This window comes from Abrus precatorius, unplaced genomic scaffold, assembly GCF_003935025.1.
Source record: "Abrus precatorius isolate BTA unplaced genomic scaffold, Abrus_2018 Scaffold7, whole genome shotgun sequence".
NCBI classification, from domain to species: domain Eukaryota; kingdom Viridiplantae; phylum Streptophyta; class Magnoliopsida; order Fabales; family Fabaceae; genus Abrus; species Abrus precatorius.
Window position 1 is genome coordinate 26,543,600 of NW_020874417.1, and position 133,808 is coordinate 26,677,407.

Genomic DNA, 133,808 nt, shown 5'->3' on the forward strand with positions numbered 1-133,808 from the left:
TAATTTCTATTAAGGACTCGAAGACGCTCCACAACTATGATGATTCTTTAATCTTTGGTTATTATTTTTTAAATGCATTTTTTCTATTTGATTAATTCTTTTTTAATACAAACTCTTTCATAAAAATTAAACAATTATAACAGGAAAATATTTTCTAAAGCATCCTTATATAACTCGAGCTCAAGCAAAGATCATGGATGAGTTAGAGGTGCACAATGAAGAACTAAGGAACAATGTTAACCAGTTGAAAGAAAAAATGTGACAAATTGTAGAGGCACTGAAGTCTTAACAGAGAAGAGTCACAGAGGGGACCCCTACTTAAGCACCTCCAACATAACCCACTACTACCTATCCACCAGGTTTCACCCCTACACAAGGACCGTCTCAAAGTTTTCCTCCTTATGAAACAATGGTGTCTTTGGCCCTATATGTAGAAAAGCCTCCACAACAAGCTTTTAATCAACAAGATGTCCAATTTTTCCCATATGACTTTCCCCCTGGTTATACCCCACCGATAACTAAGAACCCACCAAACACTAGCCAACCATCAAATCAACCTAATCCTACACAAGAAGCTCATATACCCCACACTATACCTGTCCCAAACCAATCAATCCACCACCAACCACAAATCACTAATCCTATCCTTGATTGAAACTAAGCCATATCACCATTCCATTCCTTTAAGACTTTGGGAGAACGTTCGCCAAATTATTCAGATGAGCACTTCTAATACAGAGAAAATTTTCAAATATTAGAAGAAATATTGAAAGCTATTGAGGGGAGTAGTTATGACATTGGAGAAGCTGCAGACCTTTGTTTGATTCCATGTGTGATAATTCCTCTGAAATTTAAGGTAACGAAATTCGACAAGTATAAAGGAACAACTTGTCTAAAGAGTCATTTGATCATGTACTGTAGGAAGATGGCATCACATGCCCATAATGACAAGTTGTTGATCCACTTTTTCCAAGACAATTTGATTGGAGGAGGCCTGAGTTGGTATCTGCATCTCGAATGCACTCATATTCGCAGTTTGAAAGACTTGGCTGATGCTTTCCTAAAGCAATACAAATACAACATTAATATGACTCCTGATAGGTTACAACTGCAGAACATGTTAAAGAAGGAATATGAGACTTTTAAATACGCTTAGAGATGAAGGGAAGTTGCAACTCAAGTGGAGCCCCTTTTATCTAAAAAGGAAATAGTAGCGATGTTTATTAATACTCTCTATTCACCTTTCTATGATAGGATGATTAGAAGTATTTTATCAAACTTCTTTGATATTGTGATTATCGAATAAAGAGTAGAATGAGGAATGAGGAGCGATAAGATATTTCACAAATCTGACGGACCCTTTAATTTGAAGAATTCACAAATGGTCCAAGAAGAAGGAAAGTGGGAGAGACTAAAGCTATAACTTTCCATCCAAGAGAAGTCCCTTTCATCAAACCTAACCATGCACCTCTCAATTCCAACCTACATTCCCTGCCCTTCAAATATCTTACCTATATGTCAATGCTGTTTCACAGAACCTAAGTCCTCAATCTCATCAGCCACGACTCTACCAACCTACTTTGCCTATTTTTCCTGTAGGACGACCCATGAGAGCACCCCAATATTGGAACAAAAACCTGAATTTCAACCAAATAAGACCCCAAAACAATCAAGAGAGGAAACAAGTTCAATTTGACCTAATCCTAATGTCTTACACAAAGTTGCTACCTCACCTTTTTTAAATTTCATTAGTTGTGCCATGTCCAATGAAACCTGTAGAACGGCCTTATCCAAGAGGGTATGATTCAAATGCTAAGCGCGAGTATCATGTTGGTGGTATTGGTAATTCGATAGAGAATTATAGGACAGTAAAGTTCAAAGTTAAAGACTTAATCAATGCAAATGGCTGAATTTCAAGGAGGATAATCCTAATATTAGGAGTAATCCTATACCCAGGCATGGAGGGCCATCGGTAAATGCCATCAAGGAAGAGTTTTCCAATGTTTTGAAGAGGAAAGTTGAAGAGGTTACGACTCCTCTCAAGGTTATTTTTTTTGGATTAAGTAAGGCTAACTTGATCAAGGGTTATATTCATGAAGAAAATACGTGTGATTTACACCTTGAGGCAAATCATTCTATTGAAGATTGTTAAGAATTTAAACATGTTTTGCAAAGCCTAATGGACTAACATTTGGTCCAAATCGGACATTCTGAAGAGAAAAATGAAGTTTTGACTGTTGATGGGCAATCTTTAACTTTCCCTAAACCTTAGGTCATCCATTACATCAAATGTGTGAATACCCCAACTACCAATGGACCCAGACCTATCACTATACAAATACAGGCTCTATTTCTTTACAAGAACAACAAAGTAGTACCCTAAAAGTATGATGCAGGAGTCTATGTTGGCAAACTGAAGGAGAGCCAAACACAAGGTGTTAGTTGTGATACTCTTGTTGTCTCAAACATTGCTGGTGTTGGTGGGATGACCTACAGTGGTCTTATTTATACACCTGAGGAGATAAGAAAAGAGCGAACAAAAGAGATAGAGAGATCCTTAAAGGGAAAAGCTAAATTGGGTGAGTTTGAAGATGTTGATGAAGGGAAAATGCTTGAAATAAAGAAGAAAGTGTTTGATGAAGAAACTTGTGAGTTTTTAAAATTCATTCGGCATAGTGAATATATAGTTGTGGAATAGTTAAATAGAACTGCAGCTAGGATATCTCGTTTATCCATGTTACTAAACTCTGAGCCACATAGAAGGACTCTTTTAAAGATGTTAAATGAGGCTCATGTTAGCCATGACATCACTGCCGATAAGTTTGGAGGCATTATTGGTAATATTGTTTCAAACAATTATCTCCCCTTGACTAATGATGAGGTCCTGCCGAAGGAATGGGGCACAATAAAAGACTGCATATTTCTATGAAATGTCGAGGTCACATTATTGTAAGAGTGCTTATTAATAATGAGTCTTCTCTGAATGTGATGCCAAAATCAACATTGTCAAAATTACCTTTTGATAGATCACATATGAAACCCAGTGCCATGAGAGTAAGAGCCTTTGATGGAACAAAGAGAGAGGTCATTGGAGAAATTGAAATCTCAATCCAAATTGGTCCTTGCACTTTTTAAATTTGGTTTCAAGTAATGGATATTGCACCAGCTTACAACTTCCATTTAGGGAGGCCTTGGATTCATTCGGCTGGAGTTATACCATCAACATTGCATTAGAAACTGAAGTTTATCATTGATAATAAGTTAGTGATTGTCTCTGGTGAAGAAGATGTGTTAGTGAGTAAGCCTTCACTTCTTATATTGAAGCTGTTGAAGAAGCTCTAAAGATTTCTTTTTAGGCTTTAGAGATTGCGAATGCTACTTATGTTGAAGAGGGAGATCCAATCATAAAGTCTCAATTGTCTACTACATCCATAATGACAGCTAAAGTCATGCTCGAGGGAGATTGTCAATATGGATTTTAGGTAAAGATAAATCACCACGAAAGCAGCAAAATTGTTATAACTCCATGAGAATAAGGATAGGTTCAGGTTGGGGTACATACCCACTAAGGTTGATAAGAAAAGAGTCATAGAGGAGAAGAAAGAAAGAAAGAAGATTAGTCAGGTTGGAGGGTAGAGAGCCTGAAAGTGAAAGAGTCCCAGTTAGTGATCTTCTAAAGAGCTTTTACAGTGCTGGATTTGAGTTTCAAGACTCAGTGGCTGTTGCTGATAAAGATGTACCGGAAGAAGAGGTTGTGAACTTAGTCCACACTTGTCTGTTGAACACAGAAGTTGGCAATTGAGAGATCATTGAGCTACTTGTGATTTTTAATGGGTATTCAAATTAATAATTGAAGTTAGTTTTATAGTTTTGTCCCAAAGTTTTAGGATATCACTACTTTTTGAAAAGACTGATATATGGTTTCTTTTTGTAATTTGAAATATCAGTTTGTTTTGTAAATTGGGACACATGTTTCTGTTTAGTTATATTTTTAAATAAAATGTAATTTGAATTCTTAGTAACCTTTCGTGTCTTCTTTTTTTATTATTTGAATCTTGTCGTTTATTTTCTTTTGGTGTTAATTCTTGCACAATGCAGATCCGAAAGTGACATGTCTGAAAGTAACAATGCTAATATCTCATCCATTAATTTTGATTGTCCTATTAATCAAGCTGTTGAAGATGATAATGATTGTGATTTATCCTTATAATTCCTAAGAATAGTTGATCAAGAAAAGAAAGAAATCCAACCAAATGAAGAACCCACGGAAATAATTAATTTGGGGGACTGAAGATAATAAGAGAGAAATCAAAATACGCACCCTTATGATGAAACAAGAGTGTGACAAGTTAATTAAACTCTTGTATGATTATAGTGATGTCTTTGCATGGTCATATCAAGATATGTCAGGACTAGACGTTGACATAGTCAAGCATAGATTGCCATTGAAGGCAGAGTGTTTCCCGATTAAGCAAAAATTAAGGAGAATGAAACCTGAGAAGTTGTTGAAGATTAGGGAGAAGGTTAAAAAGCAATTTGATGCATGTTTCCTTGTCATGGTAAAATACCTCCAATAGGTTGCCAACATTGTGCCTATTCCTAAGACAGATGGAAAGGTTTGAATGTGTGTTACTATCAAAATCTAAATAAAGCCAGCCCTAAGGATGATTTTTCATTGCCTCACATTGATGTGCTAGTAGATAATACAACTCAACATTCATTCTTCTCTTTGATAAATGGTTACTCAGGTTACAATCATATCAAAATGCTTGGAGAGGATATGGAGAAGACCACATTGAGTACACTTTGGGGTACCTTTTGTTACAAGGTCATGCCCTTTGGTTTGAAAAATGCTGGGGCAACATATCAAAGGGCGATGGTGACATTATTTCATGATATGATTGATGAATCCACATTTTATTAGATTTTTACTTGTCATTTTGATGGTTCTTAATAGAAAAAGTAAACTTAGGAATTGTAAATAGCATAAAAACATCATTTTGGTCAATTTATCATAGGTTTCTTAATTTTTGGTTAAATTAGATTGATTTGCATAGATATAGTTTGCAATTTTGATCATTTGAATAATTGTGCAGGAGTTTCTAGACTTATTCCATGAATTTTTAGCATTTGAGAAAATTTGAGGTGAAAGTGATCACTTTGGAGTCCATAGTGAACACTACAGCAAGCTAGCTCCAGAAAGGTAGACCAGAGTGATCACTATGAACCTATAGTAACAACTCCAGAAAGGCCAAAAAGTACAAGGCTTGCGCGTAGCTACTATGGAACCATAGTAGACACTCTGGAGCAGCCAAAGTTATCACTCTGATGCCAAAGTGACAACTCTAGAGAGGCCAAAAACACAGGACCTGCGCATAAACACTATGAAGCAAGAGTAACCACTTTGGGGCGTTGCGCGTTATCACTATGAAGCCAAAGTGACAACTCCAGAGAGACCCAAATCAATGATCTTGCGCGTAACCACTATGGAGTGCGCGAAAACACTATGGAACATTGTGCGTTATCACTATGAAACCATAGTAGTCACTTTGGGCGAAAATTTCTGCACTATAAATAGGAATTGAGAAATTAGGGTACGGAGCTTTTGACATTTCTTTAGATTCTTTTGCCACTTTTGGAGCATTTTGCAAAGTTTAGGATCCTTGGGTGACAGCCAAGGCTAATATGAGGGTTTGATTTACAATTTCCTTTCATTGTCCTTTAATTCTTGCATTATGATGTTGATTTCCCTTTGTTTCCATCTTGAATTTGTAAGACCCATCCCTATGGAGGGCTAAACTTTCTTGTAATCTTTAGTGAGTTCATGGGTTCTTGAATCCCTGGGTGTGAATGTCAATATAATTCCCTTTCTCTCATGAATTTACATTTCCCAACTCTTTGAATTTAATTAATGGTTGAATGAGGGGGACATTGCTTAATTAACCCTAATTCATTTTAATGAAATTCTTAACTTAGTTTGCTTAATCCTAAGTTAATTTCTAAGGTAGCGTTCTCTTGGGGATGAGAGATTGGAGCCCATGTAAATTGCTTAATTTGTATGGGATGTTAAGGTTAATTCTTGCTTTTTGAGTTACCCTAATTCAGAGGAAGAGGAAAAGTATTGAATCTTCAGAGGGATAAGGATAGAATTGCATGAACAAACTAAGGATTGCATATTTCAGTGATTGGATTCATTAATTTCATCACTTGCCTTTACATTAAAATTGGAATTACACAAAACCCTTTTGTTTTAATTGCTTTTATAGTAAATGTTCACAACATGTTCAATGTATGTTACAAACCAAAGTCGTTTGAGACAACCTAGGCTTGCACCCTAGATACAACAAACTTTTTCTGCATATTTTGATGAAGGTTGACAAAAAATCTTTTTGCAAAACAAAATGAAAACTTATCGTTCATCAATGATGCATAAGGAGGTTGAAGTCTATGTGGATGATATGATTGCCAAATCGAGGACCGAAGAAGGCTATGTTGTAAATTTACACAAGTTGTTTGAATGGTTGAGAAAATTCAAATTGTGGTTGAACCTTGCCAAATGTACCTTTGGGGTGAAATCAGGCAAGTTATTGGGATTCATAGTTAGTTAAAAGGGAATAGAGGTTGATCCTGACAAGGCAAAAGCAATCATTGAAATTCCATCGCCTCGCATAGAAAAAAAGGTTCATAGATTTTTGGAGAGATTGAATTATATTGCTCGATTCATATGCTAATTAACTGCCACTTGTGAACCAATTTTTAGGTTGTTACAGAAAAATCAGCCAACATAATAGAATAAGGATTGTCAAGAAGCTTTGAAAAGATAAAGTAGTATTTACAAAATCCTGCAATACTAGTGTTGCCAGTGCCAAGGAGGCTGCTTATTATGTATTTGACAGTATTAAAAGGATCCATGAGATGTGTTTTAGGTCAGCATGATGAATCGAGTCAGAAAGAGCATGTCATTTATTACTTGAGCAAGAAATTCATTGATTATGAAGCTAGATACTCTTTTTTGGAGCGAACATGTTGTGCTTTGGCTTGGGCAACTCGCAGGTTAAGGGAATACCTGTTAAGTCACACGACTTGGTTAGTGTCAAAAATGGACCCAATCAAATACATTTTTGAGAAACTAGCCCTTATTGGAAGGATTGCTTATTGGCAGGTCCTTTTATCAGAATACGATATTGTGTATGTTAGCCAGAAAGCAATCAAGGGCAGCACTCTTGTAGACTTCTTAACTCATCAACAGGTGAATGATTATCAGTCAATATAGTATGATTTTGCTGATGAAAATATAATGGCGTTGTTTAATGAGAAAAAATCTTCAACAAAGGACAAATGGGTCATGATGTTTGATGGTGCTTCTAATGCACTCGGACACAGGATTGGTGCTATATTGATTTTCCAAGAGAAGCAATATATCCCGATTACAACTAGATTATCATTTGATTATACGAATAATGTAGCTGAATATGAAGCATGTGCTATGAGAGTTCAAGCAACTGTAGAGTTAAGGATCAAAATTCTTGAGGTGTATGGTGATTCAGCTTTGGTGATCCACCAACTGAAAGGGGAATGGGAGACTGGAGATGCAAAATTGATCCCTTATCAAGGCTATATCAGAGAATTGGTGGAGTATTTTGATGAAATTACTTTCCAGCACATTCTTCGTGAGGAGAATCGATTGACTGATACTTTATCCACTTTGTCATCAATGTTTGTAGTGAGTCAAAAGGAAGACATGCCGTTCATGTAGATGCAATAGTTTGATCATCCTTCCCAATGTCAACTGATTGAAGAAGAATCTGATGGTAAACCTTGATATCATGACATTAAAAATTACCTAAAACACTAAGAATACCCATTAAATGGTGCTAAAAATGACAAAAGGACATTGAGGAGATTAGCAATGAGTTTCTTTTTGAATAGAGATGTGCTTTACAAAAGGAATCAGGATATGGTTTTGCTCAAATGTGTGAATGCTTTAGAAGCACGAAAGATCATGGAAGATATTTATGAAGGTTCATTTGGGACTCATGCCAATGGACATGCCATGGCAAAGAAAATTTTACGGGCTGGATGTTATTGGTTGACAATGCAGGCCAATTGTTTTTGTTAGCGAAGACATGTCATAAATGCCAGACATATGCTAACAATATTAATATTCCCCTAACAACTCTAAATGTTTTTATCATCGCCCTGACCTTTCTCAATGTGGGGAATTGATGTTATTGGACCCATTAAACGTAAAGCTTCTAATGGTTATTGCTTCATTTTGGTTGCTATTGACTATTTCACAAAATGGGTCAAGGCTGCCTCATATGTGTGACTCGAAATGTGGTGATGAAATTCATCAAAAAGATTTGATCTGTCGATATGCCCTCCCAAGCAAGTTAATAACAAATAATGACACTAATCTGAATAATAAAATGATGAAAGAATTCTGTCAAAAGTTTAAAATTTGACTAACACCTTTTACCTTTTAGTCAAAGCCCATAACATGACTGGCACATTTTTCTGTCAAAACCTAAAACCTAATTGATACATTTTATTTCTCTTCTAGAGCCTAGAACTTGACTCACACCTTTTATCTTTTTGTCAAAATTCAGAACTTGACTCACATCCTTCATCTTTTATCCTTCTGTTTAAGTCCAAATTTGCGTGACACATTTTTGTTTTATTGTCAAAACCTAAGCCCAGTATCTGCCTGACAACCATTGATTTTAGTCAAAGTCCAATGTCAATTCAAAATTTTGTTTAATGCAAATCGCCATAAATTACAGCTTCCTATGACAGTAAGTATTCACTATATCTGTCTTTGCATGTCTTGTGCACCTTGCTCCTTTCAAACAAAAATTGATTCATTTCTTTATTCAATTCTCATCAACTCTAACTTCAACATGTCTCTAATTCAGTGAATACCAATTTTTGCTTTTATATATTTTTAAAAATAATATTAATAATAAGGTTATTTTAATAGAAAATAGAAAAATCTTGGAAAATTAATTTGGCTCTGGAAAAGGAAATACTACATTATACACACTTACACCTAGTTCCAGAGTAAACTCCATACATGAGAAAGGAAAACTCAGAACTTTTGGCATTTTGTAGAAATCCTAAAAATGACCAGTAGAAAAACACAAGTATCAACATTCTATTGTTGCTCAAATTTGAACATTCTTCAACTTGTGTACTGCTAAGGTATTATGTTTGCTGATAAACTCACGTTTATAGAACCATGTCTTAAGACTTTGTAAAACGAAAGATGCAAAATAAAGCTTAAATAGTAAAGAATGAGAGATACGGACCATTTGATTAGGTTTGTTTGCTTTTTAACATATTTTTATTATTTTATTATAAAATGAAAAAGAGAACATAATGGAAACAGTTCTTACTCGTGCCGAAGCAGAGATGTAATCAATCCCATTTGAAAAGCTTCATTTCATTATGTGTTTTCAATGCATTGTAGATAGATATAAGAATGGGAGACCAAGAAGTGCATGATTCTAAGCTTTTCATTTTTTCTATTATTATTATATTTTTGAGAATATTTTGTTCAGCTAACTAAATCTAAAAATAAATAAATAATTTATGTAAAAAATATAAAGTAATAAAAATAAATAATTATGTTATCTTAAATTCTCCTTCAATATCAATCATAATTTAAATATAAATTCAAATACCTTATTTACAAATAAAAATATCTTTTAATAATTTGCAATATAGTTGTGTGATCTTCTTCATCTTACATATTGTTTTTCCTAGGATATGTGTATAATCGCGTTGTCTTATATCCTAAATATTATTTTATAAACTAATTTTAATCTCAAAATAATTTTTCTTTTACTAAACTTAATTTTAATAAACCAACTTCAATATTTAAGATAGAACTACACGACTTTGAATTCCCTATTGCACCTCGGATACGTAAAAACGGGAACCGTATCCGTCAAGTCAAAAAAAATTTCAAAAATAATCTTTTTCTTCTTTTATGATATCGAGTTAATATTTCAATAAATAATATTTTTCCTTCTTCTAAAATGTAAATAATTAATGTTTAGGGGTTAAATAAATATTTTTCAAAATTTAAATGAATTTGCATAATTAATTTAAGGTAACTATTTTTAAACGAACATTGTATGATACTAATACCTTCCTTATATGTAAATGACTCCCGAACTCATTTTTGTTTTTGAAGATCATATTATTTTAAAAGTTTTTTCAGGGTTTTCTTAAAATAAACTTTGGTGGTGACTGCTCTGATTTTTTTCTTAAACACGTTTTCAGAGTACCGTTGCAACTGCCTGATTGCGAGGTGGCATGCCTATCAATTTTTTTCTACCACTGCCATTATCCCCTCCTAAAGATGAATGGTGAGAAGATAATTTAAGCTTCCTTTGTTCAAATGCTCCTACATCAAGTTGGAATAAAAATGAATGTTTAAGGTAACAACTAACTTTAATGGTCAGTAAACACATAATCAATAAGTGCAAACATCAAAGAAAGAATATTCTTAAATAAGTTATAGTTACATTAGACTTACATTAGTAGATTTCGCATAAGGACTCATCCATCGACGAACCTTTCTTCTATGAGTGTGAAAATAAAAATCAATAAGTGATGAATTTGTCCTTTTTTCTTTGTTCTATAATTGATAAAAGAAAAAAGTTTAGTAACAACTAATTTTATAAATAAAATAAATATAATAGTACAATAACTATACCATTCTCTTCCAATGGACACAGTGAGGGATTAATCCACCAGTGTGAAGAGAAGCATCGACCATGAACTCACGATTTCTTTTATTTATCTCAGATCTTTTTTTAAAACTTGAGGACTCTCAATGTACCTTTAGTTGTGTCTATACAGGTTTCACAATCAAACTTAGTTTATTACTTAAATCTTTTTCAATTTCTTGCATTATTTGATTAAATTTTTATGAGCCTTTTTTTTTTAATTTTGTCTTTCCATATCTTCATATTGAGGTGGCCATGTAAACTTTGACTACAATAATTTTTAAAAATTTATATTGTAACAATAACAATTAATCAATGTTGTGAAAATAAGTGAAATTTAATTAAAAATCATATTATAACAATAACAATAACTTATTTCTAAATCAATGACCAACCAAAATGTAAAGTTTTCTAATTCATGAAACAAATACTTTGAAATCAGAGTTATGTATTGCAGAAATTATATTCATATTTCATTCATTGTAGAAATTAAACAAAAGTAATTGAATTATTTTGTTTACCTTAAATATATCAAACCACATATCTAGTTGATTTTTAGAAAACTTCTTCCATGATGGTTGAGCTTCCTCAAACTTACTCTGTATGATTGAAGCAATAACCCCAGTAATCATCCCATAGTTGAGACAATCAAACCTATGTACAACAATTAAAGAAACAATGAACATTTAAAATTTAAATTCAAAAGTTAAAAACAGTTTAAACTCACCCATCACCATCTGGAAGTATCATAATCTTTCCATTATTGCCTTCACTAACATGACTAGATGAAGAAGATAGAGTTTCATTGACTATTGAATATTCTTGCATATGAGTGATTTGTGTAGGGATAGATTGAGGTTCATTAGTTTGAGGTAAAGTTGATTGTGGTTGAGTTTGAGTACAAAGTGAGGGAGGTGGAGGTGGAGGTAGAGGTGAAAGTGGAGGTGGTTCAAAATGTGTAGTTTATGATTGGCTAGTATGAGCTTGGAGCGTCTGATGGAATTATAGATGAAATATGAATTTTATGATGAATAGGAAATGTGAAATAAAGATTGTGCAAATTTTTTTCGTTGGCTACATAGGTCTCTTAGAAGGCCTGAAATCTTACATCTATATATCAAGTATTATTGTAAATAAATAAGAAAATTGACAATATATTGCTTACATAAATGAAGTGTAAAAGTAATATAAACGGAATAACAAAATTAATAGAATTCATCAATACATAGAATGTAATTATAGTAATACCATCCAATTCAAATCAATTATTACAATCAAATACTACTCATCTCATTTTTGTTCCTTATCTTGACCTTCATATTCAAAGTCCTCATCTTCATTGTTTCTTTCACCACTTGCTAAATCATCAAAATTAGTAGTGTCATCTTTATCTACATTTTCATCTTCATCTCTATCATTAATGAAATCTTTTTCGTGCATGTTTATTAAACCAACCTCTTTACATTCCACTCCATTATCTTGTACATAATCAACTGGGTCATCCTCAATTGTTACATTAGCATGTGACTCTTGAGCTTGATAAGCAACTTCTAAACTTTTTTTTATCATTGACAACTCCCGTTGTCTTTATCTTTATCACTACTAACCAATCAAACTTATTTTTTTTGTCCAGAATAAGGTGAATAGTAAACTTGAGTTGTAACTTTTGAAAAAATAGAAGGATCAAATTTTTCCTACTTTCTCTCATTTGTTACTTCTATAATCTCATATTATTTTTGCATTCTTGTCCCACAGATTGAAGGGTCAAACCAATCACAATAAAATAAAACTAACTTTTCTTTTACTTGACTTGACCATTCTAATTCTCAAAAAAATATGCAATACTTTTTGGAACAAAATCCTGAAATTGTCAAGAAAATCCTAAGAACACCCAAATTAAACAGATGGATGATATATATAGGAAGCTAACATGGCCTCCACGAAATTGACAATATCACTAAAGAGAACATATCTTCTGGTTATTCTCAAATAAAGCAAAATAAAATGTGCTGGTACATGAAATGACACAAATGCAGAACAACGAAAAGTAAAAAAAAAAAAAAAAAGAGAAGAAATCACTAATACACTCAATCGAGGGGACTATGTTCGTGGTATGCCATGTTAAGGGATATTTGGATAAGCAATTTAGCATCAAGGACGTAGGCCCTTTGAGATATTTTCTAGGTCTTAAGATCAGTCGCTCCAAGTCGGGAATACTAGTTAATTAAAAGAAATACTCACTGGAATTACTAGAAGAAAGTGGTATGCTTGTTGCCAAACCTGTTAGTACCCCAATGGATCCTTCTACAAGGTTAACTGCATATCACACTCAACCTTATTCAAGGCCTCAAGCTTATAGGCGAATGGTTAGGAATTTGCTCTATTTAACCACCACCAGGTCAAATATATGTTATGCCACACAACAGCTCAATCAATTTGTCTCAAGGCCTTTACAGTCTCATCATCAAGCTGCCATGCGAGTTTTGAGATATCTCAAAGGATCACCAACTAAAGGCATTTTTGTTGTTGCCAATTTCACTCCTACACCCGCTGGCTTTGTTGACTCAGATTGGGAGACTTGTATTGGCTCTAGAAAATTCATCACCAGATATTGTGTAATGCTTGGTTACTCCCTAGTTTCTTGGAAAAATAAGAATAAACCATTGTGTCCAGATCATCTTCAAAAACTAAATATTACGCACTTACAACCTTGTCTCGTGAAATACAGTGGTTGCAGTGCTTGCTGACCAATCTTATGTTGTCCTTCTCAACACCAGTTTCAGTCTATTGTGACAATCAATCTGCTATCATGAAAGTACTAAGTATATAAAAATTGACTATCATGTGATCAGGACTCATCCACCTTCTCATATTCCATCCAAAGCTCTTCACCCAAAGGCATTCTCCATTTGTCTCAGCAAGTTGGGCCTCTGGGATAGCCACAGTCCCATCTGGAGATATTACTACTAAATTCCCATTTTAATTTAATAAATAGTCTTTATTAAAAAAATATTAATTATCAGAGTTTGTTATTCTTGTTATATCATTCATGTGTAGGAGTTGTTACACGGTTACACAATAGATGGGTCAGCAACATCCTCATCTTTTTTCCTTTTTATTGAATATATATATATATATATATATATATATATATATATATATATATATATGGATGTACTTTACTCTTGATGAATATATGAAAAAGCGTTGCAAGAAAAAAGAAAGTGACGAGAGAGAAAAACCTGATATAGAGCTGGAAGATTTTAAAATTTGAGAAATTGAGAATTTGTGTGAACAAATGATATGTGAGCAGGAAGGAAGGTGAGCAGATCTTTTTATTTTTCCAAGAATGAAAAGAGTGAAAAGTGTGAATCAACTTTTAGTTAAAAATTAACTTTTAATCTTTTATAATTTTTTTTATAATTTACTATTACATACAATATATTATTTTTTATTTTAATATCTAATAAAAATATATTAATACTTTTGTATAATTTTAATAATAATAAAAATTAATTTTAACAAAATTATATGAAAGTCAAAATATACAATTTTTTTCACATAAATACTAAAATAATAAGTAAATTATGTAAAAAATTAAAATTATTATTTAACTTAAAATCAATTAATGCCTTTTGTCAATAAAAAATATTTTTTTATTTAAATTAATATAAAATTTTCTTAAATTATTTATAAGTTTCTTTTAATTATTTTCTATGTAAAAAAATAATTTCATTTTCTTGTAATGAGAAAATTAGTTAATTAATTTTTTGAATAAATGGTAATTTTTATTTTAAGTTTAAAAAAATATTTTTTTACAGATTTTTCTGCAAATATTTTCCTCATTAATTTTGGTAATGCAATTTATAAGATCGTTAAGATTTCATATAAATTTACATACAATTTTTTACTATAAAAATTTTTGCACAAAAATTTGCAAAAAATATTAAATTTTTTCTACAATTTTCATTTCTAAGAAATAACGTGCGAAGTTTTATGGATTGGTGCAAATTTGTTTTCAATTTTTTCTTGTGAAAATATTGATAAAAATTTGTAGGAAAATATGAGCTTTTCTTACCTTCTTAATTCCTAAAAAATTTTGTAAGAAACTTAATAAATTACTAATTTTTTCATAGAAAATAAACAAAATTTCTCTAAATTTGCATGAAATTTTATAAGAATTTTCTGAAAAAAATTCATAGAAAAATTCACATCTAATAACCACAATTCTAACAGTGTCATGTATTTTTAGTTTTAAATATTTTTCAAATTTCCTATGAATTTTGTTGGAGATTATTGATTTTGAAATTTCCTTGATTTACTATTTATTTCAGAATTTTTATGCAAATAGGCTATTAATGGATTTTCTTGTGAACTCATTACTCTTGGATTTCTTGCAAATTATTTACTTACAAATATTACTTGCAGATTTTCCTGTAAATTTTTACCTGTAGATTTTCGTGCAGATTTTTCGTATGAATTTTCGTGTAAAATTATTACCTACAAATTTTCTTTCATATTTTTTAACTAGGGATTTTCATGCAGTTTTTTCTAGGACTTTTCTTGTGGAATATACTTTCCTACAAAATTATGTACAAATTTACTTGTGAATTTTGCTGCAAATATTTGTCACATGTATGTTTGCAAGAAAATTTCCTCCTTCAAGTTTCCTTTTCAACAAAAAATACATGTGAAATTATTTTATTTCATGTGAATTTTTTTTTGCAAGTGCTGCCTTCGGATTTTTAAATACACAAGAAAGTATTTGTTTTCACGAACCTTATACTTGACCATATTAAAATCTGCAAGAAAATCTGCATAATTTTTAAAAAAAAATTTTTTAGCCGAAATCCACAAATGAACCTTATACTTGACCATATTAAAATCTGCACAAAAATTCGCATAAATTTTTTTTTTTATATATTTTTAGCCAAAATCCACAAGAATATGACTTTTCTCTCTTTATTAGTAGTGAAATCTCCTATTACTTTGATCTTTCTTTTTTGGTTTATCACTATTTTGTTTAGGGTTTAGGGTTTAGATGTGAATTATCTACTTAACATATCATAATACTTGAGTTTCACCGAGACAAAACATCAGTTTTTGTTTATGATAAAAGAACTTACAAGAAATTTTAAAATTTAAACATACAAACTTGGGTTTAAACGTAATAATAAAGTAATTTTGGTTTATTATAGAAAACTCATTAGAAAAAAAATTTTAAATTTCAAATTTGAGTCATACTTTGGAATAATCATTCTTTAAGTACATCCACTTTGAATAACAATGCTAGTTAGAGTAATTTGAATTGTTGTCTAAAATGATACGGAAATATTCTCTAATGTCTTTTTTTATTGTAATGATGCTTTCACAACAAACAATAGTCAATGGTATAATAACATATGCATGGTTACATAAACTTGAATGGAGACATGGATTGGAGGATCCTTTGTACTCCTTTAATACAAATTAATTTATTTTGTGATAAAAAATCAAGGGAGAATGTCAGGCCTGTGATTTATTATTGAGTAATTTATAATATTTTATACTTGTTAAATGTTAATTGAATGATTAATTGGTATTGGAATAGATTTAGATGGAGTTTAAAAAAAAAAAAAAGTGAACAGTACCGTATGAACAGTGTCAGATGAACAATAAAACCGCCTATGAACAGTGCAAACCGTGTATGAATAGTGCAAACCGCGTATGTACAGTGAGTGTTGACGTCATGGCTGACGTCACATACGTGTACAGTGCGCGTGCACAGTATTTTCCCGTGTGAATAGTGCCTTGAACAGTTTTCCGGCGATGAACAATAAATTATGGCGGTGAACAGTAAATTTTAAAAAATTTCTATAAAAAGGGAGCTTCACACGAAATTTTTATTTCTTCACCCATATCCAAGGTTTTAAGGCCAAATACCACCATTTCTCTCATACTAAACCTTCCTAAACTTAGATTTCTTGTCAGATCTGAGATTCTACGTCTATTCTGAAGGATTTGAAGTAAGTTTCTTTAAGTTTGAAGCTAGATTTACCGTTCGTTTCTCTTCTCCTCCTCTTTCTCATAGAAGTTCATGGTGTTCTTAGGAGAAACTCCGTTCTAAAGCCGAATCTTCGGTGAATCTTGCATTAAAACAAATAATATTCGGTAGATCTAGTGTGAATCATCTTTCTGAGGTAAGGGGAGTTTACTTTAACCTATGAACTACGTTTTGAATGACTTAATATGTTATTTCAAGATGTTTTGATATGATTTTGTTAGATCTTTTGAATAAAAGCTATTTTCTAAGCTGTAACTGCTGTTAATTGATTTAAAATGCTGAGATTTTGGCTGATCTATTATAAACTTGCCTTAGCTGAACTATTAAAATAATCTTGGCGGTGTGCATCATGCTGAGATATATGTTTTGTATCATTATAGAGCCGAGTTACATGTTTAGGTGGGTAGACGTTTAACGGTAAGTTCATGCTGAGCTGCTGTGTTGTGCTGCCTGGATCCAGATACCAGAATGGGTCACTCCCGGACCGGCTCGGTTCCTTCTGGATTACTTAGGCTGTGAAACCAGTTGGAAACCGTTTTCATGTTGTGCATTAAATGGGCTGGAAATGCATGGGGCTATTGCTGTGAGAAATATTTTGCTCTATATATATGATTTTATTTTATTTTTGTAAGCTCACAATTGCATTTCTTTCTATGTCGTTGTGTGCGTGTGTACTGCGATGATCGTACGGTGGTACGTGAGCAGATGTAGCAGGTGTTACATCTACTTCATAGGCTGAGGGGCCAGTGAAGAAATGTTAGAAACTGGGGTCGAGTAATAATGCATCAAAGTTATTTTTTCCTTATATTTTGAGACCTCATGTAGAGGGAACTATATAGTATAATTTTGGGTATTTTGAATATTATAAACTAAATGTAATATTATATTATTCTGTTGGATATTTGTTGTAAGAAACTTTGTTTTATTTTAATTGAGAAGAGAATTTCATACTTATATTCTCTATTATTTATTTATCTTAAATAAGTATGTGATGTACAAACAATGTTCTCAGTTCCTTACAAAAAAGGGTCGTGATAGAGAAGATTTGATATTTTTTTCTTCCACAAAATTAAGTTATTGCCTTCAAAGTTAATAACACTTATGAGATCATGTCTCTCTATTGTTATCAGTACTTCATATTTAAATTTATTTAGGCTAAATTAGTAGATTAGTCTATTAATTCTTAATTTAATTTTAGTTTATTTTTAAAATTTTTTTCTAATTTCAATATCTTACAAAAATGTTTCAAATAAAGTATTTTTCATCAAATTATTAATTTTGTTAAAAAAATTACTATTCATTTTCTTATTTCTTATGAACTCCAGGAAAATAAATATAATGTATTCTAGTAAATATTGTAGTTTTCCTTTTCTTTTTTCATATTTTACCTTTCATCCACTCCTTATGACCTGTTTTCTCTTCTACTTCTTTTTCAAACTCTAACAAAACATTTTCTCTTGCTATTTTTTCTCATTTTACTCCTCAATTATGCTCCCTTCCCCTTTTAAACTTCAAAAATATTTTCTTCTGGTGAATTTTTCCTAGAGTGAGCTAGGTAACCATAGTAGCATCGTATCAACCTCGATGTCATCGTCATTGTTGTCTCATTCCCTTTCTTCTCTTAAAATCTCAAGATCTAACTTAAAAAATCATCAAAAAAGAAAAAATAAATAAATTTAAAGAAGGTGAAAAATGATTTATACATGCATGAATGAGAAGGGTAGGAATAAAAAAAGAAAGAAAAAGATAATATTTTTATTGGAGTTCAAAGAAAAAAAAGAAATAGTTTGTGGAAACATAAATGAAAAGAAAAAAGAAAACTACAAAATTTGTTAGAATATAGTATGTTGTGTTAACGTTCAATAAAAAAAGAGAAACAAATTTTTTTAAGAAGTTGGCATTGTTTATCAATAAAAAAGAATGACTTATTTAAAACATTTTTGTTAGTATAATTATTTTATTTAAAATTTAATTGATTGATAATATATATATATATATATATATATATATTAGATCAATATAGTGAGTTTAATTTAATTTAAAATCTTAAATTCGAGTCACTAGAAATGCATTTATTCTAAAAAATAATTAGAAGGAAGGTTCATGTAGAAGAAAATGATTTTTATAAAAATAAGAGATCAAGCTACAAATAATCTCAACAAAATGACAGTTTTTGTTTCCTTGATATAATTAAAAAAATTTCAAATGGATTACGAGTATTTAAAATGTCATTCTACTTATCATATCATTTAAAATATTACAAGAATCATAACAAATTAAATGGTTATTAATAGGTGCTAGAAATCGTTTTGAATTGATTTAATTAACGTATTAACTTTAGAAATATTGATAAATTAATTTGAAATCTTTGCTCTCTATCCTCTATCATCTAATGTTGCAATTCGTAATCAGTTAATTTCTTTACAGACTATTTTAAGAATAAAAATAATTAATTATTTATAAATATAATTGATTAAATTGATGAAAATAAATCTCTGATTAAATATCACTTATCTTAATGGATAAAAGGTTTTAAGCCCAATTAGTTATGTTACAGTTGATTAATTATGTTTTAAATTATCATATCCTTGCACACACATGTAAGTATATTTGAGTTCTGAAAAAAAATAGAAACATAAATTTTTGATGATCAAGATTGTAACACCCAGCATTTTTAAGCATTAATTGAAGAATTATTTAATATTAAGTGTGATTAGAATGGGTTTGGATTGAATTTCTAAGTGTTTGATGGAGGTGACGTACATGAATTCTTGCTCAAGCTAGAAGGATGAATCTCAAACCTTCACTTTTATAGGCCCCTCACTTAAGCGAGGGCAATGTCGGCAAATTTCGCTCAAGCGAGATATTTTCAATCAAGTGAGATCTATGGTGGTTTGTGAAGTGAGCTCTATATAAAAGGATTCCCATGTACAAAATTTTTCATTTCCTAACTTCCCTTAAGCTCTCAAGAGACTCAAACCCTTAGATTTTCATTCTCTCATATTAAACCTCTCTAAACTTAAATTTTTCTCCAGATCTGGGATCGTACGTTTATTCTAAGTGATTCGAAGTAAGTTTCTCTAATTTTGAATATAGATTTACCTTTTATTTCTCTTCATCTCAAATTTCTTATAGATATCTTATGATTTTTAGGATAAACTTTGATTTTGGAGCAAAATCTTCGGTTAAATCTTTGATAAATCCTTATCTTAAGGTAAGGGGCTTTACTTTATCATTTTGTTATGGATATTATTGTGTTCTTATGGATCTTGTTATATATATGATTATATGTGGAATAATCCTTATTTTATGAAAAATAATCGGTGAAAAGTGAGAATAATTGGTTGTTTATGTGATTTTATGATGAATATATGAAAATATATGGTGAAAATATGTTATTATGTCTAAATAGTGCATAATAAGGTATATTGAGGATGGTGGATATGATGTTATGATTTTGTAATATGAATTGTTCATAGAAAAGGATGCGTCATATTTGAATATATTATGGTTGATGTAAAAATGATGTATGTTGTGAATATGCCATGGTTTGATGTATATGATGAAAAGTATGTGGAAGCATAATAAAAAGTATGTGTGAACATGACAAATGACATATGTGAACGTGTGAATATACTCGAAAGAGTATGAGATGCAAATGGATATGATGTAAATAGTTACAGAGATACATTTAGAGTGTGAAAGATGGAGACGATATAGATATCTTGGAGAAATGCAGGGTGATGAGTGACATTCGGGGTTGTGCACAGAATATTGTGGACGAATGCACCACATGACTACACACTCGTTTCTCTACTTGACTCCTGACCATTACCTTTGTTAAGGGTCTGTCTATTGCATGCGTTGTATCCATATTGCATTGAGCCATCTAGCGATTATTTACATAGATATTTAAGATCTCAAGATAGAGACATCAGATAACTGCCATAGGGTGAGGTGAGTGCGGATAAGAAAAAAGAAATTGTGAATCTAGGTAATATAATATATGTACATGTTTTCTAAAATATTTATGAATCAATGAAATTTTACTTTATAAATCATAAATCATTTCATTACTTCTTTCTCGTTAGAGAGTTTACGAAAGAAATTTATTTTAACATTTAAATTTTCATAAAAATTATTATATATTGACGAAAGAAATATAAGGCGTTACAAAGGTCATATTTAAGAAAACTATTTCTTGAGTTTTCTACTTAATTGATCTTCAAATAGGTTATGTATACTTTATAAAAAACGTAATTTTCTAAAATATTATACCATTATAAAAGAATAGACATCTATTTATGTCTAGAGAAGGTAAGACATTCTTTTTAATTTTAAAGATGAGAGTGAAAAATTTTAACTTAGTGATCAAGAATGTTAATCTTCAAAAAATTAGTATAATCAAGGCCTTATAATGTACAAGATACATTAGCTAAATCTTATATTGTAATTAGTGACTTGATGTAAGTCACAGTAACAATGGCTAAACCATAATAAATCAATTTTTTTATTCTTTATTAATATTATTATGATTGATTAAAACAATATCAATGAAGTATATAAAAAATGCTGCATCAATCCTTACACATTCAGGATGAAAACATCTTACTTATTCACTTTGTAACAAATTTATTCCACAAGAGTTTTATCTATTTTACTTCTATTTTTCAAAAAAAAATTTGGTATAAGCGAAAATGCTAATTTGCAAATGTGAAGTCATTGTTTTACTGATTTAAAAATAATAGCTCAAATAATAAGTATAACAATAATAACACTAATAATAAAGAAAAAATAGTATTTTGATTCTCTAATATTATTTTTTATTTCAATTTTTTTATTAAATTTTTTAATTTTTTTTAATTTTTTTAATTTTTAATTTTGTCTCAAGTTAATCTTTTCATTATAACATTGTTAATTTTAAAAAATTTCACCAAAATTTGAATTTTTTTTAATAATTGTTAAATTTGATCGAAGAAATCTTCTATGACCAACATATAAACAATTTGAATCATTTTGTCAATTAAAATAAGATATTAAAATGTGGATTACCGTGTGATTAGTCTTTATTTTCATCAAAATTTGATTTTAAACACTCATTTTTTTGTTATTTTTTTAAATGAGTATTGAAAATGATTGAGAGATTTTTAAATTTTGAGTTGCAACCATCATATTAAAATTTTATGTGATTTTGTTAATTAAAATGAGAGATCAAGTTAAGCTATTCTTTAAGTTTCATTTTGCTTCAATTATAATTTTTGTATATTTTAACAACAATTATTCAAATTTCTTTAAGACTTTTACTCATTATTAAATTTCAGAACAATTATACACAATAGTCTTTCACATGAGAAACAAAGTAAAGCTGTAAAGCGACACCCAAACATTGTAATACTCATTCACTTTATTCGCATCTAAAACTATTAAATCTATTACAACTTTATTCAATTTAATTATTTCAAATAGGAAGGAGAAATTCAAACAAAATACATTTAATTAATCCATTTAATCACGTAGTAGTGAGGAGCACCAGAGGTCCACCGGTTGACAGTGCTACCGCAACTTTATTCTACATACAACAAGAGAGAATTGTTAAATGCATCATAACAATACCTTAGGATGTTAATAACACGTTATGTGTCATATACCCCGTAACACAATGCCTAAGGATAGACCTCAATAAGAGATCTAAAACCAAAGATGGGAAATATTTTGTAGTGATTGAATCCTGATTCGATGAAGAGTTGTTTCCATTCTTTTTCAGTTCTCTCTCTTCCATTAATAGTCAACATAATTATATCCATGCTGAGCTTTGTTTGAGTCATGTCTTGCTCATCTGACTTTTCATTTATTATTGTATCTATGATAATTACTTTTCCTCCTTTGCCTTTGCTTGAAATACAATCTTTACATTTTTTCAAGATCTTTATGCAATTTTCATCGGTCCAATCATGTAAAATCCACTGCAACAGAGAAGAAAATAATACAAAACCAATTAAGGATTTTTAATTCTCTTCTGGTTGTGTTTAAATGAGATAATTAAAAACTTTAGATGTGTACAGATGTGTGTACCTTGAGTAGAATTGCATCCGCTTGAGGGATAGATTGGAACATGTCACCGCCAACAAAACTCAAATTATTGGTTCCAGACAAGTTCACCACAACCTGAGGAAGGTCAAACACAACACACTTCAACTTAGGAAATGCCTCAGAAATAATTCTGGCTGTGGTTCCAGTTCCACCGCCTACATCCACGATGGAATCTAGCCCTTCAAACACTGAACTACAATTTTTCAATGCCAAGTCAACCATTTGGGAATCACTTGCCATTGCACTATTAAAAAGACCCATATATGCAGGCTTTTTCTCAAGAAGTTCCCAAAAGCTTGTTCCAAAGGCTGTCTCAAATATTGTGGGGTCATCCCCACGTATCCATTCCCCTAACTGATGGTATTTATTCAGCAGAAGGGGATCAGTGAATGCTAAAACCATTGGAGATAAACAATGGTCACTGCTTTTCACAAGTAGCTTTGATGCAATGGTTAGACCATATGCTAATTCATGATTTTCTTGGCTTTCATGGATAGCAAAGATTCCATTGTGTGCCAAAAACCGCATGAACCGATGCACATAACTAGCTTTAGCCGGTGGAATTTCCAGAATTGACACCAATTCGGGAAGAGTAATGGGTTTCCCATGATTGTTTATTACGTCGGGTATACCTAGTTGGATAACCCACTCAAGACACATAGTTCTTAAGTAGCCAAATGTCTGCATGTATAGAAGAGCTTGGCCTTCAAACAGCTCCATCTCTTTTTGGCTATTCGTTGAATCCATAACTACTGTAATCAATATTTGTTTAAACTCTTTTGCTTTGTTTCCATAAGCAGCATTGGTTTGCCTTATATAGTGTTTTAGAGCCCTCTAATTGACAAAGAGCTCACTGACTAAACCCTTTTCTTTTTTATTAATTTTGAACCAGGCTGCATGATATTTTAGACCAAAGATATTCTGAACTACTCAAAATGCCTTATCACTAACAGCTAACCTATTGATTTGATCCCTTGCAAAAGAATATTTCTGTATCCACTTTTTCTCTTTCTTATGTAAATGAGGCTGCGTTGGATATATCATATATAAATGGGGCTGCTCTTAGATTTATTTTATATATATGTACGTACTTGTATCATACCAATTAATCAAAGTTCTTATATTTGAATTGACTTCGTAATGAACGTATAATTTTTTTTCTTCTTATTATTTACTATTAAGTATGGTTGAATGAATAGTTGATTCATTATAATTATATATATTGATAAAAGTAACTCGTGGACCAACTCATCAATTCGCGAATCTAACTTATTTAATCCGTAATTTAAATAAATTCAGCTAAAAAGTTCATATCTGAATGAACCTTGTATTATTATATAGTCTTAATCCCCTTAAGATATGGACTAAACAATCTGGCGTGCAAACTTAGACCTAAATACCTTAGCCTAGTTGAGAGACTAGCAAGACATAATTCTGTGACCCGAAAAAGAACCACATAACCCATTCTTGATGGTATTTCGTAAAATAGTTATGTTAAAAGGACTTTCTATATAAAATATTCATAAAAAAGAAAAAGGATTTTTAAAATAACAAAATTTTAATTTAGATATAATATTAGTGTAATATTTTTTATATTATTAAGTAATTAAAACTTATCTTAAATATAACTTTTGAAATTATTATAACAAAAGTCAATGCTTGTATTTATATGTCAATTTTGAAAATGATCATACAGTTTATTTTTATATTTCCAACACATTACAATGAAAATCAAATAGTAATTATAACTAAAAAGGGTTAATAAAATGTGAAAAAAAAAAAAAACACATCCAAGCACCACTAAACACAGATCAACAAATACAGAGTTGTTTTAATTTAATATATAATTTTAATTTCAAGATACTGTAGGAAAAAAAAAATACACACACAGGCACGCTCAGTCAGAATATCTTTTACAAACTAGAGGAAATGTTTAAGAGAAAATATTTATACACTTATTTAATCTATTTATTGTCAAGTCTTACACATACATAAAAATAAAAGGAAAATTTTTTTTTTTGACAGTACTATTCTTAATCATCAACAGATGACAACAGAAAGGTAAGACAAAAGTAATACAGTATCACAAACTGTTCCATATATTTAAATTTAAAATTTAAAATCAACACATCGTGTAATATTGTATTTTTAAGGGCTCTTTATTTTATGATTTTCTTAAATTATAAAATATGATTTTTTTTATAAAATTATAGAAATATAGTTTTTTTATAAAAATTATCATAGACTTTCGAGTGTTTTTTTTATACTTTTTTTAATATTTAATTATTATTTTAAAAATTATTATATGCGACTTTTGATTTTTTTTAATTTCTAAATATATTTTAAAAAAATTGTCATTAACAATTTTTAATACTTTATCATTTTTTTAATTTTTTATTTCTAAATTTGTATATTTACACTAAAAAATTGTATTGTTTATTTTTACACCTCATATTTCTGTAATTTTCTAAAAACATCATATTTTATTATATATATATATATCCCAAAAATATATCTAAAAAGTAAAGGAGATTAGCTATCCTTAGGTTGCTCAAAAATAATTTTTCTCTTACAAATTCAGTCATTCATTTTCGTCAATGTGCACGAATATTTGGTTCATTCAGTTTAAGAACAACAAAAAATCAATATAAAACAATTAAGATTTTAGTGTTTTACTACTTTCCTATCAGCTCATAAAACATCAAAATTCTTCATTCATTTGGCGATAGTCAATTTAGTTGACCAATCATGGTTTAATCTAACATAAAATTCACTTTATTTCATTTTTGGTTGAAATTAGCATAATTGGAGCTCAAAGTAATGTTACAAAACAACTCTATTACAAATTTCCAAACATGTGTGTTTAGCTCAACGGAGGGTTATTGATCTTAACGAATTAACTATTCAATCTTTTGTTGTACAGAAAATGCTTATGTATTGGTTTGGTCTACGTTACTCCATCATCTGCCTAAGATGGTTGACGATTCTCAACAAATATAGAAAAATAATAACATCGGATGAAGACTTAAAATATAGATTATAACATTCAACGGTCCACGATATTTATTAATTGGTAGGATAAATTTAACGGAAGATGATATTTTAATTCATAGTAAAAGAAATTGCAATCTTTCATATCTATAATTGAAATAAATAAATAAATAAATAAAACGGTCTTGAATGGCAACTTTAATATAATTAAAAAACGGCGCTTATTTCTATATACATTGTGTGTATCATCGAGACTAATATTTTATTATTATTAAAAAATTATCTCTTTTAATAATTTTTTATATATATAATTAGTAATCAAACTTTGGCCAACATAATTATCTGTATCAAAATTGTTTTGTTATTTCTTAACTGGTGTGATCCCTATTTATCTGCTCTATTTGTTCTTCTGCATGTATTTTATGCTTCGCTAGTGAGACGCTATAAAACGCTTAATTTCTTATGCATCTTTGGGTCCTGAATTATAGTTTTTTTTTTCTTAAAAGACAAGCAAGTTCAAATAGAAAATATTAACAACTCAGTTAATTAAGTTATCTAATTTTTCATAGAGTTTTTTTTTTATTTCTTTAGAATTCTTCTTCCTAAAAAAATGGATTTTTAATACCGAAGAAATTAATGATGGATTTTAAAAAAAATAATGATTTTGGTTTTTGTCTCTAATCAAATATGATTCCCCCTTTTCTGAAAATTTTAAATTTATGTGTGTTATGCTGATTGAAAAAAATATTATGCCATGTGAAAAAACTAAAATCTTAAAAATGAGATATTAAGAGCATGTTTGTTTGCAATTTTTAAAAAAAGTTTGCTAATTTTAATTTTTGAAAAAAGTAAACTCTTTTTTAAAAAATGCAAAATTTCAAAGAAACATACCCTAAAATATTTTTAATGTTAACAAAGGGCATATAACAACCTGTGAACTCAGATCTAAATATTCAGAATTAGAAAAAGAGAAGAGGCAAGACAAAATTGAAAAAAGGGAGGATGACAATGATACTACCTAGCTATGTCATACCCTATCTAAAGATATACACACTTAAAAACATATTCAAAATCATATTCACACATATAGTAATTTAGACTCGTATCCACAACAAAATGTATTCTCCTTATTTTAGCTAAACAAAATTTGACTTAAATGCACTTCTTATATCCACACATCTATATGCGATTTTCATCTTTTAATTTTAGTTGCTTTTATTTAATTCTCTTATTTTTTTAATTGTTTAATTACTTTTTTATTTTAAAAATTTATTTAATAATTAATAAAATGTAATTTCGACACACAGGGAGATACCAATACCCCCTTTATAAGAATTAATAAATAATAAATAAATGCATCTATAAAATATACATCATGAATTACATAAAATTAATAATATAATTTATTATTTAAGATTTTTGTAAGTTTTAATTAACTATATAGTTAAAAAAAGTTATTTTTTTTATAAATATTTAAGATTCTATTTTATTTTTATTATATTTATTTCTATGATAACAGGTGAGTTTATATCTAAATACGTAAAAATAATTTAAGATTTTAATAAAATATTTAACTTACATTAACATAATTATTAATCACTACACTAGAACAGAAATCTGAGAGCGGTTCTATTTTGAATTAGAGAGCATTTAAAACTGTTCTAAAATTTTGCGCTATTTAATGTGTTATATTTAAAAAAACGGTTAAACAACTGGTCTCAAATGTTAAGATTTAAGAGCAGTTCCATGTGGAACCACTCTCCAAAGTATAGATGTAAGATTAGAGAGCGGTGTGAAACCGCTCTCTAAAGTATAGATGTAGATCGCGAATTTAAAATTTGAAATTGATTTCTTTTTTATTTTTTGTTGCAAAATAAAATTATTTTATTATTACATTTAAATCAAAATTTAGAATTGATTTTTTTGTAAGTTTTCTTCATTTTTATCACAAATCAAAATTGAATCTTGAGTTTATACATTTGGTGTTAACCAAGTAGTCCATATCTACATGAACCAAACACAAGTAAGCAGAGAAAAAAGAGAACAAATTAATAGAATAATTTTTAACATTAATAAAGAGAAAAAAAAAAGAGAAAATGAAGAAGTACCAACAAATGTGAAAAAAATCAATTTGTTAGTGTAGAGAAGATGAAGAGAGAAGACTAGCAGAGAATGAAGAGGTACTTATAGATATGAAAAAAAACCAATTTGTTAGCGAGAGAAGATGAAGATAGCAGACTAACAAAGAAGATGAAGAGAACATAAAAGAGTAGAGAAGAAACTTATAGTAAAAGAGACCAGCTTCATTAGTTAAGAAGAAAAAATGCGTCTGAGCGTGTTTCATTTATAAATGATTTTAATAACATTAGAGAGTAATTCTTTATTAACCTCTCTCCAAGAATGAGATTAGAGAGCGGTTCTTTATTAACCGCGTGTGATTTTAGAGAGCGATTAATAGAGAATCGCTCTCAGAAGTATAGTTCTGAGAGCGGTGATAAATCCACATTTTACTACATTTTTATACATCATTTATTACTTTTTATAGAAAAGAATAGACTTAGATAGTGTAAATAAGATGAATATTCCAATTAGGCTAAACAATATAGATTCCTTAGTTTTTGGTTAATTTACATTGATTTAGATAGTTTATTTTACATGTTTTGATCATTTAAATAATGTGGCAGGAATCTCCAAGCTTATTTTGAAGAACTATTGGATTTTGATGAATTTAAAGTGAAAGTAACTACTTTCAAGATTGATAGTAACCACTACAGCAAGCTACTTTCAGCAAAGGGACCAAAGTGATCACTTTCAAAGCTAAAAGTGACGACTATAGCAGCCCAAAATTCACTAAACCTGCGCGTGGCTACTTGAAAGTTCATAATAGTCACTCCAGAGTGTGCAGAATTGAAGGTGTTACGCGTAGCTACTATCAAAATTCATAGTAGTCACTCCAAAGAGCCCAAATTGTACCAGTGTTGCGCGTGTTTACTATCAAAGTTGATAGTGGACACTACAGAAAGGTAAAACCAACTGATGTTGTACGTGCTTACTATGAAAGAATGAAAGTAATCACTTTGGAGGGCGCCAACCTTAGTATAAATAGATTTTTGCCAAATTAAGGTAGAGAGCTCTTACATTTTTCGTACATTTTCTCTTCTTTACTAAATTAGGACATTTTCCAGAGCTTAGGGTAACCTTGGGTGATAGCCAAGGGTCCAACCTAGGGTTTGGTTTCTCATTTCTCTTGCTTTTACATTAATGCCAATGAGTTTTCTGCATTTCTAAACTGTGTTTTTGACCCCCATTTCCATGGAGGGCTAAATTTTGTGTAATCTTTAGTGAGTTCACATGGATTCTTGAGTTCCTTGATTTTAATGATAATATAACTCATTTCTTTTCATAAATTACTTCTTCCTTGCCTCTTGAATTGAATTAATGGTGAACAAGGGGGACGTTGCTTAATTAACCCTAATTCATTTTAAGGAGATTCTAAACTAGGGATTGCTTAATCCTAGGTTTAATTCTAAGGTTGCGTAATCTTGGGATGAGGGATTAGAGCCTAACAAATTAAGTAATTTCGTTGGGACCATAAGGTTGATTTTCGCTTATTAAATTAACATAATTCATGGAAGAGAGGATGAATGTTAAATCTTGAGTGGAATGAGGATAGAATCTATGTGGATGAACTAAGGATTGTTGTTTTCTATTGTTTGAATTAATTAAACTTGTTTGCTTGCTGCTCCTTATATTGATTTGAAACCACAAAACCCCCCATTTTAATTGCTTGTTCAATTAATGCCTTCAACATGTTTAATGAAGATTAATAGCTAATGTTCATAGGAGACAATCAGGGTAACCCTAGTACTACATTAATTTGTTTAAATTTTGATAAGGATTTGCGACAAATCTTTTAAACAAAACATGAAAACGCATCATCAAGCGATTAACAAAGAACCCCTCTTAAAAGTATAGATCTAAAAGCGGTTCTCTATTAACCGCTCTCAAAAGTATAGATATGAGAGTAATTAATAGAGAACCGCTCTCTAAATATATAGTTACAAAATGATTTTTGATGAATCCACAATTTATAAATATTTTGTTTGGCTTTTTATAGATTTTTAATAGAAAAATAGACTTAGAAATTATAAATAATATAAAAATCTCATTTAAGTCAAATATTATAGCTTTCTTAATTTTTATCTTATTTACACTAATTTTTATGAATATATTTTGCAATTTTGATTATTTGAATAATTGTGCAGGAAATTCCAGACAAATTTCATGAATTTTTGGCTCTTGAAAAAAATATGAAGTGAGAGTGAACACTCTCAAGTACCATAGTGATCACTCCAGAGAGCTAATTCCAAAGGTTAGGCCAGGGTAATCACTTTTAGAAGTAGCAATGATCACTCCAAAGCTAAAGAGAACATCATGCCTGTGCGTAATCACTTTCGTGAGTGATAGTAATAACTCCAGAAAGCCCCAAGTTGAAGGACCTTGCGTGTAACCACTTTCAAAAGTGAAAGTAATCACTCCAGTGAAGCCTAAACTAGAGCACTCTGCGCGTGTTCACTCTCATAAGTAAGAGTAACTACGCGCACCCAAAGTGACTACTATTATACACAAGAGTGATCACTACAGAAAGGGGGAAGCTTGAGGAATGTTGTGCGTGTTCACTCTTGTTTCTTGTAAACAAGAGTGATCACTATGAAGTGGCGTCAGACTTAGTATATATAGATTTTTGGGAATTAGATTAGTAAGCTTTTTACACTTTTAGATTTTTTCCATTTTGGGAACACTTGCAAAGCTTAGATCAGCCTTAGGTGACAGCCAAGGATCTAGGGTTTAATTCACATTTTCTCCTTACTTTCTTTTAATTTTTGCATTCATGTCATTGCATTCTCTCTCTTTTCATCTTGTATTTGTGAGACCCATCCTTATGGAGGGCTAAATCTTTTATAATCCTTAGTGAGTTCACTTGTATTCTTAAATTCTTAGGTTATTAATGTTAATATAAATCATTTTCCTTCATGAATTTCTATTTCCCAATCCTTTGAATTGAATTAATGGTTGAATAAAGGAGACATTGCTTAATTAACCCTAATTTGTTTTAATGAGATTCTTAACTTGATTTGCTTAATTCTAAGTTAATTTCTAAGGTTGCATAATCTTGGAAAAATGAGTTGGAGTCCATTGAATTTGCTTAAATTCATATGGGGTTTTAAGGTTGATTCTAGCTTGTTAAATTAATCTAATTCAGAGGAAGAGAAAGAATGTTAAATGTTGAGAGGAATAAGGATAGAATCACGTGAATGAACTAAAGATTGCTACACTTTATTGATTGAATTTTACCATTTTGTTTCTTGCTTCCTTAATTGAATCTGGAAACCAAACAAACCCCTTCTTTTACTTGCTTTCATAGTGAATGTTTGAAACATGTTTAATGCACATTTTCAACCAAAGTCATCAGAGACAACCTAGGCTTGCATCCTAGACTACACAAAAATTCTGCATACTTTGATAAGGATTAACGACAAATCTTTATGCAAATGTTTCGTTCATCATTTTTTACTAACCGTTGTCTAAGTTAGCGCTTTAAAAGCTTATTTTTAGTGTAGTGAATACAGTAAAAAAAAATAAAAAATACTATTTTAAAGGTTTATGGGGGACATTTGAATTTTAATGTAGATTCGTCCGTAATAACGATGCACACTACATAAAGGATAACAGGAGAAACAAAAGCCACACCAAAACATTGTAAACTTACTCTCTTCACATCTAAAATTATTAACTCCATTACAACCATGTTCATACGTAACACGTTTAATCAGATAGCAGTGAGAAACAGAACATAAGATAACACCACCAGAATTGACACATTTCTTCCGTTCACAACATGTAAACTATTACAACAACGTCTAAGGATGTTCATATATAACACATCAAATGTCATAAAGATATAATAATGATGTCTAAGGATAAACCTCAATAAGAGATCTAAAACCAAAAATGGGATGTATTTTGTAGTGTTGGAATCCTGCTTCAATGAAAGTTGTTTCCATTCTTCTTCTATTCATTCTTTTCCATTGACACAACATAATTATATCCATACTGAGCTTTGTCTGAGTCATATCATGGTCATCTAGGTTTTCATTAATTATTGTATCTATGATAATAACTTTTCCTTCTTTGCCTTTGCTTAAAATAGAATTTTTACACTTTTCCAAAATTTTTATGTAATTCTCATCATTCCAAATCAAATCATTAAATGAACAAGATTAAGGATTTTAAATATCTTTGTCTCTATGTGATAGTACTTTCTCAAATCAAATCATCAAATGAACACACATATTTGTACCTTCAGCATAACAACATTAGCTTCAACGATAAATTTGAACATGTCACCGCCAACAAAACTTAAATTATTACTTCCTGTCAAGTTTGCTACAACACGGGGAGGTCAATCACAACACATTTCAACTGAGGACATGTTTCACCGATAATTCTGGCTATGGTTCCAGTTCCTCCACCAACATCCACGATGGAATCTAACCCTTCAAAAACTGAACTGCAATTTTTCAATTCAAGTCTATCATTTGAGAATCACTTGCCATTGCCTTATTGTAAAGACTTATATATGCAAGATGTTTCTCAAGAAGATCCCAAAAGCTTGTTCCGAAGGCTGTCTGATCCTTCCCATGAATCCATTCCCTAAACCGATGCTTTTCATTCATTATAAATGGCTCAATGGACGCTAGAACAAATGAAGATAGACAATGGTCACTAGTATTGACAAGAAGCTTTGATGAAGGGGTTAGAGCATATCTTAATTCATGGTCTTCTAGGCTTTCATAGATATCAAAGATTCCATTGTGTGCCAAAAAGCGCATGAAGTGGTGTACAAAACTTGCTTTAGCTAGTGGAAGTTGTAAAGTTGACACCAATTCAGTAAGTGTAATAAGTTTTCCATGATTATATATTATATTAGAAATACATATTAGGACTAACACTTTGTTAATCTATTCTGTTAGTCTATTCTGTTAATATTTCATCTAGTTACTTTAGTAAACATTAACGGTTATCTTTTTAACCATTTTTTTGTTATTTTTTTCAACTTTTGTATTTAGTCACAACTATTGTTCATTCTGATGTGAGTTGATCAAATAATAGATGAAATTTTCCTCTTTATGATTTTTATGAATTCAAATGTTGATATGGTATCATCATCCTCAAGATCCATAGCTTCTATGTTCCTTCAATTTCACTGAAATCCCCTTCTTTATCTATTTATTTTCTTTTGATCGACTATGTTAGAATTTGATGAAACTTCAGACCAAAACCATGACAATTCAGACCGAAACCAAAACCACAACCAACTTTTTGACCACCTTGTTAACCCAAGCAATTCGTACTTTTCTTCATCCTAGAGAAAATCCAGCTCTTGTTCTCGTCAAACCATTACTTTCTGATAATAACTTTCAACAATGGAAACACAATATGCTCATGGCCTTCGAGACAAAGAATAAGGAGCACTTTGTTTTTGGCATGATTCCATGTCCAGATTCATCAAATCCTTTGCGTAAGGCATGGCGTCACTACAACAAGATGGTAGTGTCATGGTTAACACGCTTTATGACCTCCAATATCAAGCAATCTGTCATGCGGATTGATACTACTGCTGAAATCTACAACAATCTTTGTGATCGTTTCACTCATCACGACAAATTCAAAATTGCTGATCTTCAGGAGGAGGTATAACAACTTAAACAAGGCGATCTCACTATGTCTTAATATTATACTTGTTTACGCATTGTTTGGAAGGAATTATCCATGCATTGTGCGATTTTGGTGTGTAATTGTTTTGTTACACGCTCTTGTGGTCTTATTCCCAAGATTCAAAAAGAACGTGATAATGATTGTGTTATCAAATTTCTACGAGGTCTTAATGATGAATTTGTGCAAGTTAGATCTCAAGTAATGTTAATGGAACCCATGCCTGATTTGGTTCACACTTTTTCCTTGGTACTTCAATATGAATGTGAGTTTGGAGGGTCAAATTCGTAGGAGTCTGTAGCTTTAGCAATAATTAATACTGATTCAATCAAGAACACCTTCCCTGATAAAGGTGGTTCTACTAATATTCATGGTGGTGGTAGATTTGGCAGATGTCATGGTAGAGGAAATGGTAAAACCACAAAATTCTTTACCAACTGAAGAAAAGCCAATCACATTATAGATACAAAAACAACAACAAGTCGCCTTCTAATTCCACAAAATCTTTCGCTAATAATGCTGAACATGGGTCCACAAGTGTTCAAGATGCTTCTGTACTGGAAGAGACTAAACCTCAAAATAAATTCTATTTCTCTAAGGATCAATATCAGGATTTTTTTAGCTCTTCTTCAACAACTCCCAACCAATAATTCATCTATGAACAGTGCTTATCAAAGTATTGATAATCCTCTAGGTATTGCCTTTTTTCAACCTAGATGGATATTGGATAGTGGTGCCACAGACCATATTTGTCCTTCTAAAGCTTATTTTAATACTCTTACACCTATTAAACCTATATCCATTAGACTACCTAATAATCAACTGGTTGTTGCTAACTTTACAGGTACTATTCATGTTAATAACTTAATTCTTCACAATGTTTTATATGTACCTGATTTCATCGTGCATTTGATTTCAATTCCAAAACTTGTGCCAATAATGACTGCATTGTGGTATTTTGTCAAAATAATTGTGTTATTGTGTAGATACCTACCTTTAAGAGGATTGGAGTAGCGAAGAAGAATCACGGATTATTTCAACTCTTGGAACTTAATAAATTGTCCACTTCTTCTGTTGAAATAATATATTGTAATTCTACTTCGAACAATTCTGATAATAAACACATTACTAATAGTGACTCTATATGGCACACAAAATTGGGTCATCCTTCTAATAAAATTCTTTAACTCATCTCTTCTCATTATACTGATATTCCTTTTCACAAAGTTGCTGCCTGTGACACTTGTTCTTTTGCTATGCAAAAGAAATTATCTTTTAGATGTAAATAATACATTTCTACATGAGGACTTAGACAAAGAAGTGTACATAAGACCTCCTCAATGTTTAAGCCTACCTTCATCCAAACTAGTTTGTAAACTAGAAAAATCCTTTTATGGCCTTAAACAGGGTAGTCAAAATTGGAATAACAAACTAACCTAAGAACTTACCTTAATGGGCTACAAACAGAGTTTTACAAATTATTCATTATTTATAAAGTTTAGAGGGTCTTCTATTACTATACTTTTGGTTTATGTTGATGACATAGCCCTCAGTGGTAATGATATGACAAAAATTTAGAAAGTCAAGGCTCATCTCCATAGCAGATTTTGTATCAAAGATCTTGTTCCCTTAAAGTTCTTTCTCAGTCTTAAAGTTGCTAGATCTAAGAAAGGGATTGATAGTCATATTTTAGTATATCTTTCTCTCCATGTTTTTGGTTTAATTGAGCTTCATTAGTGCATTATTTTGATGTGTTAGTTTAGATTTGTGTTAGTAAGTAATTTAGGATTTAAATATAAATCTTTCTTAATTCCCGCCATAATTTCTTATTTTGACACAGTTTCTTGCAAAGACCATATCTGGAGCTACACTACTTGGAATTGGACAAAATTGGTGTCCTTGGAAAGATAAGACAGAGATCTACAACTTCTCTGTTGGGAGGAAAGCCCAACTCGAGCATCTTCAAGTCCAAAATTGCGTCACAATGTTGCGGCCCTACACTGAAATTTTCAGAATTTGATTATATTGTTGATTTTACTTAGTTGGGGAGTTGGGTCTTAAGTAAGCCCAATTATTATGTCTTTTACTTAGTTAGGTGTTTAGGAAACTCATTAGGGAGTTGGGCCTTAATTAAGCCCAATTATTTTATATTTAAATTGAGGTTATGACTTTATGTACGAATCCTTATTTTTCTTTTTCCGCAATTTTTCAGAATTACAAAAGTCTTTATTTTAAATTCTTTCCTTTATTTTCGTCTCTCTACCTTCCATCTTTTCATATTTTCTGGTTTTAGCCAAAGCAAACATGATCATGAAGCAAGGATAATCCATCAATCGGTTCAAGGTTTCAAGAACAACATTGCGTTTGAGTTTCGGGTTAGGTTCTATCGAATTCGCGCTTTTCCTCTTCTTTTCTGATTAGGATAATTACGTTTTTCATGATATTATTTTTTTGTTTGCATTCTAAATAGAGAATGAGAATTTCAGATTTGAAATAAATGAATTCACCTAATTCAATAAATCAATTTTTCTGAATTTTGTTAGAGCATTGGATTTGCAATTGCAGTTCTTGTTTTGATGGAATTCATAATCTAGATTTAGATTTTGAGTTACTAATGTCGTATTGAATTAGTGTTGATTGGAAATTCGTTGGAATTATATTCGTGTAACAATGAGAATTGCGTTGTAGTAATTGAGATCTTGATTTGGTTGAATTTCATATTTCGTTTCGTTATAATTATTCTTTGTTCTGTTCTTTTCTGCTGTTTACAATTTAATTCAAAACAATCCTTCCCTAAGCTAATCTGAAATTACATGATGAAACCAGAAACAGAATGTATTTTATGTCCTTGTGAGATGACCTAGGTTTACTCCTTGTATTGCAAAATTTTTAAGAAAATCTAGTTTGTTTGATACCATTGCGATGTGATTATCAGGGATTGTTTTAACTTAAAGTATTGTTTAGAATTAATTGATGAAACAGGTCTCCTTAGATGTAAACATACTCCATCTCCTGCAGACTTAGCCATGAAGTTACATGTTGATCATGGTCATTTGTTACATGATCCTACTATTTTTAGAAGATTAATTGGTAGGCTTTTATATTTGACAAATAATTAGCTAGATATAAGTTTTTTGTCCAATAGTTGAGCCAATTTGTTTCTAAGCCAAAAGAACCTTATATACAGGCTGCTCTAAGAATTGTTAGGTATCTTAAAGGTGCTCCTGGTCTTGGTATGTTATATCCCTCTTCTAATCCATTGAAAAGTCAAGCTTTTTTCGTCTCCGATTGGGCCACATGTGCTACTACCCGAAGATCTTTTACTGGTTATTGTGTCTTTTTAGGCAATTCTTTAATTTCATGAAAGTCCAAGAAATAATCTACTGTTTGCTGATCATCCTTCGAAGCTGAATATAAAGCACTGGCTTCTCTTACATGTGAGCTACAATGGCTTAAATACTTATGTGATAGTATGCATATCACAGTTCCAACTCCATTTGCAACCTTTTTTGATAGTCAGTCAGCTATACAAATTGCCAAAAATCCAACATTTCATGAAAGGACAAAACACATTGAAGTGTTTTGTCACCTAATTCACATAAAAATTCAAGAGAATCTTCTGCATGTGATACATGTTCTCTCTACAAATCAATTGGCTGATGTTTTAACAAAAGCTTTGTCTCTTATACCATTTCATATTGCTATCTCCAAGTTGGATTTGTTAAACATTCATCAAATATTGATAATATCTAGTTGGACAACCCACTTAAGACATATAGTTCTTAAGTAGCTAAATATCTACATATACAAAAGAGTTTGACCTTCAAAGAGTTCAATTTTTTTTTGGCTATTCATTGAAGTCATAATTGCACTCAATATTAATTTATTTAAAGTTATTTGTTGTGTTTGCACCAACAAGCCTTGACTTATATAATGTTTCAGTTATATTGTCTTCAACTACAGGTTCGATTTAAACAATTATAATAAAATTTTATTAAAAATATTTATTACAGTTTTTATTTTAATTTAATTTAATAAAATTTTAATAAAATTTACTACTTAATCTCAATTTTAAGAGTTAAAATTAATAAAATTGATAATATTTTATACCTTCTAATAATTAAAATATTTGATTTTTTTGTAATTTTTAAATATATGACTAAGAACATTTATTGAGGATTTAAAAAGGATTAATAAAAATAAAAATATTTATTATCTTAAAATTATATAAATATTTAATAAATATTTTTATGATAATTTGAAACACCCAATAAGGTATATTTATTATTTTTTAATGTATCTAACAAATTGAGCTAATTTTGTTAAGATTGCACGGAATTCTAGACCACCAATGATAATGTAAACTGCTCGAATTTTCTCACCACTAATGCCATCCAATTTTTTTTTAACACTTGCATCATCTATTTTTTCTCTTTTTTATATTACATAAAAAATTTAAAAATATAAACATTATATGTTGTCTTTAAAGTTTCTGTCCAATGAATGGTTCATACAACAGTTTTGCAAAAGTAAATCGCTTCTATTTAAGGAAATTTATAATACTATTGAGATTCGAAAAAGAATAGACTTTATATCTTAAAACCTTAATTAATATATTAAGGCTCGTTTATTTTAAATTGAATAAAATCAATTTTAAACGAATGACCGTAATTAAAATATATACAAAAGTTAATATTTACTATAATTTTTATTATACTATGTAGTTTTTGTTAAAAAAAAGAGAGTTAAATTTACAATCATAAACCAAACAAGCATCGAGTTCATTGATTTTTAACTTATATGATTATCATTCAATTTTGTCCTTTCATTGTGGGCCTTTTTTTCTTTTTTATCACAAATTCCACCCACGTGATGATTCCCAAGGCATGGAACATCAGTAATAAATTGAAATATATTCGACTTCTGAATCTGAATTTTTTTCCCTTTTCCAAAATAGGTGTACTATTATTTTTTATCGGATGTTAATGTCCTTTACGATGAAATAAAAAACAAACTAATTATAAAATAATTAAATTTGTAAAATAAGGGTATGTTTATTTTAAAATTGTAAAATTAATTCTCATTCTTTTTAATAAAAATATAATTACAATAAAAATGTGTATTTATATTTATTTATTTACACTTTTTTTTTTTTGCTATTAGAAAGAGCTTAAAAGCTTAAAAGTAAACAAACGAACTAGCCCATAGGTATAGGCAGTCACAGATGGCTGGAATTCAAGCTTAGAAAAGGTAAAAGAGAGGAAAGGGAGATTCTCAAACTAAGAGAGAGGAGAAAAGAGCTAAAGGCCTTATTTAACTAAGGAATCAGCACATTAGTTAGCTTGTCTACATATATGAGTAAATCTAACAAAACCAATAGCTTTAAGAGTCTATCTAATAGTACAAAGAAGAGGAAACCAAGGATGAAAAGGGAGTTGGAGTTTTAGGACTAAAGCAATTGCGTCTTTAGAGTCACTCTCAATCCAGATGGTAGAGATCTTTTTTTTTTGCACCACCAACTGAATGCCTAAGTATATACCCCAAAGTTCAACTAAAAGGGGAGTGCAAGGATTAAGGTTGCTACAGAATCCTATAATAAACTTGCCATGACTATCATGGATCAAACCTCTACAAGCAGCAGCTCTCGTGGTCTTTGAAATAGCTCCATCCATATTTAATTTGAACTAGTCATCAGGAAGGGGAGACCATACCTTGACAAATGCCCTTAGAAGGAGTAAAAGAATCATATTAAGTGTTGTTCCAATTAATATACATAGTAGAGGTAGAAACACGGTATTAGATCAGGCTAACCAAACTAGCTTTAAGGCCTATTTTATGGAGAGTGTCAAAAACAAAATTCCACCTAAGCTTATTATAGGCTTTTTCCAAATTAAGCTTAATAATCATATAATTAGTCCTCTTCCTAAGATTTTGGAAAGAATGGAGTAGTTCTTGTAAAATTATGACATTATCTATAACATATCTCTTAGGATAAAGTTGAACTGATTAGCAGAAATAAAGTGAGGCAGAGAATCCCTAATCCTATTAATAAGAAGTTTAGTAACAATTTTATAACTAACATCACATAGAGAGATGGGCCTAAAATTTTTTATTCCTTCTCGATTTTCAACTTTGGAAATAAGAGTAATTGTAGTGTCATTAACAATAGAGATTTTCCTAGGATCTTGGAAAACTTCTAAAACAAAATGGGTGCAAGAAATTGCCATTGATTTTTAAAGAATAGTGCATGGAAACCGTAAGGACCAGGAGATTTAAATTTCTCAATACTAAATAGAGGCTTTGACCTCTTCAATTGAGGAAGTGGTTGAGAACCTCTGAATATTAAAGTCTCTAAGGGAAGGGAAAGAGGTTTGGGTCAGTAACTCAGAGTCATTAGAGGAAGAATCATGATATATATTCTTAAAATAGCGTAAAGCCATAAGTTTTAACTTTGAGGGATTGAATTCCCAATTTCCAGCCTCATCCTTAATGGCATTAATGGTATTTCTATGCCTACGAAAGATAACAACTCTATAGAAGAAACTAGTGTTTCTATCTCCCAGCCTAATCCACCTAGATCTGTAATGATAGTACCAATAGGATTCTTTATAGTTCAAAATTTGATTATACTCTTGTTGGAATTTTTACGCACGACAATGAAATATATCATTTGCAAGTAACAACTGGTGAACACTGGAGTATCTTCTCAGAGAACAAGCTAAAGTGTGTTAATTCTTAAGGCATAAAGTAATTGAACATATGTATAAAGAAATTGGTTGCTGAATTTCATAGAAAATATATGAAAACTATAATTTAAGAAAGTGATTCAAAGTGTGAGTAAAATCAAATTAAGGAAACTAGAATTGAAATTCATCTATCATCCTTTTTGTATTCTTATGATTCAGTGACATATATAGTGATCGATTCTATTGATGTTGATGCAACCTGCTAAAATCATATATTTCAATTCCTTGAAAACATACTTCTAAAATAATTTCTTAAAGATTGAATCTTCAAATGATTAGCAAATTATCCAGTATTAAGATTTAGGTTAAAAAGCAATTGGTAATTTGAAATATATTCTTAGAAGAACAAGTTACTAAGTAATTTCAATCAAATCCAAATTTAAGACATACTTTTCAGATATAATTTAGATTCTAAGATCAATAAGCAATTAGCCAAACAGTTTCAAGTAATGACCATAGATTGAAATCACCAAAAAATATATATAAATCACAGGAAATATATCAAGCTTGAAGATTTACATTCAATCCCACAGAAGTTTTTAGCCACTCATTGCAGTCATGACATCAATAAAAGAGAAAAAAACAATAATCCAAATTTGAATTTGAGTGTTCCCACTCTTTTCCTTCATTTCTCAACATCTCTCTCTCTAAGTTCCCTTCCAAGTCTGTTCTTTGTTCTTGAAGTTCGGGAAATGCCTTAAATATGAATATGCAAAAAGTTATTCTCACTACAGCGCTACTTTTGCCACAGCGAAAGAGGTTTTTTCACTAAGAGGAAATATACTCTTGCTACAGCGCCATCACACTTACTACAGTGAGAGTTGAATGTCAAAAACAAGTCATTCTGTTTGCTTCTCATTACAGCGAGAGTTTCCTCACTATAAATCTCTATTATACATCAAAAATTAAAAAATTAAATCGACCAAAAGTTAGAGTAGCGTACTAGAAACACAATTATGCAAATTGTTTTCCAAATGGATGCTTCAACCATTGCAAAGGCCAAAAAACTAAAGATGCTAGAGAGAGACAGAGAGGGAGATGAGATAGAAGAAATAATAGAAAGTGAGGAAAAAGAAGGAGACATAGTTTTGATTTGTTTCACATATTACAGATAGATTTTTCTGCTTGTAAATGGTTTAATGAAATAGAGTGTTTTGCATGTTCACTTACAAACATATTTATGAGTCTATAAATCCACCAAAGGCCATTAGAGACGAATTTTTTTGTCTGTAACGAGCTATATAAAAACTCAGTAAAATTTTTTTAATTTAGAGACGGATTTTTTCATTTGTAATTCCTATTCAAAAATTCTTGCTTCATTTTCAAATTACAGAAAGAAATTTCTATTTATAATGTTTCGTGCCAAATGACGAGCTAATTATAGATGGATTTTTTTTGTTTATATTACAAATGGATTTCTACAAAAGAAATAAAAAAAAAAGATTTATCATCTGTATTTCAGACAAAAAAAAAATCAGTTTATAATTTTTATTTGTATTAAGTGTATTTCTAGTAGTGATTGATCGGTTTGATGATTTCCTTATCACTAAGACTAGATTTATATCATTAGCTACAAGAACCTTGTCTTTATATGATAGGCAATGAGAGGACTAGGGTTCGAAAGTACTTGGTTTGATTCACAATCATTAGGGCTGCCTTTTTGCATACAAGAGTCCAGGTCTTCCAAAGGCGACGTCACATACTTGTTTGACCTTTGTCTTACTTCTAAACATCATATCTGCTTTCCCCTTAGTTTGTTTCTCTATTTCTGTGTGATCCATTTTATTCGTGTCCTTGAGATAGCAAGGGTTCTTGGGAAGAAGCCCTTATGATGACCACCGAGAAGCCACCAGAGTCACAATGGCTTAAGGTGTGTCTGGCCCAAAGGGTTAAGGAAACCTTAGCAGAGGACTTAAGACTATCTCTCTCATTTATGATGAAAATGAATCTTGGAGCAATTTACTCTTTTCTTTCTTATTTATTTACACATTTTAGTTACATTCAACAATTTAAAATTAATTTTATTTAACTTTAAATGGACACTAACACAAAAAATAAATAAAAGCCGTGTATCAATAAATAAATAAATCAAAGCCATGTAAAGATGTAAAGGCATGTATACCAAAACATTGTAAACTTATTCAGTTGACATCTAAAACTGTTAAATCCATTACAAGCTTATTCATACACGATACATTTAACCATATAGTGGTGAGAAACATAAGTTAACTCCACCAGAAGTTGACAATGCCATCACACCTTTCTTTAGTTCACAACATGTAAAGAACATAAATACATCACAATGTTTAAGGAAATTCATATGTAACACATGAAAAATACAAACAACACACCTTTTTTAACATACTATTCAACATCTCTTATGTTATTTTATTTTAAAATTAACCGATTATAAAAAGTATACTTAACACATCATAACAATCTCTACGGAGAGACCTCAATAAGAGATTTATAACCAAAGATGGGAAATACTCTGTATTGCGTGAATCCTGCTTGGATGAAGAGTTGTTTCCATTCTTTTTCAGTTCGCTCTTTTCCATTAATAGTCAACATCATTATATCCATACTGAGCTTTGTTTGACTCAGATTCTGCTCATCTAGCTTTTCGTTTATTATTGTATCGATGATAATCACTTTTCCTCTTTTGCCTTTGCTTGAAATAGAATCTTTACACTTTTCCAAGAGCTTAATGCATTTCTCATCATCCCAGTCATGTAAAATCAACTGTAAAATAAAAAGAAAGCGAGATAAAAACAATTGAGGATTAAATTATCATTAATGCTTTTATGTGATATAGTATAATAGTATTTTCTCAAATCAAATTATCAAATGAACAAATATTTGTATACCTTCATTAGAATTGCATCAGCTTCAGGGATGGATTCGAACATGTCACCACCAACAAAACTCAAATTCTTACTTCCAGTCAAGTTTGCTACAACATGAGGAAGATCAATCACAACACATTTCAACTTAGGAAATGCCTCACAGATAATTCTGGCTGTGGTTCCAGTTCCACCAGCAACATCCACAATGGAATCTAGCCCTTCAAAAACTGAACTACAATTTTTCAATGCCAAGCTTACCATCTGGGAATCACTTGCCATTGCATCATTATAAAGACTTATATATGCAGGATTTTTCTCAAGAAGTTTCCAAAAGCTTGTTCCAAAGGCTGTCTCAAATATTGTGGGGTCCTCCCCACGAGTCCATTCCCCTAACAGATGTAAGTTATCCATCATAAATTGCTCAGTAAACGCTAAAACTACAGGAGTTAAACAATGGCCACTGTTTTTGACAAGAAGCTTTGATGCAGCGGTTAGAGAATATGTTATTTCATGTTCTTCTAGGCTTTCGTGGATATCAAAGATTCCATTGTGTGCCAAAAAGCGCATGAACCGGTGCACAAAACTAGCTTTAGTTGGTGAAATTTGCAAAGTTGACACTAACTGAGGAAGAGTAATAGGCTTTCCATGGTTGTGTATGATGTCTGGAATACCTAGTTGGACAGCCCATTTAAGACACATAGTTCTTAGGTAGCCAAATATCTGCACGTACAGAAGAGTTTGGCCTTCAAAGAGCTCTATTGCTTTTTGGCTATCCATTGAAGCCATAACTGCAATCAATGGTTTGTTTAAACTCGTTTGCTTTATTTTCTTGAGCAACATTTGTTTGCCTTATATAATGTTTTAGTATCCTCTGATCATTAATTAATTAAGTGCTCACTCGGGGTACCGTTTTTTTTCACTCATTTTTTCATTTTCATTTTTTATATTTTGTTTCTATTATATCTTTTACTTTCTTTCTCTTTTATTTGTTTTTTATCTTTTTCTTCCTTCACAAATTTTATATCCCACTTTAAGGATGTTAGCATTAGCATATATATATATATATATATATATATATATATATATATATATATATATATATATATATATATTAATTTGGTAGGAATTTGCACGAAATCGCATAAGAGAGATGATCATTTTACATATACCTGTGAAATAGGCAGCGACAGGAGAGAAATACAAAGAGTGATATAATAAAAAATATATATAAATTAAAAATTAAATATAAAAATATAATAATTTTATTGTAAACTACCCAACATGCCTCATCGCTAACGGCTATCCATTTTTCCTCTCTCATGTAAACGCTTGGATTTATTTCATATACAATACGTTAAATTAATTAATCAAAGTTATAATATTTGAATTGACTTTGTAGTGAACCTATCATCTTTATTTATTATTACGTACGTGGAATGAGTTAGATTCAAATAAATATAATTATGACTTTAACCGGTACAACAATTTATAATAGAATTTTAGATAGATAATGAAAGGATCGATATAAAATAAATATATGGTGGCATTTTAAAAGTGTACGAGAATTTCAGTTATCCCTAAACTGATATAAAAATAATTATTATATCAAATGTTTTTAGAATTGATGTAATAAATATTTTTTATATCAATTATAAAAAAATTGATGTAAAAAATAGGTAGAGAAAATTTTAATTTTTTATCAAAAAATTTTTACATTAGTTGTACTGTACAATTAATTTTTAGAATTGATGTAATAAATATTTTTTATATCAATTATAAAAACATTGATGTAAAAAATAGGTAAAGAAAGTTTTAAATTTTTTATCAAAATTTTTTTACATTAATTGTACTATACAATTAATGTACAAAGTTTTTTTACATTAATTTTAAAAGTAACTGATGTAAAAAATGTTTGTAAGAGATTCTCTGTATATACAACTGATATATAAAGTACATTTTACATTGATTTTAAGAGGTAATTGACATAGAAAATTATTTATTAGTGTCAATTTACCACTTTCTTTTATCGCTTTTCTCGCATACAAGTACATAGAACACTTTAGAGTTTCCATTTCATTCTCGTCTAAGTCATAAAAATTTTCTGTCTTCTTTGCAGTAACTTTGCGTTTGTTCTTATTTGTTTAAATCTTGCCATTAGTACATAGAACACTTTGCGTTTGTTTAAATCTTGTCAATTTACCACTTTCTTTCATCACTTTTCTCGCATATAAGTACATAAAACACTTTAAAGTTTCCATTTTATTCTCGTCCAAGTCATAAAATTTTTCTGTCTTCTTTGCAATAACTTTGCGTTTGTTCTTATTTGTTTAAATCTTGCCATGAGTATATAGAACACTTTGCATTTGTTTAAATCTTGTCAATTTACCACTTTCTTTCATCACTTTTCTCGCATATAAGTACATAAAACACTTTAGAGTTTCCATTTCATTCTCGTCCAAGTCATAAAATTATTATGTCTTCTTTGCAATAACTTTGTGTTTGTTCTTATTTATTTAAATCTTATCATTACTACGTAAATGATTTTGTGTTCATTATATTTTTACTACATTCCCTTCACCACTCCATTATTGAAAATATTAAATCTTGTAATTGATAAATCATTTGTTTTTTGATATCTTGACATTGTTTTTACTTTCGAAACAAAGATTTAGTTGTTAGTTTAAAGGAAACTTAATCAACATTTTAAGTTAGTATACCATTTTTCGTACTTCAAATGTGTGGACATTGTGTTATGTATAGTATCTTGCTAAATGCAGTGTGAATATTTTGCTTTTCCTTTTATCTTGCAATTTCATTGTTTTCTAAACTGTGTATATTGGATATCTCATGTTGTTTAAGCATCTACGCAAGTATTCCATTTCAAAGGGTATCGCTCATTTATATGGATTATTTGACCTTTTTTAGTTTCAGAGCTTAGGAAACAAGCCTGAAATTATTCATGCATATATTCAAATAAAGTTGTGTGAAGAAACAAATGATTGCTATCTTGCATCATATCATTATAAGTAATTTTTTTTCTAATTAAATTTTCATATAACTAGTTTCACCTTCTTCAATGGTTATCTTCATTTTTAAGAGTCATTGACAATTGTTAATACTTTATTCTAAATATAACAAAGGAGTCATTAACAATTGTTAATACTTTATTCCAAACTAATGAAGTCATCTTCATCTACTTGTTATGGAATAAATAAAAAAATAAAATAAAAAACATTAATGATATGTAAGTATATTAATACTTGTTACAAATTAATTTACATATCATATATATCAATTATTCATTTAACTTGAATATTTATATTCATTATGCATAGGTGTAAGGAAACATGCAATGTTTTGGAGGTGTAAGCATGTCACGAGGGAAAAAAACCTACATAAATCTACTCACATATACATTTTTTTTAAATTTTTTATTCAATATTTAATGATTTCTTTTTAAGTTACTTATTAAAATTTAATATTTAAGTATTATTATTTTTCTTTTAAGGGGAGTTGGGAGTATAAATATAATGTAATAAGATATATGTTGACTATCATCACAATAACTATTATTAATTTGTGAACTTTGGTCTTATATTTATTATTTTAAATATATATTACTTATATTATTATAGTATTTAAAGTTAATATTATTTTTGTAATTTAAGCTTATAAATATTCAAAGATATTAATTCATTACTTAAAAAGAAAATTAATGATATTTGAAGACGTTAAACAAGATTTATTTTAAATATTAAGAATTTTTGAAATATTTTTAGATAATATATAATTTTTTTAAAATTATATCTTATTTTATATTAAATCAAAATATTTGTAAATCATATATTTAGTTATAAATAAATTTTGTATGTTCTGATCTGTGTGTCTAGAAAATATATATGTTATTTATCAAAGTTGATTATAATATAAAAACAAACACATTTGGAAAAAATTCTCGTCGTCGTCACATCTAACGGAAAATTTTGCTACAAGCAAGATACGCAAGGAAAGAACCGTGTTAATGAGTCAAATGTTTTTTCAGAAAAAAAAATTCAGTTAATAAACTTATTTTTAAATTAACTAAAATATCTTACCAAATACATTCTATATGTTAATTTAAAATCTTATTAATATATTAGGGGATTGTAAATAACAGTGTTTCACATATAAAACGTAGATCTAAAATTTTAATTAGCCACATGCTACCTTTTTTGCTTAGTTAGCTTCAATTTTTCCTAAACTTTCTTTCTCCTCTTCTTTCGATAACGTTACACTATCTGTCACCACTTGTATGCAAAAGGAGTAGTACATTTCAAATATGAGTGATTTTGAATGATCGTCACGTGTGAGACATATTGAACTAGCTTTACTCTTTAGGGCATACATCTCATTTCCTAAGTGAGTGATGCATTTTTTTGAATTTACGTTTTATATGAGAAACATTGTTCGTTTCATCCAATTATTTCAAAATTATATTATTTCAGTAAATTATTTTTAATTTTTATCCGTTAGAATCATAAAGCCAAGGAGCATCCACGAGATGCAAACCGGTGCAAGCAAGGGCAACGGCATGGAGTGGACTTCGTGGCTGTTACATTTCTAAATTGTATAATAAGTTGAAAAACTATTTAATGTTTTAAATTTGGACTTTTCTTTAGTCAAAATTGGAAGTTTACTATTTTTTATGGAATTTGAATGTCCTCCTTCATGTATAAAGAAACAACTATTAGAAAGAATAATAAATATAATTACTATTTTTTATTTTATACAAATACTTTTTGATATAAATATAAGTTATACGATAATTTCATAAAATATAATTTAAATTTTGTTTACATAAATAACTATTTGTGAAATTGTTTATTAATTTATTTTTATGTATAGATTATATTTTTTATTATATTATTTTTTACTATATATTTAAATTTTTATTAATTAAATATTATTAAAATTAATGTATTTATTATTTAATCTTGATTTTGATGCTTTTTTATTATTATTATTATTATTTTTATATATAGTTGTGTGTGCACCAATGCTTTTCTTCAGCCGACAATAAAGAGTATTCACTTTCAAGGAAGAGATATCATTGAAGTACAATTTCTTTTAACACTATATATATATATATATATATATATATATATATATATAAAACCAAGAATATAATTTTTATTATCATATTTAAAAGACTCAACTATCTATCGATCAATTAAGTCAAACTTTGCAAGTATTTAAACTCATTTTTAATATATTCTTACCCACTCTTTGACCCAATGGATAAAGTACTTTATAAATAGTGAATTCAAGATTTGAATCTTTGATGTTAAGACTTTTACTGAATCACCCTTTACTTCCCTTACCATTATTGGGATAAGAAAGACGAGTCCTTACTCTTTTTATAAATTTTCATTGCAAAATAATAACTTATTGTAATGATAAGCTAATGAATAATAATGAATAAGCAAAAACAAATTATATTTTTCTAAAAAAAAATTAAATAGGCTTTGCAGAATTTTTTTGGCTGCAAACAATAATATTATTTAAATAATTAAGCACATAGGATGGAAAGATAAAATTAAAAGCACTAAAAATAGGAATGTGAAAAACTCCCATATGAAGAACAAAGTTGTAAGATCTAGTCCGATAAATGTTTTCTACTAACGGAAATTAATAAATATACGGCAAAGTTAAATATGGGTTTTATTTGGTAGCTAAATTTATTATAATATGACATTTTATGAAAAAATATACCAAAATATTGATTAAAATTTGCTATTGGCCAGATTTAAGTTGCAAAAAGCGACGGAGATTGTTTAAAATTTAGCAAAATTTAAGTGTTTTTTCAAAAAAAATTATAAAAATTATCATAGACGAGATTTAGATGGTAAAAATTGTTTTGGTGATCTGTTATTTAATTTATTTATCATAATGTTAGAGTTTATTGTTGTCATTTAATTTAATTTTTCATTTATTTAAGTTATTAATAATATAATCACAAATATAATAAGTAGATAAATTAAAATATAATCAAATAAATTGAAATATATATATATATAATAAGTACAACAAATACTTTAACATCTGGTCTTTATTTTTTCTTTTTTTTTATTAGTGAGGAAATATATTTACAAAGGACATGAACAAACATAATATGTATGAAAAAAAATTATATATATATATTTGTCCTTTGTCATCATCTTTCTTCTCTTTTTGTTTTATAATTTCATTTTTTGTATCAGTAGGATTAGATTCGACCACATGGAGAGAGGTATCAAATGTGCTAACTTATTAGGTCATATCACAACACATGATTGATATGGACTATTAATTATTTGATGTATCAAATTATGATCAGTATATATCATCTTATATTAGTACTTGATGCACAACTATTTTTTCATTAGATACTTCCTTTCAAGTCAAAGTGACAATGACAATTTTGTGACAATTTTGTGTTCTGATTGAAGATATACCAAAGTCATGTGCACAATAATTTACCAAAAATGTCACTGCTCCCTTTACATAGATCAATATAACTTCTCATTTCGTTGTGGTGAATGTGGTGGGATCCTTAGTTAATGGATAGGTGGTGATTGTTCCATCGAAAATTATTGTTGCTTAGTTGTTAACTGTTCCATTCGCAGGGATAACTATAGCCAATTTATTGCATATATTGTATACCAAGTCTAATACTTAACTAAAGGATAATAATTATCAGTTGACATTCCTCGTAATATATGTTGATATCATTGATCCTACATTATCACCTAGTTATCATGTATTAGTCTCTAGTTTTTTGTTTGCCTCTCATGTCATCTAAAATATGGGTATCAATAGCATCATCCTCATATGATTTCCAAACAAACTGGATTATAAAAAATACATTAGATATATAAACAATATCAAATGTGTAATTACAACATATTTAATGACATATTAAATGCTTACCTCATGAACTTCTATCTCATCTATTGTCAATTCAATTTTTCAAGATCCCTATATCTGTGTTTTGTGAATATCAATGGTGTCTCCACATAAAAGCAAGTGAAAATATTATTGGTTCACCTAGAATTGAAGCCAACCATGATAGTTGATGTCACATTCATACTTACAGCAGTATCATGCAACCGCAAGTTTCTTTACCTTCATATTATTTGGCACGATCTAGCCCCCTATAAAGACTTGCAATGCATCTTGAACCCTAACTATAAACTCTAATTTCATTACATTCCAACAATTCTAAGAATTTCGGATGTGCATAGGCATTGCTCTTACTGATGTTGGAAACCAATCAAGATGTTGTATCAACTATTTTAAGCTTATTTATGAACCTTCCATATCATTTGATTTAGGTTGAGTGCATAATAACTCTTTACACATGTCCTCCATTGCTACAACATTTGGATTAATAGAACTAGTTACTATTAGACCATTAATATAAAGTCTAAGCAAAATAGCAACATATGTCTTTTAATATAATTGTGCATTCTTTAGAAAAAAAAATGAAATATATGTGTCGTTAGTTCCTACCATTCAACAAGTATATTAATAATGAGACTATTTATTTGTATTTGCAGGCTAAATGACTAAGGCCAATATTCTTTAAAATGTCATGTATTTTTAACTTTAAGTAGTGTTATTGATAAGTGGCGAAGTCATAACATTATCTGTTACAAAAAATAAAGAAAAAAATTAATTAACAACTAAAATATTAAATAATTTACACTAATTATAATATATATTAACAAATTATCTATAAATACATAATTTATAGATAATTTATATTAAAATTAATTATATCAAAACTTTAAATGATAAAGTTACTTACATTGTAGTTACAATGATTTGACAAATATGTTTTTTGAAATCTACGATAGAGTTATAAACTTTTTTTTCCTTTCTTTTTTTAATTAAAATATACACTCAAAACACTCTTATTTTAAGTCTACTAATTTTTTTTCTAACTATTAAAAAAAAAAAACAATTTATTCTCCTTCGCTACCCTTGTTCTCTTTCAATATCGTTCTTCACCTTCAACCCTCAAAATTTTCATCATCACAATGCTTTCATGGATTTCTTCTTTGACTACCCGTAAATCTTGTTATTCATGAGTTTTTGGACTTGAAAAATACAAAAATTGTGAACATTGATAATGATGTGATTGATTTTTAGAGATTCATGAAATATTGCCATTAGCAAGATTTGCAACAGTCAGAGCACTGTTGCACATGCTGAGGTGAAGCGATCTCTGCTTGAACAATGTTCACGATGAGATCACACTTTCTACAAACTTTCTAACATTTCATTATCATAAAATCTTGTCAATTCTTTACGTAAAATCCCATATTAAAATTAATTAGCCACGAGTCCACCTTAAAAACCTTAATTCTTTAATTTTATATAATTTGAATAATTATGGTTATATTATTTAAATTTTAATATTTATTTATATACTTTAAAAAATTATATATTAAAATAAAATAATTTTTTTATTTTTGTATTTAATAAAATTAATTTAGTTAATGAAAACTTTTAAATTAATGCAGAGATCATCTTTCTATATCGCTTACATAGCACATAAATGAAGAATAGAGAGATCATGAAAACAGAGAGACTAGGGCGAGTGAGGGGCTCTATTGAGGCCCCAGTGGCATTTGCAACACAATCTGGCAAGCTCAACTGAGACAGGCTGAGAGGAATCGACAGAATTTGCATGTCATAAGCCCCAAAGGACAAAATAATAATATGCTTTACTGGTCATCCCCATAAGCAATATAGAGGGGGGAAATGGTACTTTCAACAACAAAATCAAAGACTCAATAAGGCAACTAATAGAGAATTTTTTCCATTGGTGAGTAGTATTTTGGAAGGTGTAGAATGAGTTTTAATTTAGAGTATTTTACTATTTTCAGCACATAACACATTGAACCTCTCCTTTCATTTGGCAACATTCAACCCAGTTCACTAATCATTGTTTAATCTAACAGAAATTTACTTTATTTCTTTTCTGTTCAAATTAACCTTAGAATTCAAAGTCACGTTATATAAAAATTCAATCATAAATTTATCAAACATATTATTTATCACTCTTAATTTATACTTTTCAAACTAAAATTCAGAATGCTCGAATTATAATTATTAAAGATATAAAGTGTCATATCGGTAGATTGATAATAAATAAAAAATTATATAAACAAATAGATTATAAGATTAAAATTGTCTAAGATATTTTAAATAAATAAAATATTTAAGTATATAACTTTCTCTTTTATTCTTGAATCATATCTATGTTCAAAATCTTAATATGGTACAAAAGCTAATTCTAATAATTAGTAAAATTAAGATAGAAATTTCAAATCTTAAAGATTAATTTTAATAAAATCTTAATTTATATCATAAATTTAATGTTAAATTTATTGAGATAAGCTGAAAATAACTTACAAAAATTATATTATTTTTTTACAAATTATAGTTTTTTCAGTTCTTTTTATAAGAAAGAAATTAAATTACTAAAAAATAATTAAATCAGTTATATTTTTTATAAATATAAATTTTATTCTAAATATATATATATAATATTAAATAATATATTTAATGACTTATATATTTAACGATACTAATAAATAAAAAATATAAAAAAATTAACAATTAATATATCTCAAATTTATTTTATATTTTTTATAATCATAATAAAAAATATTTCATTTTATTCTTATAAAAAGGATTGGATGGAATATTAAATTGCATTTGAAAATTACGTTGAGAGTTGTATTATTATTTTAAAAAAATTACTTTTAATTTTTAAGCAGCATCCTTATATGTAATGTATTAAAAATACAGGAAATGTTTATTAGTGTATCCAACCAACCTAGAAGTTGATTGCTTGCACGAAAGAATAGCTAGAATTTCATTTGCTGTAACTTATTGCTCTACGTTACTCTGTCATCTTCCTAGATAAACAATGCTAGTTCTCGAAGGTTAAAAAGTTCTCTCTTGCACGAAACAAAAATTATAACAGGTAATTTTATATTAACAGATAATAGAATTAATAATTTATTTTTAAAAATATAGATATTTTTTTATTTTAAAATATTAAAAGAATTATAGTTCTTATTCTAAAGAGTATATAATGGCTTTCAAATTGAAGATTACAGAACACCAAAAATAAATTTGAGATATTATATTTTCTTAATATATTTTATATTCAATATCTCAAAAATATTTTTTTATTCATAGAAGAAATCCAAGATCTTGAATGCGACCTTAATGATTCAAAAACGGCACTTATTTCTTAATATTTTTCGAGTCGTACAGATTATTGACGAACGAACGTTGATGAAGACTAAAAAATATTTTAAAAAAAAAAAAATACAATGATAGACTTCTTCTATTATCCAATTTTAGAAAAAACTACCGCGGTCTTGCAGCACCCAATAAAGAAAAAAACATTAACAACGGCGGTCTTGAATGCCAACTTTGATATAACTCAAAAGCGGCACTTCTTTCCTCTTTTCTTTCTAATCTTTTTCACTTGGGAGTATCATGTGTATCTTCAACTTATAATTATGTCACACGTTTTATTTTATTTTATTTTACATTTTTATAGATATTTAATGATCAAATTTTGATAAATATACTTAAAAAAATTAATTATTAATTACTTACATTGATTTTTATTTATTATTTCTTAACATGTGTTTGAGTCCTAATTCTAAAAATGATAAAAATAGACTATTAGGTCTATTTAGGCTAATCCATGTGAGTAGCACTTTAATGAGTTTAAGTTAAAATAGTTCATATTTAATTTAGACTCATCAAAATATTGTCTAAAATAGGTAAAAAAAAAATTATGAATTTTTGCAATTTAAGTCTCATTGAACGTGATTAGATGAAGATAAAAAAATTTAAATCTAATTTATGCTTGTGAAAATATTATTCAAAACGGATAAAACTCGTTCTTTTATAGGTTTTGATGGGCTTAAGCCACACCAAATTTATTAGGTTGTACTAAAAATATTTGAATTTAATTTAAATTAAAAATTCAAAATCGAAAACCTATATTTTATTGAGCGGGTTCTAGTCATTCGGATGAAAGTCCATTTTATTAGCTCTATCTAATTCTTTACATATATTTTTTTTACATAGTACACGGACATTATTTTTTGTCTGGAATTATAAGTATTTTTTTATATGAAAATTTTTCATTAACAAAAAATATTGTTATCCATGTCAAGGGAAGTTGTCTTATGTACACAATATTAAAAGAATTAAATGAAAAATAAAAAAAAAGGAAATAAAGGATTATTTTGTTGTCTTAAATAAGTTAAAAAATTATAATAAAAAAACATTAACTCAAATATAAAGTCAACTCAATATTATTAATGACAGACTTAAATAAAACTTATAGAAGTGACTATTATATTAGATATATAAAAGTTAGAAGTGTAAAATAAAAAAAAATAAAGGAAAAAAGAAAAGATCAGATGTCTTATTTTCCTTATTTAAACTTGTGAAACTAGTTTCCTATTTTTATGAAAGCGATTTTTCTTTTTGTTGTGAGTCATGCAGACCTGATCCATTTGTTGCAATGTCACTGTTGGGCCTGTGTACTTAACGCACTATATTTGGGCCCGACCCGATCCAATTTCCCATTAACCAAAATACAATCAAACAGGAGAGTTAAGGGTGAAGAGTGAACACAGAACCGCATAGGCGCATAGTGATGGAAATGGTAAGTGTTCACTCAGTAGTTGCGTTTCTGCATTCACAAACACACGTTGAAAGGCTCAACAGTAGAGTTTTCTTCCCCTCCACAAGAGTCACAACTCCAAGGAAGGTGAAGGTGAAGGTCCCACTTCCTCGTTATCATCATCCAAATCGCATAAGCAACGGTGGTTGGAGTAATAGAACACGTGTCATCATAAACTCCACTTCTGCTACTACCGCTACTTCCACAGTAATTTATGATGCTGAGGTGGAAAAGATAAAGCAGAAGTGCCTTACATGGCTATGGAAGGGACAGTATTCCATCAACTACTTTGTTTCTTCTGATGCAGATGATTCTCCTCAGCAGTTACACGCCAACCACCCTCCTTTGTTACTTGTTCATGGCTTCGGTGCTTCCATTCTTCACTGGCGCAGGTAATTCCCACTATAGCTATTCATATGTTTTAGTGTTATCGCTTCTGCTTTTGCTCTTTTCTCATCCACCCATTTTTGTTTTGTTAGATATTATTATCCTTGCTATCACTTTCATATCGTATGTTGCTAGCCATATAAAATGGTATGGTAAAAATTAATATTTGCATGTATGTAAGTACCCACCGGGTTCAATTTCTTACCCAATTAAGAGGTTAAATATATTAGGAGATGCATCAATACCCAAATTAAAAGTTTTTTATTGGAATTGTCGATCACCCTTTTTCCAGCAACTGTGCAGAATCCTCTCCATGTGTTCAGGTTTCTCAGATCACCAACTCCGGGTATCTGCAAGCTTGAAAGGGTTGACAAAGAAAAGAAGAAACATTAGTGTGATCATGTCAATTATAAGTTCTTGATTGAGCTTGCATGTAAATTGCTATTGGAAAATTTTGGCTGGATCTAACTCATTATATTATGATTCCAAAACTTAAATCCTAACAAGGTTCATTAGAATCCAGATAGAATTATCTCAGTTAAACTAGCATTGATGGAAAAATGCTGAATGCTTGTACTTGGTAATGATCTGACCATGTCTTGAACTTCGGTGCCCTCTAGCAAATTCAATTCCAACTAAATGAGTTTTCTTACTCGATTAGCGTGTGTTAAATATTTTAACAATATAGTCATTAAATTGAACTATTAGAATTTTTTTTTCTTCAGGAATGTCAGGACACTGGCCCAGAATTATACTGTTTATGCTATTGATCTTCTTGGTTTTGGGGCTTCCGATAAGCCTCCAGGATTTCAATATAACATGGAAACATGGGCTCAGGTAATTATTTGCTGAGGTTTTACTTGGAGATCAACTCTCCAGCATTACAACTAACCTTTGTACCCGGAATTCACTGTAAACAGTTGATTTTGGACTTCTTGAATGAAGTTATTCAGAAGCCAACTGTGCTAATAGGAAACTCTGTTGGAAGTCTTGCTTGTCTCATTGCTGCCTCAGGTATGTTCGATTCGTCCCTTCAACATATAGAGTTTGCATCAGAAACTTCTCTTTTGCCTTATCTGTGAATTATAGCCTCCCACCAGATTCAAGTCAAACACTTGTCAAAGGAATTGTGCTGTTAAATTGTGCTGGTGGCATGAACAACAAAGCAATTGTTGATGACTGGAGGATCAAGTTACTATTACCCTTGCTTTGGCTGTTTGATTTTTTATTGAAGCAAAAGAGAATTGCCTCAGCAATTTTCGAGCGTGTTAAACAGAGGTATTCTCTCTGGGTTGGGCCATAATCTCCTCAAATTTTTAAAGAGGCAACTTAAAATTGTATTGCTTATATGCAGAGAGAACTTAAGAAACGTTTTGAATTCAGTGTACGGAAATAAGGAGTCTGTGGATGAAGAATTGGTGGAGGTAATGCTATGTTGTTTACTTGTTTCGTTCTTAATCTCCTCACTTATACAACATTTACTTAGAATTTGCATTTTGATTCTGCAAATGTAGATCATTAGGGAACCAGCAGATGATCCAGGAGCCTTAGATGCATTTGTATCCATTGTAACGGGGCCACCAGGGCCTAATCCGGTGCAGTTGATGCCAAAAATTTCCTTGCCTGTTTTACTTTTATGGGGGGATCAAGATCCTTTTACTCCAATTGATGGACCTGTTGGCAAGTACTTTTCTTCATTGCCTTCTCATCAAGAAAATGTTAAACTCTTCTTACTTGAAGGGGTTGGACATTGTCCCCATGATGACAGGCCTGACTTAGTACATGAAAAATTGCTTCCCTGGCTGGCAAGTCTTTCAAATTCATAACACACTGTGAATTACTCACAAGCTGCAACGGTTGTTGGAACCTTTCATTGTTTAATCAGTGACTCCCTCATCTATAATTTCCACATACATTCCTTTTGTATAGATTATGATCATATTTTTACTTGTATTCATATATGCACCACCAATGTCCAATTGTCTTAGAATATAGATTATGTTCAAAATGCATTGAATCAAGGTTATAATGTGGTCTGTAAAAGTTGAGATGCCGTATCAAACTGGATAGAAAATATGATTGAAAGAAAAAACATTATATTATTTCACTATGTTTGAGATAGCACAAATGGGCTGTTCATGTACAGAATCGATCATCTTCAAAGTACGGATATCCTGGATCTGACACAATTTGGGATAGAAAATAGGCTTACATTGCAGCTGATTAGTGAGCTTGGAAATAAAAATAAGATTGAAACTGAATTCTGGCTGATATAAAAGATCAGTTAAATAAAAAGAATCAGTTAAGTACGTTGTACATATAAATGCTCTATTTTTTTTTTTTCCAGAAATCGTCCATGAAATATTTTAAAGAGAAAAGGAAAATACTAATTAATGTTCTAAGGACATTGATTAAAAAATTGAAAGTGAAATTTCTTTATTGAAAAGTAAAATGAAAATATTGGAAATCAAGTCCCAGTCAGGATTGCACTTTTAACACCACTCTGGAACGAGAATTGAATTATCAGAACTGACCAATACGTTTTAAATTTTTGTTTTCAGAAAAAAAAAGAAAAAGATTTGTATGGTTAAATAAAAGGGTTTTTTTTGGGTAAAAAAAGTGGTATTGATTTTGGACTTAGGCCCTACATGTTGTGCAAAGTGCCTAATATTTTTAGAAAAAGACAAAAACTAGCCCGATGACAATATTGCTTATGGCACCACGTTAACAAAATAACAGTTGAAGCCTCTGGAACATGTTGGAAAACTCCTGTACGCTCTTTTACCGCGGAATTATAATTCCAAATGAAGCTAGAACATTCTTCACCTCTCTACTCAAAGCACTTTTCATTTCACTCTGTAGCATTCATTTGGCGTAGAAACTTCAAGAACCAAGCTACCACTTGGCCACGTTGCTGTCTTTACATGCTATATATACACCACACTCGTACTTATGTCTTCACAAGACACAAGCCAAACTACACTGCCATAGTCTAGCCGAGTCATCACCATTATCTGTCATTCTCCTCTACCTTTTCCCCAAATACCAAAGCAACATACATTCACTTCCCAGTATACAAATGAAGCTGCAAATACAACAGCAAAACCTGTTCTTGGTGCCATTTTTCTTGCTCTTTATTGCTGCTTTTCCTTCAAAAGCAAATGGGTCTCTGCTACCATTTATAGATCCTCCCAGCAGTCTATTGGCTGATCTATGGTCTGATCGCTTGCCAGACCCATTTCGTGTGCTAGAACAGATTCCAATTGGGGTTGGCAAAGATGAACCATCCATGGCTCTATCACCCACAAGAGTGGACTGGAAGGAGACACCAGAGGGGCATGTGATAATGCTGGACGTGCCAGGGTTGAAGAGAGATGAGATAAAGATAGAGGTGGAAGAGAATAGGGTGTTGAGAGTAAGTGGTGAGAGAAAGAAGGAGGAAGAGAAGAAAGGTGATCACTGGCACAGGGTGGAGAGGTCCTATGGCAAGTTTTGGAGACAATTTAGGTTGCCGGAAAATGTTGACTTGGATTCTGTGAAGGCTAAGTTGGAAAATGGGGTGCTTACTTTGACACTTGAAAAGCTGTCACCTGATAAGATCAAAGGTCCCAGGGTGGTGAGCATTGCTGGGGAGAATGAGGAACCAGCCAAGCTAACCAATGATGGGGCCAAGCAAGAGCTTTGAATGAGTTGGTGGATCATGGAGACCAAGTTAATCTTTCTTGAGTGTCAGTGAATGATCAGTTATTAAAATGGAAAATGCTTTTTAATTCTGCGTTTAATTTGTGAATAAAAAGGTTCCACCAAGACCTTTGGTGGTTTTGGTGGAAGGAATGGGTTGTTAGTTAATCTTTGATGAGAAGATGAGTGAGTCAACTGTCAAGTTGTAATGTACAGGCTTTACTACTCTCGTAATAAATTGACACATTTGAAAAAATAAAATATATCATTAAATTATCATAAACATTTTAATTTTAATAATTATTTCTCAATTTTTTTATATTTATATTGTAATATTTTAATTATTATAAATATTTATTTTTATAACAAAACTAGAAGTCGGTGAATATAATTATAACCGACAAGCACCCCTTAGGCAGTGTCATTGTCTTTATGTAGTGACCATTCGCCTCGGAAGTCCCTCACATTCTCTTGATCTCTTGCCCTTACAATGAGAGACCAACACTTTTAGGGTTTCCTTCCGACCTTCAAAACACTTGCATAAATGGATCAATATTTTTGTCCTTTCACACATTCATCGAAATTTGATTTCTTTTGCTTCGTTCATTTTATTTTCTTTATTTCTCTGTGTTTCAAATTTGTTCTTCTTGATTAGGGTGTTTAACTGACATTCCACGTTCACAATTCAATTGACTAGATATATCCACGTTTGGTTTGAATACGCATAAAGAGCTCAAGAAGAATAATGTAACAAACGATTACTAGTGAGAGAAGAGGGCGAAAGAAAATTCAATTATTTGTGCTTTTAGCCTTCAATTGAGTGAGCAGAGCAGCATCTAATCAACGTGGTGTTGTCTTTATGTCCTTCCATTTATTTAATTCAATTTATGTTTTCACCTATGTTTGTTTTATGATTTTGTTCTTTAATTTCTTGACATATCATATTCTTGTTGTTTTAGGTCCCACGCATTTAATCTTCTTGAGATATAACACATCTAATTTTAATTTATTATATTAAAAGAAAATCTAAATTTATATTATTATTGTAAAAATATTTTTATATAATTTATTAATGTTTTTTTATTTCTTCAAATATTTGTTCTATTTCATTGTCTAAACAAAACTATGAGATAAATAAAGTATGAAAATAAATCAGTTAAAAATTTAAATAATGAAATATAAAAAAGTAAATCGATATAATGAAATGTGAAATTTTATTTCCTTGGATTATGCTGATAAATATAATTTATAATTTATTTAGGATCTTGTAGTTTATTAATTTAATTAATAAGTGTGTATAAATTTATTTGATAAATATAAAATTAAAGAAACTTATCTTTTAAAATTTTAACTTTTAAATATTTATTTAATAAGTCGGTTAATTTTTAAAAATTAGCTACTAATATTTATATTTTTAATTTTTGTTAAATAAAATAACTTATACATCACACAATTAACTTAGAGTTATTAACATTTTATTATATTTTAATTTTTTTTTAAAAATCATTGTTATCACTTAATTAAAATTTTACTTACATATGTTAATTTATTATCTTTTTATTCTCTTCATTTTCGTGGTGTGTCATTTTTTCTTCTATTTTTTTCATATATTCTTGTGACTTCTATTTAAATGTATTTTATGTCAAAAAAATATATTCAGAATATTTTATGTTCAAACATATATGAAATTTTTTTATTTTTTAATATAATTATTTAATTAATAATAAATAAAATAAATAAATAATATCTAATTGTAATATTGTATGTCTTTTTAAGTCATTTGGTACATTAGTTAGTCAAATAATTTTAATTTTATAAATTATTTATACAATTATAAGTTTTTAGCAACAAGTCCATTTTCAGTTATCTACATAGTTAGAAGTTATAAACTTGTTTTACTAAACACAGTTTTAATTTTTGTCTTTCAATATTTTTTTCTATATACATACAATAGAGACTTATTCTTCTTAGTTATTAAAAAGGCCTAATTATATTTTATAAGGTATAAAAGTATTACTCTTTAAAATTAGTCTTTAAAAAAAATAGTAAAATTTAGTCATCATATTATTAAAATATTTAAAATTAGTTTCTTCCATCAAAAATTCTGTTTTCTATGTCAAAAATTTCTTTAATCTTGTCTATTAAATGTTTAATGTGTTTTGTTTTATTTAAGATATGATTCAAAATTAACTTCTTAAATTTTTCCGTTAAAGCCACCATCGAACAATTCCTTAATTATGTTCCTTCTGTTGTTAATTTCAATCCTCCCATTGAACTTATAACTTTTTAATCATCAATTTATTACAAAAATAATAATTAGATGGAAAAAATAGGATGACACCTTCTTAAAGTGATCTATGCAATAAGATGAAAATTGAAACACAACAATGAGAGAAATATAAGAGGAGCTATTAATGACCTTAGATATAGTTGTTAGAAAAATGTTTTAGAATTTCACAAACAATTTTTTATTTCAATTGTGTTTAGTTGTCCCAATCTTTAAGAAAGTAGTTAAGTTTTTTAAGTGTTACCAATTGTGGCTTAATTATAGAAGTGGATAGTTATACTTAAAAAAAAAAAAATTATAATGTTTCTAGAGTGAATTATGCTCTATTTCTCTTTTTAAAAATACGTTAGTTTCATTTTTTTCTATTTCAATACCTTTAAATTTTACAAAAAAATTACTTATAATTGGTAACAAAGTGCCTTAATCTTGAAGGACTTGTGAGAGAAAATTTTGAAAGGATATTCAAGTTTTTCAGCAATAATACTACCAATCTTTAATGAAAAAAATTTATCAAATTTAGGCAATATGAATGGAAGTCTACCTAGAGGCTTTAAATTTATGTGAGGTCCTGGAAGAGGATTATGAAATACCTGTACTACTTGACAATGGGTTAAATCAAGAATCACAACAATAGAAAAACTAGAAAAGCTAAGGCAAAGGTGTGCCTCTTTGTTGTAGCCTTACCAACAAATTTCACTCAAATCATGTCTCTAAAGCTAACCAAAGCCATATGGAATTATCTCAAAAAAGAATACGATAGAGATGATCAAATCATAAGCATGCAAGTGCTAAATCTCATCAAAGACTTTAAATTGCAAAAGATAAGGGAATCAAGAATTATCAAGGAGTACTCTTAGAGGCTTTTAAGCATAGCAAATAGAGTAAGATTACTTGGTTCTGAATTTAATTACTCTTGTATTCTAGAAAAAATAGAGTAAGATTTGAGGCAACCATAACCATGCTAGAAAATGCTAAGGATTTATCCAAGATTACCTTAGTAAAGTTGTTGAATTCCTTGTAGGCACATGAACAATGGAAGTCTATGAGAGAAGAAGGCTTTCTTGAGGAAGGATTTCTTGCTAAACATGAAGATGTTGGGATGAAAAATAAAAAAGAACTAGCAACCAAATAGAGAAGGTGCTATAAAAAATGAAAGCAAAGCAGGAAGTTCAAAGGAAAAGTATCTTTCTTGCAAGCATTGCAACAAAATGGGTCATCCTCCTTTCAAGTGTTGAAGAAGACCTGATGCTATCAAGAAGAAGATGCTTAAATTGCTAATGAAGAGGAGGAAGATCAACTTTTATTGCAACCTGTTTTTCAAGCAATGTTTAAATTGCTAATGAAGTGGATGCACCAATCATATGACACGACAAGGAACTCTTCAATGAATTGAAGCCTTCTAAAATTTTAAAGGTCAAGATAGGTCACGACGATTACATTCTAGTAAAAGGAATAAAAACCATTGTCATTGCAACATATTCAAGAGTTAAAACGGTTTCTAATGTGCTATATGTACCTAACTTAGACCAAAACTTGTCGACTGTTGGTCAACTATTAGAAAAAGGTTTTAAAATATTTTTTGAAGATAATTATTGCTCAATCAAGGATACTAGATGTCAAGATTTTTTTAAGATGAAAATGAGAGGCAAAAGCTTCTCACTAGATCCAACTTAGAGGAGGTAACTTTTTCAGCCAAAGAAAATGTTGTTGATTTATGGCATAAGAGGCTTGGGCATTATCACTATCAAAGGCTTCTCAAAATGAAAAAAAAAATATGAAATGGTAAAAGACTTGCCTCATTTTGAAGTTGTTTCGACATATTGTCATGCTTGTCAATATGGGAAATAAAACAGGCTTTTGTTCCTAACAATCATTTAGAGAGCCACAGAGAAGTTGTAGTTAGTTCATACTGATGTCAGAGGGCTTCAAAGGACTATTTCTCTTAAAGGCGGTTGTTATTACATTATTTTTGTAGACGACCTAACCTGAGTGTGCTGGGTCTATTTTCTAAAATTCAAATAAGAGGTTGGGAACATTTTCTAGAAGTTCAAAGAAAGGGTGAAAAATGAAAGTGGCTGTAAACTTTAAGATAAATGGAAAGGAGTATACCTCATATTAGAATAATTCATTTTTTGAGGAAGCAAAAATTAAACATCAACTTATAGCTCTTTATACTCTAGAACAAAATGTAGTCAATGAGAGAAGAAATAGATTTATTATGGAGATGGCCATATGCATGTTGCATGAAAAGAATTTGCCAAAGAAATTTTTGGCAAAGATAGTAAACACAGTCGTGTTCTTACAAAATAGACTTCTTACCAAATAAACTTTCCACTAGCGCGGTGAACAATAAAACTCCTTTTGAAGTATGACATAGATACAAACTCCAAATACATTTTCTTAAAATGTTTGGTTGTCTTTGTTTTACCTATGTTTCATAAGTCAAATGAGATAAACTAAACAAAAAGGTTGTTGCATGAATTTTCATTGATTATAGTACAATTTTAAAGGCTTATAAAGTTTTTCAAACAGAAACAGAAACTATTACTATTAGTAGAGATATGCACTTCATGGAAAATGAAGAATGGAATTAGAAAACTCAAAAACCTCTATGCTAAAGACAAGCTCGTGGCTAGATGAAAAAAAAGGATGATCCACTAGTTAGAGGCACACAATTATTGTCTCAAATATATCAGAAATGCAATGTTGCAGTATGTGAACATGCTCATCATGAAAAAGCTTTTAAAGACTCCAAATGGAATACTGTAATGAAGGGTTGAGGAGTTGTTTATGATTGAGTAAAACAAAAAACCTAAGAGCTTATTGATAAACCCCTGGGAAGAAAGGTCATTGGAGTGAAATAGGTATTTAGAACCAAATTAAATGTTAATAGTTCAATTAATAAGCATAAAGAAAGGTTTGTAGTTAAGGAGTATGCACATATTTTTTATTTTGATTACTTTGACAAATTTGCACCTGATAAATCTATATTTTGACATGCTTTTATAGCCTAATTATTTATGTGGGCTATTATTTTAATTGAGTTTTACACTTATTTATATATTAATTGTGCAGTTTAGTATAAGAAGGTCACAATTGGATTTTTGGTGCATTTTTTGCCCAAATTAGTTAAAAAGTGGGGTTTCACAATAGTTAGCAGGCCCATGACCTAGCAACCAGCACGACTATGCTTCAACCATATGCATGGCCATGCATATTGCCCAGCACGGCCATGCTTGCCTTCGAGAATAGGATTTTCAAACTTCATGAAAGAAACCTCATGGGCAACAACTTAGGATCTTATTTTTTTTTATCTCATTCTACGCCTTTTACACATCTCTTTTACATTTTCAATCTTGGTGTTAACTAATCGCTGATAACTACATAAATTGTATTTTTTATTACTATAAATTGGTTTATTGTTATTTCAGTTGTCTTTTATATTATGTCTAGTTAAATCCATAACTAAGGCTATGGTGGATTCTTACAATTGCAATGTCTCACAATCTTGTGTTTTCTGGGAAAACTAAGGATTTCAAGCTTTTCTTCTTGAGATAGGTGCAAAAGGATGAAGATATAACTCTTGCCTACTATAAGATAGAAGAACAGTCGAGTGATATGTTTACAAAGCCCTTGTCAGTCAACAAATTTGAGCTTATCATAAAATAAATTAGTGTTTGTACCTCCTAAATCATGGAGGAGTGTTAGAAAAGTGCTTTAGGATTCCACGAGTAGTTTTATATTTTGATATGTGTTTCAATTGTTGTTTTGTTGTCCCAATCTTTAAGAAGTAGTTAAGTTTTTTAAGTGTTGATGATCATGGCTTAATTATAAGAGTAGGAAATTATGATTTTTTTTTTAAATTATGTTTATGAAATGAAGTAATTTATAATGATCTGTTTCTCTTTTTCAAAATATGTTGGTTCCATTTTCTTCTATTGCAATACCTTTGAATTGTACAGAAAAATTATTTACAATGGTGACCCAAAGTTCAAATGCCTAGAAGAGATCCAACAACTTAGTATTGATAAAAATAAAGACAACTCCTAAAAATAAAAAACTAAAATCCAAATAAGAAATATTTGAACTCTGTGAAGGTACAACCACTGTAGTGTAATGCAACCCTAGGTTATACAATGTAATATCAAGGTCAATGAGACTGTATATCAGGCTCAAATTGAGGGCTATCTCTCTTTTATAGACCAATACAACCCTTGCGACTTCGTCTTCTCCCTCCAATACCCTAGATCAATCATTAACCTCATCATAGTCGACGCCCTCATCAACCAAATCATCACTGTCCTCTCTGACCAATACATCTTTGAAAATGGTCTCGTTTACCTCAACATGGGTGTCTCCAGCATCAATACGGTCAAGACCAACCCTACTAAGTTCAAGCTTTTTGATCTAAAGTTTCGTTCATAAAATTTTAGGAAGAGGAATTTTAGGTTGGCTATAAATTACTATGGAATCAACAATGTTAGCTTAATGGCCCAACACTTCATTAAAGCCTCTTGCTTTGACTTAATAATTCTAAAACTAAGGAGCAATGAGTGAAACTAAAGTTAGCTTTTAGAGAAAGCTTGTGATAGTAGAGTGAGAGAAGTGAAAAAATATAATTTGAAATAATTATTAGAATTTTAAAATAATATAAATTTTTTTAAATATTAATATTTAAATAATAAAATATTAAAAATAACTATAACATAACAATATAAATCCTTACATTTTAAAATTTTCAAGGACTAAATCTTAATTTTTTTTTATACTAAAATGTGTTATTTTTATAGGAAGTAAAAACAAAATTAAACCTATAAAAAAAAGTTGTTTGCTATAGTACCATAACATTTAATAGGACTCTTCCTACATGGACTAATAACATAGAGTTATGTTTGTTCTCAATAAATACATTATTTATGATTTTAAATATTATAAAGAGGTCATTTGTTATCATATATTTTAGAAAGTTGTATCTTTTAATATTGAAAATTTTGTCTAGCTTCTTACATGAAAAACCCAAATGAAAGGAGTATGCATTTTCATCCTCTATAACTAGCAACCTATATGTCTATATCTCATTTAGGGCTACATAGGATTTAACTATATGACAAAATTGATAAAACCAAAGATCCGAAGTTAGGTGTTAGGTGAGTCATTGCGAATATGAGTTAATTTGATTTTAGCTTTCAATTATATATGGGTTGGGTCAGGTGATTATGATTGATATTTTTCTTAATTAAGCTTATTTAATCCAACTGAATAACAACATTATATCTTTTTATTTCTACTAGAACTGGCTACCCTCTAACAAAATTTGTTTGTGACCTAACCTAAATACCGTCAACCTGACTTAGGTTCCTATAGTAGAAAAGGAAAGAAACCCTAATCATTTTTCCTTTTGCGCCGCTTCAAGCTTAAACATCTTATCCTATGCTAGTCATTATCTCTTCTATTGGACTTATGTAACTAAAGTTAGTGTCTATGTATTCTTTCTACGTTTGTGATTGACTTTGTAACTGTGTTTTTATTTCCTTTCCTCTAAAATACTCTATCCTTATCTTATGAGTGTGAGATATGTTTATATATGTGAATCTAATCCTCTAATATGTGCTTACATTTTTTTACCAATTCTAATACATAGAGAAAATAAAACTTTCTTTATATACATTACATAATCATTCATTACATACTTTTTTTAATGTCACCGGATCAATCTTTGCACTTCAAAAAGTCAAGTACCAAAATATACTTCCATCTTCCATCTATACAAATAAAATGAAATATATTAACATGATAGAAAAAGAATAGATATTGTGTATATAATATTGTTATATACTTAATTTTATAAATATCAATTATTAATTTATACAAAAAAATTGTATAATAACCAATGGACATCATTTTTTATCAAGTTATCTTAGGAAGAATTGATTACTCTGCACAAAGATTTAATTTCTTCAAAAAGAATTTGATCATAGTAGATATCTCACCATGAAAATTTATGTCATGCAAAGAAATAATAAATTGAAAAGTATGAATAGCTTAACAATTTATTAATTTTTATTTATTCATAACTTAGTAAAATATTTTGTCTCAAAGTTTCCATTCATTAGATAATCCACATAAGGACCATCTAAGAAGCTGTTAGGCTAGTAGTTAACAGTGGCATATGGTATAGCATTCTAAGTTCATTTGAAATGCTTAATTTTCTACATGCATATTAATATATGACAATTATAAGATTTAAAGTGATAATACCAACTTATGTATGTTTTGAAATGAGAAGAAACTTACTTTGACGTTATCATTTTTCTAGAATATGGTCTAAATCTAAATATGGTGATAAAGTTACTTAAAAGAGAAGAAACTTACTTTATATACATTATATTATATAATGACTCATGACATACATTTTTAATGTTACCAAACTTGACATTAATTATCTTTTTCTAATTTTTAAGTTTCTTTCATTTTTGTATTATAACGTAGATTATAGGGTTTGAAATTATACTATTTTGTTCACAACTTTCTGCATTGGATGATATATGCTTTCATAGTTTATCTATAACTATTCTTTAAGAGGCTTATTAATTGACTTTTTTTTTTTTCGCATTGCATAGCTTGTATTTTGACATAACAGTTCATCTATATATTCCTATCTAAAAGGAAGATAGTATAGTTTTTAAAATAAGAAAGGTGATCAATATAATTCAAACATTATTAATGGAATAGTGAAAATTACACTTGTGTTTTTTTTGGTGTGTTGCCAATATCACCTGGTGGTTGTACATCATCTAGCTTACTAAATAAATAGTAACTCAAGCACTTTGCTTATTAAAACTTCTATCATTTAAAAGTTCATATGTTGTACTGTTATCTCTGAACGCCTTATGATCTATTATACATGATGTGTGCAATGAAACATGATTTTTGCTTGCATTAATTTATTTAATTATTTTAATAACTTGAGTTTGTTGATTTATTACTTCTTTTTTCCTCTTTTATCTTCTCTTCATTTTTTAATTGATGATTTATCCTTTATTTCTCACATAATGTTTGGTGCATTTTAGTGATAAATCCTTGATGATCCAATCTCCAGAAACTCAAACTTGTAGTTTCTACTATGTCTCTAATCTGGTATATATTTCATTTGCATCTTTTGTTTGAATAAGTTACTATTGTTATTTGGTAAGTTGATTATGTTCTATTGTGATATGGCCTTACCTGTCTCTTGGAAGTGGCTAATATTTTTCAATAATCTTCAGATATAGGACTAGGAAGAATATGATTGCAAAGGATTTGGTATTTGTTTAGGTTAGAATATTGCATTTAATTTAAAATCTTTATATGCTCTTTGTTTTTTTTGTTTTTTTTGTCTTTTTATGCTTTTGGGGTATGATCTTGCGTATAAATATTGCATCAATGCTATTTTTTATGGTTAATGATTTTGTATTTTGAATCTTATTAGTTGATTAATAGTTGATGTTATATTAATTTTGTGACTAGCAAAAGAAGAAACAATTAAGAAAGGGACAAAGAGAGTTAAATATCAATTGACATATGAATCATTGTAGACAAAGACTAAAGTTCTATTTTATTAAATTTTTTATATTGTAATTAAGAATATGATTTCTATATATCAAATTTTTCATAATATTTATTATGAACAGTAAGTATTAGCATTGATCATTTCTTTTGTATCTTATTAATTAGGTTATAATAATACACAAATAAGTTAGCTTTAAATTATCTCATAATTTTAAAAAAATTTATGTAGGATTGCATGTGTTTATGGTTTTCTTACAAATATATTAAATTTCATTTTGGTCTTTATGATGATAATCTTATTTAAATTGAATCCACACTAGAATTGAACAATAAGACTAGTTATTCTAGCTCAAATTTCCTCTTCAAAATGAAACAATCATGAATATTCTTGGTTTTCTCTTTGTAAAGCTTTGCATTTTTGTAAGCAGATTACCTAAACTCCTCCAATTCATGAAGTTGTAGTACTCTTTTTTATCCCGTGACAAATCAAAATCTAGTCACCTTGTACCCCAATATGCTTTATGTAATATCCTCTTTTCATTTTTCAGTAAATTATATTTTGTTCAATATTAAGTAGTATTAGAGTGCACTTAAAAGAGAGTATAAAAGATTTTTGGAAGAATTTCGGTGCAAAACTTCTCGCTCAAGCGAGACAAATATTTTAAGATGGGGCTTTCTAGAGTAATCTCGCTCAAGCGAGGTAGGCCTCGCTCAAGCGAGAAGGGATAAAGTTGCCTTAACTGTCCTATTGCTCAGGCGAGAAGGGAGCTCACCTAAGCGAGATGGAGCTCGCTCAGACGAGGTGTCGCAGAGAAATTTAGAACTCTCTGGACCCGTCCTCCCTCAGGCAAAAATACCTCTCGCTCAAGCGAGGATATTAGAAAAACTATTGTTTATTTAGCTCACTTAAGCGAGAAAGAGCTCGCTTAAGTGAGGTGTGCTCGCTCAAGTAAGAGCCCACTCGTTCAAGCGAGATCGCGTGGGTTTAAAGGGTATTTAAGGACTTCTACATTGAAAAATTTCACTTCTCACCAAAATCACTTCTCTTCCTCTGATATCTCTTTGATCTTTCCCTTTCCCATCCTAGAGAAAACCCTCAATACTTCTGGATCTCTGCTATTGGTGCTCTAACGTCCATTCTTCTCGAATCTAAGTAAGTTTTCGAAGCCAAACCTTCGAATCTAATTTCTATTTCTGAGTTTTTCTCCTTTTGATAATCTATTTTGTGACGTTAGAAAGAACGCTAGTTTTTGGAGAGATTTACCGATTAAAGCGAGAAGTTTCTCTTAGAGTTCACAAAGAACTTAGTGTTCAGACTCATTTCAAGGTAAGGGGAGTATTCTCAAGCTTTAGTCGTATTTCTATATGTAACAACCCGATAAGAATCTGAGTAACCTATTTCGGTAATAATCTCTGAGATTTTTATGAAAACATATAGTAAAAGTATGTTTTTGATATGAAGAAAAGTATTGGGTTTGTTTGGAAATGAGTTAAGTGATGAAAGATGGAGAATATTGAACTCTAGGTTAGAAGACCTTATTGAAACTGAGAACATATGACAAGTAATTAAGTATTATGAGACTGAATGATTTGGGTTGAGTCTGATGGTGTTCGAACCCCGGCGTATTTTGTGATAAGGTGTTACTGTATTATCAATGTTTTACTAAAATATTATGAATATGTTGATTGTGTGAAATTGGTGCTAATGTGTTTTTGTATGATAAATGTGTAATGAAGTAATATAACATAGTAAATGTATTGAATTGCATGATGATGTGGTATGATTTAAGTTGATGTACTGAAATAAAGGAATTTGAGGATTATTTGAATGTAATAAAGTTAGGGAATACTGGGAAGAAGAAGAGACGTATTAATATAAGAATCAGAATTTGGATAGTATATATATGAATTACTGAATATGTTTTTATAGATATTCTAATGAAAAAAAAAGACGAAAATGGAATACTAGTACATGTGTTACAAATACACTAATTGATGCGATTATGATATTTGAGTTGTAGTACATCGACGAGTGAGATTATAACTCATATGTTGTAATACATCGATTAGTATAGTTGTTACATATGTATTAGAATAATATAATGTGATGTGCCAAGTTTGAGATATGGTATAGATAGTTCAGGAATACACTGGGGTATGGGGTCTAGAGTTGATTGTGAAAATCTGGAAAAAATGAAAGTAGTAAATGCAGTTCACTAATGTGTACACAATGTAAAAGTGAGAAGCATTTATAGGCTTCACGCTCATTTCTTGACCGACTCCTAACTATACCTTTGTTTAGAAGGCCGTGAACACACACGTTGTATCCGTGTGTAGTTTGGCTCACCAACGACTATCTATGCTGTGTAAGTCCTTTGTAACTAGAGAGAGTACGTTGACAGCGATTTAGGAGCCCGAGAGTACCTAAAGTACCGTTGAATTGATGAAATATTCAAATGAGAAATAGATAAAGTGACACAAAGTTATGGATTGAATGATGATATCTGATTAAGTGCAAAGTAATGTGGCATGAAATTATGGATTGAATGATATTTGGCTAAATATAAAGTGATATGTCTTCATGTCTTGTGATTGTGTGTTTATGTAAGAAGTTAAGCTTGGAGGAAATTGATGTAAATGGATTAATTATTTCTTAAGAATAATAGAAGTTATACTGCATATGTATGCTAGAAGAAGTAGAGAATGTATAAACCTTGAATAGAAATTTAGAAATATATTGAAATCAATATGAAAAGAGGAATGAATTGAATTATAGTATTATACAATGAGAAATGGATGTTAATTAGTCAAATGATGATTAAATTTGTTAGAAATGGAATGTATTTGATTTATTGTATGCATTGTTTCCTTTATGTTATAATTTAAGATTTAGTGGGCAAGAGATGCTCACCCTTACAACTATTTTTCAGGTAAAGAATGTTTGTTCGTTCTAGGGTCATACTCGCAAGGAGTGATAGGAAGAGAATTGCTTTGAAGAGTTTAATTTATTTAATGGAAATTTGTAAAGATATTAGTGAATATTTTCTATTCAAAGTCATTTACCTTATATAATTATATTAATGAAAGTTTTAATTTGGAGTTAAAGCATATTGATAAATTTGCTGAGAAGAATTATTAATATGATAGTTTAGATTGTTTTAAAATTAGATTTAAGAATCTTGAAATGTATATATGAGGTTTAAATTTTTCACCTTTTCTTCAAATTAGAATCTAAGTATTTAGAAACATTTTTTTTACATTTATCTATCTTTTAACTGTTTATATAAAATAATTTATGACATTTTGATAAGTCTGTAATTAGGCCATATTTTACAGCCCATATATTCATATTTGACCTTTATTTTATTTGGTGCTCACACTAATTTATATATTAATTATGCAGTTTGGTATAAAGATGCCGCAAGTATACTTTGGGTGTTTTTAGGGCCCAAATTGATAGAAGATTAAAGCTTCGCAGCGGTCAGCACGCCTAGACCTTTTCATCAAGCATGAGGTGCTTTGAGCCCATGCACGGTCGTGCTTAAGGCCTTACACGACCGTGCTTATCTGCAAGAAGCCTAATTATCTAGAGTCTTTAGGGTTTTCAAACTCTATTAAAAGGAGACCTCAGGCATCGTAAAGGACACCGTTTTTTACATCTAGTCTTTGGCTTTCAGATACACTTCTCGTCTCTTTTCTCTTGCACGGGATCCTTGGCACATGCTTGTCGAGACTTGGAGCTTCGAACAATTGTACTTGAAGACCGGGAACTCATTTCATTCTAGTTTGCTTTTCTTTATGGCTTTGTTTATGATTGTTTTAGTTTTTTCTTTAGTATGAGTAACTAAGCCCATAGTTAGGGCTATGAGAACTATTGTTTATGAATTTATGAGATTTTAACGTTTGAATCTAAATTTGATTTCCGTTTCGTGATTATATTTTATCCTGTTGTGCTTCTCTCTTAATCCTAATTAATTATATCGTCAAGCGACCGTACCTCGGTTAATTAATAGATCTATAGGGTAAAACGAGACAAAGGATTAGGTGTACCAAACTAATCTTTCTTTTCTAATTGTTATTAAATTAACAAGTTCATAGGTTCCTTAAGCTTTCTCAAATTGATGTCTTGCATGAGCATTGAGGATGTTAATTTAGAGAAAAAAAAATTAATATTACATGACCATTGGGTATTAATAGTATTCATATGAATGATTGGTAATCACAAGGAAATCAGATTTAGAGTTAAGCAGAAAAATAACATAAAGAATTAAATGAGAAAACTCATATGCCCTAAGTCCACATGTAAGTTCGGGTCTCAGAATTGCTAAAGAGGTTCACTAACTCTTAAAGAGAATGCCTGAACCACATTCCTACTTAATGCATCAGCCAGCGCATTAGCTTTTCCTGGATGGTATTGGAGCTGAAAATAATAATAATAGAAGTTAGTGTAAAAATAACCACTCATAAATATATAGGCTATAAAATCATGTTAAAATACAGACTTATCACTGAACCTAAATTTAACTTCTTAGTTACTTCCAATTGAGCTTATTTTGGCCCAAACCCATATAAATTTGACCATTGATTGGCCTTAATCCCATTATTGGTGCTAATTGGTTTCAAGGACGAAGTTTTAGTGTTGAATGATTGGACTATACAAGGCATTTGTGGAAGTTATGTGGCAGCTAGCTGTTTGTAGCATTGCTTGAATGTTTACTTTGTAGAGGAGGATGACTTTGTAAGGAGGTTCATAATGGCAAAGATGACATTAATAGCACTGTCGCTTTCGCAATGGAGTTCTATATTAAATTTTGTCATATTAACTACTAAACCACACTACAAGACACCTCTCATCAAACGTGCAAAACTATTACCTTCTCACTAACACATTATTGCTACTATTCTAGCTACTTTATACACAAATTTAAGTCACAACCACATCTAATCACATATCCATAAAATAGAAGCTCCAAGTCCTTTGCCAATCCCAAAACAACCACACTTGATCATCCTCACCAAAAGGCTACTACTAACAATTGCCATATCTAAACCTGCAAGCTAACACCCAAAACAAAATTAACTCATTATAATCATTGTTGCTGAACTCAATGACTAGCATGACATTATGATAATATTATCTTTTGTCATCACTGTCACCTTTTACTATCATGTAAGGCGTCATTTTCACCTCCATTAATGGCTCATCCTCTCACTCTATTTCCAGTGAACACTAGTTGCAATACATTTCTTTTTAAATGTGTTTGAATGATTTATAATTATAAAAAATAAAAAAATTATCAATATTTTTGTTAAGGCTATAATATTTTACAAATGTTATATATATATTAGACCACGTAAAAAGGAATGGTACATATAAATTACTTTGAAAAAATATATAATTTTTAAAGATTTTAATTAAAATATTATCATTTAATTATAAATTATTATCTTATTTAAAATTATTTTTTATTATATTTTTTAAAATGTATATTAAGATAATTAATAATATAAAAATTTATATTAGTAGTATGAAAAATTAACTTTATCTTTAAAACTATTTTATTAAATTTTCAATTATAACAGTGCAGCCCATATCGTTGACGTGTACGTCTCACTCTGTTTGTTGAGTATCTTTATCTGTATATTGCTTTGTTCTCTTTCTTTCTTGTCTCTTCCCTTAACTTATCCTCATTCTCTTTTATTTTTCCCCCTTTCATTCACCATACGTACAAAATACAATAATACATACATACGTACACAGAAAGAGTATAAATAAATACTAATAAATAAATGGAATTAACAGAAACAGATGCCAAAGCTCTTTCCTAACCCAACAATATCACAACCCAATCTCTGTTTATCTTAAATCCAAAAGCAAGTTCGTTCTCTTTCTCTATGTCTCGGTTCTTTTCCGCATGGAACAAGAAGAAATTTCACCTCAACTTGATACCCACACTTATTTCTTCTTCTTCTTCTTCTTCTTCTTCTTCTTCTTCATCACACACCCACTTGAAGAACCACTTCCACCACAACATCAATGGCCATGGTCAATGGAGACTACGTCTATATAGTAGTGGTAGCAATGGGGAACCACCAGAGGATTGGGCTCATACTGTACCTCCTAATGCTATGCATACTGTTAATGTTATTCGGGCTTCTGGGCCCCCAGATGCGAACACTGCCTGGGTAGGGGGTTCCCATTTGGGTAGGGATTTGCCAACTCCAAAGCAAATTTGCAAGGGTCTTGACAAGTTTGTTATTGGCCAACACAGGGCCAAAAAGGTAAATGACACCACTTTTTCTATTCAGTGAAAGCTAAAGAATTGAAGACAGATGACGAGTGTTAGATAGATGATGTTGTTTGAATATTTATGAATTAAAGTTGTTATATTCGGTGCTTTGTCTAGTGAGCTAATGGTAATGATGTTTGTTGATACTTATCATTGCTCCTCGTGATTCCTGAAGAAAAGGGGCTCTGAGTTTGTTATCTTGTTAGCCAGGGTGAATGCAATGCTCTAACTTATGGCCTTTGATTGTAATTCCGTTTATGATTTGTGTTTGTGTTGAAGGTGCTATCTGTGGCTGTTTATAATCACTATAAAAGAATATACCACGCCTCTTTACTGAAAGGGTTAGTTCTTTCACTTTCCCTGTCATTTTTCTTAATTCCTCTTTCTTAGTCCTCCAGCTGCTATTCCGGTATACTTCCCATATGCACCTGTCCACCCGTCTTCATATGTTACAGTATCATAGTTTATTCTTTTGTAGTAATTGTTTTCTATGACTGAATTGGTGATGTTAATACTAGGTCAGGGGAAGAAGATACAGGAATTTCTGAAGGATTTGATGATGATGATCATGTGGAGCTAGAAAAGAGTAATGTTCTCTTGATGGGTCCAACGGGCTCAGGTATGGCATTCAGTACTGCTACTTTCTTTTCCCTCTTAGACATTAAGTGAGAATTATTGAATTCACTTTGTTTGCTCTTATCGGTATCTTAAATTTATGCATGACCACTATGCTAGTCTAATTTCCATCAAACAGGGAAGACATTACTTGCAAAAACACTAGCACGTTTTGTGAATGTCCCGTTTGTCATTGCTGATGCTACTACCTTAACACAGGCAAGTATGTGTTCATTGATGAAGTAATGTTAAGATTTGGCAGAGTAAGAATTTGGCAGGATCAAGTTAAATGATAATAATCTATCCAAATTTTTGTGCCTAATATGTGAATTTCAAGTTGTTGAGTGATATGATATTATGTTAATTGGAATTCAAATTTTTATTCCAGAATGCGGACAGTCAGATAGTATTAACTATTTCTGATTTGGTTCCATGGCTGAGTTGAGGTTTTATTGCCCTTTGACAAAAGTTGTGAGGTTAATGATCTAAAAGAGGAAATGTTCTAATTTGCAGGCTGGTTATGTTGGAGAAGATGTCGAATCAATATTGTATAAACTACTTGCGGTATGTAAATTATTCTTTATAAGTATGATGTTGCTTGAACAAATTAATAATTCTTTGTTTTCTAGGAATGAAGCTGTCTATGATTTCCCAATATACTGGCAACTTTTAGCTATATTTGTTGTTTTGTTTGTTATACTCACTCATGCAGTTAGTGATGAATGGCTGCTCTTTGAATCGAGCTTTTTACCTTCACTACTTTGGAAACTTGGATGAAATTTGTACAAGTCAACCTAAATACCCTTACCACTTTATATTAGCTGGATAGAGGAAATGTTTAGCTTGTGCCTTAATTAATTTTGTTAAGAAACTTGAGTCTAACTCCCAAAATCCCAAAAACTAGCTCGTAAGAGGACGACCCCCTCACATCTAAGATTCAAATCAGATAGGCTTTGATACCATGTTAAGAAACTTAAGTTTAACTCACTCCCAAAAGCTAATTTGTAAGAGGAGGAGGACCCTAGCCTTTATAAATAGTATTCTGGCTCTATTTCTAACCAATGTGAGACATCTTAACAAATCTCACAGTGCTTCATATCAACTTACTTGTGTTGTACTTAGAACAATGCTTACTTGTTGTAGTGACATGTTATCCTTAGTGAATGCTTTTGTTTACTTTAGGTTTTATGTTTTCATACATCATCTAGGTTGCTCATTTCTTTAGATGTTTATTTTCATAAGTTTCTTGCTTTGTATTTTATACAAGCAGTTTGTTCTGCAATTTAAGTCACAATAAGAGACTTTTCTTTAAAATATCCACTCACCACCCTCCTTAATTTGCATAGCAGTTGCATGTATATATTGTGCTTTCTCCACAATTTTTTTTTATGAAATTTACAATGCTTCCCATATTTGTTTCTGAACTGATTTATGTAGTGATATTCCTGATATTAGTTGCTTTTCCTTGTTTCTATCTGTTGTGCTCCTTACATCATGCTTCTGTTTCCAGTATTGGTCATGGATTTTACTGAAATTTTCATGGGTTTTTTTCACTTTTCCTTTGTTTTTCTCTCCTCGATAAGTTAAATGATAAAGAAGCTTATGATCTTATATCCAAAGTCATGGTACTTTTCATCAGTCTAACTTCCCATATTGGAGAATCTGGACTGGTTTTCTCTTGCTCAACTATTTTGTTAGGAAACTATTGATAGTTTAACTTAAGCTGCTTGTCACCTGTGACAAAGGATTGTCCATGGTCTTTTTCAAGATGTGTTTCAATATAAATGTTTTCAGTAAAACGTTTTTGGTCATGTAATACTGCTATGTTCATACTACATTTGTGTTCTTTGCAATCTCTATGATGGCTGGAATACTTTTCTTATTAAACTCAAATTAAACATAATTTTAGATTTTTCTTTGTCAAATTTGTTTTTATACTTCTCAGAAGATATCTTATGCTGTTTCTAGTTCTACTTGCCATCTCTTTGTAATGATTTTTATTTTTCCCATATAGGCAGCAGAGTTCAATGTTCAAGCAGCTCAACAAGGGATTGTTTACATTGATGAAGTGGACAAGATAACTAAGAAGGTTTTTTGCTAACTTCATTGGCTGAGTTCATTTATGTGCATCCACCACAGCTTTTATTTTTTTAACTATTATATATTACAGGCTGAGAGCTTGAATATTAGCCGGGATGTTTCTGGTGAGGGTGTTCAGCAGGCATTGTTAAAAATGCTTGAAGGAACTGTAAGTGAAATGATTCCAAAATGCAGTTGTTGATAATTTGTTTACATGCTTTGTAAATGAAGTGCTAAGTGAATTTATTGAGTACTCTCTACTTTTATCTTGTTTAAAAGCCCTTAAATCTTAAGCAGAAGGTAATATCTTGTATATTCTATGTCCAAATTCTTCAATAGGATAAGTAATTTATTTGCATAGGTTCTCTCAGTGATTCCATTTTGATCTTCTGTTCCATTCCATTATACAGACAAGTTTATTTAACATATCGTTGGTGCATTAGTGGTCTTGTCAATTATGTTAAACAAAAAACAGTATATTCCTATGCTTTGTGTGATCTGAGTTCTGAGATTCAAAGGTGGTCAAACTGTCTATGGAGACTGTTCATTGAGAGGGAAAGTTTGGCTGCAAAGCTGTAAGATCTGCACTGTTGTATAGAATTGATTGTTGGGCATTAAAAGTCAACGAGAGAATAAATGCAATGTAGTAGATATGAGAATGTTGCATTGAATTAGTGGACAAAATAGGCAAGATAGGATTAGGAATCAAAGCATTATAGAGGAAGTAAGGGTGGCAACTATTGTAGAAAAAATGTTGGAATCTCTCCTTAGATGGTTTGCAGCTTTGCACATGTGTGAAGAAAACCTATAGAAGCCTTAGTAATGGTAGTAGATCAAATGGAGGGTTGCCAAATCGTTAGAGGCAGAGGGAGATTGAGAAAAACAATAGGTGAAACAATTAAGGATTTAAAGGTTAGTGGTTTATGTCATGAATCAATTCCCAAAAGCTTAAGCAATTGGGTGAAGACACATGAATGATTGTATATTATATCTCTGACTTGCCCCTCATGCAAGAGCCTTGTGGCTTGGAGTGTGGACAATGAAAACATATCAGCTGAAAATGAAAATAGAAAATGAGCCAAACATCCCCTATCCTTGAACTCCAAGTGAATGTGAGTGTATTTCGCCACTTAGTCCTTATAAGAGCTCTTAACTGGAACATGCAAATACTTTTTTTCAAATCACAGCAGCATTTTCTTCTGCATCAAGCAAACCTTGAAATCTTCTTTGCATAAAAAGAACATGGGATTAAAATTGAATTGTTTAAGTCTAGAAAAGCACCCCATTCAGTTGTAAATGTTTTTGAAAAAAAATAATTTGTTGTAGCATGGTTAGTGCCATTCTGACAGTATCCTGAAATTGGAATTATTTTTTATTGTGTAGATAGTAAATGTTCCTGAGAAAGGAGCAAGGAAGCATCCACGGGGTGATAACATACAGGTATGTTGTTTTGGAAAGCGTAACATCTGTCATTTCTTTTTCATGTTTGTATTTGGATATATGTTTAATTATTTTCTTGGCTAGGGTGTTTGTCGGTGCTGTCTTTAAATGCACACTTTATGCACTTAATATTTTGATTTATCTATCTTTTTGAAAGAGCTTACAATCACCTAGTTAGCGGATGAACTCCAATGAATAGAATTATTAGAGGCTATAGGTGGTTGGAAGGATATTTAGAAGGATGAGAATGCTAGATGGATTATTTCTTTAGAAACTCTTTCACCCCCTTAGCAAGATTTTGTCAATCTCAGTCAGCTTCAATGATCACCTATTTACCCAGTGCAGATGCATATGATTCTAGAACTAATTAGTCATTTGCTTTTTTTTTAAACACCTACTCATTTTTTACTATATGCAGATTGACACAAAGAACATTCTTTTTATATGTGGTGGAGCATTTGTTGATCTTGAAAATACCATTTCAGAGAGGTAATATTTATAATGTCTAGCAAGAATATCTGTTCGCAGATGTTCTGCATTTGGTTTTTGCTGGAGTTCTCATCAAATTTTAATTATTTATGAAATATACCAGACGGCAAGATTCTTCAATTGGTTTTGGAGCACCAGTTCGTGCCAATATGAGAACTGGTGGAGTAACAAATGCTGCAGTCACATCATCTTTACTTGAGTCGGTGAGAATTGACTCTAAATTTGACTGGATGTTTTTTTATTCCACTTCCTGTAAAACTAGATAGATCCTGTGAGCAATTAAAGCTAGCAAATTATGTGCTTAAGCTAATGTAATAAGATGCCTGTACTCTCCAAATGCATCTAAAAGTAGCATTAGTAATTTTCAGGTGGAAAGTGCTGATCTTATTGCATATGGTCTCATACCAGAGTTTATAGGACGATTTCCAATCTTAATTAGCTTGTCAGCTCTTACTGAGGATCAACTTATGCAGGTATTCTTTCATTGTTCATATCTTTGATTTTACTGTAGCTTTTTCTGCTTTCTCTAGCAGTATAGTGTGCCGACTGCCAAGGTCTAATTCTGCTTGTCTTGTTATGATGATCATGCTGTATTTTTCAATCATTGTTGACACACATGTATATGCAAAGCCAAGACACCATATGGTCTTTTAGCCCTATAATGGCATTAAATTTCTATGAATATCTCCTATTGTGTCAGGAGTTTTTTAATATATATATATATAAGCTAGATGTTAATATGATCATTGCCTTTTGAATTTAATAAATAATATAGTGATAGGGCCATCTGACATGTGCAAGCACTTGGTTCATATTTAGTTTGTGGGTTGCAAGAGGAACAAGAAATTTAGATAAGGATCCATCAGTCCCAGAATGCATTTGTAACTTGTTTCTGTTACGGATACACTGATCTTCTCGATACTCCTCTGTTATGGGATAAGATGACGTCCTTGCTAGTACTACTGGTTTTTCTCTGTTTGACGTAGGGAGAGTTTATACCTGCAAAAGGTACTCCAATGATAAAGTCAGGTGTCGGTTTAAGTAATAAATGTTATTAAATATTCGAAAGTCAACTCTTTACCTGTACCTTTTACCTTCTTTTTATAGGCAGTATTATGGATTAATGGGCTTTTTGTGGGTCAGTCTTGACTTTGACCCTCTAATTAGGTAAATAATGATCTGATTATTTACCTTAATTGGTTTAATTATTTTTTTAATTTATTCTTAATCTGACCGAGAGGATACTCGTCCTATTGATGTCGAAGGGGTATTCAGATTCCTTCTTTTATTATTGAGACTAAATGGTGTCCTATCCAATACATAATTTATGGATATTGATTTTGGTTAAGATTTCTTTATATGTACAAATAAAGCACGTGAGATTCTTTCTGGTGGACCTATAATTGTCATCCATATATTCTTTTTAATTGAATAAAAAAGAAATGTGACTGGCGTTGAGATAGCTAATGGTTTTATGGATATGCTGTTGCATTAGTGTATTTTAGTTGAAATTTTAACTTTTTGTCATGTGAAGTAATACTTTTAAATTAGGAGTCAGCTCTTAATTTTGTGATTCTTAATAAAATTCAGTCAATAACAGAGTGTATTAAGAAAATTGTGTTACTAACATTTCTCAATTTAGAATGGAGTTACGTTTCTAGATTTTGCACAGATATTCGATTGTATGACTACAGGAATGTTGGTTTTACAGGTCCTCACAGAACCAAAAAATGCTCTTGCCAAGCAGTACAAGAAATTATTTACTATGAATAATGTAAGCAGTTCTTCCTTCTTTTTTCTCAGAACACTTTTATTTGTGAGTTGCTTTGTTTGAGTGTATGGGGTATGAAAACTCGAACACTAATACTGTATCTTGATCATCCCAACCAACTAAATATGGATATTTGTGGAAGCAAATATCTGAACTTTAACTACGTTGAATTGAAGGGATTGATTGCTTGGTTGTTTGTGGTAGACTTAATTACTCAAGGTATTTCTCCCTAGTTTCCCATGACATTCATCTAATTTTTTCTTCTTCTTGTTGGCTGATGTTGACTTTGGCTTTCTTAAGTCATGTCCGAGTTATACTATTTACCATTCTGCACTGGAATGTGATTTAGAAGTCTTCTCAAAACTAACCTTGGTTGATTTAGTTTTTTATTATCTTTGGCACCATTTGGTGCTAGTCTAAGTTACGTCAACTGTTGTGAGTTTAACTTCAAACAAGTATATCCGTTGAAGATAGTAATAATGAATATTTGAGACTTTAGTAGTGTCCGACAATTCTAACCATCTCTAGATCCGTTAAACTTATGATTATTGAGATCAATCAAAGAGGAAAACGAAATGCAGTTTGAAATAAATAGTCTTAATGAAAAGCAAGAGATGAGACAAATTTAGGGAGCACTCAAAAAAATTAATCAATTATGATTGGGTCTAGAACTTTTGTTTTACCTATGGGTTTTTTTATCTTTTTTCCTTTTCATATTTTCATAAATTAATCTCTTATCATATGATTAATTGATCATTCTAATTCTATTTCTACTTAATGATCATGCAATAATAGCATTAATTTTTTTATCCAATAATTATGCAAAACAATTAATAATGAGAAAAACACACAGAATCAATGAATTTGATATCTACTTAATGATCATGCAATAATGATATTTTTTTCATCCAATAATTATGCAAAACAATTAAAATGAGAAAAACACAGAATCATTGAATTTGATAATTTATAAACTAATTAGAAAATTAGAATTCAGGTTGATCTTCAAAATTCTACTTTTAGTTTATCTCATGAATCTTCTAACGAGATAATGATACAGCTGTCTTCTATCTAATTAGTTAAGGATTATTAAGGGTGATCAACTTTTAATGAAGAAATAAAAACGATAAGACAAACATCATAACTATAGAAATATTTACATTCTAAAATAGTTGGTTTGCATCATATGATCAACCATAGTCCTATGGATTTAACTACTCATAATGATAAACAAGTAAAATGTAATAAGTTTGAAGAATGTCATCATACAAATTAAAAATGAACTAGAAAGTAAAACTTCTAGATCCAACGCTCTAACCTGATGGGGAAGTGATCGATCTTGTGAGTGCTTATTGGTTCAGCAACTTCAATCCTTCCACAGGAAGTTTGAGAGTGAGAGATCCTGGAAGAGAGGAGGTCTTCTGGTAATTTATTGATTTTATTCATTTTTTATATTTATTTATTTTTATTTTATACAAACTTTTATAGAAGTTTACTCAAACTGGGTGATGAAAGGTAAAAAATGGAAAAATAAGAGGAAAAAAAAAAGTTATTGCAAAAAGGGTCCTCTCCTCTTTAAATAATTTTCTTTGTGGGCTGGGCCAGATTTCTGATATGAGGCTTGTGTTTTAGATCCAATATCAGTGAAAGCATCCTTTTTGCTTATTTTTCTGTTACTACAATAAAATGGGAAGAATATGTAATAACGAGTCAATTACATAATCAAATCACATATAAATTCTTTGTATTACTGCTAATTAAACTGTCACAATGACGGTTTATCATCAACTGATCAGCTTGTTTCAGCTTCTTGTTTGTGAAAATCATTCAAGCTACTCCTTTCTACCCTTCCACCAATTTCAGTTGTATTGACTATTGAGTGTGTGTAATATGTTTATTACGTACGGATGCACGTGAGTGATGAGGAGTGTGGACAGTAAGAGCCTATTTGTCTGAAACTTTTCTCCTAAATTTCAGGTAAAGCTACACTTCACAGAGAAAGCTGTAAGATTAATCGCAAAGAAAGCAATGGCCAAAAATACTGGTGCCAGGGGTCTAAGAGCCCTACTGGAAGGCATTTTAACTGAAGCCATGTTTGAGGTATGAGTAGATTTTTTTATAAAAATATTTTGCTGTGGCATCTAAGACTGCCACTCTGATTTTCTACTACTAATACACCAAATGCTTGTATGCACCAGATTCCAGATGTTAAAGCAGGAAATGAACTGATTGATGCAGTTGTTGTTGACGAAGAGTCAGTAGGATCAGTAAATGCCCCTGGGTGTGGAGGAAAAATTCTTTGTGGAGATGGTGCTTTAGAGCTGTACCTAGCTAAGACGGAGAGTTCAGTGGTATGATATTGCATCTGAATGCATGCTTGTTGATGCTTTTTGGATTTATTTTTTTGTGCTGGCTGTTTGTCCAAGCTATCTTGTGACGTCCCTGCTGATAAAGTATTTCATACTGATGTTTTCATTCATTTGATGCAGTGATGAGCTATGTGAATGTGGTAGGTGATTTTGACCCTTTTGTTTCATATATTGCAGGTAAATGGTCACATACCTGAACCGGACTTGCAAGAGGGGGAACCAGAGATTTCATCAAGAGTCGTGAGCATGTAATATTATATTTACCATGATCAAGGTGTATAATTCGTCATTGTCATTGTTATCTGTAAAAATCACATTCATAATTTGCTGTAGTTATCCCTTGTATAATGCATATAGCTTCTGTTTAGTTCATTGAATAGGAAGGATATAGAAGAATGAAAGAGATAGCATTTTAATTTGGCAGCACATAATGCAAAGTTTCAATTGATATTAATGAAGGTCTATTTTACACAATTTGCTCTTCTGCTGTCCCACTAACATGCTCTCATTGCCGCCACCCCCTCTCCCATCATTTTGAAAAAAGTTGTAGTTAAATTGATGTTTCACATGAAAAGTTGACGTCTTAGTACAAATGGAACAAAATCTATCCAAAAGAACAATGACTCATCTAAATGGGTTCTGAAAAGTTCAGCCGTTTGTATAGGGGAAGATTTGGTAAGCGTAGGATTGAAGTTTTTCATATCAAGTATGTTGCATTAGGAGCTTAGCAACGTTGTTCGACACACTCACATACCGTTTTCTTGAGAAATTGGTATGGCACTCTCAAAGCATTACACTTCCTAAATTAATTTGAGTATATGTATATCCTGGAATTTTTATTTTATTTTTTCATTTACTTCTTATAAAAAGTTAGTTCATTTCCAATTTCTATATTAACAAAAATTATGTGAGTTTAATCTTGGTAAGAGATAAAAGCATATAATTTTTGCAATTTCTAGAAACTGAAAATTTATTTAATCCTGTGTTATATCTGTATGTTATACTTTGATTGGATAATTTTCTGAATTTCTAGGGATTACATTTGCTCAATATGCGAAGAAGCAAAAAAAAAAGTTGGTTATTATTCATAAACAGACACAGCACTTTTTCATGTCATTGTGTCAAATGCAAATAAAATTAAACTCTCAAATGAAAATGAATGCCCGTCCTTTGAACCATCAAATTTCAAAGCTAAGTCTACTTGGCTTTAGAGCTGGAAATAAATTTCTCAGCTTCTGTGGCGGTTGGAAGTGCAGGAATTGCTCCCTTCTGTGTTGTACAGATTGCTCCACAAGCATTTGCAAATGCCAAAGCCTCTCTCAATTTTGGTTCGTTCTTCATATTGTATCCAATAAAAACAAAGATGTCAACCATTGAGAAGTTAATATAGCTTAGTCTTGAAAAATAATTTGAGTTAAAGTGAAAGAGAATTACATCAAATATGGAAGTGTCCTTGGCCATAGCTGTGAGAAGTGCACCAACAAAAGAATCACCGGCACCAGTTGTGTCAACTGACTTCACTGAGAATCCTGTTACCCTGCCTTTGAATTTCTGCAGTTAAAAATATATCCAGAGATGTTAAGTTTAGATCACAGTACCACACCATAAAAGGACATGCAGCTATAGATGAAACCATCTTGAATGGGATGACAAATGTCAAGTCAAAATCATAAACTACATATATGAAACCATCCAGTAATGATCAAAAGTATTGTCTCTGTTTCTTTCAGAAGATGCTTTATTGAATTGATTTAGCCAAACAAGCACTATTTTCAATACACGGTTGGATAGTACCTTGGTGAAATATCTGCAACCTTTCTCCCCATCAGTGACAAGAAGCAACTTCAATTTGTCATGCCACAGGGACATAACAACATCTTCCTTTTCAGGATCTCCTTGTGTTAGAAATTGAACTTCATCATCACTCACCTATATAGACAAAGATGAATTATTTTACACAATCACTTGGACATATTGTAACAAAAACTGCATGCTTTAAGAAGAAAGTATAAGTAATTTTGTTTGAGTTGGGACCAACCACCTGCTGGTTTTCTACAGTTTTGCTAACAAAACTAAATGCCCCCATCATAGAATTAAGGAATAATAGAACAAGTTCAAGATCTAAATTTCTCTATGCTGCCATATCATCCATCATATTCCAAGGCTTCCAGAAACAAACTTGAAGATACTGTACCTTGATGAAGTCAGCATCAAACCAAATACTCTTGATCCCAGACCTAGCAGCCTCATGAGAAGGCCACAAAGGAAGCCTCACATTTGGATCATAGGACAGCAATGCACCACCTTCTCTAGCTGCTTTCATGGCTGCCAAGTGAGCTGATCTGCATGGCTCAGATATAAGGCTAATAGATCCATAATGGAATATCTTGGCCTGCTTAATCAAATCCATGTTCAATTCAGATTCCTTCAATAGCATATCTGCACTTGGGTTTCTATAAAACATGAACTCCCTCTCTCCATCCTTCCTTAATGTCACAAAAGCCAATGCAGTTCTTGCTTCCATATCAAAGCAAACACCACCTGTATTCACCCCATTTTTCTTCAAGATGTCAACTAGCATCCTTCCAAACTCATCATCTCCCACCTGTCACATCATAATCATCACTTTTTTATATAAGTATAAATGATAAAAGAACATAATCAATAATCTTAATGCATGATGGGGAATGCTTCTTTGTAGAAATTTAGAACCTTGCCAATGAAGGCAGCGTTGCCACCAAGTTTGGATATGGCACATGCAACATTGGCAGGGGCACCTCCAGGGGCTTTGATAAAAGCATAAGACTCAGCCAAGGAGACACCAGATGTGTCAGGAACAAAGTCGATCAGCATTTCACCGAATGATATCACCAATGGATCTCTTGAGCTTGCCATCTTCTTCCTCTTCTTTCTCTTACTGCTTTTCTTGTTGATGTCTTGTGTCTTACAGAATAATTTGAGGGTGAAACCTCCACGATGCGATAGGTAGCATATGTATGATTCAACGTAGGATTAGGAGTGTTATTAGTGTTTTTGTTGTTAGTGTCTTTGTCTAAATTTATCCTAGTATGGATTATTATTTTGGACAATATCTAATAACTTTAATAGTCATATGTCAATGGTTTAACCTATCAAAATATAGCCTTTTTTTTTATAAGGTCGTCTTAACCAAATACCATTAAGACATTAATTAAAATTTTTTTAAAATTATATTAAAATGGATTCAAAATTACATGAGATGCATTAATAATATTTTTTAACAACATCGTTTTACCTTCCATTTCTTTAATTAATGTTTTAAAGGTACTGATTAACGTTTGTCTTGTTTTTTTAGGTTTATATGAATTTAAGGGTACTTATAGTGTTCCATGTGGATTGCTGACTAATTAATTAAACCTTAAACTTTTGAAGTTCATATAAAAATTTAAATCCTATAAATGTTACTGTTTTTAAATTGGTCCTTATAAAAATTTAATCAAGCATTTTAAGAGGATGAATAATTAGTTCATGTCGTTTAAGAAATTTGTTTGTATTTAATCTTTCACCGAAGTGTTGGGATTAAATACTAACAACTTTTTACAAAGACTAAATCCAAAAATAACATTTATAGAAACTAAAAAGTTATTTATATCTTTCTTTAATTACCTTTAAGTTATTTTGTTGTAAGGACTTGAATTCAGGGAATTTACCGGTACAAATGTAGGTGCACTCGAAGAACAGATTCGGGTTTAATTTTAAATAAAAAAGAAAGAAAACAAAAGTTTGAAAGAGTCGATTGTAAATTTTGCCATTGTTTCAGGTGCTACCAGAAAACAAGTAAACAAACCAAAGAAAACACTTGGTGTTTAACCCAAACTCACCGCTCGCTTTTGTCAACAAGAACAGCAAAAACGTAATATCGAACACAGGTTTGATCCGAGAATGACTGCTTTTGAAAAGGAACAACAAAAAACACCACACATACATACCAAGTAGCATTAGTCCCTTAAATTTGGGTTCATACTCACCCTTTTAGGTAGGATATGCTATTTTTTATCATACCCTCCTTTAAATATTTATGAAATGTAAAATATGTAGGGTTCTTTGGATATTTTTAAATTTTTAGGTTTAAATAAGTTACTAAAATATCATGTCTTTTGATTTTAATTCTTATAAAAATTTTATTCGGTTTTTGTTACTCAGGGATTAAATATAAATAGAAACTGAAACTGAATAAAATTTTTATAGGCACTAAAATCAAAAGGTATGCTATTTTTAACGACTACTAGCTCATTTAAGCTTAATTTTTTATCATTCCCTCCTTAAATGTGTAGGATATTGCTTCCATGGAGGAAGCTATTTGAGCTACTAAGAACTTTAATCCAACGAGGCTCTTATCTAACTGAACTTGCATAATCAATATTAATAAGTTGAATGGGGTTAGACCCTAGGTGAAATGCAGCAAGAAGCAAGAGAGAGAAATAGGAAATAAAAACTACTTTAGCCACAATAGCTAAATACCACTCCAACAGTGCTTACTATATCCAATTTTAGAGAATATTGTGCTAAATCATCAATTCATGAATGTCCTTTATCTTTATTCAATAGGCATCCCCTCACAGGATTTATTCAAACTTATAGTGCTTGTCCACACCAACAGACACATCCCAAGTGCAACTCATTCCTTTTGGAAACACAACCAAGTCACCAGCAGCAATTTCAACTGACTCATTTTCCCCACTAGGAGTGACCTTCACTTTTCCTTCCAGAAGGTAGCAAGTCTCTTTGGCTTCATATGTCCATGGAAATTTGCTTGGAGGACAACCCCATCTGTTAAACATCAGATGTCAGAGAGAGATCAGATGCTTTTGAAAGAAGGGGAAAAAACATATGTGATTGAAAACATTTACAGTTAAGAATGAAAACTTGTATATTGCAACTTTTATTTCCAATTAAAAGGATAGCAACTTTTTAGTTACATTTGGATGCAACCAGTTGGAACTGGAAGAGCAACCAGCAAAGAAAGAGTTTCAGTTGGTACTGAGTCTAGAATTCATGCATTTGAGCTATCCATTTAGCCATAATTGGTACTGAGTCTATATCTTTAACCAAGGAGATTTTGAAAAAATAAATTACAAATGGTAACAGGAACTTGACATCACTTAGTTTAGTTATAGGATCTCTGATTCAGTTAACTAGCCCAGCAAAACATTTTGTGCAAGAACTATTCAAAACACCATGTTTGATATTAATTGTAAATTACCGCTTGCTAACAAAGCATCATTGTTAACAATGGCCCCAAAAGACCCAGTTAATTATGCACATAGAAAGTTGCTAGCAAATAGCAAAACTTATCTTTTTTCCGCTCATAGAAGTTTTATGGGAAAATTTGTTGTATAAGAAATTGGGTATAGAGTGTTATACTGAATTAAACCTACCTCTATCAATTCCATCACTGCATCAGACTTAACCATCACAAATCCAATGATTCTAGTGAGGCTTTGTCAAATTGCTGAGAAATAAACTGTTGATTTTTTTTCAGACAAATACCTATCACCAATGCACACACGGTACCTAGAACCTAAACTCCAGTCTGGTTCCTTAAATACAGATTTTTTTCCCTGATTTCTCCATTGTCATAGTACCAAAAAAATTAACAAAACACAACCTCAATCCTATGGTAGAGCTCAAAGCAAAAAGGGCAAGAAACATAGGCACACAGCATTATTCATTCATCAAAAAATGAGAAAAAAATTAATCCATACCCCATAAGCAAAAATGTAGGGGAAACAAAGTACCCATTAGAATAATAGAAATCATAAGGAAAAGGTGAAAAAGAAAAGGAAACAGAAAGAGGAAAATAATAAAGAAATGAAATTTTACTTTGGCCATTGCTTAACACCAAGTTGGGTGAGCTTGGACTCGGGAGGGTTCCTCTCAATCTTGATGCCCAGTTTCTCTATGACAGTAGTCATACTCTCTGCTCTTATTGTTGAAGGAAAATGTAGCCTTCTACTTACACCAATTGATGAGTGTTTGGATTGTGAGAAAAGTTGAGTGTGGTTCGGTAATAATAAAGTGCCCACACTTGATGATGCCATGGCAACAAAGGGAACACTATTTTGAGCCACCTTCGTTTAGACGACATTTATTATAAATTATCTTTTGTTTCGTTCACTCATTTTTCATCTTCTGCACTTTCTACGGATACCATTTTCTTCATGTAAAATTTTTATTCCTATGGTTCTCACGTTCTTTTGTCATACTTCCTATATTTTCATAAAACATTTATTATAGTGTTAAATTAATTCCTATCATGTTTTTTTTTTAAAATTAAATTAATGATATTTTTTCTATTATAAAGACTTAAAAGAAAAAAAAAGTGTCAAAGCATATAAATTAAAACGTAAAACTTTTTCATGTAATACTAAAACAAAATATTAACTCTTTTTATATAATGACTAAAATAACAAGTATTGTCTAATATAGAAAACAAAATTAGTATTATAAAATCGACAATCACAAAATCAGTTTATCATAAATTAATAAGAAATAATTACTTTACATAAAGGTTAAAATGAAAATAATATTTATATATGAAGAAAATTTTAATTAAATGTTAATTTTATACCGAAAAAAATCATTTTCTCTGTCGAAATAACTTTTTAATCTTTTTTTTTCATTCATTTTAGAATAATTTATAAAATAATATGAATGGCGACGAGGTCTGCTGTTTAGATTTGAGAATAATGCTAATATATTAGTCAGTTGAAAATGCTTAAGGAGTGTTTATATAATTTACACGGTAATCAATTTTCAGTCTTACGTTTATATGAAGTTTTGTCGTATAGACGATATTTACTGTATGTGAGAATATTTTAAGAATTTATAAAGAATTATATTCCATTTTAAATGAAAAGTTGCATTGATTGATTGATTGATTATTTGATTATAAAATTCAATTTCAAACATATAAACCAAAGTCTTTATAAATTAATGCTGATTTGCATCCTTATCATATTCGAGTGATGCTTGATTTCCTTCCTAATTATTTACTTAGAAGCCAGTAATAGTGCTTGGCGTTTACTATCTGAAATTTTGATTTTCATATATTTTACTTTAGTTTTTAGAATTGTATTAGTAGACAATGGATTGAATAATATGGTCATATTCTCAATGACTGACCCAGCAAATGCAATGCAAGAGTTTATATCTAGTTACTCAAATGAAAAAAGTTGCGAACTATTTCATTTCATGTTTCAACCACCCCACATATGTGCCATAATCTGAATCCGTAGTAGTTAGCACAATCACATGGTCCATATCCAATCTTTCTGGCTAGTGCTAGACTGATGTAGTTACTACCTGCGATTGAAGCACAATCTAAAATGAAATGCGTTTTCCTTACTGATAGACGGAATCACAATGATATCACATAATCCAAATGAGTTTGGCAATCCCTTTTACAAATGTGGCATTATTTCATATGCTGAGTGATTTGACATTAGGACTAGCCAAAGATATGGGTGGAATGCCTTGTTCATTAGTGAAAACATTGTTAGGATCAATCAGAGTCTTGGCTCTCACCAGTCTGTCATAGTTACTCAAGAAGTACTTTTCACCCCAAACTCTTGCATTTTCCACATCATCTTTCATAATTGCACCATTCCTAATCCGCTTCATTACTCCAAGGTCAAAGTCCATGTAATTAATATATGCAGCCCTTGGACCCCATGAAACAAAGGGAGTCATGGCAGCATAGAACCCTCTTATCCAATCAATATAATCACTGCTTTTGTCATTGTCAGCTTCCTTCCAATAGATCAGGTACTGAATTGTGAACAGGTTTCCTCTTCTGTGGGGAAAAGCAATAGATTCACTGCTTATATGATGCATCATTCCACCATAAGGGTCCAGAATAACATATCCTTTAGGCTCCTTTTCGAGGATGTCCAGTGCAGTCTCTATGCCCATAAGAGGAACATGCTTGTTTACAAAATCTGATTTGGCCTTGAAATATTCTTTTTTTTGAAGATACCTATTCTTCAAGTCAGAGACCGAAGTTCCATCACCTAGGCCAGAGAAGAAAACAATTGACTGAATCCAACTCATTTCTATACATTCTTCCTCTACAATATCCAATTCAGGAAAATCCTTGTTTAGGATGGATATGGCACTGGCCCTTGGACCAAGATAAAAGCCATTAAATGTTGCTGATAACCCTCTAGTTTTAGCTTGGGGCAAGCCAGCACCAACAAAGCATGACAAGTAGAAGTCATCTTCCAAGTTGGGTGCCACATATTCCCATTTGTGCACTAGCTTGGCAACATGACTTTTTGTGCCTGTTCTAGATACAACAAAACTAGTTACAATTTGTGGCACTTTCAACACCTTGATTTTCCAGGCATAAATGATCCCCCAAAGACCACCACCACCACCTCTAATAGCCCAAAACACATCTTCTCCCATGGATTCACGGTCAAACAATTGTCCACCAGCATCAACAAGAAGGGCATCCACCACGTTATCTGCTGCAAGTCCATATTTTCTAGACAACAACCCAAATCCCCCACCACCAATATGTCCTCCAACTCCAACAGTTGGACATGACCCAGCTGAGAATCCATGTATATTGCTTGCCTGAGAGATTGCATAGTAAGTCTCTCCCAATGTTGCACCACCTTCAACCCATGCTGTTTCTGTCTCCGTATCCACCCGAACATGGTTCAAATTCATCATGTCAATAATGACAAAAGGAGTACCATCATCAGCAACAGAGGAAGTCCCTTCATAGCTATGTCCACCACATCTTACTCTGATTTCCAGGGACCCTTCTCTACAGCATGCTACACTTTTCTGTAGCTGCTCCAAACTCTCTGGCAGTACAATAGCTATTGGCTTAGGAATCACAGGTTCTGCAAACCGAAGGTTTTGAATGGAAAAATTGAGAATTTTGAAGTAATTAGTGGCAGAGGATTGGTCATGTTCTTTGTAAGGGAAGGTGGTAAAGTTTTTTATTTTGTGATTATCCAAGCAATAAGTGAAGTCTCTGAGTGAAGCAGATAAAGACAGTGAAACATCAGAGGATAGCAAGAGGAAACATAGAAGGCATAGACTTTTGTGGAAATTGAACATGGCTTCAGCTTGTGAATGCTAGAAGCAAGCTGGTCTGTAATTGGTGCAGAACATATTTAAGTTTATGGCCATTGGAGAATGACTTCAACAGCTTAAGACAAAAGGATGGAGACACGTAGCAAGCATGCATAGGTTGCGGCCGGCTATTGTTTAATATTCGAATTTGGAAGGTTGGTAGAGTGAACTTGAACAGTGCCATAGAATCAATCTTCCATTAAAGCAGACAAAAACTAAAAACACAATTTGTCTTTACTTCTTTCATCTAGGCAGAAGGCATTTAAAGTAATGTACAATGGGAATCATGATATGTGCGTAAGTTTAAACATTCATTGAATTTTTAAATTATGTCCGAGTTTCATCAATAATGTCAAGAATACTTGGAAAACTTGCCAAATAAAATTGAAGTGTAGATGGCTTGAGTTAGAGAGTGGCTACATATGAGAATGAATAACTAGCAGACATAAAAGGTTTGCCGGCTGACCTAAGAGGATAAATTGCCATGGCCTGCTATGTTTGCTTTTATCCAATTGATTTTTAATAATGTTAGTGTCAACTCAAATCGTGTTATTTTAAGCTCTTGTTAACCAATGCCTGCATAATCCGCGTATTGAGTTTATAATTTACGTCTGAGTTTTATCCTTAAATTCATGCTATTCGTGGAAACCCCATGCAAACAAATCAGACATTTGTCTTTACTTCTTTCATCTATGCAGAAGGCATTTAAAGTAATGTACAACGGGAATCATGATATGTGCGTAAGTTTACACATCCATTGAATTTTTAAATTATGTCCGAGTTTCATTATTAAATTCAAGCTATTTGATATCCTACACAAATTAATTATATATTTGTTTTTACTTAATTCTTCCATGTTGGAGGATTTTAAAGTAATGTTCAAAATGAAATACCGTATGTGTGTCTAAGAGTGTAAACGTTCATTAAAGAAGTTACAAGTTATTGTATAAAATAAAAAGTATTTTGGCTGTTACTTATAAATGCAAAAAAAAAAAGAAAAGTAAAACTTATCTATTCAAACAACAAAAAGTTTTCATAAAAAAAAAAGTAACAAAAAGATTAGCTAGCTAAAAACTTGCACTTAATTCACTTTCAAAAACTAACTCACAAAAGGAAGATTACCCTAATCTTTATAAGGAATATCTGACTCTATTTCTACTAAAATGAAACATTTTAACAGGCTATTAAAAAGATTGTAATAAATTTAACAAGCATTACAATTATGAAAAGGGAGTAAAAACGGAGAGATTTTCACATTCAGACCTTTACAATTGATTGGGCAATAGAAATCAGAATAGATAAACTTTATTTTTATTTTTTATTTTTTTTAGCGCACGAATAACATCTCCCAACCAACAGCAAAAATTGATTTTTTTTCTAGACATAAAGATCAAAGAAGTAGGCTTTATTTCTCTCAATAATGTTTTTTTCATAGGTATGATTAAGAATTGTCTTTTGCAAAAATAGAATAATGTTAATAATGTACCAAAAACCAATAGATAGTGCAAATATCATTATTTTCATGCCAAGCAAAAGCTAATCCCAATCCAAAAAGATCTAACTGACATGTACACAGTACGATGATTTTGACACAATAAAAATCTAGTTGTCAATATTCATGTGGCACTAGAATATTCATGTGGCACTAGAAGCTACACAAAATTGCGTAGTTTGGATGTTACCCACACGCTAATGCTATTGGGATATGCTATTTCCCTGGCATCTTTCTAGAAACACCCTCCCGATACATGTATCGATTAGGCCTTGTAATTACCCAAACGATAGCATTAGAACGGGGTTATATCTTTTTCAAATTGATTGAGAGAATAGAGATCAATTTGAATTCATAAAGTAGAGATAAAGATAGAAAAAAAATAAGAGAGAAAACTTGAGTCCATAACATCCATAACAAAGGCATCTGATGGCACATTAATGCAAATAACTAAGGTCAGAACATCAGTCCAGCCACTACGAACTAGACAAAGCCATAATATGCCTCAGCGGAAAAGGAAGATAGTAACTGTAGGGAATAATCAACCGAGATATATTATTTCATTATCATCCTTCAATCTAGAAAAGTTCGTGGCCTTATGATCAGAATGAAAAGATAATGCACTCACGAGGCTTGAAATCGACATTCCTTAAAATTCCTCATTAATACATTTTCTCCCGACGGGGACAAATATCATGAGATGCCTTTCGGCAACAATAACACTAAGAGGAGAAAAGATTTAGTCCCAACAAAATTGGGTGTTCTCATGGTACACTCTAATCAGATGCCATGATGTAAATTGGTTGGTATCAGGAACATAAAGTGCTAAAACAGAAGGGCGCATGGATGTAACTTCAAAGTGAAGATATATACATAGTAACATTAGCGGAACTAATCATTTACATAATGCTGAGCAGGTTTAATAGCTTTAAAATTATTTTTTTTTCCTGTAAACAAATTAACAATCTTAAATTGCTTCAAAATGAATTATTATATCATGGTTGAGGGGAAAATCAAATTTGGCATTTATCATATGCTTTAGACTTTTCTATCACAACCTTGCACTTATCTCTTTTTCTTACCTGCAAAATAATTAGAGACACCATCAGTCATAATATGAAACATCCTAGAAAGATGATATAATGATCCTGAATTTAAGGTCCATAAGAAGCTCATATATATATATATATATTGGCCAGACATGACATCTTATTAAGGTAGCGTTTGATCCATGTCTCTAGAGCTGGAACACTGATGTCCCTTCTTCCAAGAGGTACATTAGTGTCCTTCGAATTTGTGTTCCGCATGTCTTTCCGTGTAGTTAAACATGATTCGCATGCCTTCGTATTTCTATCCTAGTATCTCCGTCTCTGAACCAAATGCTACCTAAGGTTTTATTTTCTATATAATAAGAGGACATGCATAACGTACACCAGAGTATATGAACCAAATCTAGAATAGAAACAAGATCCTGAACAGAGTATATTTTCTGAGTATATTTATGAGGACATGCATAGTGAAGTTAAAGAAGACACTAACAATATCTGCATTATTTTGGACTTTAGGTCTCGAAAAGTGTGATGTATCCATAACTTCAATTAAGTTGGTAAGATAAGTTTTAAGATTAAATTCATATCTAAAGAAAAATTATATATAATTATTGAAAATTTGTGCTTCTGGAAGATATGGATGGACAGACATATCTAGTTCTTGGTAACCTTGATCACGGGCATTTTTGTGAATAATACAATCAGCTTGTTTTGTTTTCCATCTATATCAATCCAGTTCTATCATAGTACTAACTACTAATCCAGTCAGGAAGGAGGAGGAGGGAGAGAAACCAACAAGGAAAAGAACAATCAAGCCAGGTGCAAACCTATATCTCTATGACAATTGTTAAGTTTATCCAGTCTCAAAAGGTAATAATGTCTTTTGCCCTTTAGTAAAACTAAATATTAAAATTTAATGTTTTTTCATCTGGCCTTAACCAAAAAGCTAATAGTCATTTATCTGGAAAATTTGATAGTAATAGATCATGCATAATGTCAGACAGCAACCAATGAAAAATATAATAGAGTATAGACAGAAGCAAATATTAATAAAAGAAAAGCCAATCTTGTATGTGCAAAATGAGGACTTCCAACTAAATAAACTGAACAAGTATAATGCTAAAGAATTACCTCAACCTGAGGACTTTTACCTCGAAGCAACATATCTACACTTTTGTCAGTCTGCAAAATGAAAACACAATATAAACAAGTTAAATTTAAAACTAATTCACATATTAGCTTAGGAACATCTTTAACGATTAACAGAAATTACCCTGCCGTGCCTTCTAATTGGCCCAAATAATTCTTTTCAATTGATTTGTCAGCAACAAAAACAAATGATCCATAAAACAATGCTAAAATGTATGATGAAGGAGATTCAAATCCACATAGCGCTTTGAACCAATAACATACATACATCCTTCTAAGTGGCCTAATCTACATGACAGTCTATTCTAACAATACCTTTTCTTTCATGAACTTTAGTACAATGATTGTGTTAAGTGAATTTCATATTCAAATGGCTGGATATTATAACTGTTGTTATTTTGTAAAGAAGTTAAAATGAATAACAAAAACGACTATATATAAATAAACTAGTGCTAACAAAGAAAAGCTTAAAAATTGTTTTAAAGCAAAAGCATGAAATAACTTGTTACAAAAAAAGTAAAGGAATGAATGTCATCCGTCAAACAATTGATAGGAGCTTTCACCAGTGAAACATGTAAAGGAAGGACTGAACTCATTTTGTTCTCTCAGATAAATCACTTGTTCAACATTTTTCCAGTACTAGGCATAGGAGTTCTATCTTTTCCTAGTGTTAAGGTTAAAAACATGTTCATGCGTAGCTTATTATGTTCAGAGTCCAAACACTTCTGACTGGAACTCGAATTAGAAGATCACTATGAAAAGAAAGCTACAAAGAAACATGGAAGTCTATTGATTACATTTCCTAAGCTGAATCGACCATAAAATAGGATATTCTGAGATGAAGTATCAAACAATAAAATAAGAACCAAGTTTTTAACTTCTGATGTCATTTCATCACCAATATATCTTTATTTATTTACTCCATTTGATCATTTTTATGAGGCACTGTCTAGATGGTTTTGATAATCCTTATTTAAGGCTTTTACAATTCCTATAAAGCATTTATTTTTCTTTTCCTATTGTTCCTTAATAAGTGAAATTGGTGGAAAATGCAAATAAAACTAAAACTACCAAGGAAAAGAGCAAATTTTCAAATTTAAAATATTGACAGTGGGATTGTAAAATTGACATGTTCTGGTAATTTAAAAAAAAATAAAAAATCAACTAACTTTAACTACTTTTATTGGTTTGTGTTATTTAATTGAAGATGCCTTATAAAAAGGACCAAAGGGAGTATTTATTGACTAAATGAACTCAGTAATCTTGAAGATAGGAACTTCTTATTACTACAGTAATAAATGGTCAATTAACATACCTGATGTGTAAGCCAGTAGTGTCTATCTCTCATCTCAATTAAGAAATCAAATGTTGGAGGAGTTTTCCTCTCAAGAATTGTCTTTTGACAATTTCTTGCTCTGGCTTCTGCATCTCCAAGAGTAACAGTTTCTATTCCACCAATCTAGTTAAGCAAACGGAAGTGGTTCTTGAATGTTACAGTCTCGCATATAGCAGAATGACTCACAGTTCCAAAAATCAAGCAACTCTTAAACATCAAAAATTAATATACTCAACATGTATTGCAACTGAATGATTGATATAATTTTTCAGGATACTTTTGAAGTGTTGATGAAAACTCTTTTACACCATAAAATGGACTCAGTTTCAAGCCTCTTCTAAACAGCATTATTTAAGGGGAACACATAAAGCAAGTTCATAAGAGTAGACACAGTAGTGTAAATGCATGATAGAATTCAGGGCACACTTTCTTCTACCATGTCCATACATATCATGGTAATGAAATAGAGCTTAATGAAATGCGTGTTTTCCTCCCTCAAAGCTTGCAGGTCATTATAATATTGTTCACACAAAAATTTTAAATTTAAATTTGTCAATGAAATAGAGCAGCTAAATAATAACGAATAAGTGAATTAGCTTGAGGATTTTTGCTTGCAGGCCTTTTGATACTCAACAAAGCACCAAATTGACTTTAGACAACTCAATGAAGAAAAGGAGCTCAACTTCTTAAAAAGAGAGCAAATATTAAAAAGTCTTAGATATTATTTGCACACAAGTCACAGCCATAAAAAAGGAAAATAACAAACCAGGTCAGAGAGTGTAGGATTTTTTATGATATTCCCAAGTTGCTGTCCATGAGCAGTCCCAATAAGCATGATGCCTCGCTCAGCAATTGACCGGCAAGCATGAGATTCAGCTTCTGTGCCAATTTCATCCACTATAATCACCTCAGGCATGTGATTTTCCACTGCCTCAATCATCACCCTATGTTGCATTGATGGCTTGGGCACCTGCATTCTTCTTGCACCACCTATTGCTGCATGTGGAATATTGCCATCACCTCCAATTTCATTGCTGGTATCAACAATCACCTACCCAAATTTGCAAGTATGTATTCGTTCATGAACTGGTATGAAAAATTACTTTGTGGAAGAAAGAATGCGGTGAGATGCTGAAAAATCAGCATACCACTCTTTTGTTAAGATCATCAGACAGCACACGTGCAATCTCTCGCATAACAGTAGTCTTGCCAACTCCAGGCCTGAGAGAATCCGAATTATAGGAGATCCATGAAATAGAAGAAAACAAAAAAAAAAAAACACATCAACAAATATTTATTGATCATGCATGATGAATCTGTGAGTTGGACATTCTATTGACTACCAAATCAACATGCTATGATAAGTGACCTTTAAAAAATACTCCAAATGAACAAATTAGATTGTGCATTACAATTGACAGTGCCAAACACAGAATCCACCAAGTATTTTAATACGTTTCAAAAGAATACCAACTGCCGTAATATTTAAACCAAAAATAAGACAAGGTCAAAGAGCATATCAGAAGTCAGAACTATTTCGAATCAAATATAACGAATCAAACTATTTCACGGGGTATGTAACCACTTAAAATGTCAACAACTTGTATCATATCTCAAAACGTTAACGAGTACCTTCCAACAAATAAAATGTTCTTCCCATATTGAAGCAGGTCATAAACCATGTCAATGTGGCCAGTAACTGCCCTCCCAATTCGACACGTCAAACCGATTATGGCCCCATTCCTACTCCTTATTGCAGAGATTCTGTGCAACGTACCCTCAATGCCCGCTCTATTGTCATTCCCAAATTCCCCAATAGCTTGTTCAGCATATTCCAACTCCTTCACCGTTACCTAACTACACAATAACAATAACACTGAGCCATTGAATGAATGAATAGTGCATGGCAAGCTATGCTTACCTCAGTGTTCCTTAAATATTGGCCTCCGTGTTTGCCTAGATAACGCGCTTCTGGAAAACGACCCAAATCCAATATAATCTCTAAGAGTTGAGGGCGGTTAGGTTGATTGAGGAGAGTGTGATGCAAATCAGATGGAAGGATCTGGAAGAGAAAACAATTACTGAATTACAATTACAAGAGTGAGGAACGTTAAGGAAGTAGGTACCTGTAAGAGAGCTTCAAGATCGTCGTTGTGAATGAGAGAACACGAGGCTTCAGAAAACGATTCACATTTCAATTTCACTGTGTTCAGCCTCAGTGACAGTGGCGTTGTTGTCTTCAAATTCCATGGCAGTGTCACCCATGAACGTGAGCATGAACATGTCGCAACTACCATTTTCGTTTCCTACCTTATCAGTTGTTATCCCCTGTTTTTCCCTTTTATATTAGCAAATAGCTATAATAATTTTTAAAATTATTCTAACAAAAAATATGGAGACCAATTATTTATTTATTTATTTATTTATTTATTTATTTATTATTATTATTATTATTATTATTTTAAAATTTTATTAAAATTACTCGTGTTTTAAATAATAGGTAAAATAATTCATTTTTAATATTTTAAACCAGTATAAAAAATATTAAACGAAATAGGCCCTGCAATACATTATATTAGCTACACATTATTGTTAAATGGTTTATAAAAATAATTATATTTTTTATTTTAAGAAAGGTTTTATTTGACTAAAATTTACTATATTATAATAAAATATTTAATATAAAATACATAAATATGAATAGTAATTAACATATATTACCGTACCATACTTGTATCTTAGTTTTTATTTATCATATTTACATCTTTAATCGGCTAATTAATTTTAATAATATATTTTTAAAAACTAATTTTTATAATAGAATTTTTTTAAAACTAATTCTTTGTTTAGTGCAATTTTTATCAAATCAATAGTAATAATATCGTACTTTGACCTACTATGGCTCTGAAACTCCGATATAACCCTATCAATAGCATTTGTTTATTTTAATCATCCAATATCTACAGCTCATGTTGTGGTAATTTATATTTGATCTCTGCTATGTATTCATCTATAGACTAGTATTAGTTGATGGAGAATGATAGTATATTAAATATTAATAAAAATTATGCTATCAAATATGCAAGTGCAGTATTATTACTTAACGAAAAATCACACCAGAAAATTAGTTTTAAAAAAAATCCTATCATAAGAATTTATTTTTAAAAATATATTATTTAAATAAATTAACCTCTTCGATCATACTCAGTAGTCGATAATCTATTTATATCCGTGCAACATCGATATTAAAAAGACAGTCGCTGGAAAGATTGGAAAGCGGAGAACGATGAAATGATGAATAAAATTTTTGAGGAATTGACATTTTCCCTCAGTTTTGGTACAAACATAACCAGTCTAATTTTGTTTAATTAGATTTTGTCTCATATAAGAAAAATTAAATAATATTTGCTTAAAAAAATTTACTTAAGTGACTAAAAAATTATTTAATATAAAGTTCACCTAAACAAGAAAGAAAACGACATTAGATTATTTTGTTTAAACGAAAAAAATTTATTTAAATTAATCAAATATTTACTTAAGTATTATAAAGTAAAATTATTTAATGTTAAATGAATTTGAGATAGAAGACAATAAATTAACTAATTTGAATAAAAGACAGTAAATAAATATTCGTTTAAACAAATTTGATATTACTTAAGTGAATAATGAAGAAAATGTTATTATTATATAGAAACAGATAGCATGTAAGGTTGAAAAAAAATTGATGACATAATAACTTAATTTTTATATAGAAAATAAATTGATAAATACATATTTAACGAATAAACAAAAGAAGTTTTAACAATAAATTAATTTTGATCAAAAATTAAATCATAAGTATCATTCATGAAGGTATCTTTACAAAATCAGAGAAATTAAGAAATAAAAAAAATAGAATTTAATAAATATAATGTTAAGTTGAACAATTTTTATTGTTAATAAATTCATAAAACTAAGTTGATGGATTAACATATAAAGAGGATCATAACATGAAGATGTCAAACAATATATTTTAAATGAATCACAAAGTATTAGTTGATATTCCTAATATATTCAAATAAAAATTATTATATGGTTATTATAAGCAAGTTAAAATACATCTATTTATTGATATTAAAAATTATTACAAAAAATTACCTGAAATGTTTATTTGTAAAATAGTTTTCTGCAATGTTGTATTTCTCAATAATATGCTGTATAAATACATGAAGTTGTTGCTGGAAAATTTAACAATTCTAACAGATACGTTTAAAAAATAATAAATCTAAAATAATAACTCCTATATATTCTATATAGCAGCTTGAATTTAAATAACAAACTGTTTGTTAAGCCTTGTTAACAGCAATTTGTTATAGCAACAATTTGTTACGATATTACCCCCCTCAAGTAGGAGCATGAAGATTTAGAATGCCCAACTTGCTCATCAAGAACTCGAATTGAGGTTTGCCCAACGCCTTGGTGAAGATGTCTGCGAGCTGTACTGTTGTAGAGACATAAGTGGGAAGGATATTCTGTTGTAGAACCTCATTACGGACAAAATGACAGTCAACTTCAATATGTTTGGTGCGTTCATGAAACACCGGATTTTTGGCAATGTGCAATGCCGCTTGACTATCACAATGAAGGACCATAGGTTTGGGTGAGCAATGCCAAGATCAGAAAGAATCCCTTTTAACCATTTGAGCTCACAAGTAGCTGTGGCCATGGAGCAATATTCAACTTCAGCTGAAGAGCGTGAGACAGTATGTTGTTTCTTGGTTTTCCATGAAATAGGAGATTGGCCCAGTTGGACAAGCCAACCAGTCACGGAGCGACGGGTAAGAGGACAACTAGCCCAGTCAGAATCACACCACCCGTGAAGCTGGAGATCACAACTACTTGAAAGTAATATACCTTGTCCTGGATTGCCTTTGAGAAAGCGAACCACCCGGAGAGCAGCGTCCCAGTGCACAGTATGAGGTTGCTGCATAAACTGAGATAAAGTGTGCACACTAAAACATAGCTCAGGACAGGTGAAGCAAAGATAGATCAGGCGCCTAACCAAGCGACGATAACGCTCCGGGTTATCAAGAAGTGGCCCAGAGTCTGAGGACAAATGGTGATTTTGCTCTAATGGAGTGCCAGTTGGTTTGGCGCCAAGAAGACCAGCCTCAGAGATAATATCAAGCGCATATTTGCGCTGACAAAGGAAAATTCCCGTAGGACTACGAGCAACCTCAATGCCCAGAAAATACTTCAATGTGCCAAGATCTTTCATGTGGAAGCAGTCACTAAGATATGTTTTAAATCTTTGGATGGCGGAAGAGTCATTTCTCGCAATAATGAGATCATCAACATAAACTAAAATAGCAAGCTGAATGCCATCGCGATGCAAAGTGAAGAGAGAATAATCAAGACATGATTGTTGAAAGCCATAGGAAACAAGAGCATGAGACAGCTTAGTGAACCAACAACGCAGAGCCTGCTTCAAGCCATATACAGATTTGCGTAATTTGCACACCTTGTGAGGTGAAGAAACGGTAAAACCAGGAGGCATGCGGATGAACACCTCATCATGGAGATCCCCGTGGAGAAACGCATTATGTACATCTATTTGATGGAGTTCCCAAGACTTGGCTGCTGCTATGGCAAGAAGAGTGCGTACAGTTACCATTTTGGCAACTGGGGCAAAGGTCTCTGTATAATTTTTGCCTTCCTTCTGATGATTTCCAAGAACTACTAAGCGAGCTTTAAAACGCTCAATGGTACCATCAGAATTGTATTTGATACGATACACCCATTTGCATCCAAGAGCTTTCTTACTAGGAGGCAATTGTTGTATGGTTCAGGTATCGTTTCGTTCGAGAGCATCAATCTCATCCTGCATAGCCTGTCGCCACCGAGGATCTTGTACTGCCTCATGAAAGTACAAAGGTTCCTCTCTGTTGTAAGTGCTGCAAGGAATTGCCTATGGGACACAGAAAATCGGTCACAATTAACATAGTAAGCAATAGGATATGGAGTACCTGAAGACGATGATGAAGCTGATGAAAACGGGAATGGACTCAATATTTGTGCAGTATTAGTGACGAACCCCTGTAATCTGGTAGATTTTTGTTTAACGCGATGTCCGCGTCCAAGAAGTGAAGAGGGAGGTGTATCATGAGAGGAATTCAGAGTTTCTAGCGCCTCTAGGTCCTGGGCAGAATCATCAGTGCTTGCAACAACAGGAGAGGACTCAGCGACAGTAGTGGAGGAAGCTGCAGGTTCAGTTATAGTAGCAGCAGAAGAAGAGATAGCAGCGTCCCTGATGTGTGCTACAGGAGATGTTGATGTAGCAGTAGGAACGTCCATTATAGAACGACTTGTGCCCCCCTAACTCGCAAGTCCTCTTCATCATCGAAGACCGTGGGCTCAGTAGGTATGAGAAGAGAAGAACTAAGGTCGTTTTCTGAATTTGTGAAGGGGAATTGATTTTCAAAAAACTAAACATCTCTTGATACAAAGAACTCATGAGTTTCTAAATCATAAAGTCTCCAACCCTTCTGCCCATAGGGATATCCCATAAATACACATCGCCTACTTCGACTTGTAAATTTTTCACCACGAGTATTATGATTGTGAGCATAACAGAGAGAGCCAAGAACACGTAGATGTGTATAGGAAGGCTCTTGTCCATTTAACACTTCATATGGGGTCTTGCCTTTTAGTATTGTGGTTGGAGTTCGATTGATCAAATAACCGGCTGTTAAAACACACTCGCTCCAAAATTTAATTGGCAAATTTCCTTGGAATCGTAAAGCACGTGCAACATTTAGAATGTGACGATGTTTGCGTTCGACTCGCCCATTTTGTTGAGTTGTGCCTATACATGAAGTTTGAAAAACGATTCCATAGTCCAAAAAATAATTTTTCATACAGATAAATTATGTTCCGTTGTCACTGCGCACAGTTTTAACCTTTTTTTCAAATTGCCTTTCTACCATAGAAAAAAAGTTTGTCAACGTTTTCGTGACTTGTTTCTTATCAGTTAACAAAAATATCCACGCGAACAATCATCAACAATAGTCAGAAAATAAGAAGCGCCACAAGATGAGCGAGTTCTATATGGACCCCATAAATCGCAATGAATCAAATCAAATATATTAGAAGCTTGATTAATACTCAAGGGAAATGTGTCTCTAGTTTGCTTTGCTCTTTGACAGGTATCACAAACTTTATTAAAATTGCTAACACTGCTGTCCTTTGAAATAAACTGAGTAGTTTTCCATGAAGGATGTCCCAACCTCATGTGCCACACTTTTAGTTCATGCATTCCTTCAACCTTGCATACTGTCTTCTTAGGGGTTGGTTGAAAGAAATAGAGTCCATCCCGTCGTTCACCCACTCCAATCAGCATCTTCGAGGTTTGGTCCTGTATGGCACATATGTTTCCAGTGAAGAATACATTACAATTTAACTCATCGGATAATTGAGAAATAGAAATCAAATTGCAGTTTAATTGAGGGACATAAAGGACATGCTGAAGGTGTAAATTTTCAGTAAACTTTATTGTTCCTTCCTTAATAGAGCGAGCACATTGCCCATTAGGGAGCCCAACAGGACATCCAGAGACGTCTCTCACATTGTGCAAATGATGTAAGTTACTTGTCATGTGATTTGAGACCCCACTATCAAGAATCCATGCATCATTGTTAGACTTACCAGTCATGCTTTCATTTGGAGAGACTTTGGATGAATTGAGCATTTCTACCAAAGTTTTCCACTGTTCGTTGCTCAAACCTCCAAGTTTCACATTATTATTACCAAGATTAGACCCTATATTCTGAGCTAAGTTGGCACGGATAGGGCCTTTAGGAGCGCGAGAGCCAGTTTCATCGCTGCCATTTTGTGGGCGTCGGCGCGCAGCAGTGTGGTCTCCATTGCGGGGACGATCCCCCCACCATTCTGGGTATCCAATGAGCAGAAAGTAGTTTGCTACCTCATGACCACTTCGGTTACAGTGAGTACAAGTCACCTTGCTATTGTCACGACCCCTCGCCTTCACATTTGCTTGAACGGCGAGAGCCATAGAGTCGGGTCGTACATCTCTTTCTTGGGTAATGTTGCGCACACGTTCTTCTTGAATAAGAATGCATACATTTTATTCAATGAAGGCAATGGATTAGACGCAAGCAAATTGGAACGAATCGGTCCATATGTTGCGTCGTCAAGACCCATTAAAAAAATGTGACATCTTTCTTCTTCCTTGCGTTTCTCAAGTTTCGCAGCAACTCCACAGGTACACCCGCTGTAAGTGCAGATGATAACCGGTTCATGAGTTGCGAGATCATCCCACAGTGCTTTCAGTTTTCCATAATAGGCTATTATGGTCATCCCTTCTTGCTTACACTGTGCTAGTTCTGATTTCAACTGGTTAATACGGGGTCCATTCACAATGAAAAATCTTTCTTTAATGTCATCCCACACCTCCTTGGCTGTTTCCAAGTATGATATGGAAGTTCTCAGTTTTGGTTCTACTGTATTCAAGATCCATGAAACCAACATGGCTTGGACAGTGCACCAATCTTCAAAATGTGGGGACCCTTCTTTGGGTTCTGCTATGGTTCCGTCAATGAAACTCCACTTTCTTCTGGCTCTCAATGACCTCTTCATAGCTCTAGCCCATTCATCATAGTTATCACCTTTCAATTGCACCTGAGCAATTATGTTTCCAGGATTGTCACTGGAGTTGAGATCATAAGGGGAAGTTTTCTTTCTTTGAGCATCTTCAATTGCTGAAGATGTCGCATCACTCTCACCACCATTTGTTGGGGTTTCCATGTGCAGGTCTCAAGGTTTTCGGCCACGCTCTGATACCATGTAAAATAGTTTTCTGCAATGTTGTATTTCTCAATAATATGCTGTATAAATACATGAAGTTGTTGCTGAAAAATTTAACAATTCTAACAGATACGTTTAAAAAATAATAAATCTAAAATAACAACTCCTATATATTCTATATAGCAGCTTGAATTTAAATAACAAACTGTTTGTTAAGCCTTGTTAACAGCAATTTATTATAGCAACAATTTGTTACGGTATCATTATTGATCTAAAATTGGAGTTTGATTCTTTTTTCCTTTTTTAACTTATAGCTCAACCTAACTTTTTAATTGTTTATACCTATTCTTCTTGATGTTTGTCGGCACTTGAATCCTTTAAGTTATGTATCATTATTATTGACCATAACTTTTATATCATCCTTATTCTTATCACTAATTTGTGTTTATAAGTGAAGCTTTGTGATTTGATTGATTAAAGTGTTATATTGTGATCAACTAGCTCATAATATTCTTGTGAAGTAGATATCTTAGATACTAACCTAATCATAGTGACAGTATTGGCGTGTGGTACTTCTAAGTTTAGAATCCCCTTCCACTTCTATTCCTTTTACATTGTGAATAATCCCACAACAACTTTGTGTTGTTCATCTCTTAAGTATATATTTCCAAGGACAACCTTAACATCATTGGCTTTAAACACTTTTCAATGAATAAAAACAAAGTATGTCAAATGTTTCAAACTTTTTACAAGTGCAAGATATAGTAGTTAAGAAACAATTAAATATAACTATCCATAATCTTTATTAGTTGACTTTAGTAATGACATATTTAATTAAATGAGGAGTTTCAATCCTTTATGATATGCAACAAGCCAAAAATTGAGCAAAATCTTGTTGGAATACGCTAAACATTGTATGTGTGTAAACCTTAGTTATTTGTATTAGTATTATGGACATCTCATATCGCAACATGGTTTCAAAGTGTTCAAAGAATTACGTTATATCAATATTGAGTTCCATACAAGTTTTGAAAACAAATTTAAGCTTTTACTTAATTGAGTACTTTGCATTCCAAGTTTGAATATATTCTTGAGGTAACATGATACACATTTCTCTTTTATGGAATAAAGTGAATAATTCAAGACTTTTCTTCAATATTGTATTTTGTAATCAACCTTCTCTAAGCCTTATCAAAGTCAATTGAAGTATTAAACTCATACATGCATCTTTTCAAATCTCTTAAAATATGATTTTCTTCTTTCATCAAATTGCCAAGTGTTTTATTTCATTTTGTGTTAAATGTCACGTGTATAAAACATGATATGTCTCAAATATTACTTGAACAAGTGTCTTGATCATTGCTATATCTTAGTTTGTAAAAATTATTTGAGATTTTTTATTATACGCTTCCAAGAATATTTTAAACAACCATTTAAATGATTATGTCATTTCATTATACAATAAGGCTACCCCAAAAATAACAACACCTTTATAATGGTTAAAACTTGAAAATAATGCTAGAGGCTAATTAGCTTTATTAGTACAATATGTAATGTCTAGTGATACGACTTTTCCAAAACTTTGTAATCAATCACCATATTTGCATCCACAAAAAAAAAATTGTAATTTGCTCATTGGTATCTATTAACATTTGTGATTTGTTCATGTTAGAGGAAAGGAGTAAAGAGAGAGAGATCCAAAGAGTAGTGGAAGAATGTAACTAATTGTTATTGATAAAAAATGGAATGTCAATCATACAACTGAAAAATATGGATTAATCTGTTATAACAAAATGATAATTATACAACTACAAAAAAACAAAAATTGAACTGATCTAACTTCGACCTCTAAGTACAATAGGCCTAGTTTAAAACATGTTGCTGAATTACTAACCAACACAACCCTCAAATTAAGCAACTATTTTTACATTCAAGCATTTCCTAAGTTCTACAAACCTTAAAGTATTCAAAGGTTTTGTCATGATATCTGCCAGTTGTTGCTTAGTTCCACAATGCTCCAACTTTATCTTCTTTCTCACTTTTTCTTTGATGGCATGGAACCTTATTTCGATATGCTTGCTTCTACTATGATGGATTGAATTTTTTGCTAAGCTTATGGCTAATTTATTATCAATCTTCAATGTCATAACTTTCTCAAGTCAGGCCAATATTTGATTCACCAAGCTTTCAAGCCAAAGAGCCTGACAAGCTGTGTATGTAGCGTATATGTATTCTGCTTCATAAGAGAAGAGTGTCATTACAAGTTGCAATTTTGAGCACTAAGAGATTAGTGACTTACCATCAAGAACACATAACCTGATGTATTTCTGCATTCATTCTTATCATCAGCTCAATATAAATCTGAATAACCAACTAACTCTCCTCTATTCTGATGTGTAGCATTTGGTAGTAGAATACCATAATCTACTGTCCCTCTTATATACTTCAGAATTCTTTTAGCAGCTGCAAAGTGAGATGCTTTGTGTTTCTCCATAAACCTGCTTAGCAGACCAACACCAAAACAAAAATCTAGTCTACGACAGCAAAGATACCTTAGATAACCAACCATTTGCCTGTAGAGTGTAGCATTCATAAGCTTTCCATCTTTATCTTTGTCAACTTTCAAATTTGCTTCAACTAGTGTAGCTGCTGCATTTCACTCACTCATTTTGAATTTCTTCAACACTTCTTTAGCATATTTACTTTGGTGAACTAGAATTCATTTTTTGCTTTCAGTAAACTCCATGCCAAGAAAATATGATACCTTTCCTAGATCAATCATCTCAAACTAATCCTTCATTCTTCTTTTGAATTTCTCAATCAATATAACACCTATAAGCATACTATCAAAACTTCACCAACCTCAATTCTTGAGTAAATTCCATACTCTACTTCACACTTAGTAAAACCTTGCTACATAAGAAAGTCATCAAATTTGTTGTTTAAGGCTCTTGGAGCTTGTTTCAGGCCATACAAAGCCTTCTTTAATTTGGGTATCTTGTGTTCTTCTTCAGTAACTATGAATCTTGGTGGCTATGCAACATACACTTCCTCCTCCAATTCATCATTTAAAAAAGTAAATTTAACATCCATTTGGTGCATTTCTCATCCTTTATAGCTTGCAAGAGCTACAACAGTTCTCACTGTCTCCATTCTAGCCATAGGAGCATAAACTTTCTTATAATCCAAGCCTTCTCTCTAAAGAAAGTCCTTTGCCATAAGTCTGACTTTATACCTTGCAACTGATCCATCTAGCTTCAACTTAGTTTTATACACCCATTTTACATCTATTGGCCTTTGATTCCTTGGTAGATTAGTTAGTTCTCAAGTTTGATTCTTCTAGATTGCAAGCAGTTCTTCTTTCATTGCCTCAAACCACTTAGGATCTCCAATTGCATCTTCAAAGCACACTAGTTCTGATTCTATCTCAACATATAAGGCCAAATGGACTAGATCATTTTCATCCTCAGTGTCTCCAATAAGTTTTCCTCCTGTTGTAACTGCAAGCTTATCACATAAACACTAAGCCATGCATGTGCTCTTATTGTTCTTGGTGGTTTGTTTTTTCCAATTCTGCAGCTATTTTCACATTATTCTCATTATAAGGTATTGCTTTTGGCATCAATTCATTGTTATCTTTTGAATCATCCCAGGAAAGTTCCAAATTGCTATTCATATTTCTTTCTAAAGAGTCCTAATTCCAACTGGCCTTCTCATAAACTATTATATCTCTGCTGATAGTAATCTTCCTTGTGATGGGATCATACAACTTATAGGCTTCTGTTGGATGATATCTAACCATAATTAGTTTCATGCTCCTATCATCAAGTTTTCTTCTTCTTTCATCAAGAATTTGTCTCCAACAAATTGAACCAAACACCTTTAAATGCTTTACACTAAGTTTTCTTCCTGACCAAACCTCTTCTGGTGTCTTCTCCTTAATTCTCTTAGTTGGACAAAGATTCAAAATGTAAGTTGCAGTAGCAACAACTTCACCCTAGAAAGAGTGTGACAAACCTTTGCTATTCAGCATACTTCTAACCATGTTAAGAATTGTTCTATTTCTTCTTTCAGCAATACCATTGTGTTATGGTGTATATGAGGGTAAAATCTCATGTATAATACTCTCTTTCTTGAAAAAAGATGCAAATTCACCATTGTTATACTCACCACCACTATTTGATCTCACTATTTTAATGACTTTGTCACTTTGTTTCTCAACTAATTTCTTAAACTCAACAAAGCAATTAAAGGCTTTTGATTGATTTACTACCAAGCAAATATAGTCAAATTCTTTTACTAAAATCATTAATGAATGTAATGAAGTATATGTTGCCTCCAAGTAAGGATACTTCAAATGGTCCTTGTAGATCACTTCTAATACATCTTTGCTCTTGGTCTTCAAATACACTTTGAATGGATTTCTTGCTTTTTTTCCAAGCATACAACTTTCATAGGTAACTTCACTTTTCTGAATATGAGGCAATCTTATCACCATCTCTTTCTCTGCTAGTTGGCTCAGGCTTCCAAAATTTAGCTAACTAAATCTCAAGTGCCATAACCAGTTAACATTAGAAACTGCAGTTGCAAAACACATGTAGTTTAACACTAAGATATCAACTCTAAAGGTCCTGTTGTTGCTTAGAGGGGCTCTTAAAATTAGTATTTCTTTTTTATCAAGAATTCTCTCTTTTCATTTCCAATCAACCAGGTAACATTTCTACAAGAGCTGACCAATGCTCAATAGATTGTGCTTCATGGTAGAGACATAAAGTACATCAGAAATTATTGTTGCTTTTTCATCTCTTCTTCTAATCAGAATTTTTCTTTTTCCTTCAAATTTCATTGTGGAATTATCTACAAATTTTACCTTAGTTTTGATCTTTTCATTCAATTCAATGAACCAGCTCTTCTGAAATGACATATGATTGGAACAACCTATGTCCAACTACCAAGACTCTTCATATGTTTTCTCTAGTTTTACAGTAGTTATCATTAATAAAACTTCATCCTCAGAGTCCTCTTTTTGTGCTACATTGACTTTTTCTTCTCTATTACTTGAATTACCTTTACTCCAATAATCAGCCGCATAATGACCATATTTGTTGCAATTATAATACTACACATAACTTTTATCAAAAACAAAACTTGAGCCAGATCTATCACCTCTCCATTGTGAATTGTTGCCTCTTCTTCCACCTCTTCATTGTGAGGTGTTCTCATGTTGTCCTCTTTTCCTAAGTTTTCTAATCTATGACCTCCATTATTGCCTCCTCAAAAACCTCTTCCACAACCTCTTTTCTTGAATTTCCCTCCATCACTCATTCTTCTTATATTGCTTGGCTGATAAAGCTTGTTCTGAGCTGGATTTATCACCATCTCTTTCACACTATTGTTGTTCATGAGCCTCCAACGACCCCTACAATTCTTCCAACTTCAATGAATCCAGATTCTTGGATTCTTCAATCATAATAGAAATCATGTCAAATTTTGTATCAAGAGTCCTTCAAACTTTCTCGACCACCACGTGTTCTTTCAATTCTTCACCACATGATTTCATCAAATTGGTGAGGGAAAGCAATTATGAGAAGTATTCTTGAATAGTTTTTTTGACTTCCCATCTGTAACAACTCATAATAACAACGTAAGGTCTGAAGTCGCACCGTCTTCAACCTCTTTACTTTAGCATAACTCTGTGCCAAAATGTCGCAAGCTTCTTTTGCCGTTTTTGCCAATGAGATCTTCTCGAAGTTGCTTTTGTTAAAGTACTGATGAATGTAGAACAAGGCTTTACAATCTCGTCACTTGGCATCGTGAAATGTGGCTCGTTATGCGTCAGTGGGAGTCTCTGGTAGCTCGTTGTAGCCGCTCAAAACGATATCCAAGACTTCTTGGAATCCAAAGATCACCTTCATCTTTATGCACCATCGATCATAGCTGTTCAAGTTTTTGCTATCTAACATTGGCATGTTTACCAGCAGTGTGCCTCCATTACCATTCACAACTATTGTGCTTCCCTAATCTTGAAGCTCTAATACCATTGTTAGAGGGAAGGAGTAAAGAGAGAGAGATTAAGAGAGAGTAGTGGAAGAATGTAACTGATTATTATTGATAAAAAAATAAAAATAGAATGTCAATCATACAACTAAAAAATATGAATTAATCTGTCATAACTGAATAACAAGTATACAATAACCAAAAAACAAAAATTGAACTGATCTAACTTGGACCTCTAAGTACAATGGGCCTAGCCTAATACATGTTGCTAAATTACTAACCAACAGTTCGGTATCTATTTGGTATGCATGAAAAAATTATTGGTCGTTTAATAATTGTTACTAAAAGTATTGCATTAGACAATTGACTTCTAGTACAACTGAAGGAAAGAGTCTAGAAAGACATTGATGGAAATGAAGTAAGAGATGGAGAACAAGGTGAAGAAGCAAGGGAATATGATGAGATCATATTGCAAATATTGAAGAAAATCATATTCAACACATGCAAGACAAGGAATATGTATTATACATAAATACTTCAAATAGGACAATGCTTGTTCATTATTTAAATTGGACATTTGCTTCTTTTTTTAATTTCAAACATTTATTGTTTTGTAATGGATTACAATTTTAGTTTTTTCATTTTGAACACTTATATTTCATTAATGGAATGGGATAGACTATTTATCCAAAATATTTCCTTATATTTTAATAACGTCCATATTTTTTAACTTTATATGATGTCACTTAAGTGAATTTTTAATTATTTCATTTTATTTAAATTTGCTTAAGTGAATATCTAATTCATTTAAGGAAATTATTTTTTATTTAAGCGAATGATTAGATTTCTACAGTAGAATTTGAAAATAATGAGATGTTAGATTTGTTTTGAGAATTTAATAAGAAATGGGTTTTCAGAATTAGGAGTGTAATTGGGTGGGCTGAAGTGGGTTAAAAAGCCTGGCCCAAAAAGATGGTATTTGGATCATGTGGTAGACATTGTATCTTTCTGCTGACTGGATCCATGTTATGTTACTTTTTGATGGCAAAGGATATGGACGATGGAGAAAGATGGATGAGGTACATAAACCGGATAAAACATATTATCCAAACGTAAGCAACACGGAGGATAAGGAGCATCCCACGTAAGCTCCATGATCTTCCACGTACGAGGGAAAATCCAATCAGATTCTTGCATTAGATTACACATTTTGCATGCAGACCAATCACACCCCAAGATCATGAATCTGACGTGGCACGTGTACATCCACCAAACCAAGCATATAGTAACTTCCTCTTCTCACCCTTCCACCATAACACTGCTTCACCTAAGCTTGTGAGGGTTCCAAAACATGGCTTCTCTTGCCGCTTCCACCGCGGCTGCTTCCTTGGGGATGTCGGAAATGCTTGGAAACCCCCTCAGCTTCAGTGGCGCCACCAGGTCTGCTCCATCACCCTCTACCCCTTCAACCTTCAAAACCGTTGCTCTTTTCTCCAAAAAGAAAGCAGCACCACCTTCTAAACAAAAGTCCTCTGTATCTCCTCTCAGCGACGAACTCGCCAAGTGGTATGGTAAGTCTCTGTTTTTACTTTTATGAATTTGTGAAAATAATTTATGACTCTCTTTTTTCAATAAATATCTTAATATAACTTATAAAAATAACTTATTTTAACAAATTTTATTATTAAATTCATGACATTATTTATAATTTAAAAAGAGTTAATAGAATAAATATGTATCCACAGCCAAAGTGTTATAACTTTTAGCTTTTATTTGGTGGCAGGTCCTGATAGAAGGATCTTCTTGCCAGAGGGTCTCTTGGACAGAGAAGATATCCCGGCGTATTTGAACGGAGAAGTGCCCGGAGAGTATGACTCTTCTTCTCTTTAGTCTCCTCGTTTTCCTTTTTTATTGGGAATTTGAAATTGTTGAATGTTTAATTCTTCTTGTTTTGTTAATTTGCTGATCTCTGCAGTTATGGTTATGACCCATTTGGTCTCAGCAAGAAGCCAGAGGACTTCGCCAAGTATGTCAAACACTCCAAATTAGATATCTAATATAAACACTGAAATGCTGAATTTCTAAAATGTATGTTTGATGATGTGATGTGTTGCAGATATCAGGCATTTGAGTTGATTCACGCCAGATGGGCAATGCTTGGTGCTGCTGGATTCATCATTCCTGAAGCCTTTAACAAATTTGGAGCTAACTGTGGTCCTGAGGCTGTATGGTTCAAGGTTTGCAAGCTCTCTACAACCCCTCAACTTCATTAATACAATGGTTTTGTTATTACTCTCAACAAATTAATTATTTAGATGCACCTCACAACATTGTGTCAAACCATATTTTGGCTAAACAAGTATCTGCTGGAAAGTAGTTGACAGATGATCGGGAAAGGAATACCTCTATTCAGTATATACATTATCTTCTTGATGTTTCCTTGGGTGAATCTTGTTGGTGCAAAACTATAAATTTGCTAATCACCTTTTAATTTAATCTTCATTTGTAAATGATTTTTCTATCTTATGTACCATGCATGGATTAATGAAGCAAAAATATAAAGATTTCCATGTAATAACTTAAGTAGTCACTGCACTTAATTCACTAGGAAAAATCAAATGTTGTTTACAATTACGTTTGGGTCTTAAATCCAAATTTCATTTTTCCTGTACAACCTGTAAAATTGGAAAAAGTTGAATTGTGATGCCCTGTCGTTAAGCCCCTGCCAGCTGCTAGTAGCTTTTCTGTAAGAAGTTTCAAAACATGTTTAGAAACCTAACAAAATCATGTTAAACTTATAACGTGTAGCGCTGAAATGGATCTTAGTTTTGTTGGATTTGACGCAGAACCACATGCTTGCCATGATCAAATATCACTCTATTCCTTCCATTTATTTTAGTCATATCATCAATTCCATTTTCTGCGTTCATTGTTTTGACCATGTCTTATATTAATCCTGATTATTGGGCAATAATCTAAATTTTCAATAGGGTTTAGGTTTTTAATTTATCATATGGAATATTTTAAAACGGCCTTGATTGAAAACTTGTGATTGCGTTGTTCACATTAAGCTGATTTTGTCTGTGGAATGAATGCAGACCGGAGCTTTGCTTCTTGATGGGGGTACGTTGAATTACTTCGGGAAACCCATCCCCATCAATCTTATTGTTGCTGTTATTGCTGAGATAATTCTTGTGGGTGGTGCAGAGTATTATAGAATTATCAATGGCCTGGTATGTAACATTTTAATTTGGAAATTTGTTTGCTGTCCAATCCATTTATCTGAACCTTTTTTAGAGCATAAACATTATTATTGCTCGAAGAAACTTATTACTTACTATTCATTCACAGCGAACTCTCATAATTCTATAACTGCAAAATGGGAATGCATATTACCACTGTATCATATATTATAAAGATTTAAGTTAATCAGTTGATTTACTGAATGTGACCTATTCCTCATAGGATTTCGAAGACAAGCTTCATCCAGGTGGTCCATTTGATCCATTGGGGCTAGCAAAGGATCCAGACCAAGCTGCATTGCTTAAAGTGAAGGAAATTAAGAATGGTAGACTTGCTATGTTTGCCATGCTTGGTTTCTACTTCCAAGCTTATGTCACCGGAGAAGGTCCAGTTGAAAACCTTGCAAAACATCTCAGTGACCCTTTTGGTAACAACTTGCTCACTGTCATTGCTGGCTCTGCTGAGAGGACTCCAACTCTGTGAATCAATCATCTTCATGCTCTTCTCCAATCTTTAAATGTACAATACATCTTACTGAGATATTATTAAGGCATTTTTATTTTATTCCTTGGGGGCCAACTTACTCTTAATTTATAGAGCCTAATCACATCCACTTAGTTTCACCTTAATCATGAAATTTTTCCAAATTCAGTGTCCAACTTGATCATGGCTTCAAATAAATTAATGCAACAAAGTCCAAATAGAAGTAATTTTTAAATTTGAAAGTTAATATTTTATAGTACATTCTTTTTATTAGGGACATTAGCATATATATATATATATATATATATATATATATACACATTTGTCTGATCTAAATTTGACATATCACAGTAGGATTTGAGTGTGATAAGTAAAATAAGCCCTTAAGATTTTGGATAATGGTAAAACAATTAGCCTTAATAATATTCCTATTAAAATTTGGAAATGTATGGGAGAACAAGGAATTGAGTGGCTTACTAGTTTTTCAGTGAAATTTTGAGATCTAAAAATATGGGAGATGAATAGAAAAAGAGCACTTTGGTCCTTATATACAACAAAAAGGGCGATATCTAGAATTAAACTTGAGTCACTATGAAGAGATGGGAAAAGGTGATTAAGCACGAACTATGAAAAGAAATTGGGATTGACAACAATTTAGTTTTATGCAAGGAAGATTTACAACAAATGCTATATATATTTTGCACATGTTGACGGAAAATATCACAATAAAGAAAAGAACACATGATTTTTATTCACTTGGAAAAGGCATATGACTATGTACTAAGAGAAGTGTTATGGAAGGCTTTGGAAAGGAAAGGGGTTCATGTCGCATATATTTATGCTATACAAGACATGCATGAGAAGGTAACTACATATGTCTAAACTCCTAAAGACATATCTAAGGAGTTTCCTATACAGATATATTTACATCAAGACTCTACCTAGAGCCCTTATTTGTTTAACCTAATCTTAAATGTGATTACGAGTGACATACAAAATATTATTCTTGAGTGCATGCTCTGTGTAGATGACAAAGATTTAAAAGTAGAGGTTAATATTAAACTTTAGTTATGGAAGGAGACTTTGGAATCTAAGGATTTTGACTTAAATATAAGTAAGACAAAGCATATGCATTGCAATTCTATTTAAAAAGGATGAGGATAATGTTTTGGATGTTAAAATTCGAGATGATATTATATTTCAAGTCTCCAAGTTTAAATACTTGGGATCGATTCTACAGTATGATGGTTGAGAAGTTAAAGTAGAGAAAGACGTTGGGAGTTGTTTGTGACTGCAAAGTACCCATCATACTATAATACAACCAATTATCTTTTATGGTATTAATTGTTCTGCCTTAAAGAAACAATATGAGAAAAAAATAGTGACAAAAATGAGAATGTTAAAATAGATGAGTGGCCACATGAGAAATGAAAGGATAAAAAATAATTATAGACATGAGAATAATGGTGTAAAACCTATAGTGAAAAAGTTGGTGGCACTAGCAGGGGAGGGGATGACATGACTTCTAATGCAGTAAAACGGGGTAGAAAAAGACCTAGAAGAACCTTTAAACAAGTTCAAAATCCAATTTTTTTGGTAAAATTGATTTTAAATTATCAAAACAAGCTTTATATTTATTTATTTTTATATAAAACTTGTTTTTAACTAAAATAATTTTTAAACTAGTATTGAAATCTCTAAAACATTCTTATTTACATGACTTTCTTATCTAACTCCTAAAACAACAAAGTTGGCTTAAGACAAAGGAAGATGGAAATAGGTGAAGTACAAAGCAACATTACCTTACGTACAAATTCACATCATAATGATATATCAGTTTAACAATAAACAATTTGGACATTTTTATTTGGCAACGCACTAAACTATAGCGTTATGCCATAAAACTGATCTACTTCACCAACTTTGTATTGACAAAACTTCTAGTAGTTCCTGTGAAAAGGAGAAAATTTTAGAATGTGTTACCTTTTGAAATGAATATTGTGAAATCTTATAAAAAGCATGTTATCTAAGAGTGGATTACAAAACCAATTCAGTTGAAAATTCTTTTTAGTCACAAAAATAGTTTAATAGTGATCCAAATTTTTAAAAACAATTTGGCTTTGGTTATGAAATTCAAATAGTTCTAAAAAGATTGGTGAGTGAACAAACTTGTCTGTGTATATACCAGACCAGGTTTTTCACTTTAGCATCTTCTTGTCTAATTGTTTCAACCAATAAAGAAAAAAAAATGACTAAACCCTCGTGTTGGTGGAGAAGATAATAGAGACAGTTGATGTAGAACTGCATTTGCAAGATGGTTGATGACTTTGTAAGAAGGGGAAGGCAAGGGGAATTGAAGTTCTTGCAATGATAGAAAAGTCATGTTGAAACTTTTGTCATTATCCTAACACATTATAAACTGCAGCATTTTAAGATTGTCATGTGGCCACATCATCTTCAAGTTACACCCATATAATAGATTGTTCTTACACCAATAACAGCTTCATCACTTACAACTCAAAATTTTGTGCTCAAGTGAAACCCAAATACTAGATATGAATGCATACATATATACAAAGAAAAACTACAATCACATTTACAAAAGAAGAAATAAAGAAGATGTGAAGGAAAGATATGAAGATAAAAGTAAAATAAACCCAAAAAAGCAACAAGTTATAATTTTATGGACTAAAATGCTCGTCCGTGAGAATCTCAAGGACTAAAATGTTCGATGAATTATAATTTTAAGAACTAAAATGAAACGAAAACATATATTATACCACATATGACATTGTTTTTGTCACATAATCAATGGCACGTGTCACTTAACGTGACACACCAACGTCATTTTGACATGTCAGCATTCCATTACTATCTATTAACGGCGTATAAGTCTAGGGACTTAAATCTCCGATGAAAGTCTTCAGGGACTAAAATGTACGACGCAAACTCTCTCGGAGACCAAAATGATAGTTTAGTTAAAAAAAAACCACAAAGCACCAAGATCCAACATTAGAAGAAAATATGAACTAATGCTAGAATTAAGAATTAAGGATCATAAATAATCATACATTATCACTTATCATCAAGTGATACCTCAACCAGCTGGTAGAACTTGTACTTGACTTCTGTACTTGACTTTAATACAACCAATTACAAGTTCATTTTTAACTTGTAGACCACATGCTGCCTGCATAGAACATCATAAAAAAAATAGGCAAAGCAGCATACAACAAATAACATGGTTCACATAGACACAAAGGGTCTTTGTTTATTTACTTTACTTTTACCTCAACATACCTTACTTCAAGCTGTGAGCACAAAAGAAGAGTGCTTGAGCCCAGGCGGCAAAGGCCTAATAGAAGAGTTTAGATGCGTTTTATTTTCCTCAAGAATAGAAACAATAGCTCCAATTATTGTCTTATTGTCAAAAGATAAGTGAAAGCTCCAGCTCAATTGAGCACTCTGCTTGGAAAAGAAGGTCTACCAGCAACATTACCCCACAAGCTTGTTTCTAATATTTCATAACAATTAAGAAACAATCAAAACAACTCTCTACTAATGAAAATAAAGATCAAATAAACAAACAAAAGAAAATGAAACAACCTATGAAGCATTGGCTACGACATGGACACACAATATGAAACGATACTCACATAGGGACACGGGTGATGTCTATGAAAATCAAAATTTGTTTGTGATTCAAAAATATGTGTATACCTCACACAAGATAAGTCTTGGTTGCTTAGCCTATGTACCAAATAATTAATTTAAAAAAAAATCGATCAAACAGCCCATTGCTTGAAGAAACACACAGAATTCTGCTCATGTCTTCTTGTTTTCTCTCATCTTAACATGGTCTAATAAGAAGGAAACCCTAATCCGTTCTTTTCTCATAGGTGTAATTTTTAAAAATAATCCGCTACAGACATGCTAGGTTAGGACATCCGAGTATTCTCAAACTACAACTATTGAAGTCAAGTCTCTCTTAGTTATCTATACTTTCTTGTGAGTTGTGTCAACTAGGATAACATATCTGTAGTTTCTTTCCGAGTAATAAAAATAAGCAAGTTACATCTCCTTTTAATTTGGTTCATTCTGATGTTTGAGATCGTACCTATTCCTAAGAATACAGCAAGTAATGCTTGATGAAATGTGTGCGCTTCACAGCAATGACACTTAGGACCTCGTTCCTCTTCCTTCAAGTAAATATGTTATTGGTTGGAGGTGGATATACCCTGTTAAAGTGGGTTTTGATGGTCAAGTGGATAGCCTTAAAGCTCGTCTTGTGGCACAAGACTATACTCAAATCTTTGGCTTGGATGATGGTGACACATTCTCTCCGGTCGCTAAAATGACCTCTGTGTGCTTGATCTTGTCCATGACTATAGTGGCACCTTCATCAACTTGACATTAAGAATGCATTCTTTCATGGCAACCTTGCTGAGAAAGTTTATATAGAGCAACCTCCTGGTTTTGTTGCCCAGAGGGAGTCTTCAGGATTAGTTTTTCGTCTTCGAAAATCCTTGTATGATCTTAAACAGTCTCCAAGAGCTTGGTTTGGTAGATTCAGCATCTTTGTCTAACAATTTAGGGTGATTCGAAGTGAAGTTGATCACTACTCAGTCACATGATGCATTTACTTGGTTATATATGTGGACGATATTGTTATCACTGGCAGTGACCATCATGGCATTACACAGTTGAAGAACCACTTATGTCACCATTTTTAGACAGAAGACTTTGGAAAACTTTGATATTTCTTGGGAATAGAGGTCGCACAATCCACATGATATTGTAATTTCTTTGGATATAATGGAGGAAACAAGTTAAATGGGGCAAAATCTGTAGATACCCCTATAGATTCTAATTCTAAACTTCTACCAAGTCGACAAGAGTCTCTTGTTGACCCAAAAAAGTATAGAAGATTGGTTGGTAAACTAAATTACCTCCCAATTACTCGACTTGACATTTCTTTTGCTGTTAGTGTAGTAAGTCAGTTCCTTAATGCCCCTTATAAAGGACATTGGGATGCATTAATTAGCATCTTGAAGTATATCAAAGGTACTCCAAGAAAAAGTCTCTAGCACGAGGACAAGGTCATGATAAGATTGTTGGATATTCTAATGCAGGTTATGCAGACTCTGGAGGTCCATCTCTAGTTATTGTGTTTTAATTGGAGGTAATGTAATTTTCTAGAAGAATAAGAAGCAAAATGTAGTTTCTCTTTCTAGTGCAGAAGTAGAATATTGAGTCATGGCTTCAGTCACATGTGAACTTAAAAGGTTGAAACAATTACTTAAGGAATTGAGATTTGGAGATATCCAAATGACACTCATTTGTGACAACCAGGCAGCCTTACACATTGTCTCGAATCGAGTCTTTCACGAACGAATGAAGCATTGTCTACAACATGTACATTGAGCATGACACGATACTCACACAGGGACACGGCCAATGTCTATGAAATTCAAAATTTGCTTGTGATTCAAAAATATGGGTATGCCCCGCTCAAGATAAGTCTTAGTGGCTTAGCCTATGTACCAAATAATTAATTTTAAAAAAAATTGATTCGAAACTGTTTTAATAATAATCGTAATCAATGAATGAATACTGGGATTAAATACCTATTCAAAATATTCAGCTTCAGAAACCATAGCCAATGGTTGTGTTCCTCGATAAATAGTTAAGTGTCTTTATCCAATTCAACTTCTCTATATAGACATTAGTATCAAAATAAGCAGCATTAGATGTCAATTAAGTGAATTGAATCAAGAAATAAAAAATAACATGAGTGGGTCATAACTAACCTTGGACTTTGCCTGAGTGAATTTGGAAGCATCAGCAATTCAGCTGATGTGCAATGCCAAATCCATTATAATAAAAATTGGGTAACATTATTAAATCTGTACAAATTAAAACACGATTAGTTTCCCTATTAAGAGGCAAGTAGGAGATGTTTAGGAAACGTCCAAACCACACCTGTCCAAAGATAATTTGTATTTCATATGTAATTCAGTTCATATATGTATGTCAAATAATAATGGAACAAAAACCAGGTTAGTTGAAGTTTAATTTGTGTCAGAAAATGTAAAAGAAAACAATGCAAGTTCAAAGTCCATGTTTTTAGTGTTGAGATGGCAATCCTCTTCAATGACAATTACAGCAGTGACCCAGTCATGCTTCAAAAAGCTTCTACCACCACACAATAATATTAGAAACAATAGCTCCAATTTTTTCTTATTGTGAAAAGATAAGTGGAAACTCCAGCTCAAGTGAGCATTATGCTTGGAAGAGAAGGTCTACCAGCAACCTTACCACAAGCTTGTTTCTAATGTTTCAAAATAATTAAGAAATAATCAAAACAGCTCTCTACTAATGAAAACAAAGACCAAATAAACAAATAAAAGAAAATGAAACAACATATGAAGCATTGGCAACAACATGGACATGGGACACGACACAATACTCACACAGGGAGAAGGCTGATGTCTATGAAAATCAAAACTTGTCTGTGATTCAAAAATATGTGTATACCCCACACAAGATAAGTCTTGGTTGCATAGCCTATTTACCAATAATTAATTGAAAAAAAATCGATCAGAAATTGTTTTAATAATAATCATAATCAATGAATGACTGCTGGGATTAAATACCTATTCAAAATGTTCAGCTTCAGAAACCATAGCCAGCGGTGGTGTTCTGATAAATAGTTAAGTGACTTCATCCAATTCAACTTCTCTGTATAGATATTAATATCAAAATATCATGCAGCAACATCAGATGTCAATTAACTAAATTGAATCAGGAAATAAAAAAAAAATATATAAGTGGGTCATAACTGACCTTGTTCTGTGCCTCAGTTAATTTGGAAGCAATAGCAACTCAGCTAATGGCATTGCAGAGCCAAATTCATTATAATAACAACTGGATAACGTTATTAAATCTGTACAAATTAAAACAGTATTAGTTTTCCTATTGCGATGCAAATAGGATACCTTTAAGAATTTTTACTAATATTCAAACGTCGAAGCCACATTTGTCCAAAGATAATTTGTATGTCATATGTAGTTCAGTTCATATATGTATGTCAAATAATAATGGAACAAAAACTAGCTTACTTACAGTTTAATTTGTGTCAGAAAATGTAAAAGAAAACAATGCAAGTTCAAAGTGCATGTTTTTAGTGTTGAGATGACAATCCTCTTCAATGACAATTACAACAGTGACCCAGTCATGCTTCAAAAAGCTTCTACCACCACACAATAATATTAGAAACAATAGCTCCAATTTTTTCCTATTATGAAAAGATAAGTGGAAACTCCAGCTCAATTGAGCATTATGCTTGGAAGAGGAGGTCTACCAGCAACCTTACCACAAGCTTGTTTCTAATGTTTCAAAACAATTAACAATCAAAACACCTCTCTCCTAATGAAAATAAAAACCAAATAAACAAACAAAAGAAAATACAACAACCTATAAAGCATTGTCTACAACATGTACATTGGGCACGACATCATACTCACACAGGGACACAGTCAATGTCTATGAAATTCAAAACTTGCTTGTAATTCAAAAATATGGGTATGCCCTGCACAAGATAAGTCTTGGTGGCTTAGCCTATGTAGCAAATAATTAATTTAAAAAAAATCGATTAGAAACTGTTTTAATAATAATCGTAATCAATGAATGAATGCTGGGATTAAATACCTATTCAAAATATTCAGCTTCAAAAACTATAGCCAGTGGTGGTGTTCCGATAAATAGTCAAGTGTCTTTATCCAATTCAACTTCTCTGTATAGATATTAGTATCAAAATAACATGCAGCAACATCCGATGTCAATTGACTGAATTGAATCAGGAAATAAACAAAAAACATGAGTGGGTCATAACTGACCTTGGTCTGTGCCTCAGTCAATTTGGAATCAGCAGCAATTCAGCTGATGGCATTGCAGAGCAAAATCCATTATAATAAAAATTGGGTAACGTTATTAAATCTGTACTAATTAAAACAATATAAGTTTTCCTATTGAGATGCAAGTAGGAGAAGTTTAGGAGCTTTTACTAATATTCAAATGTCAAAGCCATCTCAGTCCAATGATAATTTGTATGTCATATGTAGTTCAGTTCATATATGTATGTCAAATAATAATGGAACAAAACCAGCTTAGTTGAAGTTTATGTTATGTCAGAAAATGTAAAAAAAACATTGCAAGTTCAAATTGCGTGTTTTCAACGCTGTCATAGGAATCCTCTTCAATGACAATGAAAACAGATCCAGTCATGCTTCAAACAGCTTCTAGCACAACAAAATAATATTCGAAACAAAATTCAAGGGGTACTTCAACATAGATCAGGAACACTGCACTTGCAAAGCGAAAACATTAATATGCATGTCAAATAATAATGGAACAATACCAGCTTTGTTGAAGTTTAATTTATGTCAAAAAAATGTAAAAGAAAACAATGCAAGTTCAAATTGCGTGTTTTTAGTGTTGAGATGGTAATCCTCTTCAATGACAATTAAAAGATTGACCCAGTCATGCTTCAAACAGCTTCTACCTCAAAATAATATTAGATACAATAGCTCCAATTTTACTCCTATTGTCAAAAGATAAGTGAAAGGAAGAGGAGATCCACCAGCAACCCTACCAAAGCTTTGTTTATAATGTTTCAAAACAATTAAGAAACAATCAAAACATCTCTCTCCTAACAAAAATAAAGACCAAATAAACAAACAAATGAAAATGAAACAACCTATGAAGCATTGGCTACGACATGGCTGTTGGACACAACATGATACTCACACGAGGACATGGCTATGAAAATCAAAACTTGTCAATGATTCAAAAATGTGTATACTCCACACAGCATAAGTCTTCGTTGCTTAGACTGTGTACAAAATAATAAATTTTAAAAAAAATTCGATCAAAAACAGTTTTAATAATAATCATGATCAATTAATGACTGCTGGGATTAAATACCTATTCAAAATGTTCAGAAACCATAGCTAGTGGTGGTGATCCAATAAATAGTTAAGCATCTTCATCCAATCCAACTTCTCTGTATAGACATTAGTATCAAAATAACATGCAGCAGCATCAGATGTCAATTGACTGAATTGAATCAGAAAATAACAAAAAAAAAAAAAAACATGAGTGGGTCATAACTGACCTTGGTCTGTGCCTCAGTTAATTTGGCAGTAGCAGCAATTCGGCTGATTCCATTGCAGAGCCAAATCCATTATAATAAAAATTGGGAAACTTTATTAAATCTGTACAAATGGAAATAGTATTAGTTTTCCTATTGAGATGCAAGTAGGAGATGTTTAGGAATTTTTACTAATATATGACCAAGCCACATTCTGTCCAAAGATAATTTGTATGTCATATGTAGTTCAGTTCATATACGTATGTCAAATAATAATGGAACATAAACCAGTTTAGTTGAAGTTTAATTTTTGTCAGAAAATGTAAAACAAAACAATGCAAGTTCAAATTGCGTGTTTTTAGTGTTGAGATGGTAATCCTCTTCAATGACAATTAAAAGATTGACCCAGTCATGCTTCAAACAGCTTCTACCTCAGAATAATATTAGATACAATAGCTCCAATTTTACTCCTATTGTCAAAAGATAAGAGAAAGCTTCAACTCAATTCAGTATTCTGCTCGGAAGAGGAGATCCACCAGCAACCTTATCAAAACCTTGTTTCTAATGTTTCAAAACAATTAAGAAACAATCAAAACATCTCTCTCCTAACAAAAATAAAGATCAAATAAACAAACAAAAGAAAATGAAACAACCTATGAAGCATTGGCTACGACATGGACACTAGACACGACACGATACTCACACGGGGACATGGCTGATGAAATTCAAAACTTGTCTGTGATTCAAAAATATGTGTATGCCCCGCACAAGATAAATCTTCGTGGCTTAGCCTATGTACCAAATAATTAATTTAAAAAAAATGGATCAGAAACTGTTTTAATAATAATCATAATCAATGAATGACTGCTGGGTTTGAGTAGGTACCAAATAATTAATTGAAAAAAAAAACGATAAGCAATGAATGGCTACTGGGATTAAATACCTATTCAAAATATTCAGCTTCAAAACCATAGTCAGTGGTGGTGTTCCAATGAATAGTTAAGTGTCTTCATCCAATTTAACTTCTCTGTATAGACATTAGTATCAAAATAACATGCAGTAGCATCAGATATCAATTGACTGAATTGAAATCAAGAAATAAAAAAGAATGAGTGGGTCATAACTGACCTTGGTCTCTGCCTCAGCTAATTTGGAAGCAGCAGCAATTCAGCTGATGGCATTGCACAGCCAAATCCATAATAATAACAATTGGGTAACGTTATTAAATCTGTACAAATTAAAACAGTATATGTTTTCCTGTTGAGATGAAAGCAGGACTAGGAATTTTTACTAATATTCAAATGTCAAAGCCACCTCAGTCCAAAGGTAATTTGTATGACATATGAAACCATCTTAGTTGAAGTTTAAGTTATGTCAGAAAACATAAAAAAACCAATGCAAGTTCAAATTTAATATTTTCAGTGTTGAGATGGGAATCCTCTTCAATGACAATTAAAACAGTGATCCAGTCATGCTTCAAACAGCTTCTAGCACAACCAAATAATATTAGAAACAAAATTCAACGGGTACTCAAAGGTAGATCAGGAACACTGCACTTGCAAAGAGAAAATGTTAATATGTATGTCAAATAATAATAGAACAAAATCAGCTTTGTTGAAGTTTAATTTAGGTCAAATAATATGTAAAAGAAAACAATGCAAGTTCAAATTGCGTGTTTTTAGTGTTGAGATGGTAATCCTCTTCAATGACAATTAAAATAGTGATCTAGTCATGCGTCAAACAGCTTCGGCCACAACAGAATAATATTAGAGACAAAAGTCGAGGAGTACTCGAACATAGATCAGAACACTGTACTTGCAAAAAGAAAATGTTAAAAAAATACTGCACAATTGCCTTTCCTCAACAAATTAACAAAGCTCATAAAACAGCACCATATCATGAAATACAATAGGGGTTGCATTTGCAATGGAATTCCATGTTTCCAACTTTTTTCCATAAAAGATCAACTAGTTTTAGATCCACAAATTCATTGAGGTGTCACACAAATCACCCATTGACAACACCTCACACAGTAATTTCTTGAATCTCACTTGAATCACTTACAAAAATGAAATGTGCAGTAGCTTCAAATGGAAAAACATAAGCCCAAATCACATTCCTTTCCAGATTTTGTGTTTCACTCTCACTCTAAGGACAGTGTTTACTCTCAATTGCCAGCTCACATTAAGATCCACTACCATATGCTTGATAATATTCTATGATTTCTACTGCCTATGCACATGCAAACACATATCATGAGGACTTTGTTTTGGTTGTAATGGGGCTAGGGTGATGGTTGATAATACGGATGGATGTGGCTAAATGAAAGAAGATTAGAGGATATAGGGTGATGAGTTGAATTCATGAACATAACACAACATATGTTCAACCTTTCAATCAATTTTCGTATTCTTTATTGCTTTTTTTTTTCTTTCCATTGCACAATTTTGAGCTTTTTTCTTTCTGCTTTTTTTTCTTTGCCTTTTCTCTCATCTTTTTTTTTTTTCCCATCATTTTCTTTTGTCAAATAAGATTTTTTTTTTTTTTTTCCTTTTCCTTTTCCTTCTTTCTTTTTTCTTTACCATGTATTCTTGATATCCAACAAGTATTATTAATACCACACACCCCAAACTTAAGGGATTTGCTTGTCCCCAAACCTAATTCAAAAACTCATCTAATGATGTAACCTATATCCACCAATCCTCAATGACAAGGGACATATGAGTTTTTCACTTAAGGCTTGTGTTGAGTTTAAGAAGAAAGGAAGGGTAAGAGGCTCAAAGGGGCTAGCAAATGATTTTCATGTAAGGTGGGTCATGATGGTCAAGTAGCTTAAAAGAAAGAAATGCCTCAATCATGCATGTGCAAACACGTCAAATGCAGTCTCAATCAAGAAACATATCAAGTTCTAGAGTTAAACCTTAACTGAGGGATAAGCACACAAGATATAAAACATTTAGTGTTTAGGCCCAAATCCTCACTGCTCTTGATCAGTGATAAGAGCTTATGCAATTCCAAAATTCACTACACACACAATCATTCAGTAATAATGAACAAGTGTTCTTCGATCAACCAAAATGCTCAACACTGTCAATGAGATTTTCATATACACTTTATGTATTTTAGATTATGTAGAACCTAATACTATGCTGAACAGTGGATTATTGCAACATAAGAACATGGAAATTCATTACAAACATCTCAAAAAAATATTAGAATCCAAGCATAGTGTTCAAATGCTAAATTTAAATCAGTGAAATAGGGGAAAGCTGAAGCAAAAGGCACTCCCTGAATGTTCAAGAGGCTTCCATTGCTGATGTGTGCGCCCAAGATGAAGTGTGGATGGTGTGTGTTCTGGCTTTTCTACACAAAAATATACAACTCAAAAAGTTAGCATGGATTTTGAGTAGATATCATATACGTAAGTGAACAGCACTAGTGATTAACCAAAAATATGCTTAAGTTATAGGTTCATTACAAATCCCAAATTAAAAATATACAGAAATTGTCCAAATTAAACAAAAAAGAAACTAGAAAGTACTAAATCAATTCTGACATATTCACTCACTCTGCTGCTGCTTCATCTATGTTGGCAGCTTCAGGGTTAACTCTAGTTGGACCTTCATCCTGATGTGTAGGTAATGGCTCCATGCAGATCAAATCTGTCATTATTGTATCTGATGAAAAAATTTCCACAGGCAAACATAGATGTTAGGAAAAGGGCAAAAAGGAAGAAAAAGAGAGAAGATAAACGTTGTTGTGCCCGTCAATGTTAAAAATGAAGACTCAAGCATGAATATTGGGAGTAAGCACAAACGAAAAATAAGACAACAAGTTTTGTTATAAGAGCTGTTTCTTCAAAAGTTATCCCAAAAAAATTCATATTTCTCAACGGACAAGCTTGTATATATAACTCTTTATTGTGAACAATTTTTTATCACAACAAAATTGTTATTTAGTTTAATAGAATTTATTGGCTTTGCTGTGAATTTAGATTCAAAAATACAAATAAACATAAAGATGCAAAGGGCAAAGTGTTGCAGCACATTTGCAATGAGCAGTATCACTTCAGCAGTAAAGCAGCAGAGAACATTCATTGTCAGTTAACAAAAAATGCAAACCCTAAAACACGTTACTGAAGCTCTGTACAATTTCTACTGCATAAGAAATAGAATCACATTACTAGAAGGAGAACGGGGAATTAATAAAATAAGTATAAACAGTTGGCCTTGATAATATTCCTATTGAATAGCGAATTGCAGCAGAGATGACAGTACAGATGAATAATCAAAACCCATTGCCTACGTTTGAAACATTGCAAGCTACAATGGCAAAAGCATGACAGGACAGAGAATGAACTCAGCTAAAAATATATTTCATATTGTGCCATATATATAGAAGCAATTGCAATTGACTTGTTCTATGGTGATACCGTTAGAGAAATGAGCGTCTAGTTTTGGTTTTGATTTTGATTTTGGTTTAAAACTGGTTTTAAAATTTGGTTTTGGTTTAAAATAACTTTTTGTTTAAACCAGTTCAAAATCAAGTTTTATGGCCAAAATCGCTTTTAAATTATCAAAACAAGCTTTGCATTTTTATTTTTTTTACCTAAAACTTGTTTTAGTCCAAATTTTAAACTTAAATCACTTCTAAACCAGTTTTGAAATCTCTAAAGCATTCATATTTATATAATTGATTTTCTTATCTAACTCCTAAAAGAAAAATGTTGGCTTAAGACAGAGCCAGATGCAAGTAGTTGAAGTACAAAGTAACATTACCTTAAGTACAAATTCATATCACAATGATGTATCACTTTAACATTAGACAATTTTCACATTTCCATTTGGCAGGGCACTCACCAGCAGAAAAGGAGACAATTTTTAGAATGTGTTACTTTTTGCAACAAAGTAAATGCTCAATGAACATTAGCATGTTATCTAATTTTCGCAGAGGGGAATATGAGAGAGGAAGGAGCCCAATCACTAGGGTAATGTAGGGTGGCTTATTCTACAGGGTGGAGGTTTTCTCCATGGAAATATATTTCCCTTTTTTCTGTTTTCAGTTCAGTGAGTTTCTATTGTAATCAGAGCTCATTTCTTGAGATTTCTTCATTAGTTCTATGGTAAATATAGTTCCTATCATTGACTAAGGACTGTAAGGAGATTGTGGACAGGTGTTGAAACTAAATGGTGTCACTCTCTTCTAGAACTCCTCAATGTTCTGATATGATGATATCTTACTACATGTCAACAAGAGACAATTAACCATTGATTGTCCAACAATTCATCTCACACTTGCATTTATCATACAATTTCATCTCACAGCACCTAGAATAAAAGTATATCTGCTTTTATACTCAATTTTTAGCATAAGGAAACGACAAATAAGGTTTGGATGTTCAGGATACCCCAAAATAGTCAGTGATAGTGGGTGATGGTAACATTATTTAGTGTTGGAGAATTTGGTGATACAAGAGCTACAAATACCACAAGATTTCAAATTTGTTTCCTCAGGATAGAGTGGATTTGTATTAGAATGGCTGGAGAATTTAGGGGAGATAACGACCAATTTTAAAGAATTCATTTTGAAAATTAGAAAAGACAATAAGGAGTATATCCTCAGAGGAGAACCCACACTATCTAAAGCAGTAACTTCCTTGAAACAGGTAGGGAAAGAATGGAAGGAAGAAGAGGAAGACTATGTCATAGATTGTACATTGATCGACGGCCGGCAGCAAACAGAAGCAAACACGAAAGGAATTCAAGGAGTTTGAGATGAATTTGAAGATGTTTTTAAGTACCCACAAGGGCTGCCACCTTCAAGGAGGCATACCATAAAATTGAAAGAAGAAGCATCTAGTTGGTGGGAGAGATGATGAAATCTGGAATTGTAAGACCAAATGTCAACCCTTACTCAAGTCCTGTCAAGTTGGTCAGGAAAAATGATAGCAGTTAGTGCTTTTGTGTGGATTATAGAGCCTTAAACAAAGTGACAATGCCCGATAAGGAAACTGTTTATTTATGAATTATTAGATGAACTAGCTAGCCCTACTATTTTCTCAAAGTTAGACCAACTTTTATAATCATCTTTTACCTGAATTGTTGGTATGAGTCTATAGAAATATATTTCTATTTTTGTGTCTCCAGTTCAGTGAGTTTATAATATAATCCGAGCTCATTTCTAGATCTTTCTTCATTAGTTCTATCATAAATAGAGTTACTACCATTGACTAAGGAGATTGTGTACTGGTGTTGAGACTAAATGGCATCACTCTCTTACTAAATGTCACCAAGAGACAATTAAACATTGACAGGTCCAGCAATTCATCTCACGCTTGGATTTATCATACAAATTCATATCACAGCAGTCAGACTAACGGTAAATCTCACTTTATTTCCTAACAAAGAATCATATAAAATTTTTATCTCCCTATTTCTCTAATTGTTCTCTAGATAAATATTGATCATACACAAAAGAGATAAATATCAGTGTTTTTTCAAGGATATAATAATACTAACATTTCTTTCATCAAAAGGACTATAAACAAGAAGAAAGAACACAACAACACACCTGAGAATACAGCAAGCAAAGGAGCTCAAACAAGACTACATCAGGGACCCCGAACTTAGTGACAGTCAAATAGAGATCAAGAAAACTGCCCAGAGAAAATGTTAAAAGAACAAGAAGCATTATGGGCAAATAAATAAACAATGTTTGCTCTGAAGCTGCATGCATGGAAAGGGAGGAAGCATGAAAAGGCATTGACTTGTCTTGTGGTAGCACACAAAGGCAGCGTATTCAAATTTGAAGCATTGCCCCAAGAGCCTGGTCGACCACTGCGACCTCTGTTTCCCGCAAACCTGCCACCACCACGTCCTCTGGTCTTGATGGAATTCAACAACTGAACAAGTCCCTTACTTGATGCTGCACAACTCCCAAACCTGCCAAGAATGGCAGCAACCTACCACCCAAGCAAGAAACCAGTCTCTTCAGAGAGAGGACAAAGAACTTTGACTTGTTGAAACATCCAATTCTAAAGAAACTGAAATAAATTCTTCTAAAGATTCTCGGGTACACATTTGATAGTTGGATATACTATTCTAGCCGTTGCATAAGTCTCGCCGGTTATTCCAAGGGTTTTTTTCTGCCAATTTCAGGGGCAAAATTGTAATGTTCATTGTGCAATGTTAGGAATGCAATTAAATTTTCTACCATGTATTAGTAAATTATTTATAGAGAAATGAAAAAGGGTAGAAAATTACAATTGCTGAATTGCAAATTCTTTTGCTTTTTAATTTGATAGAAAAAAATGAGTTTAATTATACATTATAATATCCCGCAATTATTTATTAAAAATCAAAGTGATGCAAAAAATTATAATTATTGAATTAATTCTTATTACAAATTCTTCTCATTTTTAAATTTTAAATAATTTTTAACTCATTGTATATCTCTTAATAATTCTCGTACAAACAATTTACTATTAGTTAATTTATTTTTTATTAAAAATCATCATATTAGTTAATGACACCATTTATTGAGTGTACAAAATTATAAATTATAATTATTTAATTAATTCTTAATTATAAATTATTTTTATTTTTAAACTTAAAACAGCTTAAATTTTTATATACTTCTTAGTCACATGTGTAATTTATTATTAACTAGCTCTTTTTTTTTATTAACTATACAATGTACAAATATTTTATTTTAAAAAATATATACATATAATTCAATAATAAAAGAATAAAATTTTACATTCTTAAATAATTATATCTATAATGAAAGTTTTTTAATAATAAAATTTTTAAAAATTATTTTAACTTAACTCTATAATCTTAGATATATATCAAAATTATAAAGATTTAATAAATTAATTTTTTAAATATATTTTATTTTTTAAATAATAATTTTATCATATAGTGTAAAAAAATTTTAATTAAATTTTAATAATTAATATATTAATTGCTATAAATTTAAGATGTCTTAAAAGGAATTTTTAAATTTAAAAAAAAAAAAAGTTAAGATGATGTCTTAACTATAA

At 31.4% G+C, this 133,808-nt stretch overlaps 10 protein-coding genes and 1 pseudogene across 12 annotated transcripts; 4 read left to right on the forward strand and 7 right to left on the reverse strand.

Annotated features, from left to right (window-relative positions):
- Positions 1 to 22,442: 22,442 nt before the first annotated feature.
- Positions 22,443 to 23,616, reverse strand: LOC113872610 (isoflavone 7-O-methyltransferase-like). Its single transcript, XM_027510297.1, has 2 exons — positions 22,852 to 23,616; positions 22,443 to 22,742 (listed from the first exon to the last, which is right to left on the reverse strand). The coding sequence occupies exons 1-2, from the start codon at positions 23,614 to 23,616 to the stop codon at positions 22,443 to 22,445; spliced, it is 1,065 nt and encodes a 354-aa protein (XP_027366098.1).
- Positions 23,617 to 31,835: 8,219 nt separating this feature from the next.
- LOC113872609 lies at positions 31,836 to 37,500 on the reverse strand (annotated as a pseudogene).
- A 5,324-nt stretch (positions 37,501 to 42,824) lies between these two features.
- LOC113872612 (isoflavone 7-O-methyltransferase-like) lies at positions 42,825 to 44,014 on the reverse strand. The gene is made up of 2 exons (XM_027510298.1): positions 43,250 to 44,014; positions 42,825 to 43,124 (listed from the first exon to the last, which is right to left on the reverse strand). The coding sequence occupies exons 1-2, from the start codon at positions 44,012 to 44,014 to the stop codon at positions 42,825 to 42,827; spliced, it is 1,065 nt and encodes a 354-aa protein (XP_027366099.1).
- Positions 44,015 to 54,903: 10,889 nt separating this feature from the next.
- On the forward strand, positions 54,904 to 57,617 carry LOC113872130 (pheophytinase, chloroplastic). 2 transcript variants are annotated; one of them, XM_027509422.1, is made up of 6 exons: positions 54,904 to 55,369; positions 56,090 to 56,201; positions 56,285 to 56,378; positions 56,465 to 56,642; positions 56,719 to 56,788; positions 56,879 to 57,617. In XM_027509422.1, the coding sequence occupies exons 1-6, from the start codon at positions 54,951 to 54,953 to the stop codon at positions 57,188 to 57,190; spliced, it is 1,185 nt and encodes a 394-aa protein (XP_027365223.1). In that variant the 5' UTR covers positions 54,904 to 54,950; the 3' UTR covers positions 57,191 to 57,617. The 2 variants fall into 2 exon arrangements, with proteins under 2 accessions (XP_027365223.1, XP_027365222.1); XM_027509421.1 differs by having other exon boundaries at positions 56,285 to 56,382; positions 56,421 to 56,642; positions 56,879 to 57,416.
- Positions 57,618 to 58,332: 715 nt separating this feature from the next.
- LOC113872775 (22.0 kDa class IV heat shock protein-like) lies at positions 58,333 to 59,288 on the forward strand. Its single transcript, XM_027510586.1, has one exon. The coding sequence runs from the start codon at positions 58,444 to 58,446 to the stop codon at positions 59,047 to 59,049; it is 606 nt and encodes a 201-aa protein (XP_027366387.1). The 5' UTR covers positions 58,333 to 58,443; the 3' UTR covers positions 59,050 to 59,288.
- Positions 59,289 to 74,681: 15,393 nt separating this feature from the next.
- Positions 74,682 to 84,401, forward strand: LOC113871328 (CLP protease regulatory subunit CLPX3, mitochondrial-like). Of its 2 annotated transcripts, XM_027508379.1 has the most exons (15): positions 74,682 to 75,162; positions 75,450 to 75,511; positions 75,689 to 75,789; positions 75,925 to 76,004; positions 76,299 to 76,349; positions 77,800 to 77,874; positions 77,956 to 78,033; positions 79,248 to 79,304; positions 79,723 to 79,793; positions 79,897 to 79,996; positions 80,162 to 80,266; positions 81,505 to 81,567; positions 83,542 to 83,664; positions 83,763 to 83,915; positions 84,111 to 84,401. In XM_027508379.1, the coding sequence occupies exons 1-15, from the start codon at positions 74,776 to 74,778 to the stop codon at positions 84,183 to 84,185; spliced, it is 1,581 nt and encodes a 526-aa protein (XP_027364180.1). In that variant the 5' UTR covers positions 74,682 to 74,775; the 3' UTR covers positions 84,186 to 84,401. The 2 variants fall into 2 exon arrangements, with proteins under 2 accessions (XP_027364180.1, XP_027364183.1); XM_027508382.1 differs by lacking the exon at positions 81,505 to 81,567 and having other exon boundaries at positions 74,709 to 75,162; positions 84,111 to 84,356.
- A 729-nt stretch (positions 84,402 to 85,130) lies between these two features.
- On the reverse strand, positions 85,131 to 86,828 carry LOC113871329 (probable fructokinase-5). Its single transcript, XM_027508383.1, has 5 exons — positions 86,646 to 86,828; positions 86,128 to 86,538; positions 85,728 to 85,862; positions 85,368 to 85,484; positions 85,131 to 85,268 (listed from the first exon to the last, which is right to left on the reverse strand). Exons 1-5 carry the CDS (start codon positions 86,826 to 86,828, stop codon positions 85,131 to 85,133), a joined length of 984 nt encoding a protein of 327 aa, XP_027364184.1.
- Positions 86,829 to 88,313: 1,485 nt separating this feature from the next.
- On the reverse strand, positions 88,314 to 90,089 carry LOC113872996. Its single transcript, XM_027510924.1, has 2 exons — positions 89,796 to 90,089; positions 88,314 to 88,742 (listed from the first exon to the last, which is right to left on the reverse strand). Exons 1-2 carry the CDS (start codon positions 90,011 to 90,013, stop codon positions 88,538 to 88,540), a joined length of 423 nt encoding a protein of 140 aa, XP_027366725.1. The 5' UTR covers positions 90,014 to 90,089; the 3' UTR covers positions 88,314 to 88,537.
- Positions 90,090 to 91,147: 1,058 nt separating this feature from the next.
- On the reverse strand, positions 91,148 to 93,292 carry LOC113873797 (reticuline oxidase-like). Its single transcript, XM_027512114.1, has one exon. The coding sequence runs from the start codon at positions 93,045 to 93,047 to the stop codon at positions 91,395 to 91,397; it is 1,653 nt and encodes a 550-aa protein (XP_027367915.1). The 5' UTR covers positions 93,048 to 93,292; the 3' UTR covers positions 91,148 to 91,394.
- Positions 93,293 to 95,156: 1,864 nt separating this feature from the next.
- On the reverse strand, positions 95,157 to 100,402 carry LOC113872541 (uncharacterized protein ycf45). Its single transcript, XM_027510169.1, has 8 exons — positions 100,215 to 100,402; positions 100,010 to 100,150; positions 99,721 to 99,941; positions 99,237 to 99,309; positions 98,855 to 99,139; positions 98,068 to 98,211; positions 96,735 to 96,785; positions 95,157 to 95,636 (listed from the first exon to the last, which is right to left on the reverse strand). Exons 1-8 carry the CDS (start codon positions 100,383 to 100,385, stop codon positions 95,568 to 95,570), a joined length of 1,155 nt encoding a protein of 384 aa, XP_027365970.1. The 5' UTR covers positions 100,386 to 100,402; the 3' UTR covers positions 95,157 to 95,567.
- Positions 100,403 to 114,178: 13,776 nt separating this feature from the next.
- LOC113870917 (chlorophyll a-b binding protein CP26, chloroplastic-like) lies at positions 114,179 to 116,696 on the forward strand. The gene is made up of 6 exons (XM_027507464.1): positions 114,179 to 114,458; positions 114,671 to 114,755; positions 114,863 to 114,913; positions 115,004 to 115,124; positions 115,986 to 116,120; positions 116,353 to 116,696. The coding sequence occupies exons 1-6, from the start codon at positions 114,239 to 114,241 to the stop codon at positions 116,611 to 116,613; spliced, it is 873 nt and encodes a 290-aa protein (XP_027363265.1). The 5' UTR covers positions 114,179 to 114,238; the 3' UTR covers positions 116,614 to 116,696.
- Positions 116,697 to 133,808: the final 17,112 nt, after the last annotated feature.

What these genes read in the sequence shown, in the direction of transcription:
- LOC113872610 (XM_027510297.1), bottom strand. Translation starts at nt 23,616, where the DNA reads ATGGATTCAACGAATAGCCAAAAAGAGATGGAGCTGTTTGAAGGCCAA. An exon ending in CGGATGCAATTCTACTCAAG is followed by an intron (nt 22,743 to 22,851) that starts GTACACACATCT and finishes TCTCTGTTGCAG; the next exon opens with TGGATTTTACATGATTGGAC.
- LOC113872612 (XM_027510298.1), bottom strand. Translation starts at nt 44,014, where the DNA reads ATGGCTTCAATGGATAGCCAAAAAGCAATAGAGCTCTTTGAAGGCCAA. An exon ending in CTGATGCAATTCTAATGAAG is followed by an intron (nt 43,125 to 43,249) that starts GTATACAAATAT and finishes TTTATTTTACAG; the next exon opens with TTGATTTTACATGACTGGGA.
- LOC113872130 (XM_027509421.1), top strand. Translation starts at nt 54,951, where the DNA reads ATGGAAATGGTAAGTGTTCACTCAGTAGTTGCGTTTCTGCATTCACAA. An exon ending in TCCATTCTTCACTGGCGCAG is followed by an intron (nt 55,370 to 56,089) that starts GTAATTCCCACT and finishes TTTTTTCTTCAG; the next exon opens with GAATGTCAGGACACTGGCCC. An exon ending in ACATGGAAACATGGGCTCAG is followed by an intron (nt 56,202 to 56,284) that starts GTAATTATTTGC and finishes CACTGTAAACAG; the next exon opens with TTGATTTTGGACTTCTTGAA.
- LOC113872775 (XM_027510586.1), top strand. Translation starts at nt 58,444, where the DNA reads ATGAAGCTGCAAATACAACAGCAAAACCTGTTCTTGGTGCCATTTTTC.
- LOC113871328 (XM_027508379.1), top strand. Translation starts at nt 74,776, where the DNA reads ATGTCTCGGTTCTTTTCCGCATGGAACAAGAAGAAATTTCACCTCAAC. An exon ending in TAAAAATGCTTGAAGGAACT is followed by an intron (nt 78,034 to 79,247) that starts GTAAGTGAAATG and finishes TTTATTGTGTAG; the next exon opens with ATAGTAAATGTTCCTGAGAA. An exon ending in TAACTGAAGCCATGTTTGAG is followed by an intron (nt 83,665 to 83,762) that starts GTATGAGTAGAT and finishes TGTATGCACCAG; the next exon opens with ATTCCAGATGTTAAAGCAGG.
- LOC113871329 (XM_027508383.1), bottom strand. Translation starts at nt 86,828, where the DNA reads ATGGCAAGCTCAAGAGATCCATTGGTGATATCATTCGGTGAAATGCTG. An exon ending in GTTGCAGATATTTCACCAAG is followed by an intron (nt 85,485 to 85,727) that starts GTACTATCCAAC and finishes TTTTAACTGCAG; the next exon opens with AAATTCAAAGGCAGGGTAAC. An exon ending in AGGACACTTCCATATTTGAT is followed by an intron (nt 85,269 to 85,367) that starts GTAATTCTCTTT and finishes TACAATATGAAG; the next exon opens with AACGAACCAAAATTGAGAGA.
- LOC113872996 (XM_027510924.1), bottom strand. Translation starts at nt 90,013, where the DNA reads ATGGCATCATCAAGTGTGGGCACTTTATTATTACCGAACCACACTCAA. An exon ending in GGTGTTAAGCAATGGCCAAA is followed by an intron (nt 88,743 to 89,795) that starts GTAAAATTTCAT and finishes GATGTTTAACAG; the next exon opens with ATGGGGTTGTCCTCCAAGCA.
- LOC113873797 (XM_027512114.1), bottom strand. Translation starts at nt 93,047, where the DNA reads ATGTTCAATTTCCACAAAAGTCTATGCCTTCTATGTTTCCTCTTGCTA.
- LOC113872541 (XM_027510169.1), bottom strand. Translation starts at nt 100,385, where the DNA reads ATGGTAGTTGCGACATGTTCATGCTCACGTTCATGGGTGACACTGCCA. An exon ending in ATCTTGAAGCTCTCTTACAG is followed by an intron (nt 100,151 to 100,214) that starts GTACCTACTTCC and finishes TTTCTCTTCCAG; the next exon opens with ATCCTTCCATCTGATTTGCA. An exon ending in AATATTTAAGGAACACTGAG is followed by an intron (nt 99,942 to 100,009) that starts GTAAGCATAGCT and finishes TTGTGTAGTTAG; the next exon opens with GTAACGGTGAAGGAGTTGGA.
- LOC113870917 (XM_027507464.1), top strand. Translation starts at nt 114,239, where the DNA reads ATGGCTTCTCTTGCCGCTTCCACCGCGGCTGCTTCCTTGGGGATGTCG. An exon ending in AACGGAGAAGTGCCCGGAGA is followed by an intron (nt 114,756 to 114,862) that starts GTATGACTCTTC and finishes TGATCTCTGCAG; the next exon opens with TTATGGTTATGACCCATTTG. An exon ending in ATAGAATTATCAATGGCCTG is followed by an intron (nt 116,121 to 116,352) that starts GTATGTAACATT and finishes TATTCCTCATAG; the next exon opens with GATTTCGAAGACAAGCTTCA.